Below are 144,179 nucleotides of genomic sequence, written 5' to 3'. Positions count from 1 at the left end.
ATATCTCTTCTAATGTGGTTTAGATGTGTTTCCATTCTGATCTTCCATATACCATAGTTAGTTCCATCGAGTTTAGGATTGTCCTTCCTAAAAATATTTCCTACCATAGGATCTCCCCAAGTTGTTAGGCTTTTGCAAAAAGAGGACTATGCTCTGATACCAATTGTTAGGAACCAGAAGGACAAATGAGAGGGGGGGTGAATCAGTTGTCAATAAGTTACAACCCAAAACTAATTAATCCAAGTTAAAACTTAGTGCCGGTAAACAAAATTAATAGTTATAGTAGTACTGATATAACTTAATGCATGAAATAGAAAGGAGAACAACATTCACAACACATGACACATATATTTTGATGTGGAAACCTTGTAAGGGAAAAACCACGGTGGGAAACCTTACCCACAATTAGATGATACTACTACAGATAGGAAGTGTATACAATGATGGGGTCTACACATGCAGAAACGCCAACTGCCTAGAGCTCACTGCTGAATCATAAAATAGGAGTCACACTGACTACAATTGGATGGTTAAATCCAATAAACAATATACTGCTTCTGAATAGCAACTATAATGTTGGACTCAGTACCGGTTTAAGCTCTGACCATGAGTGCCAAACACCTTCATAACCTTCTTTGAACCTTCAGATAATATCTACGTGATTCACACAAGGATCTTCTTATTCTTTCTCTTCACAATGATCTTCAATATTCGCACACACTCATAATGATCTTCAAATGAGATCTTACAATTATTTATACAAAACCCTAAGACCTAATCATGAGGTCGACTCACTAAAGATATTACAATTACAAAATAATTCTTGATGTGATACAATATGTCGACTCAATAAATTTACACATTATTTAATCAATAAACCATTTCCAAAACATGTCATGCTAGTCTGGAACATGATATCTTGTATCGGTCCATAACCTAGACCTATCTACTGGTAAACACAAATATGTGAACCCAATCAGACAAATAAGCAAAACACCAAATGTCAACATCCAATCCATGTCTTCGACATAACCAAATGATCTCTAGATGATAACAAGTCATCATCAACTTCTTGAGCTGCCGGTGAAACATATACCGATGATTGTGCATAAGACAGTATCCATGTCGAGACCACAATGTGTCAGTTCAACAACAAACCAAAATAACCAAAGTACCAAATCAACAATGTAGACCTCCAAAAATAAGTGTTGACATCAATGACAAAACCAATTCAACACTTGACGAAGTCATCCATAATACCCACAAAGGGCATCCTTTGTCACCTTTTGTTTTTTGTAGAACTTCTTCCCCTCCATCTACAACCAAGTGATATTTGCGTTAAGCTCCTCATCAATTCTGACCTCAAAACTATAGATATTGACAACACAACTATTCTAGCCATTAAAAGCCACTTCCAACACTCTGAGGTCATGACCATGCATCAGGTTGAAGAGTCTGTAGCTTTTTCTAAACTAAAGATGCACAACTATGACCATGGTAAGAAAAACCAAAATGTGTTGAAAAAAAGAATGATCTTTCATATAGTGCATTGTTTTAAAAGTTGCTACCCTATGAAGATAATAAACCCTAACTATAACGCATACTATTCGCATAGCATTGTATTATTTCATAGTTTTCTATCTGGCATAGTTTAGTTGATTGACTCCACATTAGTTAAATCTCTTTCTAACTAAAATATTGTAGGGAGTTAAATTGAAATCTAATATATTAAACATCTTGGGCATCTATATAAGTATGCATTGGCTTAATTCAAATGCTTACATTTTCAATAAGAGATGCAATATGTCAAGTTCTTGTCTATAATTAATGAAAAAAGCAAAGATATGCAAATGGAGATGGAAATGTGTGTGAGAGAGAGCTGAAAATACAAAGATAGGGATAGGAAGTGAGAGATACAGATAGGTAGAGAGAAGGAGAGATATAGTCATAGAAATAGTTGGATAGACAATAAGATAGATATAAAGGGATAAATGGAAGAAGAATGGAGAGATAGAGATGGAGAGGAAAAGGGGGAGAGAGAGATATGGATAAATAGATAGAGGGTGACCTGGCCAAAGATAGAGAGTGAAAGAGAAAGATAGAGGTAGAGATGAAGATAGAGAACAGAGGAAGAGGAATATAAATAGAGAGAGGGAGAGGGAGAAAGGCAAATAAATAGAGATGAAGTGAGAAATGAAGATGGGAGAGGGAATGGGATAGGTAGAGAGGAAGAGAGAGAAAGAGGGGGAGAGATAGCTGCATATGTAAAAGGTGAAGGGGAGAGGGAGAGGGAGAAGGAGATATAGACAAAGGGTGCATATTATTTGATTTCTTTTAATGAGTAAATATATTACCAAAGTTACAAATATTAATTAAAATAATAATTTAGAAAATACTAATGCATAATAAACTTACTAAGCTAATAAATAATTAAATAAAAAACAATTTTAAAAAAAAATTTATTAGAGTTTCAATATTAATAAAATATGCATATGACAATATAATTAGTATCATACAAATAATATTCACACTGATTGAAAGATAAAGTCCATATTTAAACTCACCAGTAGATAAACTTCAATTCCAAGAAAATATCTCATTAATCCCAAATCCATCATCTCAAATTCCTTTTTCATTTATATTTTAAACTCACCAGTAGATAAACTTCCAGTAAAGATCAAATCATCAACATATAAACAAACAATTAGAATCTGACCCTCTTTGTTGTCCTTCATGTATAGTGTAGGCTCACTGCTACTTCCATTGAATCCATTATTCATCATGTATGTATCAATCCAACTGTACCATGCTCTAGGTGCTTTCTTTAGTCCATAGAGTGCCTTTTTCAACTTGTATACCTTATTTTCTTACCCATTTTTCTCATATCCTGGTGGTTGTTGTACAAAAAATTCTTCTTGTATAAAACCATTTAAGAAAGTTGATTTGACATCCATTTGGTAGACCTTCCACTTGTTTTGAGCTGCTATAGCTAATACCATTCTAAGTGTATCAAGTCTTGCGACAGGTGCAAATGTTTCATTATAATCTACTCCATATTGTTGTGTAAATCCCTTGGCTACTAGCCTTGCCTTGTGCTTTTCTATATCTCCATTTGCATTAAATTTGGTCTTGTAAACCCATTTTACTCCTCTGCATTCTTTTCCCTTTGGCAAATCTACTAATTCCCATGTGTCATTCTTTTATATTGATTCTATTTCTTCATTCATTGCTTTAACCCAACATTCTTCATTGATTGCATCTTCAAAATATGTAGGATCATGAGCAAATAAAGAAAAGTTTGATTGCAAATCTATTCCATCTCCTTGATCATAAATTTCTTGTAGACTTCTAGTTTTCTTACTTCTATTCCTTGATCTTAATGATGCAAGTGTAGGATTAGAGTCATTACTTACTTGCAAGTTAGGAGAGGAATGACTTGAAGATTCATCTTGTTCATGATCCCTTGTTGAGTTTTCACCTTGTGGATTGCCTGATGAAGTTCCTTCTTGTTCATGCAATTGATCTCCTTGGCTTCCTTGTTCTTTTCCTTCCTCTTCATCATAAGGTATTGCTATAATACCTGTGATTTCTTTGTCTATACTTCCATCCCAGGCTTCTTCTTCTTTAAAAACAACATCTCTACTAATGATAACCTTCCTAGTGATGGGATTAAACAACTTATATGCTTTGGATTGTTCACAATAGCCAGTAAAGATGCATTTCTCACCTCTATCATCCATATTACTTCTTATTTCCTTAGGCACATCTGCAAATGCAACACATCCAAAAATTATAAAATGAGATACACAATGGGACTTACCACTCCATGCTTGTTGTGGAACCTTGTCTTTCACACTTTTTGTTGGACTCCTATTTAAGTTATATACTGCACAAGCTACTGCTTCAGCTCAATATTCATTTGGTAAGTTCTTTCCGTTCAACATACTCCTTGTCATTTCTATTATTGTTCTATTCTTCCTTTCTACAACACCATTCTATTGAGGTGTGTAACTCGTAGTGAATTGTTTCTTTATTCCATGATACTTGCAATAATCTAAGAACTCATTTGATTTGTATGCTCCACCTCTATCTGATCTCAATACCTTGATGGGTAGGCCACATTGCTTCTCAACCAATTCTCTAAACTCTTTGAATTTTTCAAATGCTTCTGATTTGTACTTGAGGAAATAAACTCATATTTTTCTACTAAAATCATCAATAAAAGTTTAAAAATAAATGCTCCCCCCTAATGATGGTGTTTGCATTGGACCACATATATTTGTATGCACAATCTCTAGAGGTTTCCATGCTCTATATGACATCCCTTTTGGAAATTTATCTGTATATTGTTTAGCCAAAATACAACTATTACATGAATTTAGTGGCTCTTTAATTGGGGGTAATCCTTTTACCATTTTCTTTTGTTGTAATAAAGATAATCCTTTGAAGTGAAGATGAGCATACCTCAAGTGCCATACCCATGCTTGATCCAAACAAGTTGCCTTGAAATTCACTTCGGCTTCTACAACCTTTTCACTCTTCATTCAAAGTGGGCACATCCTATTCCTTGTCATTTCAATCCTTGCAATTATCATATTACTAGGAGATTTACCATATATAGTGCACACATTATTCTCAAAGATAACTGTATAACCTTTTTGAACAAGTTGACCAACTCTTATGAGATTGTGTTTCAAACCCGGTACATAAAAAAAATCACGAATTGTCCTCGTACCATAATTTGTCATCACATTTATTGCACATTTTCCCATTACTTCCATAGTGTCGTTATTACATAATTTCACTTCTGATTTAATTGAGCTATCCAAGTAATTAAATAAATCTCTATTTCCTATCATGCGATTGCTACACCCACTATATAGAAACCAAGAATCACTTGGACTTTCTTGTGCTATATGATATGTAATAAACAATTTTTTTGAACTATTTTAAAAAAAGTTTGCATTTTTCTTTCCTATATCAACTTGTTTCTTTTGACATTCACTAGAAAAGTGTCCATACTTCTTGTTGTAGTAACATTGAATATTGGACTTATCATACCTTTGTGATGATTGATTATTGCTATGTCCTCTTGTGTTGAAACTTTGATTTCTCCTTCCCCCTAGTTCAGGAATTCTTCTCTCCTCTCTTTGAAAATTGCCTCTTCCTCTTCCTCTAAATCTTGAATTTCCTCTTCCTCTTCCTCTACCAAATGTCATATGTGACTTGAAGGCATTCTCTAATGAAGAATTACTATTCCTGTTCAACCTATATTCATGATTATATAATGATCCAAACAACTCATCTATAGATAATTTTTACAAGTCTTTAGATTCTTCAATTGCAACCATAGTAGTATCAAACTTGCTAGGCAAACTTCTAAGAATCTTTTCTACAACTTTTTGATCTATTTGCTCATCACCATTTAATCTAATTTGATTAAACCACATTCATAACTTGAACTGAAAATTATTCTACTGAATCAAATTCTTTCATTTGAAGATTTTCAAAATCCCTTCTAAGTGCTTGCCACTTTGCTAATTTAACCTTACTTGTTCCTTGGTATGTTGTCTCTAATATTTCCAATGCTTTCTTTGCTGAAGTAACTCCACTAATTCTAGCAAGAACAATATCATTCATACCTTGTTGAATAATTTTTAAGGCCCTTATGTCCTTCGTCCTATTCTCCTCAAGCTTATTTTTTTCATTTGGGGTTAATGATGCCTCATTTTGTGGTTCTACAAACCCTTTCTCTACTATATCCAACAATTTTTGAGAATTAAATAATTTCTTCATTCTTATTGCCCAAGTATCATAATTTTTACCAGTAAAAAGTGGAATAAGGGGCTGCAAATAGTTAATACCTCACGCCATACCTTCTAACAGCTTTAGCTACAATGTTTTTCCCAAACCACCGTGTGATCTTCTCCTTCTGCAAAATCTTCTGAGTCGGTTCAATCCTGGCTCTTAACTTTGTTATTAAGGCTAATTGATCTTCTTGAAAACCGGTCTTCTCTTAGCTGTATGATCTTCCTCAAATTTTTGTTGATTATTTGTTGTGTACTTCTTCTTTACATCTGCAAATTTATTGTCTGGGCAAAATGTATTGACTGATGTGCTTTCCTTGGTCTGCAGCCTCCTCTTTTATGGTTCTTCACTATACTCTTCTTCCTTGAACCTACAATCCCATTACTTTTTCACCAAAGAGTCTTTTCTCCTACAGGCTACAACAATGTTGGCTCTGATACCACTATGAAGTGGGCAGAGGCATTAATGAAACAAAATGTATGTTACGCAAGTGTAATGCTATACATAAACCAAACATATATTTTTATTGCTTACAAGAATGGGTTATGTCACCTCTATTTATAGAGGTCTATAAAGAATGATCTAGAATCACTGCCATAGGAGATCTTTCTAGATTTGTCATTAATGTAGGGTGGTGGTGGAAGCAACTAGACTATCTAGAGACCATCTAGATGATTGTAGAAATTACTAGACTATTCTAACAAAGGATATCAATAAATAACTTAGTGAAGTGTTTCCAAAGATATTTGCGTTAAAATATCTTCACTGATATTGACAAAAGAAAGCGAAGCATTTTTAGAGACTTTGCGATTAAAACATTCACAGATATCAACAAAGAAAGTGTTTCCAAAGATCTTTTTGAGAAAAAACTCTTTAATGATCTCTATGGTCAATTCCAATAAAGATTTTTGTGATCAAATATTTCACAACTTTACTAACTAGGTTTAACAATAGCTTTTACAATTAATATTATTTATTCTCGCATGTTTGTTATTTTGTCCAACATGAGAATATTTATGCTTGTACAATATCATGAACATTATTATAACCATTTTCCAGATAGACTCATCAATCCATCTATAATCAATTTGCATTAACTCTTTCATAGATTGCTCATTTCTCTCTCTATTCCAACACACCTTTCCAAAGTGATTCTTCAACCCGCAAATTGAACAAGGGTGAAGATCGAAACATTTCTCTGCTTTATGTCCTTCCGTATGAAAATGCAAATAGTGCATTGTTTGAGTTGATATGTTTGAACTTTTAATATCTACATCATCAATTTTATTTTTACCACCATTAACATACTCAAGCCCTACATTTTTGAATCTCAATATTACCTCAATGGATTCTACAGTTCATTTTCCAAATTTTCTGAAACCTTTACCTTGATATCCCAATTTCATCTTTATTTCCAAACCAACATTCTTTGTACCACAACTTTTATCATTAGTGTCACAAGTTCCAAAATTTGTAAATCCATGCACATCCTTACATTCAACTTCATACTCTTTACCCACATCAAGTGGTTCATCAATTGAAAAATACAGATCACTTCTATAACATGAAACATTGCATAGAGGAGGTTTAGACTTTAGACTCTAATTTTTCTTTACATAATCTTCATGTAATTGATTGAGAAATTTGGTTTCTTCTCTTAATTTTGATATTTCTTTCTTTTGTGAACTTTTTTCTTCATTTAATTCCTTACTTTCCTTGTCAATTTTCTCTTGTTCATTTTCCAAAATACTACTTACATATATTATATTTTAATTTTCTTTCTTTACTCTTTTACAAGCTCCTCCCTTTTAAATGACTTTATATCAATATTATCTTGTTTGTGCTCTTTATTTTTCTACAATTATTTACCTTATTTTACAGCTTCACATATATTCACTCTTCCAAAATTTCCTTTGTCACTACTATGATTGATCCTTCAATAGCTATTGTGATGGTGGGAAAATGATAAGTGATAGATCAAGAGGAAAACCCTTTCCCTCAAAGAGAGATGAGAGTTTCACTATTGATTATCCTTCAAGCACTTTTCACCATTATATTAGGGAAATGAGGGGGTAATTCACTAGATCCAATCTCCACACAAAGATAGATTGGATTCTGAATGAATTAAGGGTGTTATGATGATCCCCCTATTCCCTTTTGTTTGAATTGAAATGGAAAGGAAATTGGTTGAATTATGTAGTGAAAAAGTGACAAAGAATCGATTATAACTTGATATCTAAATATGGGATGAAGCTGTGCACCTGGATTGGTGGTAAAATGTCGAGAGGAAGTCACCCTGCAAATTTGATGAAATTTTGTCCGGACCATGGTGGGAATGTACACAGTCCTCTAAAAAATATGTGAAATGAAAAGGGTTTTTCCACCTCTACAAATGAAGCCTGAATCCGAAAGTATAGCTATGCACGTGCAACCTACACACAGAAAAGAGAGGGAAATGTGTTGGGATCGGGGTTTTGCCTCAAGGGAGGTTGTAGTAGAAATGTTGATACAAATGATTGTATGGAATTGAATGTTGAAAGGGATCTTCTCTTTAATGGTTGAATCCTTGACTTGAATGCAACACCTAGCCTTCAAGGGAGACTTGAGAATGCTGAATGCTGGAAAAGAATGCTTGAATGCTTGAATGCTTGATTGCTTGAACATTTCCAACTTTGACCTATCCCACTTATGCAAATGAGAGGACAAATGTCCCTTAAATAGACATTTGAGGGATTTGAATTTCATCATGGACCAACATCGGGGAGATTTCTCGCTAACTGCACAACCCACAATGCTTGTACAAAAAGGTCCTACCCTAATATAGGGTAGGGACAGGGGTGCCACGTCCCTGTCCTAGGAGGAAAAGGGTGCCATGCCCCTGTCCTAGGAGGATAAGGGTGCCATGCCCCTGTCTAAGGGGGAACAGGGGTGCCACGGCCCTGTCCTACCCCTCTCTCAAGGGCAGAGTGCAGACAGAGTGATGCGGAGGCCAAGGAGGATGTAGTTTTCACAAGCCTAGCACTGTCCAATCTCAAATCAGGCTACAGGATTCGATTTTTCATGCATGAGGACCCTAATGCAGTCATAAATTTCTAAGGTCACCATTTTATGACACTATATTTAGCTCCCACTTTAGCGGGAATATAAGCATAGGCCCATACTACCCATAAAGTACAAGGAAACAAGATTGAAAGAATTTTACCACATCAAGGAGGAAAGATGCACCAAGCTCCTGATGGACTTAGGATCTTACGACTTTGATTGACAGAGTAAAAGGGAAGATCGAGAAGGGGAGAACCATGACTAGATGTAGCAAAGTTCCCTTCACTATAAGTCATGAAAATAAGGATACAAAAGATTACAAAGCAAAGCAAAGTTCACTAAGTAATTCTACGTATCCAAAGAAGGAAAGAATGACCAGAGTGTATGCCCCCACATTAAAGCGATCGCACATGCCTTATTGGGAGCAATTTCTTTAAGGTAGGATACACCCAGGAGGGAGAAGGGAGGGAGCACGTTATCGCAAGGATTTAGCCCCCCAATTGGGGTATAAACCCAAGGATAATGAACACAAAACATGAGGTAGTGTCACTTTTGTCGGGGTCATTATGCAGTATGATAACTCATGTATATCATGTATGTATATGCATATAATAATCTTCATTCCCCAAAGAAGGACACTACCTTAGAAGAAAGGGAAGAGAGGATGTCTTTTGAGTCAACATAAAAGAGACCGAGAAAAGATCTCAATGCTTTGCATCGACCCTAAGTAGACATTTAAGGGAACAATAGAAGAGTAGGGATACATATAGAAGAATGGTCACAAAAGAGAAAGAAAGGAGAGAGAGAAGATCTACAGTGCTAATATTGCTAATCTAGCATGATGACGACATCCGTCTCCCAATCTTTTTGATCACTATTTCGGGAAGGTGAGCAACATGCCAGAGGACCCATATTGAGCACATTTATTTGGAGCTATCACAAGATCCAAACAAGGACTATGCTCATGTGGTAAGTCAATTTGTTCAATTCGAGGAGATAGGATTAAAGTTTGTGAAAACTCATCCGATAAATGTTTATCCACATCAATATATTCATGCTCACTATTAGAAGCATTAGGAGTTGTATTTCCATTATGAATAACATTTTCACTCATTTATGAATCAAAGTTTAAAGAAAGAGGAGCAAGAACACAAATAGGAGTAAAACCATCACATGTTTTATGCAACTTATTATTTGGAGATGTTGGTTGAACATCTTTCTTAAGAGAAAAGGCAATCATGTCAACTGTTGGAGTCTGAGGAGATTGAATATTTGGAGTGATAGGTCCAAGAGCTCAAACATGATGCCTTCGTTGGCATTCTCTCACACAATGATTCCTTTGAATCCTAGTGGAAGGTTGAGAAGGAGGAACATTTGCAGAAGGAGGAATGACTTTCTCCTTAATAGTAGAAGGTTTAGGTTGAGGTCTTTTTGGTTGAACAATAGGAGAAGCAAGCCTCTTCTCTCGATAAGAGGAAGAGGTCAGATTGCACCATAGAAAGGAGGAATATTAGGTGTAGGGAGGAGAACAAGTCCATCATGAGGAAGAGGGATAGGTCTAACCTTAGGATGAATATTTTTGGTCTCCTTAAGAGAAGTTAAAGTCACATCCATAGGAGTAGATGGACAATTTTCCTTAGGTGGGAGATTAGTTCTATATGAGAGAGGAAGAACCTCATCTTAAAGAATAATAGGAATGTCAAGTGTTGGAGATCTAGGTTGACTTAAGGATAAGATCATATCGTTCTTCCATTTTTTATAAGATTGAAAAAGAGTATCTCTCCTTGATGGAAGAGCTTGAAATTGTTTAGGCAAAAAGAGATCAATAGGAACACCAGGACTTCTTTTGAATGGATTAAATAAGCTATGGTTCATGGTTATGATTTCTCCATTGTGAGGAAATTGAAGACACTTGTGGATTGGAGAAGCAATAGCCTTCATGGAAGATAGCCAAGGATAGCCTACCTTCACATGGAATTTCTCAAATGAAGGTATGATAACAAAGGCAACATCCATGGATTTAACATGTACTTCAATAGGAAGGGTGATAGAACTAATGATAGGAAAAGAGAAGCCATCAAATCACTTCATAGCTACATTAGAAGAATCATATAAGGGTTTATGCATTCGTAAAGTAAAAAGATACTCTTCAGTTATGACATTAACCATGCAAGAGGGATCAATCAGGGCACCACGACAAGGGATATCCTTAACCTTTGCAGCTATGTATAAAGGGCCATTGGGTGCTCTAATAGTCTCACTAGGGTCAAATGTAATACCAGGATCCTTAGGCAAATATTGTGTTTCTACCATGTTAACCAAGTTTGGAGCCATACAGATGAGCGTTTTAGAAGAGAGAGAACTAGGCGCAATCTCAATAACATTAAAGGTATGAGATGGCAAGGGATCAGTGAAAATCTTAAGATTTTGATTAGGAGGAGAAATTGATTTATTCTCTTTATCATTCACACCTACCACAGATATATTATTATTATCAATCAAGTCTTGAACCTTATGTTTCAATACAAAACATTTCTCAATATCATGACTAGGTTCACGATGAAATTGGCAAAAGGAATTGTTATCACAATGAGGAGATGCAAGTTTGGAAGGATCATTTTTTTATAGGAGGAAGTTTGATAACATTTATATGCAATAACTGAGATATAATACTATGAAAAGATTCATTCAAAGGAGTAAATTGTCTTTCTCTTTGGAAAAATTTAGAAATACGAGGTACACATTTTGTAGCAATCACATGGTTGTTGTTGACTAGATCATTGAACTTGATGAAGCTTTTTTTTGGTTTAAAATTCACAAACGGTTGTTGACCACTCTCCCCCTAATCACTCGGAGCCATAGGAGTGGATTGCTCCATTTGACTCACAACTAGTTGATAATTCCGAAGTGTTGCGGACAACCCCAAAAAGAAAGTAAACTCAGACAAAAGAAGTTTTTCCCTCATATCTTTTTATAAATTAGAAATAAAAATTCTTTGAATATCATTATCAGGAACATCAAAAAAAATTTGAGCACACAAATGCTTATATCTACCAATGAAATCAATCACTTTTTCTTTAACACCTTGTTTACAATGCATTAAATCGATCAAAGTGATTTTAGGACCAATGTTGTTTTGAAATTGTTGGATGAAAGAATCTACCAGTTGTTGAAAGGAAGTGATGGAATTAGAAGGAAGAGAACAATACCATTATAAGGCCTTATCTCTTAGTGGTCTTGTAAACAATTTTGTAAGCAATCGTTGATCATAAGCAAAATCAGTACACAAGGTTTGAAATGTTTTGACATGTGTAAGAGGATCACCTTTTCCATTATAGAGTTTTGATTGAGGGATCTCAACATGTTTAGGTGGTGTGACTTTAACAATATCAAGAGAAATTAGGCTCACAACATCAAAGGTGGCCCCAGTAAACATGGTTTGACTCATGGAAGTAATATTTTGTTGTAAGGAAGACACACTTTGGGCAAGATTGTTGATTGTCATTTCAGTGAAAGAATTCATGTTAGACATAGGTGATTGAGAAGGTGGTTTGATGTTGTTGAAAGAAGGCATCGACTGAGAATAAGGTGGTGGGACACTATGATAAGTAGGTATAGGTGATGATTGGGTAGGAAAAGGGACACTTAAAGGAGGAATAAAATTGTTGAAATAATTGCCCCCTTGTGTCACACTTATTGGTTGAGGAATAGTAGGAACACTTATGGAAGACATAGGTAACGATCGAGGAGTAAATGAAGAAGAGGGATTGCCCCCATGACCTATGTTTGTAGGAATGACATTTTGAGTTGAAGTAGCCATGATGTTAGATATGAAAGTAGGAATAGTAGTCATAGGATTGGTAAAAGGAATAGAGGAATTGACTTGTGTGGAAGGTTGTGAGTAACCTAAGGTTTCAACACAACTCTTGAAAGGAATGACATTAGAATCAACAATATGTGTAATGCCACACAATATATCAATTTCGATCTTATCACTTTGAAGCATGCACTTAATACCTTCAATTAATGGAAGAGCTTCTCTATTAGGATATTCTTGTGATATCCATTGTTGAAAGCTATCAAATTGATTGTCCAATATGGAAAGTTGATCTAAAGAAACCCTAGTTAAAGCTTGTTCTTCATCATGACATCCATCAATAGGCACATGATTAGGATGGGAAGAATTAACATGATCCTCATTAAAGAAGTCACCCAAATTAGGCTCCATCTCCTAGGTAATTAAACCTTGGAAAACCTTAATTCTAATGCTTCATCTAATGGGGATAGGATAGGTAGGACTAATAGTGGTAAAACTCATGCACTAGATGGAAAATTCGAATTTTGATTTATAGGACAAAGCTTACAATATTAAGTAATGCAAAATGTAAGGAAATAATGATTACACAATTTAAACTTAGTTGGGGGAAGAGGATGATACAATTTTTTAAAAAATGAAAGGAAATTGGAATTTTAAAAATAGGGCCAAAGAAATACCACTTAAATTTAATATCATAATTTTTAAAACGAGGGAAGACAATAATTAACCTCTTAATTTTTTTAAAAATTTTGAAAGTGGAAATGTTGAATTTTGAAGGTATTTTCGATTCTAGAGGGTTCAAAAATCAATAAAACTAGCCAAGCTTTCAGATTTAGGCTAATATATACAGTCATAGCAGTCTCCTGAAATTTTGGGAAAAAAGTCGAGGACCATGGCGGGAACGCACATGGTCCAATCAACTTTTTTCAAAATTTTTAGGGATGAATATTATGATGATTTTAAGGCTAACCCACAAAAAATGGAAAATTTTATGATCTCTAGATGGGCGAAATGAAGGCACAAAGGTGAAAATAGAACACTATTTGGTTTTTGAAGAAAAAGAGGAATTGAATTACAATTTTGAAAAGGGTCAAACCTAATGGATAGGGACACCTTGGAAAATGTGTAGAAATCTGAATGTAAATGAAATTGATTTGAAATTCACACAAAATCCAATTAATTTTAAAAATTAGGGTTCGATGAGCTAACCACTTAATTTGAAATTTGAAATTTGGGAAAAAATGGGGGAAATTAAAAATTTGAATTGTGGGATTGAAGACAAATCTAAGAATAATCAGAAATCTAAAAATTAAGTTGAAATCCTATTTTTTTCACAAGTTCAAGATGATTTTTGAAAATCAAGGTTTTAACAAGTAACCTCTTAATCTTGTAAATTTTAATTGCAAATTGAACAAGACAATGCAAAAATTGAATTTGACAAACACAACAATTTTCAAATATAAGACAAACACAAGCAATTTTTACAAATCACAAGTTCAATTTTAAATTTAAAAACTAGGGGTTTTAGTGAACTAACCACTAAGTTTGTAGAAATTTGAAACTTGTAAATGAAAAATGTGCAACTTTGTTCAAAGGATAGCATGCAATATGTCTGGTTCACGAACATGTGATGGTGGTAAAATGATGAGTGATAGATCAAGAGGAAAACCAATCCTTTCCCTCAAAGAGAGATGAGAGTTTTACTATTGATTATCTTTCAAGCACTTTTCACCTTTACATTAGGGAAATGAGGGGGTAATTCACTAGATCAATCTCCACACAAAGATGATCGATTAAATTCTGAATGAATTAAGGTTGTTATGATGATACCCTTAGTCCCTTTTGTTTGATTTTAAATTGAAAGGAAATTGATTGAGTTATGTAGTGCAAAAGTGACAAAGAATCGATTATAACTTGAGATCTAAGTATGGGATGAAGTTGTGCACCTAGATTTGGTAGTAAAATGTCGAGATGAAGTCACCCTATAAATTTGATGAAAATTTGTCTAGATCATTGCGGGAATGTACATGGTCATCTAAAAAATCTGCGACACAAAAAGGATTTTTCTACCTTTGCAAATGAAGCTAGAATCTGAAAGTACAGCTGCATACCTACAACCTACACCCTAAAAAGAGAGGGAAATGTGTTAAGATTAAAGGTTTGCCTCAAGGGAGGTTGTACTAGTAATGTTGATAGAAATGCTTGTATGAAATTGAATATTGAAAGGGATCTCCTCTTCAATGGTTTAATCCTTGACTTGAATGCAACACCTAGCCTTGAAGGGAGACTTGAGAATGCTCAATGTTGGAAAAGAAAGCTTGATCACTTGAACATATCCAACTTTGATCTATCCCACTTATGAAAATTAGAGGAAAAATGCCCGTTAAATACATGTTTGAAGGATTTGAATTTCATCATGGGCCGACATCAGGGAGATTTCCTGCTCACTGCACAACCCACAATTCTTGCACAAGAAAGGTCCTGCCCCAAAATAGGGCATGGATAGAGGTGCCACGCCCCTGTCCAAGGGGAGATAGGGGTGCCACACCCCTATCCTACCCCTATCTCCAGGGAAGAGTGTGGACAGTGTGTGGTGGAGGCCAAGGAAGAAGCATTTTCACAAGCCGAACATGCTCTGGTCTCCAATCAAGCTAGAGGATTCGATTTCCCATGTGTGAGGACCCTAATGCAGTCGTAAATTTCTAGGGTTGCAATTTTATGACACTAAAACTATGAATATTTAGTGTAAATTACAAGATACAACACAAAAATAACTTAATCTCTTTTTGAGTTTGATGACTATGGTTTTTAGTTCAACTTCTTCCTTTTCAATTCTGAACAACTTCTTTAGCTTCAATAATAATATATCTTTTAAAATATTTGTAGTTAAAGTTTCAATCTTCCCCCTATTATCTTCTTTGACCCACCTTCATTTGTAAAACAAATGTATGATGAACAATAGTAATTTTAAGAAAATAATATTGTGACTTCAACCTGTAACTTTACTCTACCTTATTAATTTTGATGTTGCCCACTTTTCTGAATATGATAACTTCTTCACACATATCAGTTTTCCAGGTTCTGAAATCCTTTCTTGAACAACGATGAATCTTTCTAAAGTGCAAACTCCTATTTGAATCATCCTATATCTTTTTTGAATTTGGCTCATTTCCTACTTTTAGAGAAGACTTTGATCTATTTCTTCTTGCCTCGACTATGAATTCAAATAGCAGCGTTATCACTTTTATTGGCACTCCCTCTTGTTGTGTTATGTAGCTATGATGTGGCAAAGCTTTGTTTCTTCTAGGAAATTCCATTGGACTTGGTTGCCATTTCTTTTCCAATGGGAGCCAAATACACTAGGATCTTTCTTTTCTCTTTGGTAGCAACTTTGCTTACCAAGCCAATAAAATCATTTCTCCAAATTAGTGGCTTTAATCCAAATCGATTTCCTTTAATTTTTGGTAGCACTTTAGCCAAATATTCTTCCCAATGGCTTTGAAGAAAAAAATAAAAAAATGATATAGGCTTCAACTTACCTGTTGTGATTTCCTCCTCTCATTTAACTTTTTCTTAAAAATACAGCCACACCAAACACAGCAATCCAAGACTCCATTGGATTTTGCTAGTTGAGTATCTGTTTGTAGTGGAAAATTCTTTATTTACAAATTGTGGATAAACAAAAGGCTATGATCCTTCATCAATTTTTTTTCTTCAACTCTTGGTAGTCTACTTCATATACTGGTTGTATCACTTTCCAATCAACATGTTTATCACTTCAATGGCTATAGAAAAAACTTTTTCTATTTTACATGCCTAGTTTTGTAGGCTATGACCTCATAGCTTTCTTGGCACCTCGCTAAGTTTGATGATTTATTTACTTACAAACTAAGATAGTGGCATCACCAATGGCAAACTTCTTTTTAGGGAAATTCTATTAGAGATCAACAAACACCTAGAATGATCTTATTTCTTCTAAACTATGAATAGTGATTTTGTAGCTTCCTCCACATTCAACTTAAAATTTTGAATTTTTCAAGTAATTTTTTACAACTTCCTTTATTTAGAGGAAAAATTTATAAACAAAAAAAAGAAATCCAATTAAGAAATTTCAATCTTCATTCTTCTACTTTCAATCTTACCTAAACACTTCTCAATTTCCTTCCAACTGATAGGAAATTTGTGGAGTAGAAATAGGCTTCCTAATGCAAACCTCAAAAGAGAGTGAATGAAAATTTCTTTTGCAAATCCTTGAAACACATTATAGATAAAAGAAAACACACAAATAAATTTCAGATTTAACATAAATACATGACACAAAAGATTTAACATGGGAAAACCCTTTCAGGAAAAAACCAACCACACCAAACTACAGATCAATTTAATTATAGTAAAAATATTTTATTAAAAATATGCAGAATCTATGCTTACAAGTGTCTTCAACTGTGATATCTAAATCCTGAATAATTCTGGTAGCATAGCAACTTCTCTCAACAAAACTTCTTATTTTTCTTTCTACAACACTTTGTATATATAGAGTTTACAATGAACAAAATAGCAGTTATTCAAGAGCCATCCACATTCAATATATCTTCTACATATTTTTAGAATTTTCCTATATGCATAACATTTTCATAAATAATGTTTTAATACAAATATTATTTATCTTCTCATACAAAATTTCCAAGCCTTTTTTCTAGAACTCTCTAACATTTTCTTCGAGTCTTCCTCCATAAAAGATTTGGTCCCACCAATTTGCCTTGCCAAAATCATGCACAAGAAAAAAAAAAAACTATGCGACCACTTGTCACAATGACGGAACTTTCAAGAGATTCCTCTCAAAACTTCCCTCCTTGTGACACATGGCACACCTCTCTCTCTCCTCAATATTAATTGCATCCAATTTGCGTCAACCTCAAAATTTAGCTGTGCACTTTGGGAATATTAAATATAGGATTAATTGATTTAAAAACTGAACAAGAATAAAAGACCATTAAATAATTTAAATTAAAAACTATTTGGGAATCCTATGTTTGATTCACCTTAATCTCTACAATCTCCCACTTTATGAAGACTTTATAGGAGTCATCATATCACATCTTAGGCCTCAAGTCCCATCGAACTAACACACCACTTAAACTTCTCTATTCTCACTAGCTTTGTCAATGCATTGGCAACATTCACCAAAGTGTTTACCTTTTCCAACTTCACCTTTCCATCTTCCACCATATCACAAACAAAATGAAACCACACATCAATGTGCTTTGTTTTGGCATGAAAAGAAGGATTATTTTCCAAGAAAATGGCACTTTGGCTATTACAATATATTTTGATTTGCCTTGCATTAAAACCAATGTATGAACCTAGTCTCTTAAGAAAAAGGGCCTCTTTGTAAGCATGAGTAGCTATCATGTACTCAAATTAAGTTGTTGATAAAGTGACCACAACTTGTCACTTGCTTATCCAACTTACTGCACCACCAAACATCATGAACACATATCCACTAGTAGATCTTTTTCTATCAATATCACCTACCCAATCAAAGTCCACATACCCATGACTACATAGGGAATATCGAAGTCTAGTAGGATTACCAACAAAATATATGGAATACTTGTACAAGTAACCCACAAATATCTAAACACTCTGTTCACCGCATACCAATGCACCCATCCAACCTTAGCCATAAACTGACTAAGAACTCTCACTACTTGTACAATGTTTGGTCTTATAAATACCATAGCATACATTAGGCTACCAACACTTGCATAAGGGACTCTGGTCATGTCCTCCATCTCATTAGGAGACTTTAGATAGTCTTCCATAGAAAGCTTCATCCCCTGTAGGATAGGAACAACAAACTATCTACAATCTATCATATTTAAATTCTCCAAGATAGAGCTCACATACTTTCTTTGGTTGATCAAAATCTTTTTGTGAGCTCTATCTCTTTTGATCTCCATTCCCAAAATTTACCTTGTTGCACCTAGATCTTTCATCTAAAACTGTGCTAACAATTGAGACTTCAAATTTGAAATCATTCTTTTCCCATTCCCAATGAACAATATATCATCCAGATACAAGACAATAATAAGAATATGAATATTTTTATCTTTGTAATAAACACAATGCTCAGATTTAGATCTTATAAATCCCAGTGACAACACATAGGTGTTGAATTTCTTGTACCACATCCTAAGAGATTTCTTAAGACCATAAAGAGATTTCTTCAACTTAAATATCAAATTCTCTTTACCATTCTCCATAAAGTGCTCTAATTGTGACATGTAAATCTCCTCCTCAAAGTCATAATGAATGAAATTTATCTTCGTATCCATCTCCTTGACTTCCAAATCATGAGCTACTGCTATAGATAACAAAAGTTTAATGGATGTCAACTTAGCTACAGAAGAGAATATCTCCACATAATCAATTCCCTCAATCTCAGAATAACCATTCACAACCAACTGTGCCTTGTACTTTTTAACACTGCCATCTAGACCCAGTTTCTTCTTGAACAACCATTTAGAACCAGTGGGCTTTCATCCCTCGAACAAAGGTACTAGATCCCATGTCACATATTTTTTAATTAAACCATCTCTCATCCATGGCTTTGATTTAGGAATCTGCATGATTTATACCCATTGCCTCTCTAATAATCCTGGGCTCATGAACATTAGCAATCATATCTTTTAGGTTGCTGCCTATCACACATAGACCTCCTCAAAGCCCGAGGTTGGGGATCTTGTTTCTCTTCTAAACTCTCTGAGCTTCTAGAACTCTCATCATCATTAGGTCTTATAGGAGTACATAGCTTAGCTCTCTTGGGAGTGGGTGGAATCTGAACTACCTTCTTCTTCCAGTTCTCTTCGATCTCATTATTGCCTCAATGGATTATACACTTCATTCTCCATATTTTTTCCAAATCTTTACCTTCATATCCCATTTTTTTTCATTATTTTCAAACCAACATTCCTTTTAACGTAACTTTTGTCATTAGCATCACAAGTTCCAAAAATTGTGAATCCATGCACATCCTTACCTTCAACTTCACACTCTTGACCCACATCAAGTGCTTCATCAAGTTAAAAATACAAATCACTAATATCACATGAAACACTATATAAAGGAGGTTTAGACTCTAGATTATGATTTTCCTTTACGTGTGCTTCAAGTAATTTATTGAAAAAGTTGGTTTCTTCTCTCAATTTTGATATTTGTTCCTTTTGTGAACTATTTTATTCATTTAATTCTCTAGTCTTCTTTCTAATTTTTCTAGTTCATTTTCCAAAATACTATTGACACACATTATATCAAACTTACCTTTTTTGTACTCTTTATTTTTCTACAATGATTTACTTTATTTTGCAGCTTCATATATATTCACTCTTCCACAATTTTTCAATAATTGATCCTCCAATAACTATGAATATTTAGTGAAAATTACAAGCTACAATACAAAAGTAAATTGATCCCTTTTGACTTTGATGACTATGATTGTTAGCCCAACTTCTTCATTTTGAATACTTAGGAGCTTCATTAGCTTCAATGATCTTATATCTTTTTGTTGGTGAACAGATTGTCCTCTTACTTAATTTTCTTTTAATTTACTCCATGCCCAATGTTATGAAGAGAACAGAACCATTCACTACAGTTGAGAAAGTATTAATTCTACTTTAACTTCCTCTCTGAATTTTTCTGCAAGTACAGCTCCCTTAATGAATTCAACTCTTATAATTACACTTTTTTCTGAAAGTGCATAAGGTTCTCTCAACTACTCTTAGGTAGTGAGGTAATTACAAAATATAGATCGCAAATGGAAAGATTCACATACATATAATTAGCAAAATGTATCTCAAAGAATGGATTTTCTGCTAGATTTTCAACATATATCAAAACAGGAAATAGATGAACTTACGACTAACCAACAGCAATAAGGAAATTTTGAATCGCCGAATTATCTCCACAAAGTGATAATAATTCAACACTCAGAACGCAAAGTTTCAAAGTATAACTCGAAATTTTTCATATATGTATATCCAACTTCAATGCACAAAGTCTTTGGAAGCTAAAACATGCATATACTATCCTTAATCACTGTACTTCAGAAAAATCTATCTTAAAACTATATTTAACTTGCTATTCTTTTCTCCTCCTATTGCTAATCCCCCAAAACAGTTTAATGCCCCAGCATTTATAGTTCCCTTTTTTTTAAAATCCCGAAGGGCCTCCCTTAAAACCCAGCCCTATCGGGTTAATACAAGAAACCGTTATGAAACTAGAAAGCGGTTATCAAAAGATAGAACGCCAGCGGGTGATGATTCAGTTCCGACTATATTCGCCGGTTTCCTCCTCTTTTCCGACGGTTTGTCGTACCAGCTTCCAGCTCTGGAAAGTAGACATGAATTCCTGCGTGGCCTGTGAGTGCGGGTTCTTTAAACTCATCAGCCGGGCTCTACATGCATCTTTCTGCCACCTGTACTCCTTCATCTTTAGGCTTTGACACGACATCAGCATCTCATTGAGGCGCAACATGGATTCTATACCTGCCAACGAAGTGAAATCATCGACCTTGGGCGTTTCTTTATCTCTAATCCGTTCAACTGCTTCGGTGAAACTCTTGGTTAACACTTCAATGTCCATGCTACCTTCATCCAATTGTAAGATGCCTGTGGGGTTGACAATCTTCATGTCTTTAACCAGTTCCTTATGCATGTCTGTGATTTGATTCTTGACGTTTTGGACCTCTTTGATGGCTTCTTTGTAGATGGACTCCTTCCAGCTCATATTACTTTTCAGGATAAATAATGTGCACGGGTCCGCGGCTTTCATGGGGTTTTCACCTAAGAATTTGAGAACTCCAAACTTTTCAACTTCAGTTACTCGGCAAACTATGGTTTGGCACCGTGACAATTCTGTCTCCCATACTGGTATCAAAGTTTGAATCTCCCCGAGCAATACCTCACCCTCAGAATAGATACTAGTAACTTCGGAAATAAATTTATTCCCTTGCTCTAATATGCTATTTACCCAACTAACCACAGCGTCAGACAGCAGTTTTCCCCTCTGTGTCTGTTTCATCAATTGCTGGCTTTCGGCGGAATTTGGATCGAATGGCTGAGGCAGCTGGATTATTGGGTTAGGCCCTAAATTAATCAGCGAATTGATGTATGTGGCCATCGTCACCACCATTGCTTTCAATTCTTTCTTCTCTTTAGAATCTTTTTCTGATTGAGTGAGCATGTGGTCAGCAGAAAATTTAAAGAAATTATTACCAGTACTCCTATTAAGGGTACCTAGTTCAATGGAAGTGACTTTGAATCCTTCCTCATCAATTTCCCCTGATTCCCTTTTCTGTTTATAAGTAGCTACCTCCGCTACGATTTTCCCCATCACTGGATCTTTAGTGAGACAAGCATCCGTTTTCATTTTCTTTGCTTTAGATCCTCTAGCCGCATACCTAGTGACAATATCTTTTACTGGCGAGGCCACTGGTTGTAAACTTCGTTTCTTATTGATTGAATTTGACAACCATAAAGGAACAGTGGGAGTAGTTGATATCATCTGAGTATCTTTAATCAGAGTCAAGAAATTGGGTTGATCTATCTTTGATGTTTGAATGAATTGGACTTCATCGTCTGCTTCATCTTGAAAAGGGGACTTATCACTTGAATCCTGCTCTGGTGATGTCATTGTCTGCTTCTAGGAACTAGGCTGCTTCAAAGCTTTGTTCCTGGAATGGGATCTCGTCCTAGGACCCGTGACTTGGGAAGGAAACTTTATTTTCTTATCTGAGGCCAATGTATCACCTGCAACATGAGAAAGTGGAATGTCAGATTGAAGCGGTTCCGAGAGAGAAATCACCTTAGGAGAAGACTCATTGATGTTTCCATTTCTTTTCCTTTGCAGCCAGTCATCCATATGAGTTAATATGGATCTGGCTCTCAAATTAATATCATCATCTTCCTCCTTGCTCCAATCAACTATCAAGAATTTTTCTTCGTTTGATCCTTCCCATCCGGGTTCAACTAAAAATGAACCATCTTCGACGATTCCCTTTGTTTTGAACTTCAATTTCAAAGAACTAATTTGCTACAAGGTGAGTCTAGAATGATCCCTTTTCAAGACTTTTTCTTCATTTTCACAGTCTTCCCAAATATCTTCTAGTTGCGGAACAACTGATGAGTTGATTTCAAGGCCGAGGGTCAGAGCTGCATATCCTTTACTATCGAAGTTTCTCCTGCTGCGGTAGAAACCAAGATTGAATCCTAGCAAATTGCTTCCGATGATGGAAGCGTCATTCATGTTATTACAGACCAAAGAGTGCAGCTTGATAGGGAAAGTCGTCTCCCATTTCTCCTGAGGGAGGTTATCCTTAATAACAGCAGAAAGTTGCCTGCACAATTTGGCTAAAATGAAACAATCAAGGGCATATCGAGGCAACGTCACAGGTTCTTCCTCAAATCCTCCGACTCTCAAATATGTGAACCTAGGAAACTGAATAAAAGAACTCCCATAATGTTGAACCAGCCTCATTGATTCAGAAGAGAGTCATGGCATCTGAACACCTTCTAGAGCCAAATAAATGTTTTCAAACAATATATCATGCACTTTACGAAAATCCTCCAGAACTCTATCTTTTTGCAACAACGGACAATATTGGAAGATGGTCATTTCTTCATTCCATACCTCATGCGGAAGAGCGGCGAAATCACATGTGCAGGCAATACAATAAGTCAAATATGAGGCCATACGGAAATCTTCTCTAGACTCTTTGGCGCGTTTGAGCTGGCTTCTCAGGGAAGTGGCAATAATCTCTGCCCAATCCATCCATTGTTCACCCTTTAAGATAATTTCAATGTACCTATACATCCATTCTTCGAACAAACATACATCGGCTGAACCTTTCACCCTGTGTGATAATACCACCAGGTCGTGTATGTGGGGTTTCATGTGGCTTCTAGTAATGACCTTCGGAAGCCTAGAACCACCTCCATAGTTAACCTTGGTCCATTTCCTAGCAAGGGTGTTTTTGTACACACTAGGGTTTTCTCGATACTCAGCTTCAGCTTGAATGGGTGAGAAAGCGGCGAAGGTACTTGCTGTTAATTTCAAAACAGAGGAAATGGTTTCCCTGGAGACAGGAAGTATGACATTACCATTTTTGCTTACTATGCTCTTGCTTCTTACATCATAATGGTCAATGCAAAGTTGTAGGAGTTCAGGGTTTACGAAGGCGGGGGGAAACGCAGCAGCTTCAATTAACCCGCTCGTTAATATTTCCATACATCCCTTAACCTCTTCCGTATTCGCAAGAAAATTTGCTTGAAGACTTTCCACATTTACCCCTTCTAAATTGATATCACAAATCACTGGTCTTTTACATTCAAGGCTAGAAACATTACCGAGAAAATGCATAACCGACTTCATTCTCAACTTAAACAAGCAAGACCTCTTTCAGACAAACCTTTGAAAATAACAGTTTTGCAGAACAGAACAAAGGTTACTAAACGCTCACCTGTTTTCCATTGAAAAGCAAATAATCTCCTCTAGCTTCCCTAACTGCTCCTGTTCTCCGAAATCAAACCTCCTCTCCTTTATCCTTTTTTTCTTTGTTTTTGGATAACTTACTAGGCAACTGAATGAAAATTTATCACAGGGGAACTTTATGCATGGGAAGATCGGATAATGATAGTTCATCACCTCACATCAGGATTGACATGCTCGAGGCGTCGATGCATAAATGCCTCGATTAATGATTTACCCTTTCGCATGAGTTAATAATAATTGATTTCATGCGATATCCAGTCATTCATAAGACGAAGGTCTACTCACACTCATAACAATGATGCCCTTTTCCTTCAAAAAGAAATAAAATCTTTTGATTTGACATGCTGACGGGACCATTGATTGCTTTGAGAGAAAAGCGGCGCATCGTACTCCAAAAATAAACTCCCACCGTCAGTACTTGCCAAAAACCACTTTGAATAGGCTTGAACCGAGCTTCAAAACGGTTCAAAGTATTTCAAAGAAGACCACCGCGATAAAAGATACTTCCTGCCAAAGAAAGAGTATTAGTATGAAAAATTTGGTCGAACCACTTTGAACTACTTCGAACCAAGGTTCGAAATGATTCGAAGCGATTCAAAAGGGAGGGGAGGAATGACCGTGGAAGCTTGCAACTTTGACCAACTTCTTCAAAGGACGATAGACACTTAGATGATGCAGGAGAGACCTCAAATAAGATAGGTGTGGTTTTTAAGGGGGAACCCTTGAATTAATACGGCGACTCTAAATGGAACTAACAGGGGCTCTGTCTGCGGACTGTGTATGCAGAATACACAGAGAACTTAGAAACAGGAGATAGAACTCAACACAGCAGATAGGAAAGAAAACAACAAGAATGAAAAAACTAGACACAACAAAAAACTATGTACACAGCAGGGGACATCAAAACTTAGAATTTGACCAGCTTCAAATCCTGCCCATTATATGTAAAAGGCAGAACTGTTCCATCTGGGTATCTCAAACGGAAAGTGTTAGGACCAACAACTTCTGAAATAAAGAACGGACCTTTCCAAAGAGATTCAAATTTTCCGTGTGCTCCCTTTGGTTCTTTCCTCTTATCCCACAGGAGTACTTCATCATTCTTAAGGAAATTTCTTGGTCGGGCTTTCCTGTCAAAGATGCGCTTCACATTCATCTGGTGTTCTGTGATGTGATCGACTAATCTGTTCCTCTCATTTTCCAACTTGTGTAGATACATGACTCTCTTCTCCAATGAATTTTTAAAGAATTGATCTTCGATGACCGATTGCAATTTAGCAGCTGATAACTCTAGGGGTAAAGATACCAAAGCTCCAATCCCATATACTAATTCAAATGGAGCCATCCCAATAGCTCTTTTTGGTGTGATCCGATCTGCCCATAATGCTTCATAGAGCCTTTTGTGCCAATCTCGGGAATTGTCAGATACCAATTTTTCTATAATGGCCACTAGATTCTTATTGCTGGACTCTGCCTGCCCATTTCCCTGTGGGAAATAATCTGATGAATGTGCCAATGACACACCGTGCTCGTAACAGAAAAGTGATGTTTCTTCTGATGAGAAATAAGTGGCATTATCTGAAACCACTTTCTGAGGTACACCAAATCTAACAAAAATTTGCTCCATCAGAAATTCACATACCACTCGAGAGTTAGATTTCTTCGTTGGAATTGCCTCCACCCATTTAGTGAAATAGTCTGTCGCTGTTAGAATGTAGATATGTCCAGTGCTTGATGGAGGATTTATAGGTCCAATAAAGTCGATGCCCCATTGTTGAAACGGTTCATCAATTACTACAGGTCTGAGAGGTAATGCTGCTAATTGAGGACGTCCAGTAAAAAGTTGACATTTCTCACAGTTTTTCACAAATTTATAAGCATCTTTGAACATACCTGGCCAGTAAAAACAATTCCTGAGAATTTTAAAGGCAGTAACAGTGGATGAAAATTGTCCTCCGCAAGCCTCAGAATGGTATGCTTTTAACAATTTTTCTTGTTGCTCTGCATCCACGCATCTTAAAAATGTTCCATCAATTCCCCTCTTATATAGAACACCATCTAAAATTACATATTTGGCAGCTTTCAGCCTGAGATTCCGTTTATCTTTATAATTCATGTTTGATGGGCATTCACCGTACGAAAGAAAATATGCAATGTCAGAGAACCAAGGATCTGTTAGACTGACCAGTAAAACCGTATGAGCTTCATCGGATTCACCGGGAGACACATCTCTATTTTTAGCTATCATTTTGCACAAACCACGCCCCCTTACCAGAGAAGTAGGTTTGATTGTTAAATCATATTCTTGCACTTTAGCTACCCAAGTCGCTCGTTTATTCTTTCCTACTTCTTGCTGAGTCAAGATGCTTTTGACTGCGGTCTCGGGCACAAATACAACAGAATGAGAGTGCAGTATGTAATACCTGAATTGTTTCAATGCCCTTAATACAGCAAAGGCGTGTTTTTCTGTTGGACTATAATTTAATTCATGCTTCTTCAATGAAACACTCATGAAGGCGATTGGAGCTTCTTTTCCTTCATCATTGGGTTGGGTTAAAATACTAGATAGAGAATGCTCAGAAGCGTAACAATAAATAATGAAGTCTTTCTCAAAATTAGGGCTTACCAGCATTAGAGCACTTGCGATAGCTGTTTTGATATCTTCAAAAGATTTTTTACCCTCTTCTTGCCATCTGAAAAGATGTTTCTCACTCATCATGTCTAGCATGTATCTCACTTTTTCAGAAAATTCGGGTACAAAACTTCTCAGGAAATTGATCTGACCAAAGAAAGATTTCAAATCACTTCTATTTGTAGGCAGAACCAGCTTCTGTATTGCTTTCACCCTCTCTGGATTGATTTTTACACCTTCTTTAGAAACAATATGCCCGAGCAATTTACCTTCTTCAACGAAGAAAATAGACTTCTTCGGATTCAAAGATATACCATGCTGTCTACATCTTTCCAGCACCTTCTCTAAGTCCCTCAAATGATGTTTCCTTCTTTTAGAATAGACAGTTAAATCATCAAGATATATAACAATTATCTTATCTCACAGGTCTTTGAAAGAGGAATTCATCGCTCGCTGAAAAGTAGCTCCGGCATTAATTAGACCAAAAGGCATTCGGTTGTAGGCAAAAGTACCCCAGGGAGTGATGAAGGCTGTTTTGTGTTGATCTTCTGGGGCGACACTAATCTGATTATATCCTGAGTAACCATCCAGCATCGACATTACTTCGGATCCAGCTACTGACTGCAAGACATGATCCATAGTAGGAAGCGCAGAGTTATCTTTAAGGCTTGCTTGATTCAGATTCATAAAGTCTACACAAATCCTTATTTCACCGTTCTTTTTCCTTACTGGAACAATATTTGCCACCCATGTTGAATGATGTATTGGGTAAATTATACGAGCCTTTAACATCTTTTCTACCTCTCTAAACATGGCTTCTGAAACTTTGGGGTTGTAATTTCTAAGCTTTTGTCTTAAGGTGGTGGCCCTTGGTTTCAATGGTATGTGATGCACGAATTCACCATTTCTGAAATTTTTTAAGTCACCATAACCCCATGCAAAAACATCTTGATATTGGATTAAAAGCTCAGATAAGTTCCTCTTTTCCCTTGCAGAACAAGTTTTGCCTATAGAGATCAGCTTAGGATCCTCTTCACTCCCAATGTTGATCTTGTCATGTTCCTCTTTATTTTCATTAGAACCAGCATCTTTCTTTATAGTACTGTCATCCTTTCTACCAAAAAGATGCTCTAAAGAAACCAGGCCTTTGGGAATTCTATTTCCTTGAAGTTGGATCACTTCCCCTGTTTCCGTTGATTCTTCACCAATTGGCTTGCCCCCATGTTCAGATCCTTCGAAAAGGATTTGAGCGAAATCTCCTGCGCATGCCATGAATTCTTTTAATTGTTCATCATCATTAAAGACCTGCCAATGATTAATATTATCCGGGACTCTTGGTCTGTATAGCACTTCAATCCTGTAAGTATTGTTTTTGAATTCGGGATGGAACAATAATAAATATGCAGAGACAGCTAAAGAATCAGCTTTGGTATTTTGAGCACGAGGGACGAATTCAATAGAAAAAGCTTCAAATGACTCAATTTCATCCCAAACCAGATTTCTATAATGCCTCAGTCGATCATTTTTTACAGAGAATTGTTTTCTCACCTGCTTGACAATGAGTTCAGCATCCCCTTTTGCTTTTAATTGCCTTATCCCTTTTCCCTTTGCTTCTTGTAGACCTAGCAGTAACGCCTCTTATTCTGCTGTATTATTTGTATTATGGAAATCTAGCTTAAAAGAGAAAGGGAAAATTTCCCCGGAAGGTGATATGAGTACTACACCAGCACCTGAGCCTGAGTTCGAGCAACTTCCATCAAATTCTAAAGTCCACAAGGTTTCTTCAGCACTTACCGTGTTCTCTTCACATGACTTCTCGGGTAAGATGATGTAATCCCCGAATTGACACTCCTCATATAATATCTGTGCTTTGGGATTATCAGAAGGTACCATAGTATATTTGTTTTTCGGCTCAGGTTCTAACTTTATTTTCTTCTTTCCTACAGGAATATATGCTTTGGACTAGTCTATTTTAATTTCTCCACCTATATCCTTGTAGAAACTTCTGCTAAGTAGCATCCCATAGCTGGCTGGAATATCAGCTACCAGAATAGTAAGTCTCACTCTCTTTTTAGGGCAAGCGTAAAGGACAGCTTGTACATCTTTCACTTGGCCAACCAGGGGTACTTGTTTCCCATCCATAGCATAGCAACACCCAAAAGTTTTTGTGAGTTCCAAACCAAGGGCTTTTGCAACTGGCTGAGTCATAATATTATCTGATGCTCCGAAATCAATAATACAATTACTAAGCTTATGACCATTTAATAACAAAGATATATAAAATGGATTAGGCTTTTTCTCCTCCATTTCTTTTTGAACAGAATTAACAGTAGCTTCAATGTTCTTTGAGCATCTCTCGGATACAAAAGTGGGTTCATCAGCAGCTCCTACATCCTCGAAAACATTATCTGTAACATGTGCACTAGTGACTGAACTTCCCTTCACGTATTGAATCAACTTGTCTAACTCCTTAGGATTAAGCTTTAAATATTCAGCTGGTGAAATGGATATAGAAGAAGTTTTACAGAATTCCACAATGTCAAAAGCTGAGGCACTAGCTTTCGTTTCAGCCCTGAACAAAATCTTAGGTTCCATAGTATCAGCTTGAACATGCTCCTTACCTTTAGAATTTGATACATTTGGGGTGTTTCCAGGATAGAATTTTTGATTCCGTTGGCCTCTAGTCATGATTGTGCAGGCAGGCTCTTGAAGTGTTGTAAAAACATCACCTCCTCTCTCTGAATCAGATTCATATTCTAGGAAGTAACTACTAGACTCATCTTTCTCTACATCTTTTTTTTCAATCATCGCTTCTGCCATAAGAGCACTCTTTGCTAGCTGAATACAATTTAGCCAGTCAGGACATTCTCGTTCATCATGATCCGAAGTCATGTGGAAAGAACACATTGTTTCTTTAGGGGCTTCTTCGATTTGTAGTCTCGGCTGAGGAGCGGTTAATAGGGGAGTTCTCCCAAAATTTTGAGACTGTTGCCATCTTTGAATGTCTTGATAAGGGGAAGGATACTGATTATGTGTTTTATTCTGTTGCCTCTTCATCATTGCTATGTCATTCATCAGTTTTTGTAAGACTGGGTCTGTGGGTGTAGCAGATGAAACAGTCCCGGGAGTATGTACCTCTCTTTTCCACTTACCGACATTAATGAATGCATCCTCCAGTTGAATAGCCAACCTCTGAGCAGCGCCTAAATCAGCACAAGCATCTTTAATAAGATGAAAACTTATATCCGCTGGAACGACATTAATAAAAAATGATTTCTGATTTTCTTCACTAGGTCTTGACACCGTGGGAATTCTTTGAACCAATCTATTGAATTTGGCCACAAACTCTCTCATAGGTTCATGCATATCTTTCTTCATTTGACTGAGTTGGGAAAATAGAGAACATTCATTTTCAGGGGTTTTAAATCTATTTTCAAAGGCATTTTTCATATCATCCCAACTAGTAATAGAAAGATGGGGCAAATGATTGAACCAATCAGTAGCAGCATTAGTCAAGGTTCGCACAAACAATCTCACAGCAACCTCCTATGTAGGGACGCTTATAACAGCACAGGCAGAATGAAAAGTGCTTAAGTGGTCGTCTGTTGAGACCTTGCCATCTCCACTAAACTTGGGTAAAACTTCAGTAGCTCCTTTAGGAAGTGGTGCAGGGTTCACGCCTAAATTCAGTGGACCTATGTTCTGTCTCCAAGGTTGATTAGCAGCCATGTTGGGTGGTACAACTTGCAAGGGTGGAATTGATATATAGGCTGGAACAAGGGCACTCAATGGAAGCAAGGATTGAACTAGAGGTGAGAAGGGAGAAGGCTTTGGTGGTGAGCTAGGCCTGCTTTGGGATTTAATCTGCTTCTTTTTAGGGTCGTTAAAATCTGGCAAGAGTTTTAGGTTTTTCAAAGGCTCAAAGTTCTCATCAAGAATTCCCTTTTTTCTTTCCCCTCTTGTGTATCTACGAGTAGCCAGTTTCTAAACTACTGATGCGTTCAAGGTCTTGCGGGTGCTTGGGCTAGTCTATTTACAACAGCAGCCTCCTGAACCTCCGGCACTCCTCTCAAGAACTCGGCTCTTTCTTCATCTATTTCCAGAACCACTAATATTTGCTGATAGTGTTGACCACTTCTATGTTCTCGCCAAGCAGTTGCCGCTAAGTCTGAAATTATGTCTTCTTGAGTATCTTCAAATCGAATATTAGGTTGTAATACAGGAAAGACGTCGTTATGTTGAAGAACCATGGTTATACATTACATTTAAAAATTAAGGTTCCTCCAAAAGGACTCGATTTCCCCAGCAGGGTCGCCAAAAATCTGTTGGTGAACAGATTGTCCTCTTACTTAATTTTCTTTTAATTTACTCCATGCCCAATGTTATGAAGAGAACAGAACCATTCACTACAGTTGAGAAAGTATTAATTCTACTTTAACTTCCTCTCTGAATTTTTTTGCAGGTACAGCTCCCTTAATGAATTCAACTCTTATAATTACACTTTTTCCTGAAAGTGCATAAGGTTCTTTCAACTACTCTTAGGTAGTGAGGTAATTACAAAATATAGATCGCAAATGGAAAGATTCACATACATATAATCAGCAAAATCTATCTCAAAGAATGGATTTTCTGCTAGATTTTCAACATATATCAAAATAGGAAATAGATGAACTTATGACTAACCAACAGCAATAAGGAAATTTCAAATCGCCGAATTATCTCCGCAAAGTGATAATAATTCAACACTCAGAACGCAAAGTTTCAAAGTATAACTCAAAATTTTTCATATATGTATATCCAACTTCAATGCACAAAGTCTTTGGAAGCTAAAACATGCATTTACTATCCTTAATCACTGTACTTCAGAAAAATCTATCTTAAAACTATATTTAACTTGCTATTCTTTTCTCCTCCTATTGCTAATCCCCCAAAACAGTTTAATGCCCCAGCATTTATAGTTCCCTTTTTTTTTAAAATCCCGAAGGGCCTCCCTTAAAACCCAGCCCTATCGGGTTAATACAAGAAACCGTTATGAAACTAGAAAGCGGTTATCAAAAGATAGAACGCCAGCGGGTGATGATTCAGTTCCCACTATATTCGCCGGTTTCCTCCTCATTTCCAACGGTTTGTCGTACCAGCTTCCAGCTCTGTAAAGTAGACATGAATTCCTGCGTGGCCTGTGAGTGCGGGTTCTTTAAACTCATCAGCCGGGCTCTACATGCATCTTTTTGCTACCTGTACTCCTTCATCTTTAGGCTCTGACACGGCATCAGCTTCTCATTGAGGCGCAACATGGATTCTATACCTGCCAACGAAGTGAAATCATCGACCTTGGGCATTTCTTTATCTCTAATCCGTTCAACTGCTTCGGTGAAACTCTTGGTTAACACTTCAATGTCCATGCTACCTTCATCCAATTGTAAGATGCCTGTGGGGTTGACAATCTTCATGTCTTTAACCAGTTCCTTATGCATGTCTGTGATTTGATTCTTGACGTTTTGGACCTCTTTGATGGCTTCTTTGTAGATGGACTCCTTCCAGCTCATATTACTTTTCAGGATAAATAATGTGCACGGGTCCGCGGCTTTCATGGGGTTTTCACCTAAGAATTTGAGAACTCCAAACTTTTCAACTTCAGTTACTCAGGAAACTATGGTTTGGCACCGTGACAATTCTGTCTCCCATACTGGTATCAAAGTTTGAATCTCTCCGAGCAATACCTCACCCTCAGAATAGATACTAGTAACTTCGGAAATAAATTTATTCCCTTGCTCTAATATGCTATTTACCCAACTAACCACAGCGTCAGACAGCAGTTTTCCCCTCTGTGTCTGTTTCATCAATTGCTGGCTTTCGGCGGAATTTGGATCGAATGGCTGAGGTAGCTGGATTATTGGGTTAGGCCCTAAATAAATCAGCGAATTGATGTATGTGGCCATCGTCACCACCATTGCTTTCAATTCTTTCTTCTCTTTATAATCTTTTTCTGATTGAGTGAGCATGTGGTCAGCAGAAAATTTAAAGAAATTATTACCAGTACTCCTATTAAGGGTACCTAGTTCAATGGAAGTGACTTTGAATCCTTCCTCATCAATTTCCCCTGATTCCCTTTTCTGTTTATAAGTAGCTACCTCTGCTATGATTTTCCCCGTCACTGGATCTTTAGTGAGACAAGCATCCATTTTCATTTTCTTTGCTTTAGATCCTCTAGCCGCATACCTAGTGACAATATCTTTTACTGGCGAGGCCACTGGTTGTAAACTCCGTTTCTTATTGATTGAATTTGACAACCATAAAGGAATAGTGGGAGTAGTTGATATCATCTGAGTATCTTTAATCGGAGTCAAGAAATTGGGTTGATCTGTCTTTGATGTTTCAATGAATTGGACTTCATCGTCTGCTTCATCTTGAAAAGGGGACTTATCACTTGAATCCTGCTCTGGTGATGTCATTTTCTGCTTCTGGGAACTAGGCTGCTTCAAAGCTTTGTTCCTGGAATGGGATCTCGTCCTAGGAGCCGTGACTTGGGAAGGAAACTTTATTTTCTTATCTGAGGCCAATGTATCACCTGCAACATGAGAAAGTGGAATGTCAGATTGAAGCGGTTCCGAGAGAGAAATCACCTTAGGAGAAGACTCATTGATGTTTCCATTTCTTTTCCTTTGCAGCCAGTCATCCGTATGAGTTAATATAGATCTGGCTCTCAAATTAATATCATCATCTTCCTCCTTGCTCCAATCAACTGTCAAGAATTTTGCTTCGTTTGATCCTTCCCATCCGCGTTCAACTAAAAATGAACCATCTTCGATGATTCCCTGTGTTTTGAACTTCAATTTGAAAGAACTAATTTGCTGCAAGGTGAGTCTAGAATGACCCCTTTTCAAGACTTTTTCTTCATTTTCACAGTCTTCCCATAGATCTTCTAGTTGCGGAGCAACTGATGAGTTGATTTCAAGGCTGAGGGTCAGAGCTGCATATCCTTTACTATCGAAGTTTCTCCTGCTGCGGTAGAAACCAAGATTGAATCCCAGCAAATTGCTTCCGATGATGGAAGCGTCATTCATGTTATTACAGACCAAAGAGTGCAGCTTGATAGGGAAAGTCGTCTCCCATTTCTCCTGAGGGAGGTTATCCTTAATAATAGCAAAAAATTGCCTGCACAATTCGGCTAAAATGAAACAATCAAGGGCATATCGAGCCAACCTCATAGGTTCTTCCTCAAATCCTTCGACTCTGAAATATGTGAACCTAGGAAACTGAATAAAAGAACTCCCATAATGTTGAACCAGCCTCATTTATTCGAAAGAGAGTCGTGGCATCTGAACACCTTCTAGAGCCAAATAAATGTTTTCAAACAATATATCATGCATTTTACGGAAATCCTCCAGAACTCTGTCTTTTTGCAACAACGGACAATATTGGAAGATGGTCATTTCTTCATTCCATACCTCATACGGAAGAGCGGCGAGATCACATGTGCAGGCAATACAATAAGTCAAATATGAGGCCATACGGAAATCTTCTCTAGACTCTTTGGCGCGTTTGAGCTGGCTTCTCAGGGAAGTGGCAATAATCTCCGCCCAATCCATCCATTGTTCACCCTTTAAGATAATTTCAATGTACCTATACATCCATTCTTCGAACAAACATACATCGGCTGAACCTTTCACCCTGTGTGATAATACCACCAGGTCGTGTATCTGGGGTTTCATGTGGCTTCTAGTAATGACCTTCGGAAGCCTAGAACCACCTCCATAGTTAACCTTGGTCCATTTCCTGGAAAGGGTGTTTCGGTACACACTAGGGTTTTCCCGATACTCAGCTTCAGCTTGAATGGGTGAGAAAGCGGCGAAGGTACTTGTTGTTAATTTCAAAACAGAGGAAATGGTTTCCCTGGAGATAGGAAGTATGATATTACCATTTTTTCTTAGTATGCTCTTACTTCTTACATCATAATGGTCAATGCAAAGTTGTAGGAGTTCAGGGTTTACGAAGGCGAGGGGAAACGCAGCAGCTTCAATTAACGCGCTCATTAATATTTCCATACATCCCTTAACCTCTTCCGTATTCGCAAGAAAATTTGCTTGAAGACTTTCCACATTTACCCCTTCTAAATTGATATCACAAATCACTGGTCTTTTACATTCAAGGCTAGAAACATTACCGAGAAAATGCATAACCGACTTCATTCTCAACTTAAACAAGCAAGACCTCTTTCAGACAAACCTTTGAAAATAACAGTTTTGCAGAACAGAACAAAGGTTACTAAACGCTCACCTGTTTTCCATTGAAAAGCAAATAATCTCCTCTAGCTTCCCTAACTGCTCCTTTTCTCCGAAATTAGACCTCCTCTCCTTTATCCTTTTTTTCTTTGTTTTTGGATAACTTACTAGGCAACTGAATGAAAATTTATCACAGGGGAACTTTATGCATGGGAAGATCAAATAATGATAGTTCATCACCTCACATCAGGATTGACATGCTCGAGGCGTCGATGCATAAATGCCTCGATTAATGATTTACCCTTTCGCATGAGTTAATAATAATTGATTTCATGCGATATCCAGTCATTCATAAGACGAAGGTCTACTCACACTCATAACAATGATGCCCTTTTCCTTGAAAAAGAAATAAAATCTTTTGATTTGACATGCTGACGGGACCATTGATTGCTTTGAGAGAAAAGCGACGCATCGTACTCCAAAAATAAACTCCCACCGTCAGTACTTGCCAAAAACCACTTTGAATAGGCTTGAACCGAGCTTCAAAGCGGTTCAAAGTATTTCAAAGAAGACTGCCGCGATAAAAGATACTTCCTGCCAAAGAAAGAGTATTAGTATGAAAAATTTGGTCAAAACCACTTTGAACTACTTCGAACCGAGGTTCGGAATGATTTGAAGCAATTCAAAAGGGAGGGGAGGAATGACCGTGGAAGCTTGTGACTTTGACCAACTTCTTCAAAGGACGATAGACACTTAGATGATGCAGGAGAGACCTCGAATAAGATAGGTGTGGTTTTTAAGGGGGAACCCTTGAATTAATATGGCAACTCTAAACGCAACTAACAGGGGCTCTGTCTGGGGACTGTGTATGCGGAATACACAGAGAACTCAGAAACAGGAGATAGAACTCAACACAACAGACAGGAAAGAAAACAACAAGAACGAGAAAACTAGACACAACAAAAAACTATGTACACAGCAGGGGACATCAAAACTTAGAATTTGACCAGCTTCAAATCCTGCCCATTATATGTAAAAGGCAGAACTGTTCCATCTGGGTATCTCAAACGGAAAGTGTTAGGACCAACAACTTCTGAAATAAAGAACGGACCTTTCCAAAGAGATTCAAATTTTCCGTGTGCTCCCTTTGGTTCTTTCCTCTTATCCCACAGGAGTACTTCATCATTCTTAAGGAAATTTCTTGGTCGGGCTTTCCTGTCAAAGATGCGCTTCACATTCATCTGGTGTTCTGTGATGTGATCGACTAATCTTTTCCTCTCATTTTCCAACTTGTGCAGATACATGACTCTCTTCTCCAATGAATTTTTAAAGAATTGATCTTCAATGACCGATTGCAATTTAGCAGCTGATAACTCCAGGGGTAAAGATACCTGAGCTCCAATCCCATATACTAATTCAAATGGAGCCATCCCAATAGCTCTTTTTTGTGTGATCCGATCTGCCCACAATGCTTCATAGAGCCTTTTGTGCCAATCTCGGGAATTGTCAAATACCAATTTTTTTATGATGGCCACTAGATTCTTATTGCTGGACACTGCCTGCCCATTTCCCTGTGGGAAATAATCTGATGAATGTGCCAATGACACACCGTGCTCGTAACAGAAAAGTGATGTTTCTTCTGATGAGAAATAAGTGGCATTATCTGAAACCACTTTTTGAGGTACACCAAATCTAACAAAAATTTGCTCCATCAGAAATTCACATACCACTCGAGAGTTAGATTTCTTCGTTGGAATTGCCTCCACCCATTTAGTGAAATAGTCTGTCGCTGTTAGAATGTAGATATGTCCAGCGCTTGATGGAGGATTTATAGGTCCAATAAAGTCGATGCCCCATTGTTGAAACGGTTCATCAATTACTACAGGTCTGAGAGGTAATGCTGCTAATTGAGGACGTCCAGTAAAAAGTTGACATTTCTCACAGTTTTTCACAAATTTATAAGCATCTTTGAACATACCTGGCCAGTAAAAACAATTCCTGAGAATTTTAAAGGCAGTAACAGTGGATGAAAAGTGTCCTCCGCAAGCCTCAGAATGGTACGCTTTTAAAAAAATTTCTTGTTGCTCTGCATCCATGCATCTTAAAAATGTTCCATCGATTCCCCTCTTATATAGAACACCATCTGAAATTACATATTTGGCAGCTTTCAGCCTGAGATTCCGTTTATCTTTATAATTCATGTTTGATGGGCATTCACCGTACGAAAGAAAATATGCAATGTCAGAGAACCAAGGATCTGTTAGACTGACCAGTAAAACTGTATGAGCTTCATCGGATTCACCGGGAGACACATCTCTATTTTCAGCTATCATTTTGCACAAACCACGCCCCCTTACCAGAGAAGTAGGTTTGATTGTTAAATCATATTCTTGCACTTTAGCTACCCAAGTCGCTCATTTATTCATTCCTACTTCTTGCTGAGTCAAGATGCTTTTGACTGCGGTCTCGGGCACAAATACAACAGAATAAGAGTGCAGTATGTAATACCTGAATTGTTTCAATGCCCTTACTACAGCAAAGGCATGTTTTTCTGTTGGACTATAATTTAATTCATGCTTCCTCAATGAAACACTCATGAAGGCGATTGGAGCTTCTTTTCCTTCATCATTGGGTTGGGTTAAAATACTAGATAGAGAATGCTCAGAAGCGTAACAATAAATAATGAAGTCTTTCTCAAAATTAGGGCTTACCAGCATTGGAGCACTTACGATAGCTGTTTTGATATCTTCAAAATCTTTTTTACCCTCTTCTTGCCATCTGAAAGGACGTTTCTCGCTCATCATGTCCAGCATGTATCTCACTTTTTTAGAAAATTTGGGTACAAAACTTCTCAGGAAATTGATCTGACCAAAGAAAGATTTCAAATCACTTCTATTTGTAGGCAGAACCAGCTTCTGTATTGCTTTCACCCTCTCTGCATCGATTTTTACACCTTCTTTAGAAACAATATGCCCGAGCAATTTACCTTCTTCAATGAAGAAAATAGACTTCTTCGGATTCAAAGATATACCATGCTGTCTACATCTTTCCAGCACCTTCTCTAAGTCCCTCAAATGATGTTTCCTTCTTTTAGAATAGACAGTTAAATCATCAAGATATATAACAATTATCTTATCTCGTAGGTCTTTGGAAGAGGAATTCATCGCTCGCTAAAAAGTAGCTCCGGCATTAATTAGACCAAAAGGCATTCGGTTGTAGGCAAAAGTACCCCAGGGAGTGATGAAAGCTGTTTTGTGTTGATCTTCTGGGGCGACACTAATCTGATTATATCCTGAGTAACCATCTAGCATTGACATTACTTCGGATCCAGCTACTGACTGCAAGACATGATCCATAGTAGGAAGCGCATAGTTATCTTTAAGGCTTGCTTGATTCAGATTCCTAAAGTCTACACAAATCCTTATTTCACCGTTCTTTTTCTTTACTGGAACAATATTTGCCACCCATGTTGAATGATGTATTGGGTAAATTATACGGGCCTTTAACATCTTTTCTACCTCTCTAAACATGGCTTCTGAAACTTTGGGGTTGTAATTTCTAAGCTTTTGTCTTAAGGTGGTGGCCCTTGGTTTCAATGGTATGTGATGCACGAATTCACCATTTTTGAAATTTTTTAAGTCACCATAACCCCATGCAAAAACATCTTGATATTGGATTAAAAGCTCAGATAAGTTCCTCTTTTCCCTTGCAGAACAAGTTTTGCCTATAAAGATCATCTTAGGATCCTCTTCACTCCCAATGTTGATCTTGTCATGTTCCTCTTTATTTTCATTAGAACCAACATCTTTCTTTATAGTACTGTCATCCTTTCTACCAAAAAGATGCTCTAAAGAAACCAGGCCTTTGGGAATTCTGTTTCCTTGAAGTTGGATCACTTCCCCTGTTTCCGTTGATTCTTCACCGATTGGCTTGCCCCCATGTTCAGATCCTTCGAAAAGGATTTGAGCGAAATCTCCTGCGCATGCCATGAATTCTTTTAATTGTTCGTCATCATTAAAGACCTGCCAATGATTAATATTATCTGGGACTCTTGGTCTATATAGCACTTCAATCCTGTAAGTATTGTTTTTGAATTCAGGATGGAACAATAATAAAGATGCAGAGACAGCTAAAGAATCAGCTTTGGTATTTTGAGCACGAGGGACGAATTCAATAGAAAAAGCTTCAAATGACTCAATTTCATCCCAAACCAGATTTCTATAATGCCTCAGTCGATCATTTTTTACAGAGAATTGTTTTCTCACCTTCTTGACAATGAGTTCAGCATCCCCTTTTGCTTTTAACTGCCTTATCCCTTTTCCCTTTGCTTCTTGTAGACCTAGCAGTAATGCCTCGTATTCTGCTGTATTATTTGTATTATGGAAATCCAGCTTAAAAGAGAAAGGGAAAATTTCCCCGGAAGGTGATATGAGTACTACACCAGCACCTGAGCCTGAGTTCGAGCAACTTCCATCAAATTCTAAAGTCCACAAGGTTTCTTCAGCACTTACCGTGTTCTCTTCACATGACTTCTCGGGTAAGATGATATAATTCCCGAATTGACACTCCTCATATAATATCTGTGCTTTGGGATTGTCAGAAGGTACCATAGTATATTTGTTTTTCGGCTCAGGTTCTAACTTTATTTTCTTCTTTCCTACAGGAATATATGCTTCGGACCAGTCTATTTTAATTTCTCCACCTATATCCTTGCAGAAAGTTCTGCTAAGTAGCATCCCATAGCTGGCTGGAATATCAGCTACCAGAATAGTAAGTCTCACTCTCTTTTCAGGGCAAGCGTAAAGGATAGCTTGTACATCTTTCACTTGGCCAACCAGGGGTACCTGTTTCCCATCCATAGCATAGCAACACCCAAAAGTTTTTGTGAGTTCCAAACCAAGGGCTTTTGCAACTGGCTGAGGCATAATATTATCTGATGCTCCGGAATCAATAATACAATTACTAAGCTTTTGACCATTTAATAACAAAGATATATAAAATGGATTAGGCTTTTTCTCCTCCGTTTCTTTTTAAACAGAATTAGCAGTAGCTTCAATGTTCTTTGAGCATCTCTCGGATACAAAAGTGGGTTCATCAGCAGCTCCTACATCCTCGAAAACATTATCTGTAACATGTGCACTAGTGACTGAACTTCCCTTCACGTATTGAATCAACTTGTCTAACTCCTTAGGATTAAGCTTTAAATATTCAGCTGGTGAAATGGATATAGAAGAAGTTTTACAGAATTCCACAATGTCAAAAGCTGAGGCACTAGCTTTCGTTTTAGCCCTGAACAAAATCTTAGGTTCCATAGTATCAGCCTGAACATGCTCCTTACCTTTAGAATTTGATACATTTGGGGTGTTTCCACGATAGAATTTTTGATTCCATTGGCCTCTAGTCATGACTGTGCAGGCAGGCTCTTGAAGTGTTGTAAAAACATCACCTCCTCTCTCTGAATCAGATTCATATTCTAGGAAGTAACTACTAGACTCATCTTTTTCTACATCTTTTTTTTCAATCATCGCTTCTGCCATAAGAGCACTCTTTGCTAGCTGAATACAATTTAGCCAGTCAGGACATTCTCGTTCATCATGATCCGAAGTCATGTGGAAAGAACACATTGTTTCTTTAGGGGCTTCTTCGATTTGTAGTCTCGGCTGAGGAGCGGTTAATAGGGGAGCTCTCCCAAAATTTTGAGACTGTTGCCATCTTTGAATGTCTTGATAAGGGGAAGGATACTGATTATGTGTTTTATTCTGCTGCCTCTTCATCATTGATATGTCATTCATCAGTTTTTGTAAGACTGGGTCTGTGGGTGTAGCAGATGAAACAGTCCTGAGAGTATGTACCTCTCTTTTCCACTTACCGGCATTAATGAATGCATCCTCCAGTTGAATAGCCAACCTCTGAGCAGCGCCTAAATCAGCACAAGCATCTGTAATAAGATGAAAACTTATATCTGCTGGAACGGCATTAATAAAAAATGATTTCTGATTTTCTTCACTAGGTCTTGACACCGTGGGAATTCTTTGAACCAATCTATTGAATTTTGCCACAAACTCTCTCATAGGTTCATGCATATCTTTCTTCATTTGACTGAGTTGGGAAAACAGAGAACATTCATTTTCAGGGGTTTTAAATCTATTTTCAAAGGCATTTTTCATATCATCCCAACTAGTAATAGAAAGATGGGGCAAATGATTGAACTAATCAGCAGCAGCATCAGTCAAGGTTCGCACAAACAATCTCACAACAACCTCCTGTGTAGGGACGCTTATAACAGCACAGGCAGAATGAAAAGCGCTTAAGTGGTCGTCTGTTGAGACCTTGCCATCTCCACTAAACTTGGGTAAAACTTCAGTAGCTCCTTTAGGAAGTGGTGCAGGGTTCACGCCTAAATTCGGTGGACCTATGTTCTGTCTCCAAGGTTGATTAGCAGCCATGTTGGGTGGTACAACTTGCAAGGGTAAAATTGATATATAGGCTGGAACAAGGGCACTCAATGGAAGCAAGGATTGAACTAGAGGTGAGAAGGGAGAAGGCTTTGGTGGTGAGCTAGGCCTGCTTTGGGATTTAATCTGCTTCTTTTTAGGGTCATTAAAATCTGGCAAGAGTTTTAGGTTTTTCAAAGGCTCAAAGTTCTCATCAAGAATTCCCTTTTTTCTTTCCCCTCTTGTGTATCTACGAGTAGCCAGTTTCTAAACTACTGATGCGTTCAAGGTCTTGCGGGTGCCTGGGCTAGTCTATTTACAACAGCAGCCTCCTGAACCTCCGGCACTCCTCTCAAGAACTCGGCTCTTTCTTCCTCTATTTCCAGAACCACTAATATTTGCTGATAGTGTTGACCACTTCTACGTTCTCGCCAAGCAGTTGCCGCTAAGTCTGAAATTATGTCTTCTTGAGTATCTTCAAATTGAAGATTAGGTTGTAATACAAGAAAGACGTCGTTATGTTGAAGAACCATGGTTATACATTACATTTAAAAATTAAGGTTCCTCCAAAAGGACTCGATTTCCCCAGCAGAGTCGCCAAAAATCTGTTGGTGAACAGATTGTCCTCTTACTTAATTTTCTTTTAATTTACTCCATGCCCAATGTTATGAAGAGAACAGAACCATTCACTATAGTTGAGAAAGTATTAATTCTACTTTAACTTCCTCTCTGAATTTTTCTGCAGGTACAGCTCCCTTAATGAATTCAACTCTTATAATTACACTTTTTCCTGAAAGTGCATAAGGTTCTCTCAACTACTCTTAGGTAGTGAGGTAATTACAAAATACAGATCGCAAATGGAAAGATTCACATACATATAATCAGCAAAATCTATCTCAAAGAATGGATTTTCTGCTAGATTTTCAACATATATCAAAATAGGAAATAGATGAACTTACGACTAACCAACAGCAATAAGGAAATTTCAAATCGTCGAATTATCTCCGCAAAGTGATAATAATTCAACACTCAGAACGCAAAGTTTCAAAGTATAACTCAAAATTTTTCATATATGTATATCCAACTTCAATGCACAAAGTCTTTGGAAGCTAAAACATGCATATACTATCCTTAATCACTGTATTTCAGAAAAATCTATCTTAAAACTATATTTAACTTGCTATTCTTTTCTCCTCCTATTGCTAATCCCCCAAAACAGTTTAATGCCCCAGCATTTATAGTTCTTTTTTTTTTTAAATCCCGAAAGGCCTCCCTTAAAACCCAGCCCTATTGGGTTAATACAAGAAACCGTTATGAAACTAGAAAGCGGTTATCAAAAGATAGAACGCCAGCGGGTGATGATTCAGTTCCCACTATATTCGCCGGTTTCCTCCTCATTTCCGACGGTTTGTCGTACCAGCTTCCAGCTCTGGAAAGTAGACATGAATTCTTGCGTGGCCTGTGAGTGCAGGTTCTTTAAACTCATCAGCCGGGCTCTACATGCATCTTTCTGCCACTTGTACTCCTTCATCTTTAGGCTCTGACACGGCATCAGCTTCTCATTGAGGCGCAACATGGATTCTATACCTGCCAACGAAGTGAAATCATCGACCTTGGGCGTTTCTTTATCTCTAATCCGTTCAACTGCTTCGGTGAAACTCTTGGTTAACACTTCAATGTCCATGCTACCTTCATCCAATTGTAAGATGCCTGTGGGGTTGACAATCTTCATGTCTTTAACCAGTTCCTTATACATGTCTGTGATTTGATTCTTGACGTTTTGAACCTCTTTGATGGCTTCTTTGTAGATGGACTCCTTCCAACTCATATTACTTTTCAGGATAAATAATGTGCACGGGTCTGCGGCTTTCATGGGGTTTTCACCTAAGAATTTGAGAACTCCAAACTTTTCAACTTCAGTTACTCGGGAAACTATGGTTTGGCACCGTGACAATTCTGTCTCCCATACTGGTATCAAAGTTTGAATCTCCCCGAGCAATACCTCGCCCTCAGAATAGATACTAGTAACTTCGGAAATAAATTTATTCCCTTTCTCTAATATGCTATTTACCCAACTAACCACAGCGTCAGACAGCAGTTTTCCCCTCTGTGTCTGTTTCATCAATTGCTGGCTTTCGACGGAATTTGGATCGAATGGCTGAGGCAGCTGGATTATTGGGTTAGGCCCTAAATTAATCAGCGAATTTATGTATGTGGCCATCGTCACCACCATTGCTTTCAATTCTTTCTTCTCTTTATAATCTTTTTCTGATTGAGTGAGCATGTGGTCAGCAGAAAATTTAAAGAAATTATTACCAGTACTCCTATTAAGGGTACCTAGTTCAATGGAAGTGACTTTGAATCCTTCCTCATCAATTTCCCCTGATTCCCTTTTCTGTTTATAAGTAGCTACCTCCGCTACGATTTTCCCCGTCACTGGATCTTTAGTGAGACAAGCATCCGTTTTCATTTTCTTTGCTTTAGATCCTCTAGCCGCATACCTAGTGACAATATCTTTTACTGGCGAGGCCACTGGTTATAAACTTCGTTTCTTATTGATTGAATTTGACAACCATAAAGGAACAGTGGGAGTAGTTGATATCATCTGAGTATCTTTAATCGGAGTCAAGAAATTGGGTTGATCTGTCTTTGATGTTTCAATGAATTGGACTTCATCGTCTGCTTCATCTTGAAAAGGGGACTTATCACTTAAATCCTGCTCTGGTGATGTCATTTCCTGCTTCTGGGAACTAGGCTGCTTCAAAGCTTTGTTCCTGGAATGGAATCTTGTCCTAGGAGCCGTGACTTGGGAAGGAAACTTTATTTTCTTATCTGAGGCCAATGTATCACCTGCAACATGAGAAAGTGGAATGTCAGATTGAAGTGGTTCCGAGAGAGAAATCACCTTAGGAGAAGACTCATTGATGTTTCCATTTCTTTTCCTTTGCAGCCAGTCATCCATATGAGTTAATATGGATCTGGCTCTCAAATTAATATCATCATCTTCCTCCTTGCTCCAATCAACTGTCAAGAATTTTGCTTCGTTTGATCCTTCCCATCCAGGTTCAACTAAAAATGAACCATCTTCGACGATTCCCTGTGTTTTGAACTTCAATTAGTAGGTGAGTCTAGAATGATCCCTTTTCAAGACTTTTTCTTGATTTTCACAGTCTTCCCATAGATCTTCTAGTTGCGGAGCAACTGATGAGTTGATTTCAAGGCCGAGGGTCAGAGCTGCATATCCTTTACTATCGAAGTTTCTCCTGCTGCGGTAGAAACCAAGATTGAATCCCAGCAAATTGCTTCCGATGATGGAAGCGTCATTCATGTTATTACAGACCAAAGAGTGCAGCTTGATAGGGAAAGCCGTCTCCCATTTCTCCTGAGGGAGGTTATCCTTAATAACAGCAGAAAGTTGCCTGCACAATTCGGCTAAAATGAAACAATCAAGGGCATATCGAGGCAACCTCACAGGTTCTTCCTCAAATCCTCCGACTCTCAAATATGTGAACCTAGGAAACTGAATAAAAGAACTCCCATAATGTTGAACCAGCCTCATTGATTCGGAAGAGAGTCGTGGCATCTGAACACCTTCTAGAGCCAAATAAATGTTTTCAAACAATATATCATGCACTTTACGGAAATCCTCCAGAACTCTGTCTTTTTGCAACAATGGACAATATTGGAAGATGGTCATTTCTTCATTCCATACCTCATGCGGAAGAGCGGCGAGATCACATGTGCAGGCAATACAATAAGTCAAATATGAGGCCATACGGAAATCTTCTCTAGACTCTTTGGCGCGTTTGAGATGGCTTCTCAGGGAAGTGGCAATAATCTCCGCCCAATCCATCCATTGTTCACCCTTTAAGATAATTTCAATGTACTTATACATCCATTCTTCGAACAAACATACATCGGCTGAACCTTTCACCCTGTGTGATAATACCACCAGGTCGTGTATGTGGGGTTTCATGTGGCTTCTAGTAATGACCTTCGAAAGCCTAGAACCACCTCCATAGTTAACCTTGGTCCATTTCCTGGCAAGGGTGTTTCGGTACACACTAGGGTTTTCCCGATACTCAGCTTCAGCTTGAATGGGTGAGAAAGTGGCGAAGGTACTTGTTGTTAATTTCAAAACAGAGGAAATGGTTTCCCTGGAGACAGGAAGTATGACATTACCATTTTTGCTTACTATGCTCTTGCTTCTTACATCATAATGGTCAATGCAAAGTTGTAGGAGTTTAGGGTTTACGAAGGCGCGGGGAAACGCAGCAGCTTCAATTAACCCGCTCGTTAATATTTCCATACATCCCTTAACCTCTTCCGTATTCGCAAGAAAATTTGCTTGAAGACTTTCCACATTTACCCCTTCTAAATTGATATCACAAATCACTGGTCTTTTACATTCAAGGCTAGAAACATTACTGAGAAAATGCATAACCGACTTCATTCTCAACTTAAACAAGCAAGACCTCTTTAAGACAAACCTTTGAAAATAATAGTTTTGCAGAACAGAACAAAGGTTACTAAACGCTCACCTGTTTTCCATTGAAAAGCAAATAATCACCTCTAGCTTCCCTAACTGCTCCTTTTCTCCGAAATCAGACCTCCTCTCCTTTATCCTTTTTTTCTTTGTTTTTGGATAACTTACCAGGCAACTGAATGAAAATTTATCACAGGGGAACTTTATGCATGGGAAGATCGGATAATGATAGTTCATCACCTCACATCAGGATTGACATGCTCAAGGCGTCGATGCATAAATGCCTCGATTAATGATTTACCCTTTCGCATGAGTTAATAATAATTGATTTCATGCGATATCCAGTCATTCATAAGATGAAGGTCTACTCACACTCATAACAATGATGCCCTTTTCCTTGAAAAAGAAATAAAATCTTTTGATTTGACATGTTGATGGGACCATTGATTGCTTTGAGAGAAAAGAGGCGCATCGTACTCCAAAAATAAACTCCCGCCGTCAGTACTTGCCAAAAACCACTTTGAATAGGCTTGAACTGAGCTTCAAAATGGTTCAAAGTATTTCAAAGAAGACCGCCGCGATAAAAGATACTTCCTGCCAAAGAAAGAGTATTAGTATGAAAAATTTGGTTGAACCACTTTGAACTACTTCGAACCGAGGTTCGAAATGATTCGAAGTGATTCAAAAGGGAGGGGAGGAATGATCGTGGAAGCTTGCGACTTTGACCAACTTCTTCAAAGGACGATAGACACTTAGATGATGCAGGAGAGACCTCGAATAAGATAGGTGTGGTTTTTAAGGGGGAACCCTTGAATTAATATGGCGACTCTAAACGCAACTAACACTTTTAAAGTATTTCTAGTACAAGTTTCAATCTTCCACCTAATATCTTCTTTGATCCACCTTTATTTGTAGAACAATGTATGATGAACAATACTAATTTAAGCAAATAATATTGCAACTTCAACCTGTAACTCTACTCTACCTTATTAATTTTGATGTTGCCCACCTTTCTAAATATGATAGCTTCTTTACACATATTAGTTTTCCATGTTCTACAATCCTTTCTTGAACAGTGATGAATCTTTCTCAAGTACAAACTCCTATTTGAATCATCCTATATCGTTTTCAAATTTGGCTAATTTCCTCCTTTTAGAGAACTTTGATTTATTTCTTTTTTCCTTGGCTATGGCTTCCTTTCAAAAAAATAGAAGCCTTATCTCTTTTATTGGCATTCCCTCTTGTTGTGTTATGTATTTATCATGTGCTAGAGCTACAGGAGTTGCTAATGGCTAAACCAAATCATTACAACAATTGTGATCTTCACATGATCTCTTGCATAGCCTATTCACATCCTCTATTTTGAGTTCTCTCACACTTGTATTAATGCCTCTTCTCATTATTAGTTCCTTCCTTTAAAGGAACTATTGGCAAGAATTAACCCTTGAATTGTTCTTCCTACTGCAACCAATCACATTTCATACAAGAAATTTAATGAAATGCAGTCTTCCCATTTTGCAATGTTTAAATTGTTGAAAGTAATAAAATTTTAAGCAAAATGCATTAATAAAATAATTTAATGTCTTCTTATTGGCTAAAATTATTGGAGCTTTATGGTTGCCTTCACATAAAATGAAATGCTGAAACTATTTATTTGCTAGTTATTCGGTCACTGCAGGATTGGAGAGGGAAGCAGGTTGACAGGAACAGTTGTTGTGTAGGCAACAAAAGGTGTGAAAACCTAGGCTTACATTGGTAGTGAATCGTTTATTTCATGACACGATGCATGACACGAAGGTGTGTAGGCTAGGTTGTTGACAATCTTCTTCCAGATGCTTTGTTGGTCATCTCCTTGAGTGGCTACTATAGGTACCCAATTATAGAATCCTGCATTATATATAGAAAGATAATGAGGTGGTATATGGACTTGAGGCTCATGGTGGCGAGCCTATAATATGTGAGACTGCATTCTTTGCAAATTAATGTCCTTTGAAGTGAATGAAATAGGTGTAGAAAGGCTAGGGAATGGTAATCTAGATGGGAATAAACCTATAGAAGACATTGATGAAGTTGATACCCTACCTCCAAAAGGATTGGATAAAGGAGGTGACATAGACAATGAAAAGGAAGTTGACATAGTTAGTGCCCTGCTAAATGGAGTTTCATAGCTTACTGATACAACTCCATTTCTGATCATACTCATGCTGGGTCTAAGATTTGGGACTTGGGAGATATTTCCACCATATCTCTCCTGATTAAAATTTTTAGAATGAGGCATATCGACATTGAACTGAGAGGACATAAAATTTCTCTAAGGTAAAATTTCATATGCTCGGAAAGGAATCTCTTGAATAATCTATGCATCATATTTCTTTGATATTCTTGTAACACATTCAAGTTTGCTAAATGAGATTGAATAGCAGTAGGCGTATTTGCACTCTCATTGTTGCTTTCAACAAAACTTGAATAATTTTCCACCTGCAATTCTACAACACAATCATTCACATATTTTTTTCTGCTATAAATTTAAATCTGAGAGTGTTTGGACATCTCTGCAATGTCAACTCTACCTTGCCATCAGATACTATTCAATTGGCTAGTAAAAAATTACCAAATCCTTCACTACTGCCACTTTTAGATGGAGAAGACCAGTCCATTGGGGAGGGGGAGATAAGAAAACATTATTTTCAACATCAGCACTATGGTTCCTTGAAACTTTCCACTCCTTGAAATTTTTAATAGAAACCAAAAAGTGGCAATCCTTTTCTTTTCTTGGATTATGCTCATTGAGAATGATGTTGAAATTAGTGTTTTGATTTATAAGTAGCTTCTGCTATTTTTTGACATCTCTAAATGTCTTTCTACAAAAAAAACCAAAAAAAAATTGTTGATAATTGGTTGGCTAGAATCCCCGTTTTTTGGCTCACTTAAGCCTGAAAGTGCTTGAATGTAAGAGCAGAATTAATACCAACATGACCCTTTTCTTGGTCATGGTCACCATCAAAGGAAAATATTGGGTAAGGTGTTGCAAAGATCTCCATTATCAAAGTGTAGGCAAAGATCTCCATTATCAAAGTGTAGTATCTCTCAATCATTTACAATCAACCACAAGCATCCCATACCCAAATCCATTTGCAAACTTAGTTTTGTTTATCTAAAAGAAGACACATTGATGTTGCCTATGTATTCCTTTTCCAACATCAATCCTGTCAGCTACAAGAAGAAGCCCAAAATAACCAGTGAATTCCTATATGTACTCTGATGCATAGAATATTAACAAGGATAACAATTTAAAGTGTCTACAAAAAAAATAGATAATGTCTATCATTCTATCAAATAGAAACAAGAATCACATAAAATGAAATAATTTTAAGTGTCTAGTTAAGAAAACAAAAATTAATCTTAAATAAAAATTGATTTAAAGTATAAAAGATTTAAAATTAATCAGGATAATGCAATTCTTTTGATCAATTTAAAGGTCTCAATTTAAAGGTCCAATTCAAGCAAGTAATTATTTACAGAGAAACAAAAGCTTGCTCCATGTTTGATGCCCATGGCTGCTATTCTATACCCTAAAATACTATTGAGAATTTTTTAATAACTAATCAGAAAACTTAATTTAGCACATTAAAAATGAAATCATTTGCTTTAAAACTCCCTGGTCATCTTAAATGAAGCTATAATAATCAAAATTTTATAAGCTAACACAACCATCCCCCACAATGTAAATTATGGCCAATTTGAAAAACATATGGATGAAACATGAATGTGATTTAATTATTAGAGAATTAATTAATTTTAGGTTGAATGATTATAAAATTAATCAATTTGAGCTTAAATGTTAGAGGTCAATATAGCTAGTCAAACACAAGCATATAACAATATGAATATAACAATATGAAAGAGAAGAATATCTACATATTAATAAAGGATTCTTCTAATAGTAATTTTGCTCCTGAAGGCTACATGTCCTTCCCACAAGTTGTTTCCTTTTGAACATTATTTTGTTAATGAAATCGGGAATCTTGGTGGCTAAACCTAAGGATGTAGTTGTTACCTCATTTCAAAAGGCATGTCTGAATTCTTCAGACCACAACCATCTTTGCAGCAATTGTTTATTTTGCCATCCAAAAATTATAGCATCACTTTCTCATCTTTTGCACAAACCGAGTAGATAGCTTGACTCATTCTTTTGTCACTATAAAACACTTCTCTCTACATTGTAGGAACAAGATTGCACTCGCTCCAATACCTTTTAAAAAATTGGGCATAGAGCTATAAAAACATACTAATTTTAGAAAAAAAAAAATAATAATATTATCTTGTTTAAATATTTCTCACATTATTCAATACAAGATTTTTTAATCTTATATTATATGAGATGATTTGTCTAATCATATGGGGTGTTTTTAACAACTCATTATAAAATGCCAACCAATTACTTTCATACCTATAATAGGCATGTGATTTATTATAATAATTAATATTTATTCTAACACATTTATTTTTTTCACCTATGTGAACAATACTTCGTAATAGATATAATATTTTTTTTCAATATAATCACTAATTATGGAGATCTTTCTTGAACCTTTACTATAATGGGTTTTTGATTCATAGGTTCTTCAAGAAATTTTTTCTTTCAATTAAATAGTGAGGATATTATTGTTGTGTTAATGATTTATAAAAAGAATAGCATTTTGGTTATTAGTATGTTACGTTATTATAATGCAATAATGTTTAATTGAACATTGAACTTGTGTTTAGGTAATTATCATAAGAGTTTGCATAATTTGAACTCTATAATGGTAAGGCACTGACTCAGTTGTTTTTATATCTAAGCTTGGAAGGAATCAACCAAAATTTATTTTAGTGCTATTTGTTTACTCCTTTTGAATTTCACACAAAATCTGAAAAAGGATTTAATAAGGTTTGAAAGCAATTAGGCTAAAACTTATTAATTTTCATCTAATTATGTAAAATTATTATTTTCCTTTGCACCATTTTTTCTTGTGTTATCTTAAAATGGTGTAAAGCAAAGGGAATCCAACCTAGGTTTTGCAAAGCTTGAAGTGCAAAGAGAATTTAGACTAAATTCCTTGATAAGCTAGTAACTGACATGGGAATCCTTAATATTAGGATTATCATATCTATAGAGAAAATGAAATAATCATTTAGAAAAACACAAAAAAATTGGCAACTCTATTGGAAATAGAATTGACTAATTATATTAGAAACTAGACCTTATTGATGATATACTTTGTTGTTATTTTCAAAGTCTAATAGTCTGAGATGGGTAAAGTTGAAGAAATTTAGGTAATTTTCAGGATAGATAACAAGTTAAAAATTCAATCCCAAATATTGACATGTTGATCATATCACATATTAGTTAGAATTTGCAACTTTTGTTGGTCATGTATGGTGCATTGGTCCTAAACAATACCATTAAACCTTTGAGTAATACTAATTGAAAATTTGATTAAATCATATAATATAATTTAAAAAATTATTTAATCATATGTATAAAATATTTCTTCTCAAATCAAATTTTAGCTAATGAATACAAATAGAAATAAATCAATCTAATGTATTATAATTATTACATCAAAAATTAATTAACTTGAAATATTCAAATCATTTGAATGTATTCACATCTAAAAATATCTATAATTAAAATTAAATTTATATTTATAATTCATTTTAGAATAATCTTGAGCATCCAAGGGGTTGAGCTTAGTTTGTTAAAGAATTGAGTTCTCAATGTGGAGACCCAAGTTCAACTCCCATGAGGGACACCTTTGTGTATAATTCTAAGTTGTGACTCTTGGTCTTCCATTGGTTGTTTAAAGTGGATTTCTAAGTTGTGACCCTTGCTCTTCTAATTGTTGTTTCTAGTTTGGTCCTTAAAAGGAGCTAGTATTTGTAATAAGTTTGCTCAAAAGGAGCTGGTATTTGTAATAAGTTTGTAACATGGATGCTCAAATGAGAAAAAAAATGAACTTTGTTATTCTATGATACTTAATACAAAAAAACAATCTTGAACTATAAACATCACTAACTAATTTGAAAGGGCAAAAAAATCATAGTTAAATTTAATCATAAACTAATTGAGAATAATAAGAAAATTACTTTTAATTTTTTTTAAATGAAAAATTGTACCACTCTAATATTATTTACTAAGATTCACTATAGGATTAATTTATTATATACCAAAATAAATTTAAAATAAAAACCATAAAAAAATAAAATGAAATAAAAACCTAAATTTCTTCTAAAAAATTGTAAGTATTCTCAATGTTGTTTTTTTGTTTTAAATGAAGGGGTAAAAATTGATTCAATATGAAGTAAGAAATATATCAAAAAAGCCATACAATACATATTACTATCCTCTGTAATTAGCTTTTCCAAAGTCTCAAAGTAATTTGGAGGTAGTCACCTCCATTCCCCCACATTCCAATCATCACAATGCTCAGAAGCACATTTAGCTAGACAATCTGCCACTTTGTTCCATTCTCTAGGAACATGATAAAAATTTACACATTTTAGGAAGCTAAAATGATACAAAATTTGATTAGCCACTAGCACAAGTTTCTTGTCAACTCTATCCATCCTTCGCTCATTCGACAAATCCACAATAATTTGAGAATCCAACTAACAGGTAATTCTCCTCTAACCAAGGGAGTACCTTGTCTCAACAAAATGTAAAATAGCTAGAGCCTCCATCAAATTATTAGAGTGCTTCCATTTGTGAATAGAGAAAAAGAACACCATGTTGTTGTCGCTCCCTCTCTCAATGCCTCCAATTCCTGCATGACTAGAATTCCTGAGTGAGGATCCATCAGTATTAACATTTAAGATCCCTTCAAGAGGAGTATTCCATCTCCCTTCCCACTGAATCTTTTGTCTTGCATGTTGAGGCCTTGTACCAACAGAGAAGGCCCCATTGCATTCCCCCAAATTTAGACTCTTAATAACATCATGATCACTAAGATCAATCACCATATAAATGCCACATTTTGCAGAGATAGTCTCCTACAATCTGCCATCAATTTTCCTCCACACTTGAATCTCTCCCAACCTATTTTCCTAAAAAAAATTGAGAGTCCTTTCAAGCCATAGATTCCAAAGAATGAGAGAAGGAGCAACAACCCAAGCAACTTAGAGAAAGGAGGTTTTAGTGGGACGTCTTCCTAAACTTCCCCAAAACTCCACTAAAGAGGTAGCATAAATACAAGTGTGATCCCACAATTCACATCACCAATGCCAAATCACTCTAGAATATTAGCACTAGAAGAAAATGTGAGAGGTGCATTATTCATTATTATAATAAAGGACACAAATAGAAGGTCCATGAAGGCCACTCTTCCACACATTCTGCTAGGTGAGACACTTATCTTAAGCTAATAGCCATAAGAATAAGTTGCACTTTGGCCAAGAGAATCTAATCCAAACATGTTTCCATTGAGGTATACCAACCTGACCATGAATCTTTCTATCTAATTTTATGAAAGTCTAAGGTAACATAATTTTTTTCTTTAGGATCAGGACCCTAGGAAAGAGTATCCTTCCCTTTAAGAGATTTGTACAACCTACTTGCTAAGATTTTAGAAAGTTCCTATCTCTCTTTCACATTACCCTCACCTAGGCACTCCTTAGGATCCTTCCATCCAGCCACCTCCAGTTGGCCCATAATCTTTACAAACTTATAATCCTCAACCATTTACCAACTAGTTGCAAACAACATATTACAAAGAGGTAAAAGATGAGGAAACTCTTGCACAATAGGGGAAAAACCATCCCAAGAATCAAGATAGAAAAGGGCTTTAGATCACTTATTACAAATATAAAACAATCCAACCTTAATAAGTTGTTATCCTTTCTTGAGAGTGTTCCAAATCATAGAACTCTTTCTAATTAGGCAATAGTTAGGCACATCCAAGAAAGTTGTCCCATCAAGATTCTTATGAATAAGGATCTTAGCCCAATCTTGATCTTGAGATGTACAACAGTACCAATATAGATTTGCAACTAGCACTTCACCAATCATATTAGTGGACCTAAGACCGAGACCACCCTCCTCCTTTGGCTTGCAAATAGAGCTCCACTTTTACCAGACTCCACTTTAAGGACACAATATTACCAACCACAAAAACTATTAGGAAAGAGCATCAAACTCCTTGACAAAGCTAGCAAGAGCAACCTACACAAAGCATCAATAAATAGGCGAATCCTGAACAACACACTTCAAAAGAATCACTCTCCCTATAGATCAAAGCCATCCACAAGTCCAATGGCTAACATTCTTATGAATCTTGTCTATGATCCCCTCCTAGAACTCTCATCTTTGTGGCCCAACAATAATAGGAATCTCAAGCTACACAAAGGAAAGAGAACCAATTTGAAATTAGATAATCTAAGTAATTCTATTTTGAATAAGGCAAGGGATATTAAAGAAAAAGATAAAAGACTTATCTTCATTAATTATTTGTCCTGAAGCAACAAGGTAAGTGCCCGAGGGCTTTCAAAAATTCATAGATTCATCAATTTTAACCATTCCCTTCAAGGTGGTATCATCAACAAAATAAAGACGTGAATAAGGAGGTTATGGATTACTCCAACTCCACCCTTCAATCAACCCTTGCCTCACATAAGACTTAACTGATTTGCCTAGTCCTTCAACCACGATAATAAATAAACAGGGAGAAATAGGACATGCTTGCCTCAAACCATGAGAAGCACAAAATAAATTAGATGGCTCCCAATTAATGAGAATAGAAAAGGATGATGCATTAATACAACTCAAAACCCAATTAAACCATTCACCACCATAACCAAAAGCAAGAAAAATATTCTGCAAAAAAATCTCACTTGACCCTGCAATAAGCTTTGACCATATCCAATTTCATGAACATTGCCTTCTCTTTTGAATCCGCCATCAAGTGAACAACTTCTATAGAAATCACAATCCCATTAAGAACCTTCTTACATTCTACAAAGCCTCCTTGCTCCTCAAAAATAAGAGTCATGAGGCACATCTTAAGCCCGTTACCAATTAATTTAGTGATAATCTTGTATGCCACATTGCACAAAGCAATATGTCTAAATTGGTGCCAACTCACTATGCCATTTTTGGGGATCAAAGCCAAAAAGGTATAATTCAGTGCTTTCAATTTTTTTTTGTTTCTATGTGATTCGTAAACCATCTTGAAAAGGTCAAATTTGATGATGTCCTTGAATTCTTGATAAAATTAAATAGGAAAGCCATCAGGGCTTGGGGCTTTACCTTTCTTCGTGTGAAACACAACTTCCTCAAATTCCTACATCGAGATGGGCTGAATGAATGCTTCATTCATCTAATTTGAAGCTAAAGAGCGAATACATTCCAAAATGGCACTTTCATCAATCCTTGCTAAGAGAGAGTCCTCAGTGAACAAATTAGAAAAGTACTGAGAAGCCTTTCTTAAAATCTCACTCAAATAAGATAGAAGGATACCTTCTAAAGACAAAAGAAAGGAAATTAAATTATCATTTCACCTAACATTGATGAAATTGTGAAAAAATGCAGTGTTCTTATCTCCCCCTTTCAGCGAGTATAAATCTCCTCTCAAAAGACCCATTCCTCCAATTCCTTAACTACCCTAGATTCTTCTCTACTCAAATCTACACTCATACCTGTGGAGATAAAAAAATTCATCAAATTTGTCCTTATTTAACTTCAAATTTTCTCCAAGCATTGGGTAAATACATAATTCGTTTGATTATTTCATTATTATTCACTATTCAAATATATGCATTATTCCATTCTTCATTATATTATTATCATTCATATTATTCATCCACCAATTTTATTAAATAAATATTACATTATATTCATTTATACATCTTCATTCATTCACCTTATATACATTTTCTTTATTTATTTAATAAAAAATCCTTTAATATTCCCTCTAACCACTTACCACTTATTGTTACCACTTATCCTCTCTCCTTACTGCTAATCTCTCATTATCCCATATTCACCTCGATGTCTAATTTCTCCTTGAGAACATTTATTTATACCTTGATTCTCCTTATTTTTAAGCCTGGAAAGCCAATCTATTATTTGCATATCTTATGCATCCATTACTTACATCTTTATCACCTTTCTTGCATTCTTGCATTCTCATTTTGGTATTTTTGTTTCATCATCTCATTGATTTTTACATCAATACTATATTGTTTGATCTTCATCTTTCATAGCCTCATGTGCATGCGCTATTGAGAGCACTTATAATTCAAACACAAGATTGTTATAAGCAGGAGGACAATGGAATCAAAAATCCATTGAAATGCATGTGTGTTAGATAGTTTGTTTTATTTATATATTGTATTTCCATGTCAGTTACTCTACTATTTGATACTAAATCAATTTGAGTCCTCCATAAGATCTCAAATCAGATTTTTGCATCCACAATACCATGATCTTAGATCAATTGAGCAATAGAATCAAATCGAGATTGACCTACTATCCTGTTGTGATGAAGATTTCCAAAGAATTATTTGTTCCCCTTTTTAAACATATAATTCACATGTTGTAGTCTTTTACCAAAGGAATAAATTGCCCTTCTATGAGCAAGCTTTCCCTGTTGCCACCAAATAGCCACCAAGATCTAAAGAGAGAGAGCACAGATCCACATAAGCTAAAATTCAAAAGAAGGATTTTTGAGATCCTCAAAAGAAACTATTGATACTTTAATTGGCCAATGATCAGAGCCCTCCAATGTAGAATCTCAAAGCTGGTTGACCACCTATCCCCAATCTAGTAGTAAGAGACAAGAAACCTATCTAGTCTCTCCAAAATAGCATCCTCTCCACTTCTCCTATTATTCCTGGTGAAAATACCAAATGTTGCGTGATTTCACATCAATTAAGTTAAAAAAGTAATATTATCTTAGAGAAGGCCAGCAGATTGGTCCAGACTAGTTAGCCCTCCCCTTTTCTCCTCCAAACTAGATATTGCATTAAAGTCACTAGCCACCATCCATGGGAGTAAAGGAGTCAAGGAGCACACATATCTAATGTGACTCTAAATATGCGCCTTAGCCAAGAGATCAGTAGAGACATAAACATAAGTGAAGAGACGAGTTTCCAAAAAATCCAAACTAGAAGCAATCAAAGAAATAGAAGATCAACTTCAGATCCACCAAAGAGGAGTAACCTTCTTTAGGTTCCAAAAACATGCAATACCCCCTTAATTTCCTTGAGCGCGAATACACTGGCACATACCACGAGACTAAACTCTAGGAGTTCTATTAAACAAATCATCTATAGTCAACTTAGTTTCCTGAATAAAAATAATATCTAGAGAATGGCAATTAATTAACTCATGAATAATATTTTGTCTAGGGATGTTATTCGTACCCCTCACATTCAATGATAGGACAATCATTTATGGGAGAGAGAGAAATGACAGTCGATAGTCTTTATTGACCCAGACTCAATCAAAGTCTCACCCATTAATTTAACGTTCACCTGGTCTGGCTTAGAACCAATTTTTAAATTCTTCTCCAAAGAACCCTTCTTGAGGGTTTTTTTTGAAAACCCAAAGACTGAGAAGACCCACTACTTTCACCTTGATTCAAGCTATTTTTGACAGTAGATAAGTGCAGAATCTAAACCTCACCAACATTCTGCTTAACCATGGATTCACCTGGAGGACAAGCAACAAGAGATTGAGAAGGATAGTCTGTATCCATCTACCCCTCATGCAATTCCATCAGAGCAAAATTTTTATCATTATTCACTCCTTTAGATAAAACCATTCCTAAAGTTTCATCACGAGACGACAACTCAACTTGAAATCCCTCTTTCTGAACCAAATCTTCCAGAGCATTGAACTATTAAATTTCTCATCATATTGCCTATCCTTCAAAGTTCTCTTTTTCCCTCCCACCTTATTTTGAGGTTTGACAAGGATAAAACCGTCTTTAATTGCATATCCATCCACCAAAGAATTTTTCCCTTTATCACTCTTAGGCGCAAAGCTTGAAGGATCTCTGGTTGCAGTTGTCGCTGAAATGAATTGAGGACATTTCCTTTGTAAATGGCCATATTCATGGAAAATATGACTTCTAAAAGGGAGCATCTTATAATCAAGTTGTTGAACCCAGGAAAAGGATCCAAGACAACTCTCAATAGAATCGAGCAATGGATTATTTAAATCAATCTCAACACAAATGTGAGCATAAGAAATTACCTTTTTAGCTCGAGTTTGAATAGCAGATCTCACATGTTTACCAAGGAGAGCTATCAAATTAAGGATATCATCCTTCCAAAAATCAACCGAGAGCCAAGGAAGATGGAGCCACACCAGGACTTTCAACAGAAGCTCCTTTGCGGAATTAAACCCAATATATAATGGTTTAATGAAGAGGCCAACCTAATTAAAGAAGTAAGGGCCTCCTTCGAAGTCCTTGTTTCCATCTGACATGCAAAAGAAAACCACCATAAAATAGTTGTTGGCGGCCAACATGATATCCATGTCTCCTTTAAGGTTCCAAACTCATCATACCCATGACTCTAGAATAGGCAAGGAGAGTCTAAGTCCCATAAACTCGTAAATAATGGCATGATTGTTGACCTGTGCAACATCATGTGAGACTGTTTCAGGTTGAATAACCAAGATAGGCTGATCTTCGCTTCTTTGCAAACCCTCATTTACATTATTAATTTCAGGGATCTCCGTCTCCATCGAAGAGCCATCCCCCATTGAGATTTTACTTGAATTCGCTATGGTAGTTGCATGCAAGATTGAACATGGTTCTTTTGAATCCATACTCCCAAATAGCAATAGCCGTGAAAGAGCCCCACTATCCTTCATGAAAAGATCAAACCCTAGGCACAAACCACACAGTCAAGGGCCCAAACAGACAAAACAAATGACCCTCACAAAGTAGACCCCCAAATGCCACAGAAAAGAGGCAAAGCATAGGAATAAAACAAACCCCTACGACACAGAGGTAGGCAGCCCAAACCCTAGCCATGCTCGCCACAACCGTGCCCCCATGAAACTGCAAATAAATCCCCTAAAATGGCAGAGCCCACCAAAAAATACTAAGCAAAAACAATAAAGGAGAAATGCACCAGAACAGAGAGACGCAACTAGGGCACGGACCCTAGTTTGCGTATAGCAACCTGACGCATGCCCTCCTCATGTTCACAGTCCCCAACGGTATAAAATTTCCCAATGTTTTACTACAATGTGAAAATAACATTTCTTTAGATTCCTATTGTCTCTAACATAGGGTAATTAATGGGTCGATTAAATTACAACTTACAAATATATGGTTTTGGAAAAAAAACTAAGACTATCTAATATGTTGGTTAAAGATGAACAAATATTCGCCTCTATATTATATTAGTCTTTGTTTATCTATTGTGACCTAAATCTTAAATTAACTTTCTCACATTCAATTTTTTTCTTGAATGATAATATTTGTTATTCTTTTGACCGACAATTTTTCTGTCTTTATGATATGCAAGCTTTTCAGTCAACAAGAAAAGACTTGATCTCTAGTGGGCTAATTAAGAATCATTCAACATTACACATGAACCAAGAGCCTATTAATATTTTATATTAAAATATTTGATTAATTTTGTAGAATTCTATATTTCTTATTATAAAAATGGTTGTGTTTATAATTTAATGTTATTTTTTGAGAGAGGCTTTTTACGAACATATTAATATCATTAGATATTATATAGATATTATATGATTATTTGATTGAAACAAACTACTCGATACTCAAAATAATGTATACAATAGAAAATAATAACAATTGAAAAAATCAAATAAAAGAAATACAAATTTGACAAATTATAATATAATATATTGTAGAAAATAAAATACATATTAAATACATTACAAAAATTTATAAAATATTTATAATTTATTAAAGATAAAAGCTAAACATCGGATTAATAATTTATTAATTTTATTCTCCACATTCAAATTTATAACTTTGATTAAATGATACATCACTCTTAACAAAAGAAATATAAATAGAATAAATAATTTTAAAATGTTAATAAGAAATGTAATAAGAAAACCAAAATAGACTAGGAATATATCTAGGAAATTCAAGCTTTTCCACACATCATTTTATTTTCGCTACAACATAAATTCATAGCACACATACAAAAACAAATAACAAAAGCACTCTTAACTAATTACACACTTCCATAAGCCCAGTCTACATCAATACTTCCTGAAATACACAGAACTTTCCTTGAAGACACACCTAGAAACCTGAAGCTAAGTTTTAGATGTAACTTAAAGAAGATTTTCAATCAACGACAATAAACTATTGCAACATTGTTGCAGACTAACTTCTCCATGATTGCCTTAGCCTTCCCTGCTACATAAAGTGCTTTCCCTATCCGTTTCTCGTCCCTGTTTAGGGCCCATTCCCTGGAGGTTAATAAGAGGAATTCCTGGGCTTTCTCTAGGCATTGGCTTATTATATCTGCCAAGCAGCTTTCTAATTCTTTCAGTAATTCATTCACATCGCTTCCATCTTCGAACATAATACTGTTGCATAAATTGTACACGGCACTGGCTGACGCTGCTGTGTTCCAGTCCATGGAGTCGTTGCCTTTCGATACATTTGCACGGCCTTGTTCTCTTTCCTCCTTACCATTCACACTTTCTAGTGGCTCTGTGTTGCTTTTGCATTCCTCTTTAAGCTTCTCTAACGCTGCACGCAAGCATTCAAGTGTCGCTTGCCTGAAATTCTTTTCATAAAAGTTCCCTTTATCCACTTTATTTTGCAGAGCATGGAAGTACATGTCGGCTGCTTCAGTGGTGACTTCGTCAGCTTCTGTATCTGTATCTGCCTCCTCAACGAAATCTATGATTTCCCATGCTTGAGTATGCGCCTTCAAGCAATCCTTCACCACCCGTGGAGTTGAACAATGGTTCTCATCATGGTTTGCATAAATTGGAGAGAGATGAACGATGATACTGAGCAAGGACACTGCTGTCATTTTCCATGACTTTGTACTGAAATCTGAGAATTGCTGTTTCTGAAAGTCACTCGCTTCTTGTGGTTGTTGAGTCCTCTCGGTCGACCTCTTTGTGCACAAGAACTTCAATCCTGTTTGAGGCTTGTGCGGGTATAAACAGCTCGAGCCTAGAGAGTTGCCCGTTTTCTTATTAGACAGAAAGTCGACCAAATCTTCACAGTTACATTCACCGTCTTGATTACCTTGTGTAATGAGGCTCCTAGCCTTTTCAATGGAATTGCGGTGAGCCAGCCACAGGCTCTCTGGAGTCTCGCCTAACATCTGCACATCCTCCAATATTTTCTTGTATTTTGAGTAGCCTTCAGAAACACACAGTGTGTGCTTTCGAAACATGAAGGAAACCAACTTACTTATGAATTTGTTATGGAAAATCATTAAAGAGGCAAGCCAACAAGCTTTGCTGAATGAAACCAGAAGCCACTGGAGCCAAATCGCTGCAGACAATAATACACTCGGTATATTACCTGTTATGTCCCTCCTGGAAACCAGTCGATCGATTTTGTTGTCCAGGGATTCTGCCTGCTGCATGTCTCTCAGGTGTCTTGTCCAGTAATCCTCTACCTGTAAACCACTACGCCAGCTATCCTTTTCTGATCTCTGGTAATAAGCAACTGCAGTTGCCCACCTGAAAATGATAAGCGACCACCCTAAGAAAATGAATATACATTGCGCAACAGTAGCAATTATCTCGAAGCCATTTTCTGGATATTTCTCCTTCACATTCAACACCTTAGAAAGCCCTCCCACTATCGTAAACAAAATTTGAATTGTAAGTATGAGTGCAGCTGCTGCAGTCAACGCTGATCTGGCAAGGACAGGTTGAACCGAGTAGGCGCGAACAATTATCCAAGCTTTGAGCACTGCGTCTTCTACTGTCCGCCAACAGTAGTGGCAGTGACGGCGATAATGTTCCTCCGCCGCCTTCTCCCCACTCACTGCAGCATCTTCAATCGTCCGCCAGCAGCAGTGATGAATTTCCTCCTCCTTTTCCACTCTCGTCACATCCTCAACCGTCTGCAAACAGGAGTGATCGTGAACGTGATGGAGATGATAATGCTGATCAGCTCTGCTAACATCAATCTTGACATTCCACCAGCAGGAGTGATGGTGAGGAGGGTGGTGAGCGTGAGGGTGTGGATGAACCTCCCCGGTTTTCTCAGCCATTCCCGCACAGAACTCCCCTTCACCCCTCAGAACTAGAGAAGTCTTTCTCTCCACGATGCGCTCAATACTTCTGACGGAAATGGTAGCGCAAACAAGAATACAAATAAGCAGAATGATGCAGAGAGATATTATTGTAGCATATGCATAATAGGCAACATCCTTATCCTTATTTGGTCGAGGCCATAAACGAAGGAATGTAGGGACATCAATGTTATCTTTTGCATCATAAAACTGAGAGCTTACATGATGAAAGACAGTAATTACTAAAGCCACCCACCTAACCCAGGAATGTTCAAGGCCGCGATCGGCCATTGATGGCATGACATATGCTGTAAAAACACACAATACAGTTCGACTATTATGGATCATCAAAATGTCCTTCCAACGGGCATTCGGATGATCGGACGGGGGCGTCTCGGATTTAATACTGAGCTTCTTCACGCTGGAGGAAAAAGCCAACGTCTCACTCTGGACATTCAGCAAGCTTAGCAATTGGATAGAAAAAGCGCTGAGCACAAGGAAATCACAGGGAATCCAATGTGCTCTCCTCATAAAAGCCTTGTGTGCATCCTTTGAAATGAGAAAAATTAATGAAAGCACTGCCGACACCAATAAGGCGGTCTTGAAATTTTCAGCAGCCAGTAAGGCAGCGGCCACGGGAGAGTCCTCACCTGACAGCTGAACAGCCCGGAAGGGCGGTGGAATATAAGACGTGCTAGAATTCATTGCAAAAGGGGATTGCATACCAGAATTGTTCGAATGAGACGTTGTCGAAGGAGCATGCAGATCAGGTGAGACCTCGAACTCAAAAAAATCGGGAGGCTCATATCCCATATTCGATACCATGACTGAGAAAGCTTTCTCCTTTCGATGCTCTTCGCCTGCTCAAGCTAAAATGGGCAGTGAAATTAAGAATCGTCAGTAGGTACGTTGTTATATAGGGCAACTCCTTAAATACAAAGACCTTAATCTGAAAAACTAACAAACAAAATACTTTGCTCTACGTGTATTTATGTAAACGTATCATAGGTAAAACGCATTGCAAAAGAGAAGCTATATGGCTACTACAGATCAACAAAATGAGGTAAAAAAAGACATAGTTATATTGGAAGCCACCAAACTGTCCGTCGCCCATTAAAATTAAATCGCTAAAAAGAAATAATCAAATAATGACAAGCCACATGTTGTTTAGCTTGCGAATCAAAAGAAGTATCGACTTCTTCAATGTTAAGCATTGTGCTTCTACTACCATCTAATTTATATGGGCATATTGTTTATAATAAATAATTTTATCATCTGAAAAGATGGATAAATTAAGGAGATAAAGCAATTTCTACAATATTGTTTAAGATGGATAAATTAAGGCGATAAAGCAATTTCTACAATATTGTCTAAGATGGATAAATTAAGGCGATAAAGCAATTTCTACAATATTGTCTTAGAGAATAATGTGTCAGTTATTTAAGCAAATCTTAAATTTTTGTAAAAGATTATTTATTAGTTCTTGTCAAAGGCAAGATACTATAGTATTTATGCAGTCTAACGTTTTAATTAGTTTAGCCAATTGGAACAAAAAATTAAAAAAAATTTAACAAGAAATCTATAGTATATATTTATTTTATATTTTACATAACTATATAAATATCATTTTTCTTTATTTCTATTGGCTCATATTGAAAACAATGGATAAAAAAATTAATTTTTTCAAAAATAAATACAAATTATTATGCATACCTTAGGTACTTCATTTTAGTATTATATAGGTACAATTGACATCATTGTCAATAAATTGTTCCTCTTATTAATTAGTATATGCTTTTTCTCTTAGTATCAGAACAATATGTGAGATCGATTTCCAAGGCTAGTACTAAATCTTCATGGTGTATAATAAAAAAATCTCCCTCTCCTTAAGTTGGAATATCACACAAAGTACCCTCCCTTTTGTCTCATCTTCTTCTCCACCTTTAATTTATGTGAATAATATATCCTTCCCTATCATTTCTCTCTTAAAATAGTCTATTAGATTTTTCTTCTTTCCAGACATGGTTCCACTCATCACAACTACGCTAAATATTTAATCCATACTTTTGCACATTTCCTTTTCCTTTTCTATCTATTTTGGTCAAGTTATTTTCATTGACTAAAATAAATGAAATATAAATGGTAAGTTTTGATAGTTAAAGATTAGGGATATATGTTTGTTGAAATGTAAATAATGGTGAGTCTTTATAGTTAAAGATTGAGAGATATTCATACATCAAAGTTGTCTAGAGCATGATTCACGTGTCATCTCCTTTTTATTACAAATCTTCGTGGATGGTGTAATCAAGGAACCATTAGTCTTGTCAATTATATTCAAACAGTGTTAAATTTTTATTAATAGTTAATATATTATACATTTAATTAATATATAAATCATTGATTAGCTAAAAGTCAATTCAAATTTAGGGCTGAGCAATCTTCATCATTATGTATTAGATAATAATTTTTTTATGTAAATGAAATATAAAATTTTAAAACTTTTTCCAAAACAAAATAAATACAATTATGTATTTTTAATTATAAATTAATTTAATTATAATTAAAAAAAAAAATTGATTAAGGGTAAATAGGTTTCGAGGGGACCAGAAACCCTGTAAATAGGTTTTGAAGGGACTTGAAACTCCATAGGTTTTGAAGGGACCCTAAACCCTCAGATTTTACCAGGATCTGTAACCCACATAACAATGTTGCTAAAAGAAAAGAACATCAACGAACTAGCAACCAAGTCACAAACTGGACACAAAGTGTCCCTAACACATAAACAAGGGTTTTATAAGGCTCCCTTAACCTATAGAATAATGGGGTTTTGAAAGGCTCCCCTAACCTTCACCAAGGGTTTTAAACTAGCTCCCAAAAGAAGCAAACAAGGGTTTTCTTAGGCTCCCATAACCTATAACAAAGTGATCAGCTTACCAAAAACCATCACTAGCTAGATTGGGCCCTTTGAAATTGCTAGCATCCAGCATGCTCATGGAACAAACAACACTCCCACAACCAAAACACAAGAGAAGAACCTGAAAGAACACATAGAGGTTTTGAAAGGCTCCCCTAACCTTCATGACATGCACAAGGAGATCTTTTAAAGGCTCCATAAAACCCCCAAAAAACTAGAAAGCGTGGTTTAAAAAACCCAGCCTTGACCATGAAGATCCACAAGAAAGTAATGGCAGGTGGCCTCAACCAGCAACTCGAGTAGCATCCTTACCCAAAAGACCTTCTCCCACCATCTCCCCACCTCAATAGGGAAGAGGTCCACCTCAATAGGAATAGGAAGAAGTCTGAACATCAGCCTTAGAGACTCTCTCATAGCAAGTAGAAACTCGACCTCTCCCAACCACCAAATCTCCACCTCCATAGGAGAACGGGCCACTTCTGATAGGCTAGGAAGAGAGAGGCCCAAAAGCCCACACATTACAATCATAGACCAACAAAGAAAAAGCTCCTCCACCTCTGAAGGAGGACTTTTTAGAATAGGGAAAAAGTCGATCAACCATGTCTCTAGAGAATCTTCGAGAGGAAGCACAAGAATAAAAACCCTCAAAAACACAGAGACTCCCTCATGAGAAATGACAAAGAGCCCAAACAAACCATTCACATCCAAATATATCCTCTCCATTTTCAATAGAGAGAAAACTCTTACCAAGACAGAACCAAGAGAACATGGGGATTGATAAGAGGACACCCTAACCCAGCAAAAACTTGAGAAGACCAGAGGGTCTACTCACCCCTGAAATAACGAAACCCCTCCAAAACTGCCATACTCTGCCATGACCACACAAAGCCTTGCTTCCTGAGAGCCACAAAAACAACAAGGAATAGGGGATCCCCCCACACGGGCCCGAGAAATAAAAAGCCACACAGAATAGTCTGCAACCCTTTGCAATGCACCAAGGACAAACTTGCACCACTAAAAAGATAGGACCAAGCAAAGAGGGGATGCAAAAATACTCCGCTTGTCCCTGAGAGGAACCCATAACCTGGTATGACATAGGCCACCAAAGCCAAAAGACCACCGTGCGAGATCATGGACACCCAACAAGGTTCATCATCTTTGAGCAAAAAAATGGAAACAGTCAGAAGCACAGCGACCTCTCCACACAAATACACAAACAGGGGTGAGGATATCACACCACCCTACTCTCCGCATTCAATCCACACACTCTGCAAACTGCACAAGACTGCGCAGAAACTAGAGCAACCAAGTTGGGACAAAGAGAAGAGCCCCCCCCATCGTCATTTGCCTTGTCGTCCTCGTGTCCATCGCTTGAATCATCAAGCGCTGAAACCCTAGCTCGTCCCGCTCCACCTTTCACACTCATGACTCCTAACTAGGACTACTATTATAATTAAAAAATTGTTAACTATTTACTCTATTTTTATAAAAATGGAGTTAATAATATACTATAGTAATCTATCTAGATAGTTAATTAATAAATAAAATCTAGGTATCACATAATAATTTTTTCAATTAATTAATTATTTTAATTTAATTTGATATTTAATTTTTCTTGTGATGGTTAGTAATTGAACAAAATAAAATTATAAGCCCATGGATGTTTGACTATATATATGTGTGTGTGTGTGTGTGTGTGTGTGTATATGTATATATGTACACACACACACACACACACATATATATATTTATATGTATATGTATGTATATATATGTATGTGTATGTATATATATGTATGTATACATGTATATATACATATATATACATACATATACATATAAATATATATACATATATATATACATACATACATATACATGCATACTTACATATACATACGTACATACATACATACATACATATATATATATATATATATATATATATATATATATATATATATATGTATATATATATATATGTATTTATATATGTATATATGCATATATATGTATATATATATATGTTCGTATGGATGTATATGTATGTATGTATATGTATGTATGTATGTATGTATGTATATATGTATGAATGTATGAATGCATGTATATGCATATATATACATATATATATACATACATTTAGATATATATACATATATATATACATATATATATACATATATATTCATATATATATATATACATATACATATATATATATATATATATACATATACATATATATATATATATATATATACATATACATATACATATATATATATATATATACATATACATATATATATATATATATATATATATATATATATACATATATATATATATATACATATATATATATATGTATATATATGTATGTGTGTATATATGGATGTGTGTATATGTAAATGTGTATGTGTGTATATATATATATAGTTTTATTTTAACAGTTGTAATATTGGAATTGTATTTTTCAAATGAAATGATTAAAGGGTGCATCGAATAAGCTTCAGGGCACAATTTACATCATATTGTAGGTTTTTTCTTTAATTAATTTTATATTAAATTATTTTATTAATAATTTTTATAAAAAATCTTTTCTATTGTATTGGCATAGATGTCTTGTAAAAGTTAAATTTTTATCTTTAACAATTTTAATATGGTTTATTTCTTTTTCATGACTTGTAGTAAAATTTAAATTTTTAAAATTTTATTTAATTATATTTCTATTCAATTTTATAATATTATTTTATTTGTTTTCTTTTTCTTTCCATCTCTATATTTCCATATATTTGTCTTATTGTCTCTTGAGCTCTCTATCTAGATATATCTCTACCTCTCTCTATATGTCACTTCATATCTCTATATTTATATTTCTCTCTTCCACTCTCATTCTCTCTTTGTCTCCTCCCTCTATATACATTTATCTCTTACATCTCTTTCTATCCATTTGTCCTCTCTCCTTCTATATATACTTATCTCTTACATCTCTTTCTATTCCTTTGTTGTCTCTTTCTATCTTCATATCTCTTTTTGGCTCTCTATCTCCATATCCATCTACATATCTATATTTGATATCTCCAATTTTCTCTCTAATTATTGGTAGGAACTTGATGCATTGTATCCCTTGTTTGTTATTTACAATATTTAAACCTTTCATCTATGTTCAAGGTTTATCATATCTTACTATTTATTGTTGACCAAACCTCTTTCTTGACTTCAAACTTTTTTATATAATGTTTTTTTTTAATAAGAGTTTTGCAAAATGACTTTAAGGATATTTCCATTATAGGTTATATCTAGATTCATCTTTTTGACATTATTGGCATTAAGTTGTCATTGTTGTCAACTGGTTTGGCATGGTCACTGATGAGTAAGAAGTGGTGATCGGTATAATAAAAGTAAGACATGATGATGTCAATCCATATGTGACTAAGCAGACAAAAGGAAGGTTACTGGTACACATAAATTGTGTCATCTATCGGTAAAGAAGGCTCACCAGTAAGGCAAGCAAGAAAAAGAAGAACTGAAGGATGTAAACCGATATACTCAAAGAAGATTAATGCTACCGGTAAATGGACTGAGTAGTAGGACCAACATGTTTGATGAAAAGCTAAGTTGATCCGCTGATAGAGAAGAGGTATATAGGAATAAAGTCCCACCGATGGAGTTAGGTCATACCGTTAAGGTGAGTTGAACTGGTAGTCAATCTTGGTCAATGAAGAATGTCAAAATGAAATGGAAAACCAAGCATAGGTGGATGTCGACAAAGATGATAGTTGGAAGCCAGGTGGTGATCATGCATAGGTCAATGAAGTGTGCATCAACGTAACAGTCAGCAAGGAGGTCGACTTTTATGAAGAAACCACAAGTCATGGGAGGATGGCAAAAGATTGCGGCTTGAGGAAGACAATTTGGAAAGTGATTGAAATTATATTGCAAGAAGATCTGATCTTTATACTCGTTTGATGAAGGAAACAACCGAGCAATTAATGGTGTGTGACAGAGAAATGCAAAAAACCATGGTACAAACCTCCAAATATAGAAAACACACATTGGACTGTGAGGCGTTGGTGGTGTTGATCGATGACATGCAGATCATCTCTCTAGAAAACAAAAATGAATCAAATCTAATACGGATCAAGTTGGTGAAGGCAAAACCTAACACAATACTGTTTGAATGAGGCTTTTGGCGGGAACCCTGGATGATAAATATGTGACCTCGAGGAAAAAATCAGTTGATGCTTGATGTGAAGAGTGAGAGAGAAGAGAGCTTGAGCAAGGAGAAAGATCATCTTCCTTAGATTTTATTCTAAGAAAGTTGCAGAGTGCGTTAGCAGGCGAACTAGTCAGAGGGTCTAACCGATAGAGACCAAGTAACTAGTAAACTATTGTAGGTCAAACAGTTAAGCTAACTGGTGACATGTGATTCATCAAGAAGGCATCCAAGTGTGACATAGTGTGGTGTGAGGCTGAGAGAGAAAGATGAGAGGCTAAGAGTAACCAATGAGTGATTAGAGAGAGTAATCTAATAACTAGCAGTGTGAGAACTAGTGAACAAGAGAAGGTTGTTAACCGATAGAAATCTATTGATCAGGTGTTGTAGAGCTCATTTGCAACTAGGTGCTATAACTATATCAAAATTGTATTTCATTATACATCACCGAGTTGGAGCTTGGTGTAGGGTTTGGTACTCCTTGGGTTGGTGCCCTAAATCATTGTAATCCATTATTTCACTTGTGAGGTTGGATTGGAGCAGTAAACTCCAACAACATTTCTCACCGAGGTTTTTCTCATATTTTGTTTTCCTCTTACATCTGGTGTTGTGAATTGCATTTGTGGGTTTACCTCTTTTGATATGCACATTTATCTTACCAGTTTGATTGTTTATTTCTTAAGGTGGTAACCGATATTCTAAGATTATTTTAAAAAGGAAAAGAATTTAGGAACCACTGATCACTCCCCTCTTAGTGGTACATTATGTTCAACAATTGGTATGAGAGCCTAGGTTCCCGATTGATTAAAGCTTGGTTAGATTCTAGTATTAGAACACAATGGCAATAAATGAGTCTGCATCATCAAAAGCCCCCATGTTTGATGGATCTAATTATGCCTTCTGGAGCAGAACAATGGAGATCTATATTTCCTCCCTTGGTTTTGATGTGTGGATGTTTATCAAGAATGGGTGTACTATTTGTAGTGTTCCTCCCACTGAGCTCAATGCCAAGAATGAGTATGAGAATAATGCAAAGGCTAAATATGCTATCTTAAGCGGGTTGTCTGATAATGAGTTTTTCAAGGTCATGCAATATGCATCTGCCAAGGAGACTTGGGATAAAATGAAGAGGTTATTTGAAGGAGATGCAAAACTCAAAGAGGCAAAGATGCAAGCACTAAGGGGTCAACTTGAAGGAATCAAGATGAAGGGTGAAGAAATCATTGCAAACTACCTTCACAGAATAGATGAAACTGTGAACACCATCAAAGGACTTGGAGAAGAAATTGCAGATGAGATTCTTGTCAAGAAGGTACTTAGATCTCTCACACCTAAGTATGATACTAAGGTTTCTACCATAGAGGAAGCCAACGATCTGAAGATCTTCACAATGGATGAGCTATTTGGATCACTAACAAGCTATGAAATGAGAACAACTGGTGAAGCATCTTCAAGGAAAGAGGCAGCATTCAACTCCACCAAAAGAGGCAAGGAATAGGTTTCTCATAAAGGATCCAGTGAAGACTCAGATGTAGAGGTAGCAATTTTTTTCATAAAGCTCAAGAGAGGATCCGACAAGTATAAAGGAAAGTTACCACTCAAATGTTTCAACTGTGGTAAAGTTGGACACTTTGCTACAAAATGTCCTTATAATGAAACTGTTGGAGATGAGCAAAGAAGTTTTAGCAGATCTATTGGTAAAGACAAAGAAAGAAAAGTCTACCGGCAAGGGAGAAGAGGCTACCAGAAGTAGAACAACCTATATACTATTGAGGATGATGCCACAGATGAAGAGTGTGCATCAGAAGATGAGTACCATGAGAATGAAAGAGAAGTTAATCTCTTTATGACACTTGATGAACCACTTGGTGAAGATGAAGAAGAAGAATACATTGAGGCCGAAGTAGATCTAGAAGGTGAGCTCATAAATGCTCTTGAGGAGATGATTAAAATAAGAAGAGAACTCAAGAAGTTCAAGCTTGTTGTAGTAGAAGAACAAGGTCTCTTGAAGAAATCCATGGATGATTCCAATCAAGTTATATCTGACTTGAAACTCCAGTTTGAAGAACCCAAGAGGATATGTGAAGTTACGTGCTCTAATCTGATGAAGAAGGAAAAGGTGCATGAAGATCGAGAAGCCGAAAGAGTGAAGCTCAGAAAGATGCTTGAAAAAAGTAAGGAAGAAATGAAAGTGAGAAGCAAATATGAAGGCAACACTGAAGCCTTGGACAAGATGCTGAGCAGAAGCCATCTAAAGATACCAATGGCTTAGGGTTTGAAAAAGGACAAAGTTCAAATAGCAAGGACACATCCAGTAAGGAGATACAGTTCGCTTTTTCAAGTGAAGGTAAAGAGAAGAAGACATTCATGGTAAGAAAGGATACCAGTAAGAAGACATATGCAGATGTTGTTAAAAACCGCCACACAAATTGGCATACACAATGAATGAACCAGAGGCCACACTCAATGTACCAACATGTAGATCTAAGGAGAAAAGCAAGAGTTGATCATGAAGGATTCACTAGAGTCACCAGCATGAAAGGAAGACTACCGGTGATGCAATCGTTTGCAGGACCAAGGCAAACTAACTGGTATGTTTCAAACTTTCATGGTTATTGTCACTGGTGTAACAAATTTGGACATAGGATAGCTATCTGTAGATTGAGAAATAAGCCCACTATGAGTCATGAAAGTAGAAATCTATTTAATGCACTCTTGTAAAGATGTAAATTATTCTATATTCAATAATGAAACAAAATACCCTTTATTCTTAAATAAAATAATTCTTTCTATAAGTATATTTGAAACACATTTTCATCCTAAGCTCTTGTAGATAATTCCAATGATATCATAATAAACATGAGATTTCTATAAAGAGATAAAGAATATTCATAAAATAGTAAAATTGTAGAAGTATCTTATCTTCATACAATGCTTAGGCTTTTCTAATTCCTTAAGTTTAAATACAAACATAAAATAAAGAGATAGATGCGTCCTTTGATCTACAATCCAAGCTATCTTCAATATATTCTTTATAATGAAGATGAGAACAAGATATAGGTGCTTTTTATGCTCAACCTTGAAGTTTACAGTTCCCCAAAATTCTTGGTCAATCAAGAATACCCAACCCTACACGAATTGCTTAGCAAAAAGAATTCGATAGACAAGATGGAATTTGGTGCATGCCTAAAATGATACATGCATTTTCCATTTTCTAATTTAATAAAGAAATAAGCAAGTTCAATCAAGGATATGGTAGAGTGGACAAATTAAATGAATCCATCTATTTGAATGGTTATTCGATTACTCGGCCGAGTATAATACCATGCATAGAAAATAATATAGTTTGGAAAAGCGAACTCTCTCTCTACAACCCATATCCGACACCCATCATGGACAATAACTTTTTAAAACACAAGCCTATCTAGCTTTACTCATATAAATATAGAATAAATATTTATATTGAAGACAATATTCCAATGAATAGAAATAGAAAACATCTACTTCTTGTTACAATCAATTATATCTAACAAGAACAACAATCTTTCATGGATAAACAAATATATATATATATATGTCTGAAAAGAGACAAATTTTCACTTCTATTTTGAAAAGTAATTCAAAACCAAATATTAAAGAAAGAAGGTGTAGCACATGTATGTATCCTTACATTTAATTGAATAGAATGAGTACACATTCTTTCGAATAACTTATTTAATGAAATCCTAACATGTGTTTCCTACGAATTTAGTATTTAACTATCCAAGTTCAATAATTCCTTCTATGAATATAAAATTAGATGATATCTAATGATACATATACCTATATGGCTATTTAAATAAAACTTTCAAAAAAACCATCATGACTTATATTGCATGAATTTAAATCTAATTTTAGCTATTTTCTTCAATATTGAACTAAGCAAGCAATTCAAAACATACTTCCATCCTTAATTTCTAAATACATAATAAACCCTTGTTCAAATAAGAGCCTGCCTTCGTAATTCGATACCAAATTGGTGATAATCAAAAGAACTCTTCTTCCAAAACTGCCTGCGGCACTTTGTGATTTCCAAAGCTTCTCTTCTTGTCTGTATTTTTCCAACTATCTTTTCTCTGTGTATCTCTACTACGTGCTTATGCTTCTATTTATCCTAATCTCGTGCTACGTTTTCTCCTACATTTTAGGCTTACATTTACTCTTATCATTATTTCCCATTCCACATCTATTAGTTATGATATCATATCAGTCCCAAAAGGAATAGAACTATGAAGAAATGGTTGCATATCATTCCATGAACTATACATACCATGTTTTTGTTACAGAATCTTGCAACTAATCACCTAGATTACTGTTGATCACACCATGTCTAACAGTTCTGCTAAACCTACAGTTCATGATCAACAAAAACACAAAGTGTTTGTATAATTGATAATAATCTTGATTCCCTCTTAACTTGCTATTCACTATTACTCACCAAAACTAGAGTTTTTAAATTAACAACATCCTCTTCTTCAAACACATCGGTGTATAAAATGCTGATTTTTATAGTTCAATACAAACATTTAAGTTCTTGTTCCATGGTAAAATCAGTGTTAATATCGCCAAGTCTATGTAAACGGTTTCCTAAGTCTCTGCCAAGTCGATTAGTGTCGACTCTCCCCAACTCATAGTCTTCCATGAGTCTTCATTAATATTGTATCCTTAGCAATGCATTTCTCATTCATAATGGCATGTAGTTAATGTCAAATCGACTTCTTTAAGTTGACTTCCATAAATCATGCAGTGATAGTCGCTTAACTCAAGCTTAAATAAATAAGATCTACCACCCCTTATATATATATACATATATATATATATATATGTATATATATACATATGTATATATACATATGTATATATATATACATATATACATATATGTGTATATGTATATATATATATATACATATATATGTATATATATATATGTATGTTGGCATATGCACACTCGAATGAGACATTGTATGTGATTGAAGGTTCTCATTGATGGCAACCTTGCAATCCTATGACACCGGCAAATACATTATACCGGCATCAGCAGATCACACTCTATATTAGCACTCAGGACACCGGCACCGACACAAAAGAAAGGAAGTATATCGCCACAGAGGCCAACAAGATTTTGTTATATAATATTTTTGTTTATTATTGTAAGCCGACTTGGAAAATTGTAAAATGACTCTTATATATAAAAGAGATCATTGTAGACATTTGAAAATATGATAGAAGCATTAAGGAAAATATTAGGTAGACCTAATGTGCAAAATATAGGTCAAGGGGTATATGTAAAGAACAGAGTAGGAACCGGTACTGAATCTAGCATTGAAGATGCTATTGTAAAGCAGTACAAGATATTGGATTTGTATAATCCTTATTATAAGTCAGTGAGACTTCCCATTGAGCAGTGAGCTCTAGGCAGTTGGCCTTCCTGCATGTGCAGGCCCCTATTATAAGTAATATTCTCTTATTGGCCAGTGAGTGAATATTGTGGGTCACAAATCCCACTGAGGTTTTTCCCACACCGGGTTTCCTCATTAACATCTTGTGTTATGGTGTACTTTTCATGTGGATGTACTTGATTCTATTTATTGCATTATTTCTTGCATACCGGTACACTGTTATATTATGTTCTGCATGTTTTAAGTTAAGAAATTCTAATCACTGGTTAGATACTAATTCACCCCCCCCCCTCAGTATCTGTGGGATCCCTGACAATATATATATATATATATACATACATATATATATATATAAATATATACACATATACATATATATATATAGATATGTATATATGTATGTATATGTATATATATGTATATGTATATATATATGTATATGTATATATATGTATATGTATATATATACATATACATATACATATATATACATATACATATATATATATACATATACATATACATATACATACAATGATTACATTTATGAAAATATAAACATAGAGGTTATGAAAATATAAATGCATACATCATGATTATGTATAAGTATACATATACATGATTTCAATAATAAAGTAATCACATTAAGAGTAATCAATGTAATTATATATATAACGTAATTACCTATGTATATATATGTATATGATCGAGTCATAGGTATTCGAACTAATATACATCTAAAATACATATAGTTATATTATAATCTTGAAAACCAAACATTAAATATAGTTTCAATAAATCACATACACGTGCACAAAGAAAGTTAATTCATAGGGTAACTATTTATTTTCAAATTATTAACAAATTTCACTCTCATAGACAAATAAAACATAACATGTTCCATCACTCACGTAATTTCAGTCATAACTCAAAATCATGCATCTGATGCACATATATACTACAGTGGTGTATGAGATTCCTCTATTCTAGTGAAGTCCATGAGCTAAGACAACTCTACCTGAACCATGTTCTCACAATTTCCATTCGCTTGTCCCTACATCCACTTGCACTCAATAGCTTATCAACGATGACGATCCCAATTTATAGTAAAAATAACACTAGTCATTTAATTGCATTTACATAAGTAAAATGATATAAATCATTTCATTGCATTTGAATTCTTATTGCATTATCATCATAGAAAAAAGTCATTTCCATTACAATTTTATCTGATAAACAAAAAGTATAAATTATTTTCCTAATAACATAATTATTGAAAAATATGATTCGTGACATCCTTCCCCACTTGGAAGAGACATTGTTCCAATGTCTTATTATCTACGAATAAGAGCATAGTAACTCAACATCATATAATATTAACCATACATCATAGTCTCAAATATAAATAATAACAATAGCATACATGCTATCCAAGTTCACAACATGTAAATTAAAATCATTGTATGAAGATATCTCACGTAATAAGAAAATACTTTTCTAAGAAAGCAAATGAGGAAAATGACGGTCAATCATCTCAACATCCTCCCATGTAGCACTATCCTCAGAATATTGGTCCCACTGGACCTTATACTAAGTGAAATCTCTGTTATGTAGCTTCACAGTATGTTGATCTAGGATTTGGATGGGCTCCACTAGCACCACCCATGGATCCTGTACCTGTAAAGATCACCAATCAAGAACATGAGATGCATCAGAATGATAAGGTTTCAACAAAGAAACATGGAACACATTATGGATTCGAGCTAGAGCAGGTGGTAAAGCTAATCTATAAGCATGTTGTTTAATAACTTCTAGCACATCAAAGGGTCCCACATATCTTGGTGCCAACTTTGATGATTTCCAAAATGAGATAGAGAACTTATGAGGTTTGTCTCTCAAAAAGACTTTATCTTCTATAGAAAATTGTCTGAAAGTCCTGTTTTTGTCAACATAGCTCTTTTATCTATCAACTGCCTCCTTCAACCTACTCTTGATCAACATCATTTGCTCATCCATTTCCTTGAGTAAATTAGGACCAATGATGATCCTATCTTCCATTCTTTCCCAACTAATGGGTGTGCGACACTTTCATCTATAGAGTGCCTCAAAAGGTGCCATCCCTAAAGATATGTGAAAAAAGTTGTTATATGCAAATTCAACTAAAGGAAAATAATCCTCCCACTTGCACTGTCGATCCATGCAATACATTCATAGAATATCTTCCATAACCTGATTAACCCTTTCCATTTGGCCATCAGCCTAAGGATGATATGCTGAACTAAAGTTCAATCTGGTTCCCAAAGGTGCATTCAATGTTGTCCAAAACCTAAATGTCATCCTGGTATCCCTATCTAAAATTATGGTTTCTGGTACACCATGCAATCGAAAAATTTCTTGCACAAATTTCTTTGAAAGAAAAAATGATCCATCTTTTAGATTTCCAAGTACGAAATGTGCAACTTTTGTCAACTTATCCACAACTACTAAGATGGTATCATGCTTGTTTTTGCTCATAGGCAATCCTTGGATAAAATCCATACTGATTACTTGCCACTTATACTCTGCTATAACATGTTGAAACAAAAGTATCACCACATGAACATACTCTACTATCACTCGCTGACATTCCAAATATTGTGCCACATACTCAATCACCTCTCTCCTACGTTTAGGCCAAAAATACAAAGATCTGAAATCAACTACCATCTTTGTTACTCTAGGATGTCCTGAATAAGGTGTATTGTGCACCTCATGCAATATTAACTTCCTTAATTCTCTACCTTCAGGAATGTACATCCTTCCTTGGTACCTCAAAATACCATCAGGTTCCAACTCATATCCATCAAATTCATGATCTAAAGGATCTACTACCAAGGCTTGATTAACCCTTAGGTAATGCTCATTTTCAAAAAGATTCAACAACACTTGCTTCTTCAAGTTTGACCTTGTAGTAACCATAGCAGATAGATTTCTTCTTCTAGTGAGAGCGTTGGCTACCCTATTTTCCTTTCCTTTGATATATTCAATAACAAAATCATACTCACTTAGGAATTCAAGCCACCTTATCTGTCTTGCATTAAGGTTAGGTTGTGTAAAGATATATTTCAATCCTAAGTGGTCTGTCTTTAGCTCAAATGGATTCCCTAAAAGGTAATGCCTCCACATTTGTAATGCATGAACAATAGCTAAAATCTCCAAGTCATGTGGTGCATAATTTAATTCATATTGCTTTAGTTTCCTAGAATCAAAAGAAACCACCTTTCCTTCCTACATTAACACTCCTCCTACATCATCACCTGAGGCATCTGTAATCACGATGAAGTGTCCATTGGGATTTGGTATACTCAAGACTAGTGATGTTGTCAATTTTTGCTTCGAGAGCCTAAATGACTCTTCACACTTCTCAGTCCACTCAAATTTCTTTTCCTTCTTCTAAAATGAAGTAAGAGGTGTTGTTATCCTAGAAAATCCTTCCACATACTTCCTGTAATATCTTGCAAGTCCTATAAAACTTCTGACCTCTGAAACACTATGAGGTGTTGGCCAATACATAGTTGTCTCTATCTTTGTAGGATCAACTAAAATTCCTTCAACAGATATAAAATGACCTAAGTAGTGCACCTTTTCCTGAAAGAAAGCATACTTTGAAAACTTTCCAAAAAGCTTGTGATATCTTAATCATTGCAAGATTATCCTTAAGTGCTTCTTATGTTCCTCTTCATTCTTAGAATAGATCAATATGACATGAATGAATATAAGCACAAAATAATCCAGGTACTCTCTAAAAATGTTGTTCATAAGGTTCATGAATGCTGCTAGGGCATTGGTTAAACCAAAAGGTACGACTCTAAATTCATAGTGTCTGTACCATGTTCAAAATGTTGTCTTAGGAATATCCTCATCCTTAAAACTGAGCTAGTGGTAACCTGATCAAAGATTGATCCTGTAGAATACTATTGAACCCTTCATTTGGTCAAATAGTTCATCTATCCCTGGAAAAGGATATCTATTCTTAATGGTTACCTTTTTTAACATCCTATAGTCAATACATAACCTCAAAGTACCATCCTTCTTCTTTACGAAGATCACTAGTGTAGCCCACGAGGATACACTAGGTCTTATGAAACCTTGACTAATCAATTCTTGCAATTGAGCCTTCAACTCATATAATTATGTGGTTGTCAATCTATATAGAGCCTTAGATTGTGGCTATGTTCTAGGTAAGAGTTTTATAGAGAAATCAAATTCCCTTTTTGGTGGTAACCTAGTAAGGTCTTTTGGTAAAATTCCTTTTCCTAGCTCAACATGATTAGGTATTTCTTTCTCTTTTATTTCAAGATTTGATTCCTTTTTTCCTTCATTTAGAAGGTTGGGAACTTGTTTCTTAATAGAAGGGACAATTTATTATTCACTTAACCATCCTCCTCCTATTGGGTGGTTATCATTAGCAGGTCTAGAAGAAGATATGGGATCCTTTTTGAGTCTCAGATATTATGCATATCTTGCTACGGATTTATGAGCTATTTTATTTGTTCTCACCATTTCTATAAGTTTCAACAAAATGTTGCTAGCCTCAATGCTTAATTTGTGAAGTGACTCATAGGTCCTAGTGTTATAGCTCTGATACAAAAATGTAAAGACGTAAATTATTTTATATTCAATAATGAAACAAAATACTCTTTATTCTTAAATAAACTCATAATTCTTTTTATATGTCTATTTCAAACACTTTTTCATCCTAAGCTCTTGTAGATAATTCCAATGAAATTATAATAAACATGAGATTTCTATAAATAGATAAATAATATTCATAAAATAGTAAAATTGTAGAAGTATCTTATCTTCATACAATGCGTAGGATTTTCTAATACCTTAATTTAAAAAAAAAACATAAAAGAAAGAGAGATATGCGTCCTTTGATCCACAATCCAATCCATTTTCAATATATTCTTTATAATGAAGGTGAGCACAAGATTCAGGTGCTTTTTCTGCCCAACCTTGAAGTTTAAACTTCCCTGGAATTCTTCGTCAATCAAGACTACCTGACCCTGCATGAATTTCCTAGTAAAAAGAATTTGATAGAGAAGATGGAATCTGGTGCGTTTCTAAAATGATACATGCATTTTCAATTTTCTAATGCAATAAAGAAATCAGAAAGTTCAATCAAGGATATGATAGAGTGGATAAATAAAATGAATCCATCTATTTTACTGGTTATTCGATTATTCGACCAAGTATAATGCCATGCATAGAAAATAATATAGTTTGGAAAAAGAAAACTCTCTCTCTACAACCCATATTCGGCACCCATCCTGGAAGGTAACTTTCTAAAACACAAGCCTATCTAGCTTTGTTCATATAAATCTAGAATAAATATTTATATAGAAGACAATCTTTCAATGAATAGAAATAGAAAACATTAACTTCTTGTTACAATTAATTATATTTGACAAGAACAACAATATTTCATGGATAAACAAATATATATATATATATATATATCTAAAAAGAGACAATTTTTTGGTTCTATTTTGAAAAGTAATTAAAAAAATATTAAAGAAAGAAGGTGTAGCACATGTATGCATCCTTACATATAATTGAATAGAATGAGTACACATTCTTTCGAATAACTTATTTAATGCAATCCTAACATGTGTTTCCTACGAATTTATGAATATTAAATAAGATGATATCTCATGATACATATAGCTATATGTCTATTTAAATGAAACTTTCAAAGAAACCCATCATGACTTCTATTGCATGAATATAAATCTAAGCTTAGCTACTTTCTTCAATATTGAACTAAGCAAGCAATTCACAACATACTTCCATCCTTAGTTTCTAAATACATAATAAACCCTTGTTCAAATAAGAGCCTACCTCCATAATTCGATACCAAATCGGTGATGATCAACCCAACTCTTCTTCCAAAACTGCCTATGGCACTCTGTGATTTCCAATGCTTCTTTTCTTCTCTATATTTTTCCAACTATCTTTTCTCTGTGTATCTCTATTGCATTCTTATTCTTCTATTTTTCCCAATCCCATACTACGTTTTCTCCTTCGTTTTAGGGTTACATTTACTATTATCATTATTTCCCATGCCACATCTATTAGTTATGATATCGTATCAGTCCCCAAAAGATTATAACTATGAATAAATGCTTGCATATTATTCCAAGAATTGTACATACCATCTTTTTTTTACAGAATTCTATGACTAATCACCCATGTTACTGTTGATCACACCAAATCTAACAGTTCTGCTTAACCTACAGTTCATGATCAACACAAACACTAAGTGTTTGTATAATTGATAATAATTTTGATTCCCTCTTAACTTGTTGCTCACTATTAGTCGCCAAAAATAGAGTTTTAAAACTATCAACCTCCTCTTCTTCAAACACATCGGTGTATAACATGCAAAGTATTATAGTTTAATACAAACACTAAAGTGCTTATTCTGTGGTAAAATTAGTGTTAATATCTTTGTCTATGCAAACGGTTTCCTAAGTCTCTGCCAAGTTGATTAATGTCGACTCACCTAAGCTCATAGTCTTCCATGAGTATTCATTAATACTGTATCCTTAGCAATACATTTCCCATTGATAGTGGCATGTAGTTAATGCCAAATCGACTTCTTTAATTCTACTTCCATAAATCATCTAGTGATAGTCCCTTAACTCAAGCTTAAAGCAATAAGATCTGTCACCTTATATATATATATATATATATATATGTATGTATACAATGATTACATTTTTGAAAATATAAACATAGAGGTTATGAAAATATAAATGCATACATCATAATTATGTATATGTATATATATATATAATATTCAACGATTATGTATATGTTTACATATACATGATTTCAATAAGAGTAATCAATATAATTACATATATACCATAATTACCTACATATATATATATGTATATGATTGAGTCATAGTTATTTGAACTAATATACATATAAAATACGTATAGTTATATTATAATCTTGAAAACCAAACATTAAATATAGTTTCAATAAATCACATACACCTGCACAAAGAACGTTAATTCATAGGGTCGCTATTTATTTTCAAATTATTAACAAATTTCACTCTTGTAGACAAATAAAACATAACATTTTCCATCACTCATGAAAATTCAATTGTAACTCCAAATCATGCATCCAATGCACACATATACTACATTGGTGTGTGAGATTCCTCTATTCTAGTGAAGTCCATGAGCTAAGACAACTCTACCTGAACCATGTTCTCACCTTCATTTGCGTTCACCTATCCCTACATCCACTTGCACTCAATAGCTCATCAGCGATGACGATCCCAATTTATATAAAAAATAACACTAGTCATTCAATTGCATTTACATAAGTAAAGTAATATAAATCATTTCATTGCATTTGAATTCTTATTGCATTGTCATCATAGAAAAATTTCATTTCCATTACAATTTTATCTCATAAACGAAAAGCATACATTATTTTCCTAATAACATAATTATTGAAAAATATGGTTCATGACAACTCTAAGATATGAATGTTGTCTGTTATCAATGCAATGGATCTAGTCATAGGAGTTTTGAGTGTAGGAATTGTAAATCGGTGTCCTACAATAGTTTCAAAGATTCATCCTTAAATGAAAATGTGAAATTCTATAAGTGTCAAGAATTTTGATATATAGCAAAGTTTGGTAAAAATGAGAAAATCAAGCAGAAGAGGACAGACCCTGATCAAGAACCTGTAGCTAAACTGGAGCATAAAATAGCAGTTGATCAGAAGAAGGAAACCAAACCAGTATGGGTTGAGAAAGAAAAGGACAAGGCAGAATCAAGTCTGCTAGTGCAATCTGCCTTACATGCTGAAAGGAAAAATCTATGGATTTTAGACAATGGTTGTTCCAACCACATGACCAGTGATACAATTTTTTTATCAAGCTTGAAGATTGGAATGGTGGTTGAGTAATATTTCGAGACAACTCATACATCAAAATAAAGGGAAAAGGTACTCTAAATATTGATGGAAAATTAAAGGCACATGATGTGTATTATATGGAAGGCCTAAAGAACAACTTGCTATGTGTGAGTCAGATGTGTGACAAAGGTTACAAATTCACCTTTGATTCTATCGACTGCTAGATAAAGAAAGAGAGTACCGGTCATACTGTAGTTGAAGGAAAGAGGATAGATGGTAATGTATATAACCTAAAAGAATGTTTTGAATCCCAATGTATGTTGGGACAAGTGAATGAAAGATAGCTATGGCACGAAAGATTACAACACATAAATTTGGATAACTTAGTTGTAGTAAGAAAAAAGGGGTGTGTAAGAAATATTCCACTCATCATCAAACCGGTAAGCACATTTTGTGATGAATGTGTGAAAAGGAAGTAGACTAAGGTGAGCTTCAGAACAAAATAACACAACACCTCAAGGCCACTTGAAATTGTACATTCAGATCTGTGTGGCCCAACTAGGACAAGAGCTCTTACCGGTGAAAGATATTTAATGCTCTTCATTGATGACTATTCAACAATGGCATGCATCACTTTCCTACAAGATAAATCAAAAGTATTTGAAAGATTCAAAATCTTTAAGAAGATGGTGGAGAAGGAAAGTGGGTGTAAGCTGAAATGTCTAAGATCAAACCAAGGTGGAGAGTTCACATCAAATGAGTTTGAAGATTATGGTGAAAGATGAAATTAGAAGGCAATACTCAGCCCTTAGGATACCACAACAAAATGGTGTGGTAGAAAGGAAGAATAGGATAGTCAAGGAGATGCCCAGAACCATGTTAAATGAGGCCAGTTTGTGGGACATATACTGGAAGGAAGTAATTCATACTGTTGCATATACCTTGAACCCAATTCAACTAAGAACAAACAACATAATAACACCTTATAAGTTATGGTATGACCAAAAACCATTAGTCAAGCACTTTAAGGTATTTGGAAGCAAGTGTTTTATCAAGAGAGATATGGATGGTTTAGGTAGTTTTGATGGAGTGACAAAGGAATTTTACTTGGTTACTCATCTAGCAACAAGGCCTATAAATGCTACAACAAAAGACTAAGAAGAGTCATTGAAAGTGTGCATGTAAGAGTTGATGGGAACATGCACAAGGGAAGACAATTATAGGTAAAATGGTATGATGACTCTGATGATGAAGGTGAGGAAGCTAAGTCAGACAATGAACTGGAAGAAGCATCTAAACAACTCCTAACTGGTATGTGCAGATGAACCACCCAAAAGAGAATATTTTTGGCAATAAAAGTAATGGTGTACAGGCAAGGAGAAGACTTGCCCGAAATGATGAAAAAGTCAATTTGTGCCTCATGAATGAAGTAGAACCTAAAACATTCAATGAGGCCAGCAAAAGACAAGAATGGATGGATGTCATGGAAGAAGAACTGCAATAGATTGAGAAGAATAGGACTTGGGAATTAGTCCCTAGATTGGAAGAAAAGAAAATCATTGGCACCAAATGGGTCTACCACAATAAGATAAATGAAGAAGGTAAAATTGTTAGAAATTGTAAAGCGGAAAATCGCGATCGAACCCTAGTTGCTCTCCCCTCTTCCAACTCCGAGGAGAGAGAAGGGAGGTTCGCTAGGGTTGATGGTTTTCACTTAGGGGAGAGACTTTACATTCAAAAGAGGGGTTGAAACCCACAAGATCCAATCCCACACAATGCAAGATTGGATGCTAAATGAGTTTCAAGGGTTAAGACAGCAAGGCTACCCTCTTTTGTAAAGAATGTGCATAGAAGAATTAAGCTAGGAATGCATAGAAAATGACCAAGATTTGCTTATAAACTAAGATAGGGATACAGTATGAAGCTGCGGACCTGGAATTAGCAGTAAAATGTCGATACGGCACTGTCCTGCAAATTTGAGCAAAAGTTGTCGGGACGATGGCGCCCGACGCCACGGTCCTTCGAAAAATCCGTGAAACGAAGGGGGATCTGTTCATCTCTGCACAAGGATTCCAAATCTTCAATTTCAGCCGCGTACCTGCAACCTACACATAGAAAAGCGAAGACGATTGGGGGGTTAGGGATTAGGGGTTTGCCTTTAGGTCTTTTGGAATTAACCAAGAAATGAGCAAGTGCTGTAAATGTAAATGACTGTAAAACAAGTACTAATACCTTGTTCTAAGGATGTTTGTATCCTTATGTGCGAAGGTATAGATGTTGTATGTTGTTGTAGTATGTTGTATGTGATCTCCTCTTCAATGGTTGAATCCTTGTCTTGAATGCAACACTTAGCCTTGAATGGAGACTTAGAAGGAATGCTTGAATGCTTGAATGTTTGAATGCTTGAATGTTTGAGTATAGTTTCCACGCTTGTACACATATGTCCTTCTCATCCATTTTTTATCAAATGAGAGAGAAAAATGTAGTTTATATACTTGTCAATTAGGGCTAATAGACTGATTTTCCCGACCTTAGGCCGACCAGGAAAGTTAATTTCCAATTTGCAAACAAAAAGACCCGAGACCCCTTAGGAGACCGGGCCCAAAATAGGCCCAGGGACCAGGGCGCTGGGCGCTCTGGTCCCACCTCCCGGGACAGCAGGGTGCAAAGGAGGTTCAAGCCAGGGTGTAAGAAAATGCAGTTTTCAATGTCATAATCAGGTTTCGGGGTCTCCATTTAGGTTGCGTGTTGTGTCGCCATCGTGAAGACCGAAATGCAGTCAAAATTGCAAGTGTCACAATTTTAGGACACTACATTTAGCCCCCACTTTAGCGGGAGTATGTATGCTCATACTTCCGGTAAAGTACAAGGAAACAACATTGAAAGACTTTCACCATGTCAAGGAGGCAAGATATACCAAGCCCCCAGTGGACTAAGGATCTTACGACTTCGATTGACAAAGTAAAAGGGAAGATCACGAGGGAGAACCATGACTGTCAGTAGTAAGGTTCCCTCACTATGAGTCATGCAAGAAAGATATCAATTATTTTCAAGGCAAGGTTAAATTTGCCAAGAAATTTTCAAGTATCTTGAAAAGATATGAACGGGATGTATGCCCCCCTACGTTAAAGCGATCGCACACGCCTCACCGGGGGTGATTGTTTTAACGTAGTGATACACATAAGAAATGACAAAGGAAAGGAACATGTTATCACAAGGATTTAGCCCCCAAGTGTGAGATAAACCCAAGGATAATAGACACAAAACACAAAGCACGAGGTGACTTCGCTTTCCTCAGGGTCAGTATGCTGTATGATAATTCATGTATATGTATCATATGTATGTATGCATAATTGTTCTTCATTCCCCAATCAAGGAAGGTCACCTAGAAGAAGGGAACACATGTGTCTTTTGAGTCAACATGAAAGAGATCGAGAAATCTCAATGCTTTGCATCGTCCTCAAGTAGACAACACCAAGGACGACAAATAGAAGAATGAGAATAACATATAGAAGAAGTAACAAAAGAGAGGGGGAGAGAATCTGCTATGCTAATGTAACTAGTCTAGCACGTCATCTACCCCCCGATCTTGCTGATCAATGTTTCGGGAAGGCAGCGAACATGCTAGAGGAGGAACATCCAACACAGCAGATGGAGCTATCACAAGATCCAAACAAGGGCTATGTTCATGTTCCAAGCCACGTTGTTCTTGTCTAGGAACTAGGATAAGTGCTTTAGAAAATTCATTAGATAAATGGTTATCAATATCAACAAGTTCGTATTCACTATCAGAAGCAAGAGGAGTAACATTTTCATCATGAATAACATTTTCATCTATATCATCATCAAGATTTATAAAAATAGGATCTTTAACTCGCACAGGATCAAAACCATCATGCATCTTATGTTTAGGAGATTTAGGCTCAATGTCCGGCTGAGGAGAAAATAGAATAATGCTTGTTGAAGGTGTTTTTGGAGATTGCAAAGTTCAAGAAGAAGCTGCTTGAGCTCTAAGATGATGCTTTCGTCGACGTTCGCGTGCAGAACGATTACGTCTAGTCTTAGTAGGAAGTGAAGAAGATTGAGGAGGAGGAATGTTCTCATCCTTAGCACTTGGGTGTTTAGGTTGTGGTCTCTTAGGCTGGACAATAGGAGAAGAAGAGGGTCTCTTCTCTCTATAAAAGGAAGGAGGAGGAACTGCTCCATATAAAGGAGGAATTTTTGGTTTAGGAAGGAGACCAAGTCCATCATGACGAGGAGGGATAGGTCTACTTTTAGGAAGTTTATTAGATATAGACATAGTCACATCCATAGGGATGGGTTGGGAATCTTCTTGAGGAAAGACATTAGTTTTATCTTTCAAAGGAAGAACTTCCTTCTCAAGAATGATAGGAATATCAAGTTTAGGTGTTCTAGGTTCACTTAAAGATAGGATCATATCTGTTTTCCACTTTTGATAAGATTTGAAAAGATGATCACTTCACGGAGGAAGAGATTGGAATTGTTTAGGCCAAAAGTAATCAATAGGAACGCTAGAAGTTCTTTCAGCTGGTTTAAAGAGACTATGATTGACAGTAACAACTTCACCATTATGGGGAAATTTCAAACACTTGTGAATAGGAGAAGCAATAGCTTTCATGGAAGATAGCCAAGGATAGCCAAGCTTCACACGAAATTGTTTGGAAGAAGGAATAATAGAAAAGTTCACATCAAGAGATTTGTTATGGACCTCAATAGGCAATGTAATAGAACCAATTGCAAGAGAAGAAAATGCATCAAATAATTTCACAATCACATCTGTTTTGTCATAAATCACTTGATTCAATTGCAAAGTAAAAAGAAATTCTTCAGTAATAACATTAATCATGCACGAAGGATCAATAAGCACTCCACGGCAAGGTGTATTCTTGACTTTTGCAACTATGTATAAAGGACCATCAGGTGCCCTAATGGTTTCACTGGAATCAAATGTGATGGAAGGTTCTTTAGGGATTTCTTGCTGCTCTACAAAGTTAATCACATTCGGAGTCATAGACACAAGACCATCAGATGAGAGAGAGGAATCATTAGTCTCAATCGCATTAGAGGTATGAGAAGGTAATGGATCAATAAAAATCTGAAGATTTTGGTTAGGAGGAGCTACAGATGTGTTGCCTTTATCATTCACTCCAGAAACAAAGATAGTATTATTATCAATCAAATCTTGAATTTTACCCTTTAAAGAAAAACATTTTTCAGTATCATGCCCAGGCTGACGATGAAATTGACAAAAAGCTTTGTTATCAAAATAAGGTGAAGTAATCTTTGCAGGATCAATTTGCCTTATAGGAGGAAGAGTAAGCACATTTTGTTCCAATAACTTATTCATAATACTATGCAATGATTCATTCAAAGGAGTATACTTTCTTTCTTTCTTGAAAAATTTAGAAATAGGAGGCACACCTGATGCTGCATTCACATTGTTGTTGATTATGTTTTCATTGAATTTGGTGGAATCTCTGTTCGGTTTAAACTTCCCAAATGGTTGTTGACTGCTATCACCCTTATCACTCAGAGCCATAGGATGTGATTGTTCCATTTGACTCACAGTCAGTTGATAATTGTGAAGAGTTGCACACAACTGTTGGAAAGAAGTAAACTCAGAAAACAGGAGTTTGTCTCGAATATCTTTTTGTAAATTAGAAATAAAGATTCTTTGAATATCATTGTCAGGCACTGGAAAAGAAATTTGAGCATACAAATGCTTATATCTACCAATGAAATCAGTCACTTTTTCTTTAACACCTTGTTTACAATGCATTAAATCAATCAAAGTAACTTTAGGACTTATATTGTTTTGAAATTGTTGAATGAAAGAATTTGCAAGTTGTTTGAAAGAAGTAATAGAATAAGAAGGCAACGAGCAATACCATTGTAGGGCTTTGTCTCTTAATGTTCTAGTAAACAGTTTTGCAAGCAATCTTTGGTCATAAGCAAAATCAGTACATATTGTTTGAAAAGTCTTAACATGTGTTAGAGGATCTCCTTTACCATTATAAAGCTCCAAATGCGGGATTTCAACATGTTTAGGGGGAATAGCTCGAACAATATCAAGAGAAAGTGGGCTCGCAACGTCAAATGTGGGCACACTAAACTTAGATTGATTCATAGAGGCAATTTGTTGCTGTAAAGAAGAGACAGTTTGTGCAAGATTGTTAATGGTCGCTTCAGTCGAAGAATTCATATTAGATGTGTTAGATTGAGATGGAGGTGTTATGTTATTGAAAGAAGGTAAAGAGTAAGGCAGTGGGACTCTATGATAGTTAATCATAGGAGATGATTGGACAAGAGGAACACTACAAGGAGGAATAGAATGGTTAAATGAATTGCCCCCTTGCGTCATGTTCATTTGTGGAGATATAATAGGGACACTCATTAAAGGAATGAATGAAGAAGTCGGATTAAATGAAGGAAGAGGGTTAAGTGAAGAAGAAGGGTTGCCCCCATGACTGGTGATCACAGGAGGAATGTCTTGTGTAGAAGTAGCCATTATGTTTGATGTAAAGGTAGGTATGCTAGCAATAGGAGTTGTCAAAGGAATAGAATGATTGATTTGAGTAGGAGGTTGTGTATAACCCAAATTTTCAGCACAACTCTTCATAGGCATCATATTCGAATCCACAATGTGTGCAATACCACGCAAAATATCAATTCCATTCTTATCACTTTGAAGCATACGTTTTAGACCCTCAATTAAAGGAAGAGCTTGACTATCAGGGTACTCATGAGACATCCATTGGTGAAAATCGTCAAATTGGTTATCCAATTTCGAAAGTTGTTCTACAGAAACCTCATGGAGAGCTTCTTCATCATTAAGAGGATTAGAGGAATTACCCATGTCCTCGTTAAAAAGGCTATTCAAATTAGGTTCCATCTCCTCAGTAGTTAAACCTCGGAAAGACTTAATTCTACGGCTTCGTCTAACAAGAATAGTGTAAGTAGGGCTTATTGTTGTAAAACTCATGCACTAGAAAGAGAGAGAAGATTTTGAATTTAGAGGTAGCAATTTTCAGTAAAATCAGCCAATCTTCTGGATTTAAGCTGTTAAATGCAATCACAACAATCTCCCGAAATTTCGGAAAAAATGTCCGGGACCGTGGCGCTCGGAGTGCAACACGGTCCTTGCAAATTTTTTCGAAATTTGCAGGGATGAAAGGTATGATGATTTTAGAGCTAATCTGAAAAAATTGAGTGATTTTACGATCTGTAGATAGGCCAAATTAAAGTTGCAAATTCAAAATTGAACCCTATCAAGATTGTCGAAAAATGCAAGATTTGAATTTTGAAAAAGAGAGGGACACTGAAATTTTGAATTTTATGATTTTAGAGGGAATACCAAGAGCAATGCAATTTTTGAAATTTAAAAATTGACTCAATTTCACGCAAAATTCAATTTTGAAAGCAGAAATTAAAGTTGTTGTAATTAAGAACTTAATTTCAAAAGTCACAAATTGTAAGAATTTGAATAAAGCACTGAAATTTCGAATGAATGCAAACACACTTTTCAGATTTAGGATAGTAAGAACACAATTTTGACACAAAATTTCAATTTCGATGATTTTTTAATGTTTAGAAGCCTTAATCCAAGCAATCACAAGACCAACTTTGACTATAATTTTGAAGGTGTTAAAATTGATAAAATCAGTCAAAATTCTGGATTTTAGCAGGAAAATATAGTAAGATCTAGCTCCCGAAATTTCGGAAAAAATGTCGGGGACGATGGCGCTCAGAGTGCACACGGTCCTCGCAACTTTTTTCCAAATTTTCAGGGATGAAAGATATTGTGATTTTATTGCAGAATCCAAAGTTACAGCTGATTTGGAGATGTTTTGATCAGTGAAATTGTCAGACAAAGGTTGAATCAAGGGGGTTTCAAAAATTAGGGTTTTGACACTTAACCACTTAATTTTCAATATTAAAGCACAAATATGAATTGATAATTTGTAATAGAAGGGCAAATCTGAAACAAGCATTAATAATTAAACATTTCACAAGTTTAATTACTTAAAAAGAAAATTTAGGGTTTTTATGCAATTAACCTCTAAAATTTTGCCAAAGATCAAACATGGAAATGTAATCAAGGAATCCAATTTTCAGATCTAACTATGAATAATCAGAAAGGATGTTCACGTCGGGTTCACCAAAATGTAAAGCGGAAAATCGCAATCGAACCCTAGTTGCTCTCCCCTCTTCCAACTCCGAGGAGAGAGAAGGGAGGTTCGCTAGGGTTGATGGTTTTCACTTAGGGGAGAGACTTTACATTCAAAAGAGGGGTTGAAACCCACAAGATCCAATCCCACACAATGCAAGATTGGATGCTAAATGAGTTTCAAGGGTTAAGACAGCAAGGCTACCCTCTTTTGTAAAGAATGTGTATAGAAGAATTAAGCTAGGAATGCATAGAAAATGACCAAGATTCGCTTATAAACTGAGATAGGGATACAATATGAAGCTACGGACCTGGAATTAGCAGTAAAATGTCGATATGGCGCTGTCCTGCAAATTTGAGCAAAAGTTGTCAGGATGATGGCGCCTGGCACCACGGTCCTCCGAAAAATCCGCGAAACGAAGGGGGATCTGTTCGTCTCTACACAAGGATTCCAGATCTTCAATTTCAGCCGCGTACCTGCAACCTACACACAGAAAAGCGAAGACGATTGGGGGGTTAGGGATTAGGGGTTTGCCTTTAGGTCAAACCCCGGTTTTGGAATTAACCAAGAAATGAGCAAGTGCTGTAAATGTAAATGACTGTAAAACAAGTACTAATACCGTGTTCTAAGGATGTTTGTATCCTTATGTGCGAAGGTATAGATGTTGTATGTTGTTGTAGTATGTTGTATGTGATCTCCTCTTCAATGGTTGAATCCTTGTCTTGAATGCAACACTTAGCCTTGAATGGAGACTTAGAAGGAATGCTTGAATGCTTGAATGTTTGAATGCTTGAATGTTTGAGTATAGTTTCCACGCTTGTACACATATGTCCTTCTCATCCATTTTTTATCAAATGAGAGAGAAAAATGTAGTTTATATACTTGTCAATTAGGGCTGATAGACTGATTTTCCCGACCTTAGGCCGACCAGGAAAGTTAATTTCCAATTTGCAAACAAAAAGACCCGAGACCCCTTAGGAGACCGGGCCCAAAATAGGCCCAGGGACCAGGGCGCTGGGCGCCCTGGTCCTGAAGGACCAGGGCGTTGGGCGCTCTGGTCCCACCTCCCGGGACAGCAGGGTGCAAAGGAGGTTCAGCCCAGGGTGCAAGAAAATGCAGTTTTCAGTGTCATAATCAGGTTTTGGGGTCTCCATTCAGGTTGCGTGTTGCATCGCCATCGTGAAGACCAAAATGCAGTCGAAATTGCAAGTGTCGCAATTTTAGGACGCTACAGAAATAAAGCTAGACTTGTGTGCAAAGGTTACTCTCAAGTAGAGGGCATTGATTTTGAAGAAACATTTGCACCGGTAGCTAGATTAGAAGAAATTAGAATGTTTCTAGCCTTTTTTGCCTACAAGGTTTATAAAGTATATAAAATGGATCTAAAATCTGCCTTCCTCAATGGAAATTTCAAAGAAGAAGTGTACATGGAGAAACTAGAAGGGTTTCTTCTACATGATGATGAAACCTTTGTGTGCTGGTTTAAGAAAGCCCTCTATGGTTTAGAGAAAGCTCCTAGAGAATGGTATTAAAATCTAGATCCATACTTGAAGGAGAAAGGATTCAAGAAGGGGAGTGTTGAAAATAATTTATACATAAAGAAAGATGGAAACCACATGATCATTGTGGTTGTGTATGTAGATGACATTATTTTTGGAGGCAATAAGGACACCCTTTGCAAAGAATTTGTTGATTAAATGTAGTCAGAATTTGAGATATCAATGTTTGGAGAATTGGCATACTTTTCTAGTTTGCAGATGTCACCGCAAGATAAGGGAATATTTATCTCACAAACCAAGTATGCAAAGGATATGTTGAAGAAATTTCAAATGGAGGATTGTAAACCGATAAGTACCCCCATAGTAACTGGAAGCAATTTAAGCAAGAATGAGGAATCACTAGTGGTGGATCAGACATTGTATAGATCCATGATAGGCAACCTATTGTATCTTACTACTTCTAGACCGGATATAGTACAGGTAGTGTGCATGGTGGCTAGATTTCAAGATGCACCTAAGTAGTCACATATGAATGTCGTAAGAAGAATTTTTAGGTACTTGAAAGTAACACTCATTTATGGTTTGTGGTACCCTAAAAAAGGGGAATTCATCTTGGATGCATACATTGATGCTGATTGGGTAGGTTTCATTGATGACCAGAAGAGGACAATTGGTAGTGCATTCTTCCCAAGTGACCTATTGGTCTCATGTTATAGAAAGAAGTAGGATTCAGTCTCCTAATCAATTACTAAAGCAGAATACATTGCTATTGTTACATACTGCTCTTAGGTGCTTTGGATGAAGCAAACCCTCAAGGAAATACAAGTGGACATCACTAATCCTATTCTCATCCGGTGTGATAATTCAAGTGTCATAAACATATCAAAGAATCGGGTGATGCATTCCAGGACAAAGCATATAGCCATCAAGTATCATTTTCTCAGAGAGAAGGTTGAAGGACAAGAAGTAAAGATAGACTTTGTCCCTACATGAGAACAAGTGGAAAACATTTGTTAGGATTCCCAAAGATACTGAGAGGGGGGGGTGAATCAGTATCTAACCGATTAATGGATTTTCTTAATTTATTAAATGAAAAGCTCTCCAAAACTGTGTATCGGTAAACCAAAATTAATGTAGTAAATAAGAGAAATAAACACAACATAGAAAGCACACCATAACACAATATTTTTGGCGAGGAAACCCGATGTGGGAAAAACCTTGGTGGGATTTGTCACACACAATATTCACTCACTGACCAATAGGTGAATATTACCTACAAAACGGGGGCTTGCACATGCAGGAAGTCCAAGTGCCTAGAGCTCACTGCTCAATTACAAAAGAAGTCACACTGACTTACAAAAATGAATTATACAAATCCAAGATGATGTATTGCTACAAAAGGGCATCTACTATGCCAGATCCAGTACTGGTTTAAGATCTGCAATAATCATAAACCTTACTTTACAATCTGCCTGAATATTCACACATAATATCCATCACATATCCTATATCAAATGTTATACAAGATCTCATACTTATATATGAGCCTTATTACAATATGCCTTGTCGGCTTTCAAGAAGATATTACAATTAATTACATTTTGCAATAAATAAAATCCCATCAGCCAGAGTGCCGCTAATCAATCTTTTCGGTGCCAGTGAACGTATGCTAGTGTAGAGTCTGTCAGTGCTGGTGCCTTAGTCATATGATTGTAAGGTTGCCATCAATGACAATACCTTCAATCACCTACATTCTCTCATTGGAGTGTGAATTTTCCAACAATCTCCCCCTTTGGCATTGATGGCAACACTCATGAGAAAAAGACAAAAAGTATATCCAAAAGTGTTGTCCAAAATTTGTCTTACCAAAACTGTCTGCTTCAAAATTGAGTGCTCCCCCTGAGCAGATGATCTCTTCTGTTATCCTTTTTCTCATCCTCAACTACTCCCCCTTTGGCATCAATGACAAATGTTGTCATTCAATGCAAATTGAGTGGAGTTCCTGCCTAGTTCCCTATAACTGGTGGGTTACAATCTGATAGATGTTCACCAATGCAAAATTAAGACTGCTGCTGAACCTCTCACTATCCTTTATTGCTGCTTTTGTTCTCTGAATTGTACCAGTGAGTGTGTGCATTTTCTCTTCTGGTGTTTTAAGTCCTGGAACCAGAGCCTTAGAAATATCTTTTCTCAAGGAGATGAGGTTATCTAGTTTAGGACCTAGTTTGCACTTCAAATCCTTTGCCTTAGATTTTATTCTTTCTTTATCTTTTTCTGGTTTTTCAATTTTCTCCTCAAAAACTACAATTTCCTTTTCAACTATGGATAATGAATCTGATGATCCTATTAAATTGTCAACAATATTGTTAATTTCTTTTTGTGCTTTTTTGATCTCTGAATCTATGTCCTTTGTCAAAAGGTTAGTCTTACATGTATATCTGTATAGTTTCTTGAAATCCAAAATTATTCTGCCAAGGTTCAGTAATAAGGTTTCCATGTGTTCCTTATTCTTCTTGACTGTTTCCTCAAAGAATTTTTCCTTTTCCTTATTCATTTTCTCTCTGAAGATGTCTTCATTTATCTGATCCAGTGTTATTAGGTTGTTGGTTATATACTTAGACAATGTATCTAATTGGCTCAAAGAATCTTTATTTTCTATGTTACACTTTGGAGCTATCATCTTCAAAATTGGTAAAGTGTCATCTATACCCTTATAAGCTTGTCCATTGCACTCTGTTATTTTCTTTATTGAATCTAACAGTACTTCTGTTACATTTTTTGGCCTAAATTCAGTCATGGATGTTCCGAATGACTATTCAAATATTTTTACAATCTGTAATCTATTGGTGGTAGTGATAGCTTTGCTTTCCTCTTTCTTTGGAGGATAAGTTTGAGTTTGCATTTCTACTACCAAAGGCTTGGGCTTGTCAGATGTGGCTGGTGGCACTATCTATGAAGGAGCCTATTTCTCTACCTGTTTCTCAATGTTTTTCTTAGTATGGACCTGTTGCTCTACCGATTTCTCGGTGTCCTCTCCTGATGGTGTCTATGTTTGTGCCTTTGAAGATTTAATTGTGGTGTCCACTACTAATTTTTCTTTATTTACCTATGTATTGTCTACTACCGGTGACTCAGTAGATTTTCTAGTTTTAGTAGTTGTCGATGGCTCAGTAGATGCATCAATATGCACACTTGTGGTCTATGCCTTTCTTGTATCTAGGGGTTCATTTGATTTTTTTAGTTTGTTGTTTTGCCCCAATTCCAATGTTTTCAACTCCAATATTTCCTACCAGTGGCTCAGTTGCCACATCTCTTTTGTCAGTTGTTTCCTTATCCACCACAATATTGACTTCCTGTGTGTTAATGTTCATTGTGTGTAACACCTCAGAAGCAGGATTTGTATCCTCATGTGGTGTTTCCATACTCTCCGTTGCCGGTTGTGTGTCAACAGTTTGTACCGGTGGAGTATCAGAAGGAGGTGGGGGAAATTTATCAGTTATCTTTAGGCTTGGAGGTCCACCTACTTTACTTTTCCCCTCATCCTTATCTTTTTGGTAGACTCTGATAGTCTTTTATCTTTTAAGCTCTTCTTGTTTTCTTTCTAACCGAAAAATATATCCCACTGATCTGCAGTTTCTTCTGATATATCATTTACTCTGCCTGTCATTACTGCAACATGCCAATGACCAATTGAAAATACTATCCAGTTGACCTCACTGATTAATTCATCTGTCTCTTATATGGAGTTCACTGGGTGAACTGCAAGTAGTTTTTCTATTTTTATCTTTTTATCTAATTCCACAATAGCTACCCTTCTAGCTTCTAATCTTCTATACAAGTCATTGGGTATGTCACCTACAATCTCTATCAAAAATTTCTTATAGATGTCTAAGTGTAAGATTACACTATTTTCAATGCTCTCTTTTTCATCATTTGAAAGTGTGCTATACAACTTGCTAATATTTTTCAATTTCCCGTCCTTAGTTATCTCATTCAGAAGTTTGTCCAAAGGTGGAATAACCTATTTTTCTTTCCTTTTCTTTGGTGTTAACTTCTTAGCCGGAGGCCTAACTACCTGTTGCTTTTGTCTTGTCCTTCTGGGTGTAGGTGAGGGTACCAGTTAGGGTTTTCTTTTTCTTTCTACTCTTTTGAACTCAACCGGTGAAAGATGTGCTTTTGTTTGTAGTCCTTCCAACTCACTCTCCTTAATACCAGTTTGTTTAATACATCTCCTTTTATTGCTTTTGCCTATCTTGTTCCCTTCCTCACTATTTGTTTAGTTTTCTTGATGCTTTTCTCAGATTGGATTTTTCTTTCTATGGTCTTTGCATTGCCAAAACATTTCTCAGCTGGTTCTTTAGGTGCTTCTAAGAGGGCTTTTGCATAGGTTTCAACTATGTTGTCATCTGCCTCATATCCCATCTCTGTGACCCAGATAGTCCTAGAGACAACTGCCTCCATCCAAATTTCATCTTTCTTGATCACAAAGCATATCTCTTTTTGATACTTATCAACAATTGCTTGAGATAGCCTTAATCTTGTCTTCATATTTGCTTTCAAAGTTTGAAAATATTCATTTATGTTTTTCTCCCTATCATCTCCCATGTTGTTCAGTATGTCTAGAAGTTGTTTTCATACCAGCATATCAAAACCAAAGTCTTTCCTACCAATACCGGGTACTTCCTTGGTAATGTGCAACATTAAACACACAAGTAGGTTGCCAAATTTGAAAGTTCCTTTCTTATCACCTTTGATTTTCTTCAAATTTTCTATCAATTAATCTTTTAGCCACTCACATACCTCAATTATTGCATTGTTATTCACCATGTCATATGCACTTTTGATACATAAGTTGGAAATAGAGTTTAGTCTGTTTGCATGTGTATCCTTATAACCAAGAATCATGCTGACAAATCTAACATTGATGTCCTTCACATCATTGACTCTTAGGGATCTTTTATCAAATGTTGCACTGGTGAGGGTCATCAAAGTGTCATTTTGAACCTTTTTAGTTTTATCAGGACTGCTACCGATGGAAGGTAAGCCTGTCACTGCCCTAACTGCCTCTTTGGTAATCTTATAGATGGAATCCAATCAGAAGAACTCCCCATGTACTTTGCTTAGCACAATCCTTATCACATCCTTAGAAAAATCAGGGATATTGAGAATGTCCACAAAGCCTAGGGTTTCCACTATCTTCTATTCTGGTTTAGCATTTCCATGTTCATCACAAATTACAGCTCTATACATGTTCATTATTTCTTTAGCTCCTAGCTCCTCAATATGACAATGTATATACATTCTAGGATCTTGTACGTAAACTACTCCGTTAGGTATTTTCTAAAATGCTCCTAGGGTATCATCTTTCTTCGCAATTTCGGGAATAAGTTTGAACACGGGTGTAGGGCTCTTAATAACTTCAATCACAGTAGGGTTTGCAATAAATTCAAGTGCAGACAAAGAAGCCATTTATAAATACCTTAATATGCTTTTAGGATGATTTGTTTGGATGATTTGCTTCACTTTTTGTTGTGGATGCCTTCACTCGAGATTTTTGCACTCCCTTGAGATTTGAATGCTTGGTGAATGAAAAAAAAAAGCCAAAACACTTGCTTTATAATGTTATTTCCTTCAACTATCGCATTTAATGCCTATCAGTTAAGTCAAAACTTAACTCATCTGCTAGTAAAGAAGTAATCCAACTTCTCACCATCAATTGAGGGTAAATTAGCATGTTTTACAGTTTAATGCCATACCCACAAAAGGTTTTTCTTTAGTTAGATGAAGAATCTCCTTCCAATGGAGTGCTACTCAGTTATACTAGTGAAGGAATAGCTTCACTAACATTCTGATCTGACTTCCTAATCCATTGTTTTGAGAATTATTTCTTTACTTCATCAACCTTCTCTTTACCTTTCAAGTTGGGTCCTTTGTTATTTGCTGGTGATGCCTTACTTCTACAAAAATTTTGCAATATGTCCAATCTTGTTACAAGCATAACAAGTCACATTGTTTTTCTGAATTGCTTTTTCATATCCTATGCTAGTATGTGTTCTGCATTGATTAGATAAGTGTCCAAATCTTCCACAAATATAACATCTTACATTTATTCTGTAGCTTTCTGAGTTATGACCAATTTTGTTGCATTTAGAGCATTGACTGGTGGGTGCATTATTATTCTCATAGTTTCTATATCTACACTGATTTTCTCTATGACCATACTTGTTACAGTTAAGGCATTTCCCATTGAATTTGTAAGCATTAGGTTGTCTTACTGGTTTGCTGTGATCATGATTGTTTGTAGTACCAGAGCTTTCACCAACTTCAAAGCGAAGGTCATTTGTATCTCCATTAGGTTTTTGATTCTTCAGCATGTTATCAAGTTCCTCTGAGCTTTTCTTAAATTTCTCTTTGTGTTGATTTGTAGCAGCCAGTTCATTCTCCAAGATTCCTTTCTATCTCATGAGTTCATTTCTGTCATTTTGTGTATGCATCAAATCCGTCTTCAACATATCATTTTCATGACTGAGTCTTGTGTTTTCATTTCCATCATCATTTAGTCTTCTAACCAAGTCAGCTTCATTCTTCTTTCTATATTCAATGTCTTTACAAAATCTCATAGTCATATCTTGTATCTCATTCTTCATTGTACTATTTTCTTGTCTTAGTTTATTCACAAGGTCATTGAGGGTTTCTTTCTCATCATCATTACTCTACATCTTTTTAGAAAGTTCTCTTCTTTTTTTCCTTGCAATAGTGATATTTTCTTAAAGTCCTTGAATGATTTCCTATGCAGCCTTCATATCATCTTCAAGGTTCATATTGTTCAACTTTTCTACATCATAGTCTAAAAGAGTTGTTTCCAATTGCTTCCTCAAGTTTTCCATCTCTACCAGTGTCAGAATATTCCTCATAATGTTAGACTTTTGAAAATAGAGGACCAGGCTCTGATACCAATTGTTAGGATTCCCAAAGATACTAAAAGGGGGGGGGGGGGGCGAATCAGTATCTAACTAGTTAATGGATTTTCTTAATTTATTAAATGAAAAGCATTCCAAAACTATATATCAGTAAACCAAAATTAATGCAGTAAATAAGAGCAATAAACACAACATAGAAAGCACACCATAACACAATATTTTTTGCGAGGAAACCCAGTGTGGGAAAAACCTCAGTGGGATTTGTGACCCATAATATTCGCTCACTGGCCAATAAGTGAATATTACTTACAAAATGGGGGCCTGCACATGCAGGAAGGCCAAGTGCCTAGAGCTCACTACTCAATTACAAAAGAAGTCACACTGACTTACAAAAATGGATTATACAAATCCAAGATGATGTATTGCTACAAAAGGGCATCTGCTATGCTAGATCCAATACCGGTTTAAGCTCTGCAATAATCATAAACCTTACTTTACAATTTACCTGAATATTCACACATAATATCCATCACATATCCTATATCAAATGTTCTACAAGATCTTATACTTATATATGAGCCTTATTACAATATGCCTTGTCGGCTTTCAAGAAGATATTACAATTAATTACATTTTGCAATAAATAAAATCCTATCGGCCAGGGTGTCAGTAATCAGTCTTTTAGGTGCCAATGAACATAAGTCGGTGTAGAGTCTGTCGGTGCTGGTGCCTGAGTCATATGATTGTAAGGTTGCCATCAATGACAATACCTTCAATCACCTATAATTTCTCATTAGAGTGTGTATTTGCCAACAACATCTTCACCAAACCATTATCGGTAAGCACTTTTGAGTACTTAAGACATAAGTTGGGAGTCGTGTCACCTGCCTTATGTACTTAAATTAGTAAGGAGTTATTTGGTTGAGGGGGAGTTCATAGCAGTATCTATAACTATTGAACCACATGGTGATCAGAGAGAAATTTCAAGGTTGTATGTCTCAGTACCGGCTGTAATCCCTAAGAGAATATTTGACTAAGGGTTAGATAGGTATGATTCAAACAGGGAGTATACAGTACCCTGACCCTTTGCCATTGTTTGAAAGGGGGAGAAATCTACTAGTATGAAGTCTTATAGTAAGTTGACATCAATGCCAAAGGGGGAGATTATTGGCATTATTGGCATTAAGTTGTCATTGATGTCAACTAGTTTGGCATGGTTACCAGTGAGTAAGAACTGGTGACCGATATAAGAAATGTAACACATGATGATGTAAATCCATATGTGAGTAAGAAGACAAAAGGAAGGTTACCGATACACATGAATTGTGTCATCTATCGATAAAGAAGTCTCCTCAGTAAGGAAAGAAAGCAAACAAAAGAGGAACCGAAGGATGTAAACCAATATTCTCAGAGAAGATTAATGCTTTCAATAAATGGACTGAGTAATAGGACCAACATGTTTGATGAAAGGCTAAGTTGATCCACCGACAGAGAAGAGGTATGTAGGAATGAAGGCCCATCAATGGAGTTAGGTTATACCAGTAAGGTGAGTTGAACCGGTAGTCAATCTTGGTCAATGAAGAATGTCAAAATGACATGGAAAACCAAGTAGAGGTTGATGTCGACAAAGATGACATCTAAAAGATAGGAGGTGATCATGCATAGGTTGGCGAAGTGTGCATCAACGTAACAGTAAACAAGCAGGTTAACTTTTATGAAGGACCCGCAAGTCAGAGGAGGATGGAAGAAGATTGCGACTCGAGGAAGACAAGATGGCAATCGATTGAACTTATCCTACAAGAATATCTAATATTCACTCATTTTCTAAAGGAAACAATCAAGCCATTAATGGCGTGTGATAGAGAAATGCAGAAAAAAATGGTGTAGACCTCCAGATATAGAAAATGCACATTGGAATGTGAGGCATTGGTGGTGCCGATCGATGACATGCAGGTCATCTCTCTGGAAAAGTAGAATGAATCAAATCCATATGGATTGAGTTGGTGAAGGAAAAACCTAACATGACACTATTTGAATGCGGTTTTTGCCGGGAACCCTATATGATAAATATGTGAGATTGAGACAAAAATCAGTTGATGCTTGATGCGAAGAGTAAGAGAGAAGAGAGATTGAGCAAGGACAAAGATCATCTTCCTTAGAGTTTATTCTAAGAAAGTTGCAGAGTGAGTTAGCAGGCAAACCAGTGAGAGTGTCTAATCGATAGAGACAAAGTAACCAGTAAACTGTTGAAAGTCTAACAGTTAAGCTAACCAATGAGGTGTGATTGATCAAGAAGGAATCTGAGTGTGACATAGTGTGGTGTGAGGCTAAGAGAGAAAGAAGAGAGGGTAATAGTAACTGGTGAGTGATTAGAGAGAGTAATATGATAATCGATAGTGTGAGAACCAATGAAGAAGATAAGGTTGTTATCCGATAGAAATGTATTGATCAGGTGTTGCAGAACTCATTTGCAACTAGGTGCTATAACTGTATCAAAATTGTATTTCATTATACATCACTAAGTTGGAGCTTGGTGCAGGGGTTGGTGCTCCTTGGGCTGGTGCCCTAAATCATTGTAATCCATTATTTCACTTGTGAGGCTAGATTAGAGCAATAGAAACCAGCAAGATTTCTCACCGAGGTTTTCCCCATATTGGTTTTTCCTCGTACATCTGGTGTTGTGGGCTGCATTTGTGTGTTTTCCATTTTTTATATCCACATTTGTCTTACTAGTTTGATTGTTTAGTGCTTAGGGTGATAACTGGTATTAAAAGGTTGTTTTAAAAAGGAGAAGAATTTAGGAACCACTGATTCACCCCCATCTCAGTGGTACATTGTGTTCAACAATCTGTTGAGATTCGTAATTATAAAAGTTATGGACCTAAACAAGATTGCATTACTAAAGCTTTTGGATTGATAATTTTCTTTATAAAATTCACATAATCCAAATGATGGATTAGAAAAGGAAACATTCAACCTTCTTTTCAAAAGAAACCTCCTACATTATGAATATATCCCCTTCATTCTATAACAAGGGGAATTCTTCTTCTATGAATCTAAGATATAAAGGAATAACTCAACAATAAAAAGAGAAAAAGGAGAGAAAAGTGCAATGATTCACAAACTTCTCTAGAGAGAAATCTCATGCACTCTTAGTGTGAGTGAAAAGTAAATTGTAACTAATTTTTTAAATATATATCATACTTTACCACACTACTAGATCATTATGATATTATTATTGTGGCAAGAGTGAAACAACAAAGGATAAGAATTATAGAGGTTGTTCTTTATTTAAATTTGATACATATAGGAAAGTAGAATAATCCTACAATTATGGGATAGAGTTATAACTGGTCTTGCATTTTAACTTCAAGCACTTGTTCAATTGACATATTTTTTTTGAATTTTGAAATGACATTAACTAATAAAAATATAGAATTTTAATGTAGTTTTTGTCTATACTTTTTAAGAAAAAATTTGGACATGTTTTTCTTACATTATTGGTTAACCATAAGATAAGTTTTAGAAGATAAAATTTTGATGACACAACTTTATTTATAATCAATTTGTTTTTCAAAATTCTTATTTCATGAACTTAGAATTTTAGTTTTGATAATTTTTCTCTATTATTTACCAAAAATTATATCTACTATAAGAATACCAAAATTTGATTTATATATTCTCATTTTGTGAGGTTAAACTCTTAGTGCATGCAACATTGCCTAATTTTAATAATAAGTATTTTTTTTTAAGATGAAAATCTTATTGTGCTATAAACACAACTCTTTCAAATATGTATTACATATTTGTATTTCTATTTATCAATATATAATATGAACTCTATTCTCTATTATAGAATATTTACTTTTACCTTTTTTTATAATTACAATTTTTGTGATGGAATAAAGATTAAATGTTTTGGTTCTAATGACCTCATTATGGTGAAAATAAAAAATAGTAACGATTACAAAATAGGAGAAACAAATTATACTTTTGAAATTTATAGTTAAAAATCATTAATGCTTTTCTTGCTATTTTTCCATTATAAATGATCTATGGTTTTTACATGAGATGGGAAGTGAAACAAATGTCTTTCTTTTATGATTGTATGATGAAAGAATAAGTATTTGGTAGATTACTGAGAGGGGGGGCGGGGCGGTGAATTAGTATACTGAAAAACTGATACAAACTTCCCAAACTCAAATTTAGTCACACAAAGTAAACTTATCAATAGAATATCACTGTCAAGATCAATACTCATAAGAATACTCAGCATCAACCAGTTAACTGTTATAACAACTTAACTGTAAACAACTTTAATCTTGTAAACATCCAAATGCTTAATCATATATCAACACACTCCATCTCTCAGTGCTTCCAATTATCATGTCTTATCAAAATATTTAAGTAAATAATCAAATCAACAAAATATATCATAACCATAAAAACATTTACCACATGACACAAATGTTTATACGTGGAAAACCCAAATAGGTAAAAACCACGGTGAGATGAGACTCACAAGATAGCTATATGAACTCTTCTGAAGTTTTCACTGTCAAGATCCAAGCCTGTTAAAGCTTTCACAATAAGTCCTGTTAAGAACTGATCCTATTAGGAATCACCTGGTTAAGGGATTTACAAATGCCTTGATAAAAAGAAAATACCCTGTTAGGAGTAACCTTGGTAGAGGATTTGAGAATCCAAGCTAATGGACCACCTTGTTAGAGGATTTAAGAAGTAACCAACCTTGTTAGAGCTTACCCGGTTAGGGGATTTCAATTCTGTTGTAATTGTTAGAAGACAACAGGTTTTTCTTGATCTGTCTGAATAGCACTACATTTGCTTGATCAGATCCTTTTGAGCTTCAACCTACCTTTACACAAAGTGCAGATCCATTCTCTAGTTAGGCAACCACACACTCAACTGATTTCTGCCAACACTTTTTACAAAATAACTTCATCGACCTTAAATACGAATCAATTAGGTCGGTAACATAGCAAAAAAATAATTCTCTGATAGAGATTACAAACAAATCGTTTCAAGTGTGACCGTTGGATTTACATAGCAATCTATACACATTATTCAAGAAAATTCCAACCGCTCCATCATCATTGCTTCATCGGACTTGTAACTCATCACGTTCTTTGCATTAGATGCAATCCACATTGCTCATTCCCTTGACAATCAAACAAATGCACTAAAAAAATTTGAACTTATCTTCTTATAGTGACCACATGTGTCACCATACTTACTGCTCATTATCAGATAATAAACTAACATAACCATTTCAACAAACTTAATCGGTTAGGGTTTAACAGAAACAACTGGTAGGGTGTATCGGTTACATTTCATAGAAAGGGTTTAACCTTATACACCGATTACTAGTTTACAACATCTTCCTCAAAGCTCTTCCTATTGATTATAAGATAATATCAATAATAACAATAATATCAAAAATATCATAAATACCATTACCAGTTCAATTGACATCAATGACAACATAACATATTATTAATGCAATCTTCATGCAAATGCCAACAATCTCCCCCTTTGGCATTGATGGCAATACAAATATCAATGCCTTTGATTGTTGTTGTGAATGGTGAATAGGAATCCTGGTTTACATTGCCAACTATTCACCATGTTGTGTCTGTCTTCAGCCTGTCGCTGGTTTCCCTTGCCATAATAACATAATTCTTCTCCTAATCACATAATTCTTCTCCCCATTTGACAACAATGCCAAATTGAAAGTAAAACATGTAATATCAAAATTTCACTGGGTATCAACAACATACTGCAACTTGATGCTCCCCCTATGGAATACATCAACTTCTACATCAATCTTTCTAAGATTCTACAAGTGATTCAGGGACTGATGGAATTAGCATCATGCTCAACTAACTTCATAAAGGGCTACAACCCCTAGTTGACTTTTAAGACACTCAAATGTAGTCTTAGGAAGAGGTTTGGTAAAGATATTTGCAAGCTACTCCTTGCTAGAAATATGCTCTAAGATAACATCTTTACATTGAAATTTTTTCCTGAAAAAGTGATACTTCAATTCAATTTGCTTGGTTCATGCATGCAAAACAAGATTCTTATAAATATTGATGGCACTTGTATTATCACATAAAATCTTTATAGGTTCTAAGATTTTCATCTTAAAACCTTCCAAAATGTGCCTCATCGAAATAGCCTATGTGCAATTCATATAAGTTACAACATACTCAGCTTCACCAGTAATTGTGAAGTACAACTCTGTTTCTTACTAATCCATGAAACAAGCCTTCCTCCTAGAAAGAATGCTCCACTGGTAGTGCTTTTCTAGTGATCAACATTTTCTACCCAATCAGCATCTGTGTATACCTTCAAATCAAAGTTTCCTCCATATGGATATCATAATCCATAGTCAACAGTACCTTTCAGATATCTAAAAATTCTCTTGGTTGCTATTAGATGTGCTTCCTTTGGATTCTTCTGAAATCTTGCAACTATACCAACTGCATGGGCTATATCCGGTTTGCTCTGAACAATATAGTGTAATTTGGCAATCATTGACCTATATTCCTTTTCATCAATAGAATTAGATTCATCTTCCTTGGACAACTTACAACCTGTAACCATTGGTATTTCAACTGGTTTACAGTCACTCATGCCAAAAGTCTTCAAAACCTCTTTTACATACTTGGATTGTGTAATGAAAATACCATTCTTCATTTTCTGTATTTGTGAGCCTATGAAATTTTTTATTTTCCCTACTAAAGACATTTCAAACTTATTTTTCATTTCATCTACAAAATTTTTGCTCATGACATCATTACCTCCAAAAATAATATCATCAACAAATACTTCACTAACCATAATTTCATCTCCTTCGGACTTGAGCTAAATATTACTATCATCACTGGTTCTTGCAAAGCCTATCTTCATCAGATGTGTATGAATCCTTTCATACCATGATCTAGGTGCCTTCTTTAATCCATACAATGCTTTATGCAATATGCATACCATGTCTTTCTCATATGTCAAAGCATAACCATCTGGCTACTCTATGTATACCTCTTCTTCCAATATCCCATTCAAAAATGCAAACTTAACATCCATCTGGTATACCTTGAACTTCTTATGGGCTACAAATGGAAGTAAAGTTCTGACAACTTCCAGTCTTGCTATTGGTGCAAAAGTTTCACCATAATCTTATCCTTCTTCTTGTGCATAACCCTTGCAGACTAATCTTGCCTTGTTGCAAACTACAACACCATATTCATTTAACTTGTTTCTAAATACCGATTTATTACCTGTAAAATTCTTGTTTACCGGTCGGGGTACCAGGGTCCAAGTGTTGTTCTTCTCAATTTGATCCAATTCCTCCTCCATAGCTTTAACCCAATGATCATCACCAAATGACTCCTTATAACTTATTGGTTCAATGGTGGAGATCATGCAAGAGTTCTCTCTTATTCTCCTTCTAGTTAGTACTCCAACATCCTTATCCCTAATAATCTATTCAGGACTATGGTTCAGTCTTATATACTTAGGAATAACGTGATCATTCTCTTCAAGCTCAGCTTCTTCATTATCATCTTCTTCTAAAGTTATTTGTTCCGGTTGAACAAGTGCATCATAATTTGCTTTACTGGTTTCTAATTTAACAGTTTCAGGTTCCAAAAGAAAAATGCAAGGATCTTCATCCTTTTTCTCTAAACTGGTTCCTTCTGAGAATTCAAGACATTCCTCTACTCGAACATCAACACTCTCAACAATTCTCTATGTCTGTTTGTTGAAGCATTTATAGGCCTTACTCTTTGTGGAATAGCCAATAAATATACCTTCATCACTCCTAGCTTCAAACTTGGTAATGTAATCACCTCTTTTAATAAAACATTTACTACCAAATATCTTAAAATAGCTAACATTGGGTGATCTTCCATACCAATATTCATAAGGGGTCTTGTCCTTACCTCTTTTCACTAGAACTCGGTTCATTGTGTAGATAACTATACTTATAGCTTCTTTCCAAAATGTTTTCGTTGCACCTTCTTGTATCAACATTGTCCTAGTAGCTTCAACCATTGACCGGTTTTTCCTCTCTATGATACCATTTTGCTATGGTGTCCTTGGTGCAAAAAGCTGCCATTTTATACCATTCTCATCACAATTTTTAGTTATCTCCTCATAAGTAAATTCACCACCTTGATTAGTTCTCAGACATTTTATCTTTTTGCCACTCTCTTTCTTAGATAAGTCCCTGAATGCCTTGAACTTACCAAAAGCTTCACTCTTATCCTTCAATAATGTGACCCACATCATCCTTGAACAATCATCAGTAAAGATCATGAAATATCTATCACCTTGAATGCTTCTTGTTCTTATTGGTCCACATAAATCTGTATGAACCAAATCTAACAAGTGCTCTGCTGAGAAGGACTTTCTCTTGAAAGTTGAAGAAGTCACCTTTCCTAATTGACATTCTTTGCAAAGAGCATTAACTGGTTTTTCTAGCTCAGGAAGACCTCTTACTGTCTTGGACTTGCTCACTTTGACAATGTTATCAAAGTTTATATGACAAAATATCCTATGCCAAAGCCAACTATCATTTATCTTTTCAATCAAACAATTGCTAACTTTAGGAGTAAGATGAAACAGATTACCTCTAGTTTGTTTCCCAGTTGCAATCAATTCACCTTTATTGTCAAATATTTTGCACATACCATTTCTAAACTCTAGTAGGTATCTTCTATCATTAAGTTGTACCACACTTAGAAGATTGTTCTTTAGAGCTTCAACCCAATAGACATTGTCAACACTTCTCTTCCCACTAAGAGAAATAACTCCCTTAGCTTTAACCATAGAAGGTGAGTCATTTCCAAATCTAACAACACCACCATCACATTCCTTTAAGGAAATAAATTTGCTCCGATCACTGGTCATATTATGTGAACAACCACTATCAATGATCCAATCATCAAAGTTATCCATCCTCGACACTAGTGCCTCCCGATCTGATATCTCTTCCTTAATAGCTACAAACACAATATCTTCACTAGCATCATCATCATATTCTTCATCGGTGATACCACTGTCAACCATTATAAGACAATCTATCTTGCCTTTACCCTTACACTTCTTGAATTTGTCTCTCTTATGTTCATTTTCACCATTAGGATAATTAGCTGCTATATGACCAGTCTTGTTGCATGCAAAACATTTTAAAGGTATTTTACCTCTATATTTCCTAGTGCCTCTAGGCAGTTGTTTTGCCAACAATGCTTCAAGTTCCACTAAGATTTCTTCATCATAAGCATCTCTGCTAGATCTAGAGTCAAAACCATGACTAGTATCTCTACTTTTTCTCATAGATGGGTTAGAAATAGAAGCTCTAAATGTAGACTCTAATTTTTGTACACTACCATTATTGTCATTTAATTCAAAAGCAGTAAGTTTGCCAATTTTAGAGTCAAGAGTTACCTTAGTTTTGTCAATGGACTTCATCTTTTGAATAGATGCAACTCAGATAGCATAGACTAGTAGCAAGGTTCTCAGTACCGTAGTGATCACTGTGGCATCTTCCACTTTCCCTCCTGCACTCTTTATTTCACCAACTATCTCTTTTATCCTTTGACCATACTGCTGGATATTCTCACCTTTAGACATTCTCATGTCATCAAACTTTCCTCTTAGGCTCTCCTCTTTAGCAATCTTAACATGTTCATCACCGCTATAAATCTCGTCAAGTTTTTTCCATACTTCATATGCAGTTTCAAGACCATGAACACCTACATATTCAACATCAGACAGGGAATTGATAATAGCCTGCAATGCTTGATGATTTTCTTGTTGTTCTTTCTTTTGATCATCAGTTAGAGTTCAAGTAGGTGTAACATACTGAGTTTCTACATGATCCCAATACTGACTTCCCAGACTCTTGATGCAAATCTTCATTCTGTCGCTCCATATCCTATATTTTTCTTTGTTGAACTTTGGACCTTCCTTCTTCATCATGATCTACAAGATCTTTTCCTCAAGCTATTAGGCTTTATATGTAAGAGGACCTGATACGCTCTGATACCAATTGATGGTATGATGAAAGAATAAGTATCCAATAGATTGAGAGCGGGGGGGGGGGGGGGGGGGGGGGTGAATCAGTATACTGAAAAACTGATACAAACTTCCCAAACTCAAACTCAATCACATAAAGTAAACTTATCAATAGAATATCACTGTCAAGATCAATACTTATAAGAATACTCAACATCAACCAGTTAACTGTTATAACAACTTAATAGTAAACAACTTTAATCTTGTAAACATCCAAATGCTTAATCATATATCAACACACTCCATCTCTCAATGCTTCTAGTTATCATGCCTTATCAGAATACCTAACTAGTTAATCAAATCAACAAATAATATCAAAACCACAAAAAAATTCACCACATGACACAAATGTTTATACGTGAAAAATCCAAATAAGTAAAAAGCCATGGTGAGATGAGACTCATAAGAGAGGTATCTAATCTCTTATGAAATTTTCTCTATTAGGAGCCAAGCCTGTTAAAGCTTTTACAATAAGTCCTGTTAAGAACTGATCCTGTTAGGAATCACTTGGTTAAGGGATTTACAAATGCCTTGATAAAAAGAAAATACCTTATTAGGAGTAACCTCAGTAGAGGATCTGAGAATCCAAGCTAATGGACCACCTTGTTAGACGATTTAAGAGGTAACCAAGCTTGTTAGAGCTTACTCGATTAAGGGATTTCAATTCTATTGTAATTATTAGAAGACAACATGTTTTTCTTGATCTGTCTGAATAGCAGTACATTTGCTTGATCAAATCCTTTTAATCTTCAATCTGCCTTTACACAAACTGCAAATCCATTCTCTGGTTAGGCAACCACACACTCGACTGATTTTTGCCAACACCTTTTACAAAACAACTTTATTGACCTTAAATACAAATCAATTAGGTTGGTAACATAACAAAAACCTAATTCTCTAATAGAGATTACAAACAAATCAATTCAAGTGTGATCGTTGGATTTACATAGCAATCTACACACATTCTTCAAGGAAATTCCAACCGCTCCATGATCACCACTTCATCGGCCTTGTAACTCATCACACATTTTGCATTAGATGAAATCCACTTTTCTCATTCCCTATACAATCAAACAAATGTGCCAAAACAATATGAACTTATCTTCATACAATGACGAGACGTGTCACCGTCATTACCGCTCATTATTCGATAATAAACCAACATAACCATTTCAGCAAACTTAATCGGTTAGGGTTTAACAAAAACAACTAGTAGGGTTTACCGATTACATTGCATAGAAAAGGTATTACCTTATACACCGGTTCAACTTACATGCTTATATACTGGTTTACAACATCTTCCTCAAAGCTCTTCCTACGGGTTACAAGACAATATCAATAATAACAACAATATCAGCAATATCATAAATACCATTACCGATTCAATTGAAATCAAAAACAACATAACATATCATTAATGCAATCTCCATGCAAATGCCAACATTTTACACATCATAAATTGATGAAATTGGTACCCAAATAACAAATATTAACTACTACCAGACATATTCAATCTAATGACATTTTAAGTTGGACCTAGTTGGGGCAAACCACCTTATTATTGAACCAATTTGTCAATCCAAAGTATATCTTAAAATATAAATTTCATCAATATTATAGTATGATCAATGTCTCAAAATTGAACTATGAAATGATTAATAATGTAAAATATCAAATTGTAGACATGCATTAGAGTACAAGAATACTTTATCAGTAAGATTTTTATCTTTGTTTTTTTCTAATTTGTTTATGCACTTTTATACCTAGGTATGATTTTTTTTATAAGATATATTTATATACATACAATTTTTAATTTTATTGTATTTGTTGAACACAATGTACCACTGAGAGAGGGATGAATCAGTGGTTCCTAAATTATTTTCTTTTAAACAACCTTGGAATATAGGTTATCACCCTAAGCACTAAACAATCAAACTAGTAAGATAAATGTGGATATCAAAAGAGGAAAACACACAAATGCATAACCCACAACACTAGATGTATGAGGAAAACCCAATATGGGAAAAACCTCGACGAGAAATTTTGTTGGAGTCTACTGCTCCAATCCAGCCTCATAATGAAACAACAGATTACAATGATTTAGGGCACCAACCCAAGGAGCACCAACCCCTATAGATTTAGGGAACCAACCCAAGGAGCACAAACCCCTACACCAAGATCCAACCCGGTGTTGTATAATGAAATACAATTTTGATACAGTTATAGCACCTGGTTGCAAATGAGTTCTACAACACCTGATCAATGGATTTTTTCCACTTAACAACCTCCTCTTGTTCATTGGTTCTCACAATTCTGGTTATCAAATTACTCTCTCTGATCACTCACCGGTTACTCCTAGCCCCTCTTCTTTTTCACTCAACCTCAAAACACACTATGTCACTCTTGGATGCCTTCTTAAACAATAACTCCTCACAAGTTAGATTGACTGTTAGACTTGCAATAGTTAACCAATTACTCTATTTCTATAGGGTTGACCCTCTCATCGGTTCACCTCCTAACTCAAACTAAAACTTTCTCAGAGTAAACTCTATGGAAGATAATCTTTCTTCTTGCTTAGGCTCTCTTCTTTCTCACTCCTCACATCAAGCATCAACTAATTCCACTCTCAAGTTCACATATTTATCTTGTAGGGTTCCCACCAAAAAAGCATTCAAATGGTCTCGTGTTAGGTTTTGCCTTCACCAACTCAATCCGTATTAGATTTGATATGATCTTCTTATCTAGAGTGATGATCTACATATCATTGATCAGCATCGCCAACACCTCGCATTCCAATGTGCATTTTCTATATCTGGAAGTCTGCACCATGCTTTTCTACATTTCTCTGTCACATGCCATTAATGGCTTAGCTATTTCCTTTAGAAAATAGGTACGAAGATCCGATCTTCTTGTATGATTAGTTCAATTGCTTGCCACCTTGCCTTCCTCGAGCCACAATTTGTTGCCATCCTCCCATGACTTGTGGGTTCTTCATAAAAACTGACCTTCTTGCTAACTGTTACGTCAATGAATACTTCACTAACCTATGCATGATCACCACCTCGCTTCTAGCTGTCATCTTTGTTGACATCCACCTTTGCTTGGTTTTCTATGTTGGTTTGACATTCTTCATTGACCAAGATTGACTATCGGTTCAACTCACCTTACCGTTATAACCTAACTCCATCGTTGGACCTTGATACCTACATACCTCTTCTCTATCAATGGATCAATTTGGCCTTCCATCAAACATGTTGGTCCAACATCTTAGTCCATTTAGTGATAGTATTCAACTTCTCTAAGTATACCAGTTCATATCCTTCAACTCTTCTTTTGCTTGCTTGCTTGCCTTACCAGTGAGCCTGCTTTACTGGTAGATGATTTATTCAATGTGTATTGGTAACCTTTGTTCTATCTTCTTATAGACATATGGATTAACATCATCATGTCTTACTTCTCCCATACCGGTGACCTTCATACTCACCGATGACAATGCCAAACCAATTGACATCAATGACAAGTTAATGCCAATAATGCCAACAATCTTCCCCTTTGGCATTGATGTCAACTTACTACATGACTTCACACCGGTAGATTTATCCCCCTTTGACACAAGGAAAAAGGGTCAGGGTACTTTATACTCCCCCTTTGATTCATAATGATCTCCTCCTTAGTCAAATCTTCTCTTAGTGACTACAACTGGTACTGAGACATACAACCTTTAACTTTCCCTATGATCAACATGTGGTTCAAGAGATATAGATGCTTCTATGAACTCCCTCTGAACAATATAACTCCCTACAAACTTAAGTGTATGAGGCAAGTCACACAACTCCCAACTTGTGTCTTAAGTACTCAAAAGTGCTTATCAACAAAAAGTGCTTATCAACAATGGTTTGCTGAAGATGTCTACCACTTGTTCTCCTGTACGAACATATTCCATCTTTACTTCCCATCCTTCAACCTTCTCTCTAACCAAATGACACTTGATGACTATATGCTTTGTCCTTGAATCCAACACCGGATGGGAATAGGATCAGAGATGTCCTCCTACATGTCCTTAAGGGTTTGCTTCATCCAAAGCACCTGAGAGAAACAACAATGTATTCTACTTCAATAGTTGATAGGGGGATTGAATCCTACTTCTTGCTATGCCATAAGACCAACCAGTCACCTAGGAAGAATACACCACCACTTGTGCTCTTCTGGTCATCAATGCAACCCGCCCAATCAGTATCAGTATATGCTTCCAAGATGAATTCCCCTTATTTAGGGTACCACAAACCATAATTGAGTGTTCCTTGTAGGTACCTAAAAAAATTTCTTACAAGATTCATATATGACTTCTTAGGTGCATGTTGAAATCTAGCCACCATGCACACTACCTGCACTATATCAGGTCTAGAAATAGTAAGATACAATAAGTTCCCTATCATGGATGTATACAATGTCTGATCCACCACCGATGATTCATCATTCTTACTTAATTTTCTTCTGGTCACCATGGGGGTACTCATCTGTTTGCAGTCCTCCATTTGAAATTTCTTTAACATATCCTTTGCATACTTGGTTTGTGAGATAAAGATTCCCTTAACATGTTGTGATATCTGCAAACCATGGAAGTACGTCAATTATTTGAGCATTGACATCTCAAATTTTGATTGCATCTGATCAACAAATTCTTTGCAAAGGGTGTCCTTGTTTCCTCAAAAAAAATGTCATCTACATACACAACCACAATGATCATGTGGTTTCCATCTTTCTTGATGTATAAATTACTATTAGCATTCCCCTTTTTTGAATCCTTGCTCCTTCAGGTACTGATCTAGTCTTGAATACCATGCTCTAGGAGATTTTTTTAAACCACATAGGGCTTTCTTCAACTGGCACACAAAGGTTTCTTCATCATGTAACAAAATCCCTTCTGGTTCCTTCATATACACTTCTTCTTCCAAATTTCCATTGAGGAAGGCAAATTTTACATCTATTTGACATACTTTATAACCCTTGTAGGCAAAAAGGCTGGGAACATTCTCATTGCTTCTAATCTATCTACCAGTGTAAATGTTTCTTCAAAATCAATGCCCTCTACTTCAGAGTAACCATTGCACACAAGTCTATCTTTGTGCCTAATAATTTTACCTTCTTCATTCATCTTATTTTGGTAGACCCATTTGGTGCCAGTGATGTTCTTGTCTTCCAGTCTAGGGACTAATTCCCAAGTCTTGTTCTTCTCAATTTGCTGCAACTCTTCTTCTATGGCATCCATCAATTTCTAACTTTTGTTGGCCTCATTCAATGTTTTAGGTTCTACTTCAATCGTAAGGTATAAATTGACTTGTTCATCATTCCGGGAAAGTCTTCTCCTAGACTGTACACCATCACTCTTATTACATAAAATCTAGTCTTACAGGTGGTTCATCAGCACATACCGGTTAGGAGCCTTTTTGGATGCTTCTTCTGGTTCATTGTCTGACTAAGCTTCCTCACCTTCATCACAAGAATCATCATACTGATTTACCTATGATTGTCTTCCTTTGTGCATATCCTCATCAACTCTTACATGCACACTCCCAATGACTCTTCTTAGTCTTTTGTTGTAGCATTTATAGGCCTTGTTGTTAGGTGAGTAACCAAGGAAGATTCCTTCATCACTCCTGGAATCAAAACTACCTAAACCATCCATATCTCTCTTGATAAAACACTTGCTTCCAAATACCTTGAAGTACTTTACTTATGGTTTCTGATCATAGCACAAGTCATAAGGTATCATTTTGTTGTTTGTTCTTAGTTGAACTTGGTTCAAGGTATATGTAGTAGTATGAACCACTTCCTTCCAATATATATCCGGCAAGCTGGCCTCATTTAACATGGTTCTAACAATCTCCTTGACTATCATGTTCTTCCTTTCTATCACACCATTTTTTTGTGGTGATCTAGGGGCTGAGTATTGCCTTCTGATTCCATGTCTTTCATAGTTGTCTTCAAACTTATTTGTTGTGAACTCTCCATCCTGTTCTGATCTTAAACATTTTAGCTTGCACCCACTTTTCTTCTCTACCATCTTCTGAAAGATCTTGAATCTTTCAAATGCTTGTGATTTATCTTGTAGGAAAGTGACCCATGTCATCCTTGAATAGTCATCAATGAAGAGTATAAAATATCTTTCACCGGAAAGAGCTCTTGTCCTAGTTGTACCACACAGATCTGTATGTTCTATTTTAAGTGGTCTTAAGGTGTTGTGTTCTTTTGTCCTGAAGCTCACCTTAGTCTACCTACCTTCAAACATTCATCACAAAATATTCTCATCGGTTTGATAATCTATGCGATATTTCTTACATACCCATTTGTTCTTACTGCAACTAGATTATCAAAATTTATGTATCCTAATCTTTTGTGCCACAACCAGCTTTCATCCAGTTGTCCCAACATGCATTGGGATTCAACACATTCTTCCAGATTCTATACATTACCATCTGTGCTCTTGCCTTTGGCTACAGTTTGACCAGTACTCTCCTTCTTTATCTAGCAGCTAGTAGAATCAAAGGTGAATTTATAACCTTTGTCACACATCTCACTCATACTCAACAAGTTGTGCTTCAGACCTTCCACATAATACACATCATTTTCTTTGAGTTATCCATCAATGTTTAGAGTACCTTTTCCCTTTATTTTGATGGACGAGTTGTCTCTGAATCTCACTGAACCACCATTCCAATCTTCAAGCTTGATAAAAAAAAAATTATCATTGGTCATGTGGTTGGAACAACCACTATCTACAACCCATATATTTTTCTTTTCAACATGTAGGGAAGTTTGCACTATCAGATTTGATTGTACCTTGTCCTTTTCTTTCTCAAGCCACACCGGTTTAGTTTCCTTCTTCTTGCCAGTTGAAATTTTGTGCTCTGGTTTAACTACCGGTTCTTGATCAGGATCTGTCCTCTTTTTCTTGATTTTCCCATTCTTACAAAACTTTGCTATATGTCCAAACTCTTGACAGTTATAACATTTTATATTTTCATTGAAGGATGGATCTATGAAACTATTGTGGGACATCGGTTTAATAGTCTTCCTACATTCAAAACTCCTATGACCAAATCCATTGCACTGATAACACACAATATTTATATCCTAGAGTGCATTAAATGGATTTATACTTTCATAATGTAGTGGGCTTATTCATTAATATATAGTCAGCTAACCCATATGCAAATTTGTTACACCGGTAACAATAAGCATGAAAGTTTGGAACATACTGGTTAGGTTTCCTTGGTCCTATAAACATCTGCCTCATCGGGGGTCTTCCTTTCATGCTACTAACTCTGGTAAATCCTTCATGATCAACTCTTGCATTTCTCCTAGGATCTGCATGTTGGTACATTGACAGTGGCCTCTGATTCATTGATTGTTTATACCGGTGTGTGTGGTGATTTCTAGTAGCTTCTATATAAGTCTTCTTATAGGTATCCTTTCTTACCGTGAATGTCTTCTTCTCTTCATCTTCACTTGAAGAAGTGAACTATATCTCCTTACTAGATGAGTCTTTGCTATTTGAACTTTGTCCTTCTTCAAATCCTCAAACACTGATATCTTTAGATGGCTTTTGTTTGTTCAACATCTTGTCTAAGACTTCGGTGTTGCCTTCATATTTTCTTCTCACTTTCATTTCTTCCTTACTCTTTTAAAGCTCCTTTTTGAGCTTCACTTTTTTTGCTTCTAGCTCTTGATGCTCCTTTTCCTTCTTCATCAGATCAGAGGATGTAACTTCACATATCCTCTTGGATTCTTCCAACTAGAGTTTCAAGCTAGATATAACTTTATTGGACTTATCCAAGGATTGCTTCAAGAGACATTATTCTTCTACTACAACAAGCTTGAACTTCTTGAGTTCTCTTCTTGTTTTAATCAACTCCTCAAGAGCATTTATGAGCTCACCTTCTAGATCTACTTCGGCCTCAATGTATTCTTCTTCTTCATCTTCTCCAACTAGTTCATCAAGTGTCATAAAGAGACTAACTTCTCTTTCATTCTCATGGTAGTCATCTTCTAATGCACTTTCTTCATCTGTGGCATCATCCTCAATAGTAAATAGGTTTTTCTACTTCTGGTAGCCTCTTCTTCCTTGCTAGTAGACATTTCTTTCTTTGTCTTTACTAGTAGATCTACTAAATCTTCTTTTCTCATCTCAACTGATTTCATTATAAGGTCATTTTGTAGCAAAGTATCCAACTTTACCACAATTCAAACATTTGAGTGGAAACTTTCCTTTATACTTGTTGGATCCTTTCTTGAGCTTTCTGATAATATTTTCTACCTCTACATCTGAGTCTTCACTAGATCCTTTATGAGCAACCTCTTCCTTTCCCTTTTTGGTGGAGTTGATGATGTTTCACCAATTGTTGTTGGAGAACCAAATAGCTCATCCATTGTGAAGGTCTTCAGATCCTTGGCTTCCTCTATGGGAGAAACCTTAGTATCATACTTAGATGTGAGAGATCTAAGTACCTTCTTTACAATAATCTCATCAACAATTTCTTCTCCAAGTCCTTTGATGGTGTTCACAGTTTCATCTATTCTATAAAGGTATCCTATAATATTTTCTTCATCCTTCATCTTGATGGCTTCAAGTTGACCCCTTAGGGATTGCTTCTTGGCCTCTTTGACTTTGGCATCTCCTTCAAATAACCTTTGCATTTTATCCCAAGTCTCCTTGGCGAATGCATAGTGCATGACCTTAACAAACTCATTATCTAGTAGCCCGCTTAAGATAGCATTTTTAGCCTTTTCATTATTCTCATACTCCTTCTTAGCATCTAGGTCAGTGGGAGGAACACTAGGGACAATATACCCATTCTTGATAGATATCAACACACTAAAACCAGGGGAGGAAATATAGGACTCTATTATTATGTTGTAGAAGGCATAGTTAGATCCATCAGACATGGGGAATTTTGAGGAGGCAGACTCATTTCTTTCCATTGTGTTCTTTGACTAGAATCTACCCAAGCTAGAGAAAGCTTTAATCAACCTGGGATCTAGGCTCTAATACCAATTGTTGAACACAATGTACAACTGAGAGGGGTGTGAATCAGTGGTTCCTAAATTATTTTCTTTTAAACAACCTTGGAATGTCGGTTATCACCCTAAGCACTAAAGAATAAAACTAGTAAGATAAATGTAGATATCAAAAGAGGCAAAAAGACAAATGCATAACCCACAACTCTAGATGTACGAGGAAAAACCAATATGGGAAAAACTTCCATGAGAGATGTTGTTCAAGTCTAATGCACCAATCCAGCCTCACAATGAAACAACTGATTACAATGATTTAGGGAACCAACCCATATTGATTTAGGGGACCAACCTAAGGATCACCAACCCCTACACCAAGGTCCAACTCAGTGTTCTATAATGAAAGATAATTTTGATATAGTTATAGCACCTGGTTGCAAATGAGTTCTACAACACCTCATCAATGGATTGTTGCCACTTAACAATATCCTCTTCTTCACTAGTTCTCACATTGCCAGCTATCAGATTACTCTCTCTGATCACTCACCGGTTACTCCTAGCCTCTCTTCTTTTTCCCTCAGCCTCACACCACACTGTGTCACTCTAGGATTCCTTTGTAACCAATCACTCCTCACCAGTTAGCTTGACTGTTAGACCTGCAATAGTTTACTGGTTAGACCCTCTCACCGGTTCACTTGCTAACTCACACTACAACTTTCTCAGAGTAAAATCTAAGGAAGATAATCTTTCTTTTTGCTCGGGCTCTCTTCTCTCTCACTCCTCACATTAAGCATCAAGTAATTCCAGTCTCAGACTCACATATTTATCTTCTAGGGTTCCCACCAAAACAACATTCAAATGATGTCGTGTTAGTTTTTGCCTTCACCAACTCGATTCATATTAGATTTGATACGATCTACTTTTCTAGAGCGATGATTTGCATGTCATCGATCAACATCACCAACACCTCGCATTCCAATGTGCATTTTCTATATCTAGAAGTCTGCACCGTTCCTTTTTGCATTTCTCTTTCACATGTCATTAATGGCTCGGTTGTTTCCTTCTACAAATGGGTACGAAGATCAGATCTTCTTGCAAGATTAGTTCAATCACTTGCCACCTTGTCTTTCTCAAGCTGCAATCTTCTACCATCCTTCCATGACTTGCAGGTTTTTCATAAAAGCAGACCTGCTTGTTGACTGTTACGTCGATGAACGCTTCACCGACTTGCGCATGATCACCACCTGGCTTCCTACTGTCATCTTTGTCAACATCCACCTCTTCTTGGTTTTCTATATCTGTTGACATTCTTCATTGACCAAGATTGACTACCGATTCAACTCACCTTATCGGTATAACCTAACTCCACCAGTGGGTCTTTATACTTGCATACCTCTTCCTTGTTAGTGGATCAACGTGGCCTTCCATAAAACATGTTGGTCCACCATCTCAATCCATTTACTGACAGTATTAAACTTCTCTAAGTATAATGGTTCACATCCTTTAGTTCTTCTTTTTCTTTCTTGCTTGCTTTCTTGCCTTACCGGTGAGCCTTCTTTATTGGTAGATGATGTATTTCATGTGTACCAATAACCTTCCTTCTATCTACTTATACACATATGGATTGACATCATCATGTCTTACTTCTCCCATACCGATCACCACTTCTTACTCACCTGTGACCATGCCAAACCAGTTGACATCAATGACAAACTAATGCCAATAATGCCAACAATTCATGTGTTTATTTGTATATTACTAGTTCTCAACTCCCACTATAACTTATGTACACAATAAAATTCAATGAGATTACCCTTCATATCCATGTAAATGATTATCTAGAGTTATTGAGGTATATTTGAGAGATGTAAGGTTGTATTGACAAGTAGACTACATATTTTTCCTTGAATATATATATTTAGAGAAACACACCCATAGAAATTATTTTCCCTTCCTCAAAACCTTTGTTATTTCTATTTATGCTTAATTTTTAATAAATTATCAAGTAAAGTGAGGGGATCTATGACCCCAATAGATAGGTCTCAAAAAGGTAGGATACTATTGTGATGGTGTTATAGACTCTTAACATATATAATAAATTATAAAATATAATGTCAATCAAATAAAACAAAAATTTCATGACACCAACACTATTATATTCCTCAAGGAGCTAGGGAAAGAATCACTTAATAATACTAAATATAAATTTACCACCCTTTGGAAATCAATGGATGTAATGTTTTGGAGACTCATTCAAGAAAGAATGGTTTCAATTCTTATGACAACCTTTCAATGATTTTAAACTAAAATTGGCTTGGTACAAAGATAACAACTATTGTGATTATCATATAATCAAAGGGCATGTGACAAATAAATACATGAATAATGGACAAGTTAAATCTTGGTCTTCTTCAAGTAGCTTGTTTGACCATCCTCCATTCAATTGGAGAAGGTAATCTATCCTTAGTAAATCTTGTAGTTTGTAGTGTTCTTATTGCACCCAATACTTTCTCTATTTACACTTATTATTTTAAAAAGCATAGGTGGTCAAATGGATTTGTTTTACAAAAAGGTTAGTTCTAAATTGATTTACAAATCTCTATGCAATAATTGTTCCTTAGTTGATAATCAATATTAGATTTAGAATTTTTCTTTCTTTAGAAAGCAATGGAATATCATATTTAATAAAATTTAGAACATCACCGAACCCAAGAAACCCTTCTTCAAGTGGTTATTGATTTTGTATAGATTACCTTACAAAATACTTAATGAGGATATTGATTTATGTAGAAAATTGGAAATAATAAAGAAAATTTTCTTTGAGTGCTTCATTGCTAAAGAAATTTATAACCTTTTTTACTTTCATCTAAAATAATGGAAAGATAATATTATTTGGACTTAAATTAATTATAGAAATGTAAATAAGCTAAATAAAGAGGATAATACCTCTGAAGTGCTATATGGGAAAACTTATACATTTAATAAAGAGGATAATAAGTCATTCATGGAAGGTTTGTTGGAGAAAAGATATAATGAAGACATACCTAATGTGGAACCAAGTAAGAAAGTAGAGAAAAAGAATAGGAATTTTTTAAGAATCAATATTCTCTCATGTTTTGTACAATGTCTTCATATAGTAACTATGATCATAGTTCTTTTTATTTTTGACCTTCATGGTGCAGGAATCTACATAGTTCAGTAGATGTCTATTGTACACCAAAGTATATATTGTATCCATTTATCAATATAAACATGGTATTAGCTATAAGAAAATAGTTGCATCAAGCCTCTTGGCTAAGTGTGCTCTAGCATGGGAGCTCATATGCTCTAACCTTATATCTATCTTTTTGAGAAGTGAATGAGTAATCTATAATTTGTCCTAAAACTTTGTAGGAGATTAGTAATTATTATTTTTAAAATATATCTAATATAAAAAACTTACATGAAGTTTAATAATTTTCTTCAATATATTATTAATTAGAAATCAAAATTGAAGGAGCCAAATTGTCATTGCCTAATGATTACTTGGAAATATACCAAAATTTTCATGTCATTGCATGATTAGAATGCATCCCCCTCATCTAAAAATCCTACTAAGGAACAAAATAAGGACACCAATAATGTTTAAATTATAATAAAAATAATTATAATTATGACAACATTCTGGATGTATCAACCTTGGCTATTAGCTTGTTACTACTATTAAGATCAAAATAAAAAATCCTAATTATGATATCCTCACTTATTCTAGGAGGGTCACTTTCTTGGCACCATTCACCTACTTTGCACAAAGTCCAAATAATACTCTTAGAGAATCTTGGACAAGCATGAGCTCATATATCAACCTTACAACTCCCTTAGATATTTCTCATTCATAGAGACATCCTAAACTAAAAGATAGTTCACTAAACTAAGTACCTAAGTATCTATTTGTAGTAGCATAACTAGTAAACTACAAATTAGTGCATGCACAAAATTTTATTTATCAACATAAGTACTTGTAGTTATGTATAAATCCCATTATCCATATCCATACAAATAACCTCATCATGGTTATCAATTCCATCATAGTCCTTAAACTATATAAGGTATGGGAGGATAATATGTAAGTACTTAGATTTACATCCTTTTGACTAAACCATTGTACATATTTTTTTCTAATATCACCATTTATATGAGTATATTTATTATACTAAATAGATAAGAATATACATTTATCATGTAATTTCTAGAGTTCTTATTGGAGAGATATTTGCATACTCTATCTTCTTTGGTAAATGTTATATCTGGAATATATTTCTATCACACCTCTACACCATCTATTCTAGTCAAAAAATGATTACCCACTTTTTTTGTCTCCATTAAAATATCTTTCATCCATAGAAGCCAAGTCTTTCCCTTTATCATTTAGGATGCTCATAAAGGTTTTTCATATTCTTCTCACCTTTTCAAGGGGTATAATCCATTTGCATATTTAATCAAACCTAATATGTTTCAAGTCCGTTGGTATGGAATTTAATCAGAATTAATAAATAAATTCACAAATTAAATCTAAGTAAAAATAATCTCTTAGGTTTGTGACATGTAATAAGTTTGAAAAAACTAGGTAGAAGCACTGTGAAAGAATTAAATTGTGACTCCTCTCAATTCATTTTAATATTTGATAATGCTTGGAAAGGAGATACATGATCAACACTACATTCATATAGTTCATCAAAAGATGCAACCATGTTATTTTAGTGGAGAAGCAATTATTGTGGGAAAACTTAGTAGTGACTTCCTATACTTACCATATAAATATTTAGTAAAATACCACATCCACATATTTTCATCAACAAACTATAATTGGATCATAAAATCTAATTTTTTTAAAGATGGTCATCCTCTCATGAACCCATATTCACATTAAACTTGGGCATATGATTATAGATTTCTTTTTCACAAGCTTCAAAACATGTGTTGACCGTGATAGATAAAATTTATTTTATGTAATATTATAAATAATATAATAAGTCTTATTCTCATGATTCATAATATTTATGTCATGATGTAGGAATAAATGCACAAATGTAACAATACTAGGATGTATAGCATTTTTTTAAAACCTTAACTCTTTGTAATTTTCCTTTGATATTTCATTCTCATGGCAACCTATCTCGCATTCAACCATACTACAATTAAATGCAAATCTTCATTACTTTTACATGTTCTATCCCTAACCTTTTTATTTTGTATAATATTATTCATTTTCAATTGAGCCTCCTTCCTTGTTATATATATTCTTTAATGTCCTTTACGATTTAAATACCTACATAGTAGATTTACTCTAACTTTAAAATTATTCTTATCATGCCCATAATCCCCATTTCCCATTCCAAGTTATTGATATAAAGGATATGTTCCAAGATTAGCAAAACCTACATATGCAACATATTTTTATGATTATATACTTATTTTTATTCTTAAATTATATTTTTTTTCTTAATATGAAACCCATTTATTCATGGAATGCATTCAAATATAAAACCGTGAATATTTAAAAATTCAACCTATCATTTTCTAGAATGTTCCTCATAGTCTTCAAAAATCCACTAGGATAAAAATAGTGACAATTTTCTTTTCATATTTTGAGTATGAACAAGTTACTGATTGAAGAATTCACACCAATTGTTTCATTTAAATTGATCAGTAAATATTTCTTTAATTTTTTTTTGTGAAGTAGTAGAAAATAATACAAATCCCAAAACCAATCCTATTCACCTTTTTTCAAGGACTACACAAAGGGATTCACTACTATATCCACTTAATTAATCTTATAATATCACATTATTTTTATTCAATATATGAGGATTATTCTTCACTAATTTGAAACTAACTCCATTGAATTTGGTAAAATGGCCTCTAACTTCATTAGGAATGGGTTTTTAATAATTAGTGATGTCAATAAAATCAAGTGGTATGTGCCTTCCAATACAAAAAGGATTTCTCCATGATTATGATCTATGTTATTACATTTTGGAAGGATAAATACTTAAACATGTATGGAAAGTGTAATGGTAATATTCATTTTTTAGATATACTTTTAGCAAGAATTTACTTCCCTAGTCTACATTCTCTCATAATTTTTACCCTCTTATACAAGACTGTAGGATCATAAAAAATAACTCCTTATTCTCCCATTTTTGTATTTTGTCTCTATTATCTAACTTTAACACATAGGGCATTTACATATATTCTCTTCTAATGCATAATATTTACAAGCCTACGAGACCTTATATAATTTCACCAAATATGTATCTACAAGTATGAAGAACCCTCTTTCTTTTCCTCCATTGTGCATCTTTTACCAACACATATAGATCATGACCATATTATTACAATATATAGGTGTAGAATGCTTACTATAATGTTCTTCTCTCTATATAAATCCATACATAATGAGAAATATAATTTATTTTCAAATTTAATTCACCCATGACCCTCAATGATGCTTACATTTATTGAATTTAAACTATGGAGGGAAATAGAATACTTGAAAAATATTGTCTACTTCACTTAAATTCAATCCTTTTAATTGACTAGCTCAAAGATATATGCCATAAGTAAATGCATTATCATAAAAAAAAATATTCAACAATCTGATAGTAGAGTTGCCGAATCTCAAAGAGGACTAAAAATTAAATATACTACTCTTCGAATCTAAAACAAACTTTCAAGATTTAATCTCTACCAAAGTCTTCATGCATGAATGAAATTGTCAATTGTACCCAAAGATTTTTCACATCCACATAAATACGTTGATAATACTTTGGTGTATGGCCAAATTGAATTATAGAAATTGCGCAATTATAGAATTTAAAAATCAAATTCATCTTTCTTTTATTGGAGAGAAATTTTAGTGCACTAAATTTGTCGCTAGCTTCTTATTATAGATACCTAAAAAGAAGGTTCTTTGTGAAACTAAATCTCAACCTTTTTAAAAAATAAGACAAAAATCAAAGACATACTATGAAAAAGCTACATGAACAATATTCATATCATTTTAATATTTCACTTTTATATTACTTATTTGTTTAACTTAAATAGAGTGGAAAGGACCTAGTAGCTGAGGGAGTTCCAAAGTCTGTGATAGCATTTGTTCATTTAATAGTCACATTTCTTGATTTAATGCTCAAAATTGTTGACACCATTGTACCAATAGTTGTGACTTCAAAGTTGTTATTGCTATGATGACTACCCATAATTGAATGAAATGTATCCCTTAGATCTAAAAAGCATTGAATCATGTGATGCCACATCAGTTGCACAAGTATCAATCTCTGTTTTGTACAAGTATTGGTCTCACTTTTTTTTGGCTGTTTGAACACCTTGGCAAAAAACATGCTGATGTGGTATCATATTCGATGATATGGCCTTCAAACTTTAGTTATAAGAGGGCAACTTGCCAAATAAGTTGTTATAAAAGATTGGGATTGATTTGAATTTTTCACATAAGATTTTGAGAAATGTAAAATTAAGATGCTCAACTACTAAATCCTCCCTCTATATCCTCATAATAATTTATAGACATAAAATGAACTGTGTATTCTCTTCTCTTCAATGAGTGGAGTCCTGATTCTCTATTTGAATTCCAACTCATTACATTACTCGACCTGTTACAGCATCATTCGCTCTAAAACACAAAAACTTAATCGCACAAGGTGATCTTATCCGCACCTGGATGTTTTAGAAGAAAACGTATATAGAACTGTGGGACCATACGCGAAGAGAAACAAAAGCTTTAGGCAGTTCAATTTATTTTTTCATACGGCGGCATCTTTTAAAGCAGCGCATTACCTATACCTTCGTTCTTTGCGTTTTCCAAACTCATCTGATTATTTAAGAAATGTGTGGCTGAGGTGAACTTACATTTTATGTCCAAAGAATGGGGAGAGTAATCCAAATTTTCTTCGGAAGTGAGGACGTCGATTGGTTATCAGGTATATGTGAGACAGGAATGAGTAGTCTCTTGTTTTACCAAAGGAAAAGTTGATGTTACGTGCAGGTTTGTAGTGTAGTTGGCGGACGGTTTCCTATAATGTGGGTCGGGGACCATTTACCCATTGAGACGCTGTGCATGTACGAAAAGTAAAACAGGCTCTTTAATCGTTTCCAATTTCTTTCCATATAGCGGCATCTTTCAGAGCAGCGCATTAGCTGTACCTGCGTTCTTTGTTTTTTTCATTTATGGATGAGTTTTAGTGACGCTCAGAGACTATCAGATCATGGGACCAAGAGCAGCATTGGACAATTTCCAGATTCTTTTCATCATTGATTTTTTTTATTTTCTTCATGTTTACATTTAATATATGCCCACTACAATATGATATAAATTAGCAAACTTTAAGATTGATAAAACATTATTAAAAGTTCAATAAATGTTGTCTACTAATTGAAATGTGGTAAAGTTGGATAAAGGTTGCCTACTATTTGAAACATGATAAAGTTAGGTATAAAGTTTAGGAAAGGGAAGGATTTATCTATTATTTGTTTTTATTTATTATTATTTAAGTATATTTATAAAATAATGTCAAGCGTGGCATTAATTTATTTATCAAGAGGAATTTAATAAATTTGAAATTAATTATTAGAAAAATAATTTTATAGATTTTTGCTCATATTTAAAGATTGATTGGATATTTTTATATATTATTATCTTTGTAATGTTATGTCTTTTAATTTATTTATTTATTTTGATAAGTTAGAATAATTATTAAACGGAAAGGGACCAATAGTCATGTGGGCTCACTTCATTATCATGTAACCATTACAAGGAATACTGTAGAACCTCTTTGATTAGAAATGTAAAATAAGAACGTATCTATCTACAACTAAGGTTTGGAGGTGCGACTCATCATGCAACTCCTCAAAATAACACGTCTAGCATAAGTGTCCTACAAATAACCTTTTAAAGATGCTACTGGAACTTAATCTAAAAATTCATAACTATTCATATTGTATGAAAAAATACAAGGTATTTATTATACTCGCCCTTTAAATTTGTGATAGGATGATTTATTAATATGAAATACTCCAATGCATATATATTGGTACACTAATTGTTGTACACATATCAATAATATTTTTTCACTATGACAACAATATTTGTTTAAATAAACATATTACTTTATTATATGAGCATCTTATTTTATAAATTTCACACTTACAGTAGATAGTTATGATATTTTATTTCAACAAAAAAATATTTATATCACTTGTTAGTGAATGTATTAATGCTTTCTAATATATAACATTTATCAATTCTCATGTGTTCAAGTATGGGTCCATTTTTACTATCATTTGGTTATTTTTTAACATACATGTATAATATTTATTTATAAATATAGTTTAAATATTTGGTAATATTGAATAATAAAAGAACAAGTGTTATAACAACAATTGGACTCTATACAACTATTGTCCTTTCCTGCTAATGTGCTCTTAATTATAATTAATTATAAATAATAAGTAAATAAATATTTCTGATTATATTAAGGGAGGGGACATCTATCAATTAATGGGTTACATTGATGGTTTTATGCATAGATATTATGTCAATTTCAACCTATGGGAGTAATGATATAGTATGTGTTGTGATCAATATTTATGGCAAAGATAGGGTGGCATTTTATTTAATAGGTTTCTTGATTGTTGTGGATATGGCTTGGGTTATGATGTCCATATAGGGTGTGGGATATGTGGCATATCATTTTTCTCTAGGGTAAATTATATTTAAAAATAAGTTCTCTTCTCAGTTTATCATGGAACAACACTTCAAGTAAAAATAAGAACCATGTAATATTACTACCATTCCTTTTGTATAAAGTTTTAGCAATTAGTGTTGACATACTATAAATATTTTAATATCAATGGACTAAAAATTAATTTAATAATACATATAAAATTTATTAATAAATATATATACAAGAGCTTTATTTAATTTAATAAAAAATTAAAATATTTATTGTTTGTGTTTATATTTTTATATAGTTATATAGTTATAATACGATATATTATTATTTTAAAATAGAATTTTTAAATGTAATTATTGTAAATATTTTGATATATATTAATATTAAAAATTTAAACATAAAATTTATATTAAAATATTACATTAAAAATTAGAAGATATTTTGTTTATTTTTTAAATATCAATTCTATTAATTGAAAGTATATAATTAACTTTAAAAATTATTGGGAAAATTATTAAATTAGAAAATATATAATATTAATTAGTATATATAAATTATAATATAAGATGATTTCATCAAATCTAAGATTAACATAAGTAATTAAAAAAATCTTCGAAATTAAAATAAATCAATCTTTAACAAAAGATTTCTTTTCTTGCAAATTTATGCTCTCCAACCTATCTAATAATTGAGCATTTATAAGTCATGATATTTCTTTCAATTATACTTCAAAATCACTAGAATATTAATATTTAATAGATATTTTTTGTAAGGGGAAACTCAAATTCAACCTCCCTAGGGTTTTAACTATCAAATTAAATATTGTTTTTTATTATGATAAACAGGTTTTGCAGTGACACGAGACCCAAAGTCACAAAGCAATACAAAAAATAAATAGTCGCTAACCAGTCCAGAACCAATGAAAAAATAGCCACAGAAACAGGGGCCAAGCCCACACAATAGAAAACATAAAATGATAATAGAGAATTTAAACTAAAAACCACTAAACCAGAGATTGCATCAACTCTGAATTCTTTTGGATCATACTCTTGTTTATTTCCTCGAGCTCATCCATGATGAATCTGGAGGTACTCTTCTCCTAGTTCCTTCTTCTTGTCCTCATATAGGGGCCAGTAGTTGTCTATGTTTGGTGTCTATGGGTGGGATACCAATGGTGGATTGAGCTCTTTGGTTTGCAATTATTGCATTGACCTTTTTAATGCCCCAACCATTGTTATTCATGGCTTCCTTGCTAATATCAACCAGATTCTTTAGGTTGCCCTTATTCTATTCCAAGCTTATTTTCAATTAACCAATCCTTGATTCATGATCAATTTTCATGATCTTAACATCTTGTATAAGTTTTTGTGTCATTCAGAGAACTTTGTCGCTTTTGCTTGGCATGGGCGTCTTAGTAAAAGTGTCAATGATGCCCTTAATTCCTTCCTTCAACATATTGATCTCCTTAATGACCCAAAGAAAGCAATTTTCATGGATTATAATAGAGTTATTAAGGAGAATATTAAAATCAGAGTCTTTTTTAGTATCCCCCTATTCCTCTTGTTCAATGTTAATAGGGATGTCCAGCTTTATTTCCTTTTCCTTTCCCTTGGCTTCCCCAGTTTTTCCTAATTAGTACTTTTTTATATTCGGTGGGCTAGAACCCTTTAAATTAGGGTTAGAGGTTTTATACTTACCGGTAGCCCATCTAGGATGTTTGTTTCCTTTGCTGCTGCAAGTACCAGGTGTAATATTATGTTGGTTGCCCTCCTCCCATGAAGGATAGTATTTTGGATCATGTGAGACATTGAGGTCTTGCCAATCCATAGCTATACTAAACTCTTCTTCCTCAGTCTCCATATTAGACACATATTGTACATCAGGGTTGGTAATAGAATTGGGGGTTTTGACAACTGGGGAGGGTGTAACCCCATGATATTTAGCTTACTCCATGATGATAATGATTAACCCCTCATGCAAAATAAGGTTGTCAGTATTTTTGGCATGATTCACCAGGCTATTTTCAAGAGAAGATAACAAATAGAAAGGCAAAGAAACTCTTTTGTTGTGCCTAAAATGATTTAATATCATAAAGTGGCAAGAGAAGATACTGGCATAGCAGTCATCAAGAGTAATGCACCTTATAATCAATTCTGCCATCTACGCCCAAAGTGATTGCATATCCTTCTTATTATAGCCATCCTCCTTCATCTTTCACAACCTTTTTCTCTCACTTTCTTTGTCAAAGAAGGCTAAAATGGCTTCTTTTGCCACCTTCCTTCTATAATCTAGTTATCTCCGCAATGAAGATTTCATCAATTCTAAACTCTGCTCCAAAGGTAGTGAGGATACCTTTCTCCCAACCATTCTCAAAATCCTCTGTAACTTTTGGGCCATTACCATGAAGCCTCTTGATATACGGTACAAGGCTCCCATCAGTAATCTTCATCCATAAATCTTTGTTCTTTTCCCATTTCCTATAGGAAGTAGGCTCCATTCTATTTTTGTCACCTCCCATAAGTAGTTTATCTCTGCAAAAATGGATGATGGTACCAAACTCAAACCTGGCATTAAAAAACTAGATACAAAAAAAAATCTCTAGAAACCCTGGTTTTGAATTTTGAACTCAAATCCCATGAACTATCTTTATTCATTTGGTAGTTTGTTATCATTAATGTGATAAGAATGGCCAATGCATTTTGCATCCTTTCTAGTCAATTCACACAATTGTATCGGGAATGTTTCATTTCCTGTCCACCACTGTATGTCCACATAATCCACACCAATGTTTGTCAAGTGGTCCCCTGGCATGTTACCTTGCCGATAAATGTGGAAAATTTTTAAATCATCCGATTTGGTAATCATGATGTGCTACTTCTGAATTAAATGCTTGATAGTCTAGTTTGGCTCGGTGTGTTTACTCACACATCTGATGATGTTTAGAGAGTCACTCTCAAGCCAAACTTTTTTGAAGCCTTTTTTGATAGCCATGTGTAACACAATGTAAGCTTCTTTAGCCTCGACGTAGTGGTTTGTCTAGATGCCTAGTAGGAGTGCCACCACCAAAACAAGCCTACCATTGTTGTCTTGAGCAACTCTGCCACAACTAGCCGACCGAGGATTACCTTTATCTGCCCTGTCAAAGTTGATTTTGATCCACCCACTTGGGGAGGAACCTAAACAACATTATTTCTCATCCATTTTAACTTGACAGTAGGTTTAGGACTATCCCATCTTATATGCCATCTATTGATAATATCTTAGTCCTGAATCAAAGTAGGAATAGGGGGGTATAGCTTTAGAGAAGGACAAGAAGAGACAAATTTCTCCTTAATGGCATTTTGTACTCTCCAAGCAATAGAAATATTTGAGGACTCTTTGTCCCTAAAGATCCAATTGTTTCTTTCTTTCCAAATTCCCCAAGCCAGATGGGGTAACATAAGGTACCATATCACTCTAAGAGAAAGATTATCTAAAGGGTAACTCCACTGAAACCAATAGTCTAAGAGGCTTCTGGGAAGGCACCACAAAATTCCCCAAACATCCCTAGAAAAGGAGCAATGGAGTAGCAATTGCGTAGCATCTTCAATGTCTTCCTTGCACATAAAACATCTGTTAGGTATAGCCATACCCATTTTGCACAAGTTGTCAATGGAAAGAATCTTATTGTGCATAAAGAGCGAAAAGAAGATATTAATTTTGGGAATCAACAACTTGTTCCAAATAGTTGACCTGAAAGGGGCAGAAACAAAGGATCTCGTCAATAGGTAGAAATCATGAGAAATAGAAAAAAATATTGAGGAAGAACCACTCCACACCAAAGAGGCCTCAGCAAGAAAAGAGGGAATGTGAATATTAGCAAGACATGATTGAAAGGGTTCCGGGATGGAATTCATATTGATAAGATTGATCTAGTTACACTCTCTGATATAATCAATGACCCAATAGCCAAACCTCTCCACACATCTCTCTTTAAGCTAAGTTTCCTAATGAAAGTCAATCAGAGGCCCATCACAAGCCCACCAATCATCCTAGAAATGAATTTTACTCCCATTTTGAAGGAACCATCTTGAACCTTTAAGAATAATATCTTTAGAATTATGAAAATTAGTTCAAATATCAAAAGTTTCCATCTACAGATTGTAATCCTCTAAAAACCTTTGCATAGAGATACCATTAACATGGTATTTGTTATGACAAATTAAGATCCATTCATTAGAATCCTTCAGGAATTTCCATAATTTGTTGGCCATGAGGGCTTTGTTGAAGTCATGAATGTGCCTAATGGTAAGACCTCTGAGTCTCTTTGGGAGATGCACTTGATCCCAGGCCACTAGATGAGGGTGATATTTAGATTCAATACCTATCCATAAGAAAATGTTTTTGATTTTTTTCATGTGGTCATAAAATTTTGAAGGAACCTTAAACAGACTCATAACATAGACTGGAAGATTTTGCAAGGAGGCCTTGATTAACTGGAGCTTACTAGCTTGGCTCAAAAGGGAACCTTTCCAACTAGCTCGCTTACTCTAGAAGCAATCGATCAAACCGAACTATAAGGAATCAAGAGAAGGTCTTGAACACAACAGTAATCCCAGATAAGTATTCGGTAGTGAGGCTAATTTACAACCCAAAATATCAGCTATCTTGGTCTGTCTATGGGCAAGCATGTTGAGGAAGGAAATAGAACTCTTTGGCAAGTTGATCCTCTATCTAGATCCTCTTTCATAAAGATTAAGAATAGACTTCAAAACATATCTTTCACCACATAACATTCCTCCATCAATAAAGTATCATCCACAAATTGCTAATGAGAACAAACTTGGGATTGAGAAGAGGGTTGGAGCCCCTTGAGTCTTTCAAACCCAATCTCTCTTTGAATAATTTTGTTGAGAGCTTCAGCCATCAAAATAAAAAGAAACAGGGAGAGGGGATCACCCTGTCTGATACCTCTAGAGGCCGAGAAGAAACCTGAAGGAGATCCATTAATTAATACAAATAACTTCAGAGTAGAGATGCATTGATTCACAAAATGAATGAATTGATAACAAAAACCAAAAGCGCTAGTATTTTGATGAGGAAATCCCACTTCACGCTATCATAAGCTTTAAGAAGATCCAACTTAAGAAAAAAACCAAGTCTCTTACTGACTAAGAGAGAGTGTATGTTCTCATGAATAGCAATGATAGAATCCAGAATTTGACTCGAAACAAAACCATTATGATCTTTCAAGATCAAAAGTGGAAGAACTTTCTTCAGCCTAAAAACAAGAAATTTTGGTGAAGATTTTATAGATAGAGTTGCATAAGCTAATAGCTTTGAAATCTTTGAAGCAATTGGCATTCATTTTTTTTGGGATCGGGATAATGAAAGTGGTGTTAAGGTCCTTTAAAAGAGAGAGAAAGGCAAAAATATCTCTAGTAGCATCCACAATATCTCTTCCCACAATCTACCAAAATACTTGAAAAAAGAACATGGGGAAGCCATCAAGTCCAAGGACCTTATTTTCTTTCAAAGGATAAAACCACCTCTTTAACTTCCTTAGAAGAAGGAATTCTGGCAAGCACCTTGTTCATCTCCTAAGACAGGTTGTTGGGAATCTCACAAAGTAATTCCTCCTGAGCACTCACATCTAGCTGCCCCTATTCAACCAAAAGGGAGGCAAAAAATGAATTACCTCCTGACTCATGTCCTTTTGTTTAAAAACCCATTAATTAGACATGTAAATCTTTTTTATTCTATTGGAGGCTCTATGTTTCAAAGTTGTCATATAGAAAAACTTGGTATTCTTGTCCCCACTTTTGATCCATATAGCTCTTGACCATTGTTTCCAATATTCTTCTTCTTTAGATATGGTATCATAAAGTTTATAGAGGACTTAAACTTCCTTATCCATGATATGATGATCGTAACCAATCATTTGGATCTGTTGTTGAAAATCATCAAGTTCCCTCTTAAGAGAGTCCTTCCTCTGGAGGATATTTCAAAAAGAAGATTTATTTCATTTTTGGATATTGGATTTCACATTAGATAATTTCTTGACCACTCTGTACATATCCATTCTGTGGATATAAATACCCCACCACTCTATGATTTTATTATATATGTCAACATTTAGGGTCTACATCTTCTCAAACCTCAATGGGAAAGTTTTCCTTCTAGAAAGGGGGAGATACTTAGAATAATCAGAAAGTGATCAGAGCTAATCCTTGAAAGAGAAGAGAGATAATAGGAAAATTCCATCAGCCATTCTGGGGAAACAAACCCCCTATCCAACTTGACTTCATTATATTTGACCAGGTAAATCTAGCTCCATTAAGATCAAGATCCATTAGACCCAAAGAGTTCATCATGTTTAACAAATATTGCTTACTATCTTAAGAGATCAGAGCCCCTCCTATTTTCTCATCATTTGACAGCGGAGTATTAAAGTCCCCCATCAAAATCCACTTCTCATTAGGGAAAGACTATCTAGCATTATTCAGAGAAGTCCAAAGGGATTTCCTAGTATTTTTACTATTCAGAGCATGAATATTGGAAATCATCTAGGAAGAGCCATCTTTCAAATTAGTAAATATGGTGGTAACATGGTTAGAGCTGGATAAGATAGCTATGCCATGGATTAGTTTTGGATTCTAAAAGGAAGCAATACCACCTCACATGTCATCAACATTAGAACAATGAACACCACAGTCCTTAAAACAACTAACATCATTTTCTCCATTCTATGAGAAGGCATTTTAGTTTCTTGAATGAGGCAAATATCACATTTATGATCCCTCGCCAGATTAGAGAGGAGATCATGCTTGTAGGGGTGATTAAACCCCATAATTTTCTAGGAAATGATCTTCATTTAACAGGGGAGGGGAATCTAATCCTCATATCCTAAATAATTCTTTTGGCTCCATCCATAATCTCTACTTTACTCTATTATCCCTATTGAACATTTTTGGTAGCCTTCCCACCCCTCTTGATTCAGATCCACAATCCACTCTTTGTCTATTCCATGTTTTAAGCCCAACCAAGCTTAAAGCAAGGCCATTTCTTGAATGAGCAGGGGAGTTGTGTCTATAGTTCTGAGGCTTGAATTCAATAAAAGAGTTTGAATACTTGACTAGTTGATCAGAAGAGTCCTGTTACAATATCCTAATAGCATTCTTATAATTTAGGGGATCTGGGGCACTTGTCACATCCACAATCAGCTAAGGGTTACAATCCTCCATGTTAGGCGTAGATATGGCATCTAGACTAAGGGACTCACACAAAACGCATACATTAGGATGAGAGGACTCCGCCTAGGGAGGGGAGTCCTTTTTGACAAGCGCTCTAGTCATTTGGTGGAGTTTACTTATCTGAAGGAGGATTACGGATATCATCATTTAGAGCCACCTTATCAGATTGATCTTCCTGGCCTGAAGACATCTCCCCCTAGACAAGGTCTGTTGGGTCTCCCTAGGCGTAATTGAATGGGATGATTTATTTTCCCAAACTTTGTTTGAAGGGGGTTTCTTCAAAAAATCCCTAGCTCAATGCCCAACTTTCATACAATCAAAACAGGCAAAGGGAATGGACTCATATTCCAATTTCTAAACCCATTTCCCTAGCTTTGAGTTTAAATAAATTTCAAGGGGGTGAACTCACAATACTGGTTCCCACTTTTTGACCAACTTTGACACTTAGATAAATATTTTGAAAAACACCTTCACTTTCTGACACCTATAACTTTTAAACCATTAAGAATTTGAAGATGATATAAACTAGTGATTTTTAACATCTTGTTTGTAGATTCTAAATATATTTTTTGCAAATTTGTTTGAATAAAATTTTATTGATTTTTCCATCTCCCTCAAAAAGTAGTTGTTTACAGCAAACAACATTTTTTAAGAGTGATGTGTATCCTGAAATGCATAATTTTTTTCTATAAATGATAAAAACTTAATTCTTTTGAATTTTGGTTTGTAACATCAATACCCAAGGCATGCACTTGGTTTGATAGTGCTATGTTGAATATTTTTTATTTTATTAAGTTTTGAAGTTTGATTGATTATAATTTGGATATAGGTGTACGTTTGAACACATAACTTGTTCTATATATATCACAATTCAATTTTCCTTTTTTTGTTAGAAATAAAACACCAATACCTAGTGCATAGATATTTTTCAAAAAATTTTTGAATTAGTTTACTATTTTTCCCAATGCATTGAACAAACAAGTTCATGTTCGGGCAAAAACCTACATTCATAAGAAATAAAATAAAAATATATTAATGAAATTAAATATATTAAAAGTTATACTATTTGGAAAGCTTATAATAATTACTAAATACTTTTTAAAAAAAACTTTTAAATGAATTAATTTGAGCCCCCAAAAGCTAATGTAAAATTGGTTTTTTATCAGCATTTGATAGATGCAAAGGAGACTCCATTGCATGTATGATTTAGAAGTAGAGAGGTTCTATCCAATAAATTTTGATCTAAGAGCCTTTGATTTAACTCTCTTTAATTAATTACTTCAAATGGGACCTCTTAAAGCTTAAATCATTATCTTTTTTAAAAAATGTATGATTTCAGCAAAAATTGGGAAGTACCAAAAAGTGGGAACCAGCTTTGTGAGCTCACCCAAGGGGAAGATCTACAAATTGTTTATATTAACAGATTAATGAGCATCAACCAATATTCTTTTGCCTACAGTCATAGGGTCGATAGACAAGAGTTCACCAAAATAAGAAGCCAGACTAGAAAAGATCTCCTCATCCCAATATTTCAATGGTATGCCAAGAAGGCGAACCCAAATGGGGGCTTCACTGCATTCCTGGTCTTTAGAGTTAAAGCTCGGTTCCCATTTTTTTAAAGCTAAATAGGATTTACCCAAAATCCAGGGGCCTCTGGATAAGACAGATCTTAAATCCTCATTACAGGAAAAGGAAAAGGAGAAAAAGCCATATGCCATAGCAACCACCTCAATCTGACCTTTTCCTTTTCCTTTCTATTTACCACCTCAATCTTGAAAAATATTTTGCAATTTATTAGTTCTGAATAGAGGCATAGTTTAAGTAAACCCAGATGTGACTTCTAATCCTAGATGTAGTTACAGTAAACGCAAACATAGTTTTTTGGTGATAATGGCAATTTTAACTTGAAAGTCAAAGACGTAATTCTGCTTTGCACAGACATGATTTATGAACCCAAATATTGTTAAAGCTAATAGAGACGTAGTTTCTAAAAATGTGACAATTTCTTATTAATGTTGGAATAATGATATATTTGTCATTAGTGAATAACACTTAGCGAAAACACTTATTCGATTTTGAATGCTTACCGAGCTCATCACTCAGTCCACAGCCTATACCGAGCATTCGGTAAAGCTTACCGATTAAACAGTTCATACCGAGCAGTAAGACTATTACCGAGCATATGAGACAAACAGCAGTAACCGAGAAGTCAGTTCTTACCGAGTTACCAGTGGTTACCGAGTGACACTATATCTACCGAGTCACCGCAGCTACCGAGTTCCAAGCTACACTTCGGGACTAGTATGGACCGAGCTTCTACTCTGACCGAGAGCATGACGATGCCGAGTACTGTAGTGGACGCCGTGTATCAGAAGATCACCGAGCCAGCTTGAGGAACCGAGTATCTACCGACTCAGTAATATTTTGTTCACCTATGTAAGGCCGACTTAAGAATGAGTTTATGTTATTAATTTGTATGAGGCTGACTTTATGAAATGTAAATGTAATTATGGATGGTATATATATGTGATATATTATACCATCTGTAATCCGTAATGTGAAAATGTATGTAAGATGTATGAATATGCGAAATTAGAAAGAGCAGAGCAGAAACTGCATTAAGGCAGCAGACCAGAACATTTTCGCAGAGTCAATAAAGGAGCAGAATCGACATATCTATCTCAGAAGGAGATCAATACTCAAAGGATCTTATCAGCAATAAAGTTGTAAGTCAAGATCTACTGTTTCATCCTAACAGTTGAATCAGTTTGTAAATCCTTTTACCGGGTAGACTTAACAGTCTTTTGTAAATCTCTTAACCGAGTGCATACTTCATTGTATGTTTGTAAATCCTCTAACAAGGTGGACCTAGTAGTCCAAATTTGCTTCTAACAGGGCAGATCATCAGAAGTGATCATTGTAAGCCTTAACCAGCCAACTTTTACTGCAGTACAAAAGTTTTGTGGGTACCATCCCCACCCCAGTTTTACTTTCTATTTGGAAGGTTTCTGGGTCACCAAATCTTTGTGTTAAGTGTTATGAATGATTATACTTTCATGCATACAGTAGATTAAATGAATGAATGGTTTAATATATGCAAGTACAGAAATGAGTTAAAAAGTTTAAGTGTTACTGATTCACCCCTCCCCTCTCAGTAACTTGGTTAGTCCTGAATATTTTCAACAATTGGTATCAGAGCATTGTGGTTCTCAGAGTAAAAGTTTGACAGCTTGAGAAAAGGTCAAGACAATGGAGATATTCAGACTTGACAAAGCTATTGAGAATGAAAAGCTAGATCTGGAAATGGCCATTGCTCAACTTAAAGAAGCAAGAGAACATCTTTCCCAATCCCTAAAAAGAAGAAAGGAACTAGCAAAAGAAATAAATGATCATGAGTATGTTGAAACAAAAATTGAAGATCTCTTTCCTACAAGTAGTTCAAATGAAGTAGATGAAGCAAACAATGCAATCAAAGAACTCCTAGAAAAGAATGGATTACTACAAAAAGAAGTAAGGATGCTAAGAAGAGAACAGGAAATTCAGTCTGCAAGATTTTGTGAAATCCTGGAACAAAGGAATAAAATGCAAAATGAAATAGAAGGAAGAAGCAATGAAATTGTACAGCATGAAGATCTCACCGAGCAACTCTCCAATGCAAATGAAGAGATCAGAATTCTCAAAGAACAGAATGAAAGTTTGAAAAATGAGCTAGATATTCAAAAGCAAGCAAATGAAAGGATGATGAAAACTCAAAAAGACTTGGATCAATTAAATGAGCAAAATCTTCACAAACAAAAGGGTAAAGCTGGTCTTGGTTACAATGAAGAAGGTGAATCTTCCGAGCAAGGTAGCCAAAGAAATCAAAGACCTACATGCAATTACTGTGGTAAGACAGGTCACACATCAAACAAATGTTGGAGCAATGGAAAGACAAGATTCAAAGGCAAATGCTACAACTGTAATCAGCATGGTCACAAGGCTAGTGAATGCAAGGAGAAACCAAAATTTGAAGGCAAATGTCACAAATGCAAGAAACAAGGTCACAAAGCATCAGAATGTAGAACAAAGATATTCACTCCAGCAGAACAAATTGTCAAAGCAATATTTGGTTGGGATTACAATACCTGGTGCAGATGTCATTATTGTGGAGAATATGGACACATTGGGTTGAATTGTACAAGGCATCATCTAAGGAAGAAAGATACAACCATAAGATGTTATACATGCACTGAACTCGGACATATAGCCAAGAACTGCATGAACACAAAGAAGATTGAAGATGAAAAGAAAGCTAAAGCTGACAACATTCAGAGACAGATGAGATAGCAGTGGGTTCCTAAACCTACCAAGCAGGATAATTCAAGCAATGGTCCTGTCACTCAAGAATTGGGTGACCCCACCATTACAAATTAGATCCATTAAAGAAGATAAGGAACTGCATCTTCAAAACCTTACCATAAGCAGTTCTAAAATACAAAAGCATAATCGATGAAATCAGTATTTCCGATACATACAGAAAAGTCACTTACCGAGTTGAATGTTACCGAGCATGGTAAAACTGCAGACCTTACCGAGTTAGGTCAGAAATAAGAACACCGAGTTAGGTCAATCTTACCGAGCAATCGCTAAAGTCATTAAGTCATCTCACCTACCCACTTATCAAGCATTAATGACAGAATTTTAATAAAAAGGGCAAAATCGACTTCATTCTTCACCATGTTATTCAGCATTCGAAGAGCTTAGGTTTTCAAAGTGCTTAAGGAGATTTAAGATGAATTTGCAGTGAAGAATCTAAAAGGAACTCAGGTTATTCAGCAATGACTTCTACTAGCACAACCAGCAAGAGCAAGGCGAAGAAGACTTCCAATATGTTAGTGAAAGGAGTTAAATGGATAGCGCCGAACTTCAAACTCGTTCCAGCGATCGCAGAATTCCTTCCAAGGTACTTCTCATCAATGACATTCGTACTCATTTCAAATGCACTATTCAGGAGTTAGGGACTTTGGAAATGGACAATGCCCTAGATCAGCTATGTGTTGACAAAACCCTGAAACCCGAGCATAGACATTTGGAAATAAAAGGCTTGACCCATATCCCACACCTACCAAGAAACTTTCAAGTAAAATGGATTAGGTATGTATTGAGCTGTGTACATGATGGGCAACTTTGGTTAGATCAACCTATCTTAATAACAAAGAAGATGATTCATAGAATCACAGGATTACCGATGTCAGACAGAGCAAAATCCACCAAAACCCTAGGTCGGGACGAACTGCAGGAGTTAACTCAAGCCGAGTGGGATGGCAGAGGAATGAAAATTAACAATGTATCTGATGTTGAACTTAAATTTGGTATTATTATCATTGCATATAAGCTGTATAGTTCCAGTAGGCTCAATAGTGTGGCACGTGAGGCGGTAGACCTTGCCTACAAGGTAGTAAAGAAGAACATGGATTTTGACCTAGCAGAGGTTTTACTAAGACAATTCAACAAGAACATGGACAGTATAAGGACATCAAAGAATAATCCATGCAAATTTGGTTCTTTGTTGATTTGTATATTTTTCTATGTACAAAACTTTTTCCCTTCTAAAGGCACGGTAGTATGGAGGAAGGATACTCCAATTTTGTATCAGATAAATGAGTTTATAGCAGAAATAGGTTAGAATTTTGAGACAGTAATGGATAATTATTTTGAAGAATTTAAGGACAAAATGAACAACAGGTTCAGGATTCCTCCTAAGTTGGTAAAAGATTACAAGGATGATATATGCTTCATGGTAGACTATGATAAAGTTTACATCCAGGCAGCCATACCCCGAGTGGCATGGGTAAAACCATTACCCTATGAAATTAACATAGATGAAGCAAGGGATATAATAGAAGCCCTGATAAATGAACCAACCATTCCCAACACCCCTGCATTTGGCACTTATGATGAGGCCAAAGCCAGAATTGAGCTTGAAAACAAGCTTCCAAAGGCCACCACCAGTACCAAGAGAAAGGCAGCTAAAACAGAAGAAACGGAAGAGGAATCAGAGGAGGAAACAGAAACATCAAAGATTAAAGGCAAAGTAGTAATCACAAAGCCCAAACCTAAAACTGCAGTGTTCACAAGGAAAACCAGAAAAGGGCAGAAAGAAAGTGAAATTCTATTCAGGAGACCCCCTCCTACCTTTGAAGAAAAATTGAAGCAGTTGGAACAAGGATCTGGCATGTCTAACTTCAAGGCACTGAGGTATGAAAACAGATCAGATGCAGAAAAGATGCAGATCGAGGAGCTTTTACTGAATAAAATGGGTAAATGGAAATATACCCCAGATGATATCAGCTCTCAAATTCCAAATGAGCTTCTAGTCAGGATTAGACCAAGATGGACTTCAGCAGTGCAAACTGTCAAAGACATTTATGCACAAACCTTAAAACAGTTGTTATCGAACCTGACATATAAAGAAGTAAAAGAGGCATTAAAGAAGAATGAACACCAAATGACACTTAGGTTTCATACCTTCTTAGTTCTGTCCAAGCAGATAGAAGCAATAGTAAATAATGCCACAATTGTGTGGAAAAGGATATATAATCTACCAATGCCATCTGACCCCACGGTAACAACTGAGGGTGAAAAAGAAGAGGATGAAGAGGATGAAGAGGAGAAGGAAGAAGAAGAAGCAGCTGAGGAAGAAGGAGACACGGTAATCATAAGTGAAGAAGAAGAAGGTGACACGGTGATAATAGGTGATGAAGAAGATGATCCTGAACAGGTAGCAGCAAAAGTCATTGCATCTCTTCCTCACTCACCGTAGAAAGGCGTTGCATCATCAGCTTCAGCCAGCAAGATTGTGAGCACAGTAGCTACATCTATTGCTCAATCCTTGCCAATCACCTCTCAGCTCCAGACTCCAATAGTTACCTCATCCACCGAGCTGCAGAGCATGTCATTATCTACCGGGATGCAGAGTGTTGCTTCTACCGAGCAACAAGTGATTTCTTCAGTCACCGAGATCACAACTTCTCCTGCAGCATGTATAGTAAGTTTTGCAACCTCTCTAGTTTTGACACATTCTTTTGCACCTATCAGCACTCCTGCATGTACATCAATTTTGGAAACAGTCGGTACATCCATGAGTCTTCCTATTCCAGTTATAACAGCTAGTCCAACCTTATCAACCATTATAACTACATCAAAAGATAAGGTAGTAAGCACAGAAGTAATACAAAAGACACCTTTAAAACTTTTCCTTACCGGCAAGACTATAGAGGAAGATATAGATCTGGATAAAGAGATTGTCATACCACAAATAGACCTCAATACTGCATCAATTGATGAAATGAGATTGATCAGCCAGATGTTAGAATAGAAAGCAAAACAAAAATAATTAAGAAGTGAGAGAGACAGGGAATTCAACATCATAAATGGTGCAAAGACCATTCTTACAGATGCCTTAGGCATAAAAGTTGATCCCTCTCAACACATTTTGCTACAACTCGAAGAGGCTATGAATAGATTCAATGAGGACTCATCAGGAGAAGAGAAACTGATAGAACGAACCGAGAAGAAATTTGATAACAAGGTGCTTGAGCACATTGCTCAGCAGATAGCAATAAAACAAGTTGAATTGACCACTATTTTGGCCAAGTTAGAAAATTCTTTTAATAATGTAACTTCATTCTTTGCAAAGTTATGTGTTGTCACCGAGTTCACAAAAGGAATCAGAGATCAACTGAAGAAAGTTGATGATGATCTGAAAGCAAGTGCACAACAGTTGCAGCTTGACCCCAGCTCAAGCTCAACTCACCATTCAAAAATCAGAGTCCTATCAGATAAGCAATCAGAATTGCTTAGGGAAGATGCAAGGATCCGGTCTACATTGTTAGATATTCAGAATATGATCCTCCCTAACATGGATACAATGCATAAACACATTACACATTCCAAAACATTGATCCATGATAACAGTTTTTCAGTTGCAGAGCATGTAATTGAACTATCAGCCAAAGTTCAAGTTGCATTGTCTATTTGCACAATTTTGCAAGGAAATTGGGATAATACCTTGGCTCATATCAAACAGGTACACTCAGAGTTTATCTCAGGCTTTAATATCTCTATTTGAGTTATCTATTCTTTGGCATTATTGTCAAAAAGGGGGAGAATATGGAACATATTATTAGAGACAAGGGGAGAATGTAAATAACAATTGGTATAGAGATAAGTATAGAATCATGTGTATATTCTATGGGGGAGTTATGTACAGTGAGATATACAGGTATATACAGCAATCTACAATTGGTATCAATTTTGAAGAATCAAGTCAGCATGACAGATTCATTTGTTGTCTCATAAGTGTTTTTGTCACTAATGCCAAAGGGGGAGATTGTTGGAATAATGATATATTTGTCATTAGTGAATAACACTTAGTGAAAACACTTATTCGATTTTGAATGCTTACCAAGCTCATCACTCAGTCCACAGCCTATATCGAGCATTCGGTAAAGCTTACCGATTAAACAGTTCATACCGAGCAGTAAGACTATTACCGAGCATATGAGACAAACAGCAGTAACCGAGAAGTCAGTTCTTACCGAGTTACCAGTGGTTACCGAGTGACACTATATCTACCGAGTCACCGCAGCTACCGAGTTCCAAGCTACACTTCGGGACTAGTATGGACCGAGCTTCTACTCTTATCGAGAGCATGACGATGCCGAGTACTGTAGTGGATGCCGTGTATCAGAAGATCACCGAGCCAGCTTGAG

The sequence above is a fragment of the Cryptomeria japonica genome, chromosome 8 (assembly GCF_030272615.1).
Source record: "Cryptomeria japonica chromosome 8, Sugi_1.0, whole genome shotgun sequence".
Lineage (NCBI taxonomy): Eukaryota > Viridiplantae > Streptophyta > Pinopsida > Cupressales > Cupressaceae > Cryptomeria > Cryptomeria japonica.
The sequence above is the reverse complement of the archived record's forward strand: the minus strand, read 5'-3'. Positions refer to the sequence as shown.